The sequence below is a fragment of the Drosophila nasuta genome, chromosome 3 (genome assembly GCF_023558535.2).
Source record: "Drosophila nasuta strain 15112-1781.00 chromosome 3, ASM2355853v1, whole genome shotgun sequence".
Taxonomy (NCBI): domain Eukaryota; kingdom Metazoa; phylum Arthropoda; class Insecta; order Diptera; family Drosophilidae; genus Drosophila; species Drosophila nasuta.
In genome coordinates, this window is record NC_083457.1 from 27721343 (window position 1) to 27843238 (window position 121896).

At 41.9% G+C, this 121896-nt stretch overlaps 11 protein-coding genes across 17 annotated transcripts; 7 read left to right on the forward strand and 4 right to left on the reverse strand.

Moving 5' to 3' along the window:
• Positions 1-34661: 34661 nt before the first annotated feature.
• LOC132790943 (extracellular serine/threonine protein kinase four-jointed) lies at positions 34662-58224 on the reverse strand. 3 transcript variants are annotated; one of them, XM_060799704.1, is made up of 3 exons: positions 57866-58214; positions 39611-39922; positions 34662-39551 (listed from the first exon to the last, which is right to left on the reverse strand). In XM_060799704.1, exon 3 carries the CDS (start codon positions 37339-37341, stop codon positions 35305-35307), a length of 2037 nt encoding a protein of 678 aa, XP_060655687.1. In that variant the 5' UTR covers positions 37342-39551; positions 39611-39922; positions 57866-58214; the 3' UTR covers positions 34662-35304. The 3 variants fall into 3 exon arrangements, 2 of the variants coding, with proteins under 2 accessions (XP_060655687.1, XP_060655686.1); XM_060799703.1 differs by having other exon boundaries at positions 39611-39934; XR_009632840.1 differs by lacking the exons at positions 34662-39551; positions 39611-39922 and adding an exon at positions 46293-46494 and having other exon boundaries at positions 57866-58224.
• A 30256-nt stretch (positions 58225-88480) lies between these two features.
• LOC132792280 (receptor-type guanylate cyclase Gyc76C) lies at positions 88481-93963 on the forward strand. 4 transcript variants are annotated; one of them, XM_060801571.1, is made up of 12 exons: positions 88481-88873; positions 89130-89237; positions 90788-90885; positions 90983-91276; positions 91334-91570; positions 91635-91763; positions 91835-91964; positions 92160-92282; positions 92352-92441; positions 92521-92644; positions 92843-93153; positions 93731-93963. In XM_060801571.1, exons 1-12 carry the CDS (start codon positions 88496-88498, stop codon positions 93884-93886), a joined length of 2178 nt encoding a protein of 725 aa, XP_060657554.1. In that variant the 5' UTR covers positions 88481-88495; the 3' UTR covers positions 93887-93963. The 4 variants fall into 4 exon arrangements, with proteins under 4 accessions (XP_060657554.1, XP_060657551.1, XP_060657552.1 ...); XM_060801568.1 differs by lacking the exons at positions 88481-88873; positions 89130-89237 and adding an exon at positions 90270-90466 and having other exon boundaries at positions 90531-90885; XM_060801569.1 differs by lacking the exons at positions 88481-88873; positions 89130-89237 and adding an exon at positions 90270-90466 and having other exon boundaries at positions 90582-90885.
• A 231-nt stretch (positions 93964-94194) lies between these two features.
• On the forward strand, positions 94195-95339 carry LOC132792282 (chymotrypsin-2-like). The gene is made up of 3 exons (XM_060801572.1): positions 94195-94515; positions 94580-94856; positions 94913-95339. The coding sequence occupies exons 1-3, from the start codon at positions 94244-94246 to the stop codon at positions 95255-95257; spliced, it is 894 nt and encodes a 297-aa protein (XP_060657555.1). The 5' UTR covers positions 94195-94243; the 3' UTR covers positions 95258-95339.
• Positions 95340-95678: 339 nt separating this feature from the next.
• LOC132788449 (mitochondrial intermediate peptidase) lies at positions 95679-98076 on the forward strand. The gene is given in 4 exon segments (XM_060795878.1): positions 95679-95928; positions 95995-96524; positions 96581-97841; positions 97843-98076. Coding segments are annotated over 4 exon segments (2112 nt in total). The 5' UTR covers positions 95679-95781; the 3' UTR covers positions 98017-98076.
• On the reverse strand, positions 98034-98485 carry LOC132788453 (uncharacterized). The gene is made up of 2 exons (XM_060795883.1): positions 98323-98485; positions 98034-98212 (listed from the first exon to the last, which is right to left on the reverse strand). Exons 1-2 carry the CDS (start codon positions 98382-98384, stop codon positions 98116-98118), a joined length of 159 nt encoding a protein of 52 aa, XP_060651866.1. The 5' UTR covers positions 98385-98485; the 3' UTR covers positions 98034-98115.
• A 116-nt stretch (positions 98486-98601) lies between these two features.
• On the forward strand, positions 98602-100213 carry LOC132788452 (glutamate-rich WD repeat-containing protein 1). Its single transcript, XM_060795882.1, has one exon. It carries the CDS (start codon positions 98822-98824, stop codon positions 100211-100213), a length of 1392 nt encoding a protein of 463 aa, XP_060651865.1. The 5' UTR covers positions 98602-98821.
• A 113-nt stretch (positions 100214-100326) lies between these two features.
• LOC132788448 (mismatch repair endonuclease PMS2) lies at positions 100327-108058 on the reverse strand. The gene is made up of 8 exons (XM_060795876.1): positions 107888-108058; positions 107669-107828; positions 107467-107610; positions 106844-107412; positions 106198-106786; positions 105439-106140; positions 105124-105377; positions 100327-100491 (listed from the first exon to the last, which is right to left on the reverse strand). Exons 1-8 carry the CDS (start codon positions 107993-107995, stop codon positions 100342-100344), a joined length of 2676 nt encoding a protein of 891 aa, XP_060651859.1. The 5' UTR covers positions 107996-108058; the 3' UTR covers positions 100327-100341.
• On the forward strand, positions 100620-102768 carry LOC132788450 (solute carrier family 2, facilitated glucose transporter member 1-like). Of its 2 annotated transcripts, XM_060795880.1 has the most exons (6): positions 100630-100675; positions 100736-100849; positions 100910-101668; positions 101730-101942; positions 102005-102107; positions 102508-102768. In XM_060795880.1, the coding sequence occupies exons 1-6, from the start codon at positions 100649-100651 to the stop codon at positions 102765-102767; spliced, it is 1476 nt and encodes a 491-aa protein (XP_060651863.1). In that variant the 5' UTR covers positions 100630-100648; the 3' UTR covers position 102768. The 2 variants fall into 2 exon arrangements, with proteins under 2 accessions (XP_060651862.1, XP_060651863.1); XM_060795879.1 differs by having other exon boundaries at positions 100620-100849.
• On the forward strand, positions 102868-104805 carry LOC132788451 (solute carrier family 2, facilitated glucose transporter member 3-like). The gene is made up of 5 exons (XM_060795881.1): positions 102868-103001; positions 103054-103803; positions 103862-104074; positions 104132-104234; positions 104294-104805. Exons 1-5 carry the CDS (start codon positions 102888-102890, stop codon positions 104545-104547), a joined length of 1434 nt encoding a protein of 477 aa, XP_060651864.1. The 5' UTR covers positions 102868-102887; the 3' UTR covers positions 104548-104805.
• Positions 108059-108318: 260 nt separating the features above from the next.
• On the reverse strand, positions 108319-112661 carry LOC132794330 (DNA replication factor Cdt1). The gene is made up of 3 exons (XM_060804717.1): positions 112133-112661; positions 111244-111884; positions 108319-110101 (listed from the first exon to the last, which is right to left on the reverse strand). Exons 1-3 carry the CDS (start codon positions 112211-112213, stop codon positions 108664-108666), a joined length of 2160 nt encoding a protein of 719 aa, XP_060660700.1. The 5' UTR covers positions 112214-112661; the 3' UTR covers positions 108319-108663.
• Positions 112662-112925: 264 nt separating this feature from the next.
• Positions 112926-120520, forward strand: LOC132794329 (SRSF protein kinase 1). The gene is given in 5 exon segments (XM_060804716.1): positions 112926-113090; positions 113990-114637; positions 116304-117112; positions 117114-117141; positions 117205-120520. Coding segments are annotated over 4 exon segments (2322 nt in total). The 5' UTR covers positions 112926-113090; positions 113990-114105; the 3' UTR covers positions 118158-120520.
• Positions 120521-121896: the final 1376 nt, after the last annotated feature.

Consider the following 121896-nt stretch of genomic DNA (forward strand, 5'->3'; position numbering starts at 1 on the left):
TTTGCAGCAGCCCCGCTCTCTCCTCGATGGAGTGCAGTTAAGTTTTGTCGCTTTGGTTGCCGGCTTAAACAGGTTCCTAAACATCGTCGTATTTGTGTGATATATTTTATTGTCTTTTGATGTGTTTTAAAATCCCACAGCAAGGAATCGATAAAATTTATCGATGCTGTCTGCCCAGTCGCCTAGAGACGACAACGCACAACAGCAAACACCAAATAGCAAACAGCAAACAGCACACAACACACACTCAGTCAGTCACACTGAGAGCGGGGAACAGGTTCTCAATCGAGTCTTGGTCTTCGGTTTTCACTAGAGACTGCAGATAGTCCTCTTTGGACTGGCACTAGCTGGGCATGGCGACAATTTTAAGTGCGAAATTAAAAGTAAAACAAGCGATTAACATAAATTTTAAGCAATGCGCAGTTAATGTTTCGCCTCGCTGGAGTTCTTCTTCTATAATTTGCATGGCGAGAGGATGGCGACAACGGAAATGATATGATTAAGACATTTCTGACTGCATTTTTGTTTTTTTTTCTTTTTCTTTCGTTTTTAACTTTAATGAAAACTAATGCAATTTATTGTTTATTGTTATTTAATAATGTGCGAGCCGTTATCTCAAGCTGGTTCCATTCGCTGACAACACAATCAGACGGCTAAATGAGCTGCCAGTCAACTTTGACTCGATTTCAATTTTGGAGTGTGGTTCTTCTCAACCAAAAGACATCGACGACCACCACCGGAAGCCACCACTGACCCAAATACGCTCTTCTTTCTGCCCAGCGGTGCACACTATGTGGTCCTCTCTGACTGTGGCAGCAAATGCATTATTTATGTAGGATTTGAGCAACTACATGCTGCAAAGACACACAGAGACCTTGTGTGTGTGTGCGAATGCGGCCAAAACTGAAACTGAACTGAACTGAACAATTTGGCATCATGACAAGACCGCACTTGCAACGATGATGCACGCTTGTCAGCCAACTGACAGAGCCCAGTTCCACCAAACAAACGAACTGCGTCTGAGTCTCTGTCTCAGTCTCAGTCTCAGTGAAATGAGAAAGGGCTGAGACAAAGACTGAAGACGGAGACTGAAACTGTGTAGCTTTGCCTGGTTAGCGTTCAACTGGCGCACTGCTTATAGCCTGGTTAGCTGGTTAGCGTTTGCTGCCTTGTTTCTCTGTTTTTCTTCTCCTGCTTGGGCCTGTTTGTTTTAGCGCCTGTTGTGACAGCCGTCTGCCACGTTTTTGGCACTTGAAACGGGGCAACGAGCAAAACACTAACTGCTCTTGCTCTGACTGTTGCTGGGGGGGATTGGACGCCAAACCCAACTCAATTGGCGAGTCCAACAAGTGCCTGAGATAAAGCGAACACTCATTACGCACTGATCATGATCACAAGTTGTCAATAAAAAATAATGCGATTTTGCTAGTTACGCGCAGATAGCACTCTAAATGCTCTAACGGGTTTAGTCAGCTAGCTTATTATTTGATTTTCATAATGTTTACTGTTGAATTTGATTACAATAAATTATTTTAGTTTAAAAGCAAAGCAACCAGCCTAGTAAATTTGTACTGTGTATTGAATTTAATTCCAATATATGCATTAATAATAAATAAATAATAATATTAAAATTCAAAAATTTTAAAATTTATTTATTATCAAATAAAATACAAATTGCTTAAATTAATTTGCGAAATTACTTAAGTTTAATAAAGAGTTTGGTAAAAAAAAGATTGCTCTTTTTAAATAAGGCATTTTCTCTGAAATTCAAATAAATTCCTATTTACATTTACAATGAAAGTGCCATACGAAATTTGATCAGAGCTATCTCAATATTTTGTTTTTAAATTTGAAATACATTTATTTTTAAATGCAATTGAGCTAGCTCAAAATTTTGAGTTCTTTTCAACCCAATTATGAACTTGTCAATAAAAGATTTTATTCAAGCTCAGATAAGATTTTTTTTTAATTTCCTTACATCAAATATGTTTAGATAAAATTCAAATTCCTTCGATTGGTTTAAAAATTACATATTTGAATATGATTCTATAATGTTAATATTGACTATGTTTTCAATTTGTATTTTTTTTCTTTCATTGTCAATCATTTTATATTAACTCAGAATATGACTTAAATGATTTTCTGCGATGGTGTATTTAAATTTGCATTAATAATTGTTTTAAATGTATCATGAAATTGCCTTCAGATGTTTTATGAATGCTATTTCAAAATGTCTAAGTTTAAATTATTATTATATTAACTTGTCAACTAAACTTTTCAGTCATCTAGTTCAGATGATTTTTAAAGAGTATCTATACATGACTGAGATAGCAACTGGCAGCAGTTGTTGTAACAAACTAGTGATGTGTTGCAAGCTCACGCGTCAACAATTGTTGTCGTTGTGGCAAGTTGCAAGTGCAATGCACTGTCAAAGGATGCATCACAACACGGCACAGCACAACTCAAAACACCACACCACAGCATACAATGAGGCCAATGGGGCCAGAAGAACAGTAACAACAGCAGCAGTAGCAATAACTACAAGAGGCACAACAACTGTAACTGTTTGGCTGGCGACAGTTCGATTAGAGAGCGACCAAACTTGGGAATTGCAGCTTCACTTCCTAGTGCCAAGTAGCCAAGTGTGCCTGGGTCTAGGCCAAGTGCGTAGCTGAGGAACAGTAAATGTTGTAGTTAAGGCCCAGTTACGATCAGTGCAATGTTTTTCTGCTGACGATCTCTCAAGCAAGTTTCTCACAGACTTTGGAGAATTGGCCGCCTAATTATGTGCAACGAGAGAGAAAGAGATGCTTTTTAGCTGCCAGCTAAGTTTTGTGGCATGGGTGCGGATGCGGGTGCGGCGGTGGCAGTAAAAAGCAAAGTCAACTTTTGTTGCAATTGAAAACATGAATTCATAATTCTGCTTGCAGCCATTTGTGTGCAATCTCGCTGCAATTTATTGCCGCCTTTATGCTTTGTGTGCAATGCGGCAACGTCTGCGGCTCTTTTTGCTAATGAAGCCATTTGCCACAAAGGCCGCAGGTTCAACGTGATTTGCCTTTGATTAACATTCTGAATTATAAATTGTCTGTCAATCCACAATCCTGGCCACAGTCGTTCTTAGTCCATTTGCCATTGCCATTTGGCAGCAGTCCAAATAGTCAAAACAGCCAAACAGCAACAATTGTATCTTAAGCAATTGGCAATTGTTCACGCCGAGGCGCATATCAGCTAACTGAAATCAGCCAACAGCCCAAAAAAAAGTATCTGTTGTCTCTTTCGCTCGCCTGTTGCTCTGTCTCTGTCTGATGACGCACTGAGCCAAAGTTTTTTCGGCTAGACAATAGCAGACTTTAGACTTTAGACTATAGACGGGGTGCTCTGGGCACACGTTGTAAGTGGGTCGACAATCCGACAGTGAATGTGCGGGAAAGAGAGCAAGGCGAAAAGCAGGACCGAGAGAGAGAGTGAGAGAAAAAGTGCGCCTACTTTTGCATTAGCGATGGGTACGTGACACGACATGAGAAGGGGAATGATCAATAGTGAGGGAAAGTATTGAAAGAAACGATAAGGAAAAGGTTAACCAGAGTAAAGATATACAAAAAGTAAATTAGCTTAGAATATCAAAATATATTATATTACGTGACAGATAGTAAAGGTTAGAGTTCTACAGAGAAAAAGAGAATATTTCAGAATATCCTGGAGAAATCTAGAAACACATTGACAGCTTAAAAGTAAATAATAAACAAGTTTTGTAATAATAAATAAATGTTGTAAGGTTAACAAGTTTAGTACAAAGAGAATGATTACACTTTTTTGGCCCAAACTGTGTGTTCTACAGTAGATTTACATTCAGTGTATTGAAGAAGTTCAGACGTTATCGAGAAGTTGATAACGTTAATGTCAAAGCATGATGAATACAAAATTGCAGGTTTTATTTTCATTGTTACTCCAAAGTTGGTTTTATTTTCAAGCTGAAATAGGCATAATAAAGTAGACTAGTTTAGTTATTATTTTAGAAATTAAATAAAATTATAAGAACTGAAATCTAATGGAACAATAATGCTACGGATAGAGAAATTTATGTTTCCACCTCAATTCATTGAACTCGTGGCTCACGCTCCCATCTCAAGCTCATATCGCTATTCGGTATCTGTATCTGTAGGATTATATAAAACTCGCTGTGTATGATGTATCTTACGGTTGTCTGTTAGCAAAGCTCAGGCATACATTGTTTTGCGTTGTTGCTGTGGCTGCTGCTGCCCACGCAATTGATTTGATTTTTGTGACACAATTGAATTATTTATTGGATTAAAGCCCAAATGGAAATCGAGACACAGGGCAGCAGGCGGAAATGGTTCCACATTTCCATGTAGCTGCAGACAGCTTCAACTTCAGTTTCAGCTTCAGCTCCGGCTTCGCACCGACTTCAGCTTCAACTTCGACTGCGACACTAGCAACGACTACAGTGATGTCTTCTAGGCAAAACAAAGGCCTAAGAATGTTATTCATGGCAGCGGAGACAATGCCCAATGTATGCTACAATCATAAAGGCATATGCATGAAAGTTATGGACATGTGAGCGGACCGTTAAAGCCCTAACGCTCGTCCGGCATGTCAGTTCGTAAGCACTTGGCAATTTGTTAAGATAAGACAGAAAAACTACCAAAAACTGGAAAACCAAAACAGAAATAAATTCAAAGGAAAAACACTGTGCGAAGATGAAGTTAAAATTTGAAATGAAATGGAAAACGAAGGCTATGAATGAACGAACTTTGGATTCAAGTACAAAATTTCTATATGATTGAATATAGTCTGCATTAAGATAAGACAGAATTCTACCTTACAACCTTAAAACAAATTCAAGGAAAAAGGTTTTAAATTAGCCGCGAATAAGACGAAGCTGAAATTTGAAATGAAATGAAAAACAAACGCTAGATCTCGCTGCTGCATGCTTGGACAAATTTTGATTTCAATTGCAAAAATTGCTTTATAAGTGAATGTTGCCAATAAAAAGAAAAAACTACCACAAAACCTTAAGCCAAAATAAAAACAAATTCAAGGGAAAATTTCTGTGCGAAGATGAAGCTAAAATTTGAAACGAAATAGAAAACGAACGCTAGATGTCGCTGCTGTGCCTGTTGCTGCATGATTGGACGAATTTTGATTACAATTGCAAAATTGCTTTATAATTGAATGTTTATTTTGATTTCAACTTGATTTTAATTTACGTTTCACATTTTTTGGGAATTATTTGATTATGGACACTCCCAGTTAGTCTATTGTGAGTGAAGAAACCAAGACAGATTGAGGAAGACAGAGAGAGAAATAGTAGATAGTAAGAGCAAGAGACTGAGGGGTTGGGGGAGGGCTAGCATTGAGGCATGGCAGCTGTCTTTATCACGCCTGCAGATCTTGACTGGAGCCACAATTGATTAAAAATGTAAATTGTTTATTTATTTTAAACGATTTTTTCCACGTTGATTTTCGAGAGAGCGTCGTCGATGTCTCTCTGTCCTATCTGTCCACGATCCGATGTCCAATGGCCGATGTCCGTTGTCCGATTTGGCCATTGTTATGCTAACAGAAATATGAATGACTCTACGAAATGATTGTTTATGACGCCGAGGCACCCTAACAATGTTTCAGACCCGAATGCCATACACATACATCTGTTGTTGTATTGATTGTAGCCTTTCGGTATGGATTAAGTCATAAAAAGGCCATAAAACTTGTCGAAAAATGCGCGCGCACTTGGATCATAGTCATAGCCATATGCTGAATGTTCGAATGTTGAATGCTTTAAGGCAGTGGCTGAGGCAGTAGTAGTAATATCGATATGGACATGGAATATGGGCATTAAAATATGGGCCCGATCTCGCCTGTTTAGCCTCAGCCCCCAAAGTCGGCCCACATAAAAGACATTCTGTTCTTTCTTATTTGTTGGTTTTTTTAGCCCATTAAAAAGCTGCCTCCGTAAATGCCATAAAGTCTCTCATCCAAATCTCACAGTTATGTTACATTTTACGACTCTGCGCAGTTTTGTGGCCAGCACAAGTTTCGATATAAATTTGATTACTTATCTCAGCCAGGTTCGACCTGCTGCTTGTTGCTACTGTTGACAATACAGAGAACATCAGAATGCGATGCTATCTGCCCAATTCATAGCCACGATCATAGCCATGATCACTTTCTTTCCGCAAAGAAAGTTATGATTTTAATTGGAAATAACCCAAGCTCTCGCTTTTCAGCTTTTCAGCTTTGAGTCAAGGGGCAATGAGACTTCAAATCAATTCCAATTTAACGCCTTTCAAGTCATACACAAATATCAAGTACAGATCGTTGGCTGCCACAAGTGCAACATGTGTGTGCCACACACACACACACACACACTTACAAAATAGATCAACACAGGCGACAGGTATTTTTCGGGGCTGGCCAAAACGAGGTGTGTGGCAGTCAATCGCAGTCAAGTGGCAACTGTAATTCAACCGAATTATGATGTGGCAACTTTGATAACATGCCAAACAAAAATCTTAAACCTAATGTAAACAAATGTGATGTGGTGCATTTAATTAAAAAACGATTGTGAGGCAATGAAATGAAGTGAAATTTCAAATTGAATACGTGCCACATGTTGTTGTGGCATATACATAGCTGCCGCGTGCGTCACAAGCGTTTAAACTCGCACAATTTGCAAGCTGATGCGTTGCGACAAATGCATTCGAGCTGGCGATGTGCGATGTGGTTAGCAGCGCTGTGGTTTAAGCTCGGGGCCAACACCTTGACCAGAAGTGCCACCACATGCCGTGCCGCCGCTGGATGGGGGAAAAATGTGGCAAGTCTCTCACTCTCTCTCTCGCTCTGAAGTCTCTCACTGCCTGTCGCTATGTTTGCCAACTAACTCGGCTTTGATATTTTATTTTACTTAATTTTTTTCTTTTTACTGCTGCCGTGCTGCGCACTTCTTGGTATTTTTTGGGTAGTTTGTCCTCTTCATCCTCATCCTCTTTCAATTTTTCGCTTTTTTTTTTGTTTTTGGCGGTGTTTGGTTACAAAGCAGTCATCAAATTTCATTGAGAATGCAGCAAACAGCAAGCAGCAAGCAGCAAAGTTGTCTGCTACTCCTCGGCGCCCTCTCGGCTTTAAGCTAAGGTATAGAAATTAACATTTATATTTAATCGAGAGACGACATCATCAGCATCAGCATCAGCATCAGCATCGACATCAAGTTGATCAACAGCGAGATGGCTTTTCCCTAAAATGCGCATAAATTAATACAGTTTATTTATCGAGCATATTAATGGCCGCAGATTAAGACATCAGAGTTCTCGCATTATTATTTTTGGTTGAAAAACAAATGAAATAAAATGCAGACATGAAATTTTTCCTCTCAAAAAAGCCATCACAACAAATGACTGAATCTCAGAGACGGAGCAACTAAATAAAGAAAACAGAAAAAATAACAAACTGTATACAAAATAAATTCAATCGCATATGAGAGGGGGGAAGAACTCCTGCTGTGAATTTATGCGAAAAGAACCAAACTGAACGCGCTGTCGCCTCCGCAGGGGTTGGGTCAGAAAACTTGAGACTGAGACTGAGACGGTGACTGAGACTGAGACTGAGACTAGCACTGTTCGAGTGTCTGTCTCTGGCTGCTCATATCCATCTACGTCTCCGCTCCGCCTTCGTTGCGTTGGCCAAGTGTCATGTGTCATAATGGCACCACTGCCACCATCACCATCACCGTCACCACCACCACACGATGAGAACAGTTAGGCCACAGCAAGAGGCAACTGTTTGCTGTGGCTTCTCTCTTCAAAATGGTCGCTTGCTTTGCTGGCGCCATTTTGTGGCCACAACAAGTGCCAATTACTTTCTTTGAGCCAACAACAAAACCAAAAAACAACAAAAAATTAAGCAAAATATAAAAAAGGCAAAATTACAGGCGAAGGGGCAACTGCAGCAACAGAGTTAATGATGTTGCCACATGCTTTTCATTGGCGGCCTCAATGATGATGGCCGACTGGCTGCCGTCTGCGGTTCTCGGCGTTCCCATTGCCAATTCCCCTCCTCTTAACCCGTCCCTTGCCGCTTCCTCTGCCCCCCATGCGATCACCTGTTAACCCTCCGCTGTGGCCAGCTACTGCAGAGGCTGTTCCCATAAACGACTTCAATTACATGCGAATGAGTTGAGTGTGAGTGCGACTTCACTCTGCGAGTGTGTGGCGAGTGTATCAGTGTGCGTGTGTGTGTGTGTGTGTGATTATGAGTATCTTGGTCAGCACTGAGGCGGAGCACCAGCAAAATGGCGGCAGCTGCCTTGACCACATCTCTGCGACGTTTTGCCGACGGTAAAACGACATTGTCATTTAGCAAAAGGAAAAGCAAAAATACTGGGGGGGAAAAAAAAAGCAAAAGCTGATGATGAGCTGCAGCTGGGGCAGATGCAACAGTTTGTTGCAGTGGCATCAGTAGCAGCACTTTCTACTTGACTACGCCGCATGACGGATCGGGCTACCAGAAAAGCTGTCTCTCTGTCCGTCTGTCTGTCTGTCGACTAACGAGCGATTCCGATGCGCCGACAATGTCGCTGCTCCTTATCTCTGCCAGGCTGCATTCTCTCTCTCTCTCTCTCTCTCTCTCTCTCTCTCTCTCTCTCTCGCTGCATCTTTCTCCTGGCTGTGCCACGATCGGTGGCCTCGTCCAGCCTACTTTGTGTTTTTCGGTGCTTGGCATTTGCGTTGCTTGCAGCAATTGCCACTGCCCAAGCCTCTGTTCCTGTCTCTCCCGTTGCCTCTCCCTCTGCCTCTGCCCCTCACACCAATACCAATACCAATAGCAATGCGCGGATTGAACGCTGATCGCAATCGCGAATGCTGCCAAAACGCTTCTATGCAAAGTGCCGCGCTTCGATCATGTTGCTGCCGCAACTCCTTCTCCATCTCCATCTCCTTGTTGTTGCTGTTGTTGTCTTCTTGTTCTTGCAGCAGTTTAACAAACTGCGTTGCGTTTCGACAAGACTGCAGAAGAAGAACCTGTTGCCTGCCACTGCCTCTCGGCTGTTGTTGCTGTTGCTCTTGCTGTTGCAAGTTGAGTGAGTTGGCTTGGGTTGGTCCAAGTCCGAAACGCGCTTGGCGCGCCTATCAAGATGACCAAGGGGTGAACAAATTCATTCAGTCATTCATCGAAACAAATTGGTTGACTGATGATGACGATGACGATGACGATGAGAGCGAGACAGGCAGCAGTAACCGGCAACTTGCAACCGGCAACTGGGAACTTGCAACTGCCTCAGCAGCAGCAACATCCGCAGCTTGTCAATCTGGTTGCCACGCCGTGTGCTCCAAGTGCATCATTCAATTTGCTCTTTCCCGGACTTTAAATCCTGCGTGTGGGCAGGCCTATCTCTTTCCCCCCCCCCTCTACACATATGCCCCCGTTCCCCTTTCTTCGTCATGTCTAGTTCCCTCGTCGCAGTGCTCAGTTGCGTGTCAACGTTTACAACAATTTTATTTATTTGTCATTAGCGTTTGAACGCATTTGGAATGCAAATGCAAATGTCTCGCCTGGTCAGTCACACTCCGGTCATCTGATATCGCAGCAAAGTATAACAATTACGGAGCATAAATAAATGTTTAGAAACAGAAACAGAAACCAAAACCAAACCAAACCAAAAGCCTTATGCAGAGAAATCCAGCAATCTACGATTGCCACACACGCGCGCGGCGGCGACATTACAGAGGAAATGAAATCAATTTGTATGCGGACATTTTGGTTAACGCGACAACCGATTCAACGCGACTTGATAGTTACCCTAGAATTATATATAAATTTAAAATTTATTGAAGTTTATAACTAATTTCTTTTAATTTGAGTTTATGATAAATAAACTAAAGAGTATGTTAAATAAAACAAACTTAAATAATTGAAAAATAATAATAGGAACATTTGCATTAGAATATTTGCTTAAATATAATATTATCCACATTTATGTAAAAATGAAAGCTTAACAATTTAAATAATATAAAAATTCCAATGAAAATAAATGCTCAACTATTTAATTTGTATGATTTCTTATTATTTCATATAAAACAAAAGACTTAGGCAACAAACTTGGCACAGTTCTTCAAAGATCAGGCAAAACATTTATTGTTTCAGAAATTCCAATCAAAATAATAGCTCAACTATTTATTTACTTTGTGCATTCTTCTTATTTCATATAAAACGAAAGACTTAGGCAACAGACTTGGTGCAGTTAGCATATGAGTTCATCATATACGTAATATTATTTATAGACTTTATGATTCCTTGATTGCTGCCAAATTTATCCATAACATATTATTGTAGAACATAAAAATAAAATAATATTTTACTTTAAAAATATCAATAAAATCTTATTTACTTTAAGATAATATAAAAATTTAATAAAATAATATTTTCTCTTTTGAAAATTCATTTATTTTGTCTTCGATATCTTAACTTGAATAATGTTTGTTTGATGTTTTTTCTAATTAATTTTGAAGTTGAAGAATACATAAATTATTTTAGTTTCTAAAAATTCTACAATTTAATTTTCAATATCTCAATTTTAATATTATTTTGGGAGATCGAAGATAGATTGAGAGTTAAGCTTTTTCTTTGCACGAGGAAAGCTGCCAATTCGACTGGTGAGAAGATTTAAAATTGAGGATACTTTGTATAGTGTATAGATTAGAGTGTCTATAATTTACAATGTCTCTAAGAGGAAAACTACTAAATACAAAGACAGAGGTGAACTAAATAACTTAACACTTGAAGCTAGTGTTGTGTATTCCCCTTTTTGGACAATGGCATGCGGGGTATATGAAATGTGTATCGCTAGCAGACAGATCGAGGCGGTAAACGAGTTGGCGACGTCGCTGCTGCTGCTGCAGCAGTGGGGGAGTGAGAGGGGGCGACAACGGACCAATTTACGCGCGAAACGCATGCGCGTCCCGTGCGCTCGCAGCGTCAATATCACAGTCTCGACTCAGCTCTTGTCTGGTGGGTGGCAACAAGGCGGCAGGCGTAAAGAGGGGCAGGCTAGGTGGTATCTAGGCAGAGCTAGGTGTGCAGCAGACGCGGTGGGTGTGCGTCGGGCCAGACAGATCAGTTCAGCGGAGTTAAGTTCGAGCTTGAGTTTGAGTTGAGTTCGAGTTCGAGTTCGGTTGTTGCCGTTGAGCACGCCATGCGGCGGGGATCAGCAATCATTTCAGCTGCGGCAATTGTATAAATTTCGCATTTTTATGACTGATAGTGTAAGAAATAGGCGTGGCACATGTGAGATGGCAACTATTTGAGAGCTGCTTAACCTGAGCAGCTTCATGCCGCGCAATTGAATTTGGCCCTGTCAGGCATAAATTGCACAGATAGATGCAGGCATGCAGAGAGTGAAGCAAAATCACAATCGGTATCTGAGTCCACCTCAGTCTGCATTTTTTTTTTCATTTTTTTTTGTGTTTTTTGTGTCTCAGTTGCTGCCTATCACCACGCATTGATCAATTGGGCGTTGCCGGGCGCTGCGACTGAGTAATGGCCAGCGAGCGCCCGCGGACATCATTTCCATAATGTCCTTCAGAGGGCAGCTTCTTGGCTCCGTCGCAAAGTCTCAGGTGCACGCCGCCACAACGCTGAATGAAGTGGTGAACTATGCAGCAACAGCAACAGCGACGTTGCAAGTTCGCTTGTAACCCGATTTGTATCGCATTTTATGCCACAATTTTCGTTTGATATTTATGTCGATAATAAAATTAAGATGATGAGCGAAATTGCACTCAGAGCGGTGCATGAAAGGGGCGGCCTCACTTCCGTAAGGGCAACGCCAAATTGGCCACTTGTGTCCCAGACTTTTGGCCAATCAGACAGAACGCAGCTGTCGATCAGCTCGATCAGAGAGTGAGAGAGAGAGAGAGAGAGAGCAAGAGATCAATCTTCCATCATTTTTGTGTGAAAGCCACTAAAACAAAAAAAAAAAAACGAAGAGAAGCGAAGAAAACAACTCAAGTTGAGCTAACTGTTATCGCAGCCATTTTAGAGATCAACATATGTAAATTGGTCAACAACTCTTAATGGCTTTTATGACAGCATATTGGCGCATTGTTGTGAGCTTTTAGGTCTTGAAACGAGTCTAGAAACAAAGCTTTATCAAAATGTGATCACATGCGACTCTTTTCCTTTTTTTTTTTTTTAGCATTTTTCTCCGTTTTTGTTTCTTTCTGATTTTAATGCGTCTTCTCGTGGCTGTGAATATCAGAGCAGGCAGCGAGCAGCAAGTTGCAGCAACAAGTCTGCTGCACAATCGATTTTGATGTAAGATTAGCAAAACGCTTGCAGCCAAATAAGCAGGCACTGGATGAATATCTATACGGACTAATAACAATAATCAGTCTGCAAGTACACGACGACCATCACTGGGCTGCCTGAGTGAAACTGCTGCTGAGCAAAAATAAGGGGCAAAAAAGTTCTAAATTATAAAAAACGACACATCCGGATAATGGCCGAAGAGAGGAGACGCTGCAACCGAGGGGTGGCCGGGGGGTGGTTGACAGGGCGAAGGCAACTGCAACAGCTGTCAAAGCCAAAGATGAAGATGATGAACAACTGCGACAGGAACACAACAGAGCAGAACTGTGGCGGAGACAGAGACTGAGGGAGTTTACAACATCAAGCGAAGAGAGACTTGCCACAGCGTCGTCGGGTGACTAGTTGAGGCAGCACGCAGCAGAGCAGGCGGCAAGCGGCAAGGCAAGGAATTTAAATCGCCTCGGGTGCAAATTACCACGAAAACAATTTCAGCCTTGCCTTGCATGGGGCCGGCGATGCAAGTGCATTCAAGTACAAAAATGGCAGAGCAGATTGCCAGGATAAAGTATGTTGAAAGCATGCGTCACAAAGGATGAGAGTCGAGAGCGAGAGGATGCCACATACTGATTGCCACTGCTGCTGCTGTTGCTGCTGTTGGTGGCTGTTGCGGCTTCTGTTAGGTTCTTGTCTAGCTACTCAGCAACTTGCCACAGACACATCACACACATCTGTTGTTGCTGTTGTTGCTGCTGCTGTAGTTGTTGTTGTTGCTGTTACCGCACTGTCATTGATGAGGCATAAAATTATGGGAGGCAACATGATGGCGCACATAAAAATGGCCGCACGATGGATTAAAGTTGCTGCTGTTGAGCGTTGGTTGGTTGGCTGGCTGGCTGGCTGCTGCTGCTGCTGTTCTCTTCTAAGTATGGCGGCTGCAAGTGCATCTGCAACTGCAACTGCAGCTGCCACTGCCAGTGCCACGGCAACACTGTGAGCCGCATAATTAAGCCTTGGTCAGCATGTTTTGCATGGCCGCGATTTTGCACACTTGAAACAGCGATTGGCTGCCGTGATTGGTAGCAGCAGCAGCCAGAGCCGCAGCGGCAGCAACTTCCAACTGGCAACTGGCCACTGGCAACCAACTAAGTCTGGCTCATAGATCATTGCACTTGTTGTGCTGCATTCCTGTTGCTGGCAAATTATTTACTTTTTAGTGCTGTGCAAAACGAAAGACTTAGGCAACGAACTTGGCGCAGTTAGCGTCAGAGCGCATCAAATGTCAGGCAATGCATTGTTCAATGAATTTTCGAAAATTTGCTCAACCCGCAGGCCAACAACAGCAACAGGAACAGAAACAGCAACTGAGAACGACAACAACAATTTCGATAACTGTTGCAACACCTTGACACAAGCACGCAACTGCAACAATCAATCCCAATCTCAATTCCCTTTGCGCTGCGCTGTGTGTGGCTCGAGAGCACAATTGGCAGCAAAACGAGAACACAACTTGACAACTTCTTGGCAAGCAAAGTGAGTGAGAATTAGTGAAAATCTCTAGAGATAAATAAGTATTGTAAATCAAGCGTACACACATTCCATACCCTGTAATGTCCTGCTGCAGTTGGCTTTGCCAGTTGAGTGTATTTGGTGTGCGGTGTTTGCCCTTTTTTCAATGCACTTCTTGTTGCAAATTGCTGTCGCATTGCGTGCACATTTTATCCACAGTCCTCTCTCTCTCTCCCTCTGTCGGCTTCGTATCCTGCGGACGTTCATAAACATGACAGTTTGAGCAATTTCCATCAATCACTTTTTTTTGCCTTTTCCTTTATATTTTTGTTGTTGTTGTTGTTGTTGCTTGTTTTTTTGGGGCTGCTTTTTCTTTATTTTTGTGCTGAGATTTCGTGACTTTTCGGGGCACGAAACTGGCATGTGTTTTGTTGTTTGCCGTTTGCCGTTTGATGTGGTTGTGTGACGGTGAGAGTTGGAGTTGAAGCCGGCGCTGCATTCAAAATTTAGTCTCGGAAATTGCAAGTTAAATATTTTAACTTTATTACACAGCCGAAAACAACAAAGCGGTTCCGCATGCTAATGAATGCGCAAATACAACAAAAGTAATTTAAACGATTCTCAAAACGCAATCAAGGCGTAGCCGCAGCTCTCACCTAGAGGCGGCAGAAGGCAGACGGCAGGTTCTGTTCCAATTTTTATACAACTTTGGCACCAATCAATTAGCACCATAAGCAAAAAAGGCTTTGCCGCCTCTAAGAAACACACGCACAGTGCAGTTTAGCTGAAGAGAGCCAGCAAATGAGCGAGAAAGAGAGAAAGAGAGCGAGATCACGTCAAAGTTCGCACCTAAAGATGAGCTGGGAGGCTGCAGGCAGTTGTTGCAACGTTCGTTAGGTTTTCACACGCCGCTGCTAAGTGCAGCGTGTGTGTGTGTGTGTACAACTTTATTTCCGTGGAAAAGCGAACCGAAACATCAAATTGCAATTAGGAGCCCAAAAAATATTACAAGTGGCCGCTAAGCAGATTCAACCAAAACCAAAGCCAAAGCCAAAGTCAAACCTACCAACAACTGAAAGCATCTAGCCTAAAAACTGGTTTCACTGGTTGACTTAAGATTTTGTTTTTTTTGGGCATTCGGTATTCGGTATTGGGCACACTCTGGCTTTGGATTGGCTCCATGTCGGCTTTCGTCTAATCAACTTTGCAATCGATGTTCATAAATTTATTTCATTTGGACACAAATTACAAGAGGCTAGGGTGTTTAACATGGCATTCAACTTGTAAGATCAATTGCCGGACACGAGAGGCGTGAGGCATGCTACCAGTAGTGAACCGAGCCAAAGCGAACCAGCCAGTAAGGTAGCCAAACGAATTTGTTGAATTTTTAATAGGGACCCAAGCAACTGCATTATGTTGTCATAAATAAATACATATAATACCATATGCAAACATATCTATCATTGTGTATCAAAATAGTAGTAAATTTTTATTTTTATATTGCTTTGGGCAACATTTTGCAGATCATGGCCATTTATGCTTTACAAGTAGTCAAATAATGTTTTTACGTTTGTTAACATAACTGAATAACAAACACTGAAAAAAAAAAACATTCTTCATTGTTGTCTGTGCGATTTGATTATAAATATTTCCTAAGTAGAGTCTTCAATATAACATATACGAATAACTGAATGATAATCAATTAATAAAATAGTTATTGTCATAATTTTCGATTAGACAGAAAAAGAAACAATAAAAATAATGATTTTTTTTTTCAATTTTCCTTATAAGATTTGTGGTTTTAGAAGAATGAGATTTATTCCTCTTGTTAATGAGAACTGGGCTTTATATAAAGGTTCTTAAAATCAAGATGTGTTTTCTAACTTTAAGATTTTCATGTTTTTGACGTAGCTCTTAGATAAAAATTCTTCAAAAACGTGATTTTATAACTTTTTTTTTCGTGTATTAAACATATATTTATATAGATGTTCGTTAGAAACGCTGTTGAAAATTGAATGTGGAACTTTTAAGGTTTATTACATTTCACAGAGGGATCGCAATCATGTGTTGAATAATATGTGAGGAAGGCATTCGTCACTTTAACATGACTCATTTAATCTTACGGTTATCAATTAGATGTTGATTTGTTAGATGGCGATTTATCTCCCTGTCAATTGATGGCAGCTATCTTGTTCTCATTTCATTTCCTTCTAGTCTAGTTTTAAATGTTCTCCACTCTCTTTCTTTATTTATTGAATACCTGATTTGGCATCTACAACAGCTTTTGGAATCATTTAAACATTTTATGCTGATAGCCAAAGTGTGTTTCATGTTATTTTAGCAAATTAACAGCGTTCTAATAAATAAAGCTCAGAGCGAACTGATGTCACTGCGCGATATGTTATGATCCATATATCTTCTGGCGAAAGTTTATCGATCTCTGTTTGTGTCTCATTTCGTTCTCTTCAGCTTCCCTTGTTCATAACTTGTTCTCTTTATGACTTGCCATTTGCTAACCACATATAATTACGAGCATAATTGCTTCTTATACTTGACTAGCTTAAGCACGCTTTCCGTTTCTAATTTCGATCCATCATAAGCAGCACAAGCTTTGCGTTCAAACATAGAAACCCGTGTCACTTGCCAACATTTCGTGTTGTTTTCTGAAAAATATTTTCCCAATAAATAATGTGGCGCCTTTTGCGCGTTGCAATATCATGGCATACCAATTTGGGAAATTAGCTAAATCTAACATATGAGATAGCAGCCTGGCGAGTCTATCTATCGTCAGTTGCGCCTACTTGCCACTTGGCCAAGACTCAAAGACTCGAACGTTGCACTTGCTGCAAACTGCAACTGCAACTGGCGGCGGCAGCAAAGTTGTACAATAATTATCAGCGTCTAATTAAATCGTTGCTTTATGCGATATCTTAGCCACTTGTCGTTCGCGTCGCTTGCTCGACTTTGCCGTGTTTATTGTCCGCATTGCCAAGCTTGGTCGAAGTTGACACAGTTTCAGTTCGTTGCTGTTGAATAATAATTTTTATAGTACTACATACTATATAATGTTTTTTTGATTTCGTCGATTTTCACACTTGGCAAATTTGTCGCAGCGGCTTAATTAGATAGATGCAAAGACTTTTGATAAATGGCTAACTTTTGCCTGTGGTTATGAAATGGTTATGAAATGCTCTCGATTTATGACCAGATGAACGGCAACGGCAACGGCGACAGCGACACAGGCCCGTCCCACAAATCAGTGGCTTTCAACGCCACTCGGCCACAAGGATCTTTGGGGCCTGCGTTTAAGCAGCCAGCACATAATTTACGCTTAAGCATGGCTTTTGACCAAAATCAATAAATCCACACGGCATTCGCACAACAAAAGAAAATGTGCTCCATGCTCGGGCTAGTCAAAAGACCTAAAACTCTGGCTGCTACTCGAAAGTCGCCTCAGCCTCAGGCTAGTGATGGCATCGTGTCGTGACACTATCACGTGAAGAGATGAATCTATTTTGCCGCTGTCATCTCTATTTTGAAAGCGATTTACGCACTTGGCTACCAGACGGGGGGCACGGCATGGGAAATGGGGGCACGGTTAGCCAAACTGACATCGACTGTGGCATGGGCAATATCATCAACACCGTTGCTGCCGCTGCTGCTGTTGCAGCTGCTGTCGATGCTGCAGCTAACCTAATATCGTTTGAAATTTATGATTTTGAACTTTTGAAGCCAGGTCTTTTCATAAGTATTTCGTGTTTAAAATATTTGCGCGCCGCTCAAAATTCTTTCGGCTTTTGATGAACTGGTACTGGGCAGCCGCATGTTGCATGCCACAAAGCCGGGTGGGCGTTGCAGCATTTCAAGTTAAGGCTGAACTTGTTGCTGTAGCTGTTGCTGTGGCTGTTGCTATTGCTGTTGCTGTTACTGTAGCCACTTGTGTGTCTAGCAAAATATTGGCTTAACCTAATTTGTGTGTTTGCCAGGCATTGACGTTTTTGTGTTGGCCACTAATCACAAAAGTTGCCTCAGATTTATAGTTAGTAGGAGTCGTCGCACAGTCTCTCACACAGCGTCGCATAAAGTCTTTGCTCCAGCTCCAGAGCAGTGCGTGTGACTGGCAAACCGGATTCTAGCCACAGTCTCAGCTATCGCCAAGAGCTGTGTGCGCTCATCTCAGAATGCCGTCGCTTATCTAATCGTCTGACATTTTAGGTTTAATTTGGCCAGCCGCAGTCGCAGCCACCGCCCCAAGGCAACGGCATGGGCACAATCCACACACACACACACACACACACATAGTCTACACAATCGCACAGGCAACAGACAGCGAGGCAAGTTCCAAGTTGCAAGTTACAACTAAGCATTGCCAACTAAGTCAAGGCCTTTTGGCGATTCCCGCGCGCACACACATGCGTATTCGCAACAGCATTCGCAACAGCATCAGGCTACGCTGGCTTTGCTGTCAGACAGTCAGACAGTTAGGCAGGCTGCTGTCCAAGTGACAGGTTAACCTACTTTCCAAAAAACCGCCTCACGCAAAAATACCCATTAAATTAGTGGCAGTTCGTGGGCATTTTGTGGTCAACTATGCCAAAATATTTCCACACACTCAGCACAAACTCTCTTTTGCTCTTTCTCTCTCTCTCTCTCTCTATCCCACTGGATGTGTCGTGTGTCGGTGTCCACGTCTGTGGCTGTGTGGCAAGTTAAAGTTTTATGTTTTATTTGCAGCTGAAATAAATATACATGACCCACTTGCAGCAGTGTGCATCGGCGGCGAAATTGTCATCGCTTTGGGGTACCCAAAAGCAATCTCAAATCAAAGTGATGAATAGAAAACGATCTTTTAAATAACTCGCAATCGCCAATGTGAAAGTTGACCTAGGCTCAGATCCTAAAATATTTGAACTTGGACTCGCAAAAGCTATCAAATTGATTGAGTGGTTTTGGGTTATAAAGGAAACTCGTAAAAGCAAACAACATTCTTAAACAAAATTCGTGTTTTCTAGTGCATAAAACTAAAGTTTTGCACCATAAAAACATACTGCATATAAGTAAGAGAGCTACAGCCCAGTCTGCTTGACTGTGAGATACCCGGTAACCGTTTTTATGACGTCGAATAAAATTATAGCTTTATCTCTTATAGTCCCTGAGATCTAGTTTTTATACAGATGGACGGACAGACAGACATTGCTATACCTTCTCGGCTGTTGATGCGGATCATAAATATATACATATTATTTATAGGGTTGGAGATACCTCCTTCTGCCTGTTACATACATTTCCTAAGGCACAAAATTAAAATACAATTCAACGCTATGGGTAGCGGTTATAAAAATAATCATTGAAAATTTGTTGGCAACAATAGAATTTAATTTGTAGAGCTTTACATTTTTTATATATTTTGTAGTTAATAATTATGGCTAGTATAATTTGTATAATTTGCAGCCATATTTCCGATATAGATTTGAACTGTAACATTTCAACTATAACACAAACAATTCTCTTTGCTAAATTGTTCACAATTTTATGGTTGTTCGTGTTGCACTTTATAGTTGATTGATTGCCACAATTGCGTTGCAAGTGCCCCCAAAAAAGCGTGAAAATGCAAATGTTTTGACAGCCTTCGATTGCTCTGGTTGTTGTTGTTGTTGTTGTTATTGTTTTTTTTTTATTATTATTTAACGACTTTGGAAATTGGGTTTTCGGATTGGTTTCGTTTTGTGAACAACATTTTTGCATTTTCCTTTTAGCTAAAGTGTTTTTCGTTGTGAGGTGCTTGAATTCATCAAGCGATTATGAGTATTATTAATAATCTCGACTAGTGCTTGGCATATTCAAGTTAATTCCCACAGTGGCAGCAGCAGCCGCTGCGTCATGACATGCCAATTGTGCCTGGGGGCATGCCCCAGCCAGCAAAGCCTCACAACAACGTGAGTTGTAATAATTATGCATGAAGAAATAATTTAAAGAAGCCGCGATGCTTAGATTAAGACAACTCGAGTACTATTACCATTGTTGTAGTGATTGTTGTCGTTGTTGTATTTTATTTATTTTTAATCGTTTTTTATTGGTTGTCGGAAAAATGCATTTAATACGCTGTGGCGGCTACAAATTCGCGAAATGTTTGCTTAAATGCACATAAATCAATGCCATATGTTGTCTTAGCTTTTTCGACTGCAAAAAACTAACTAAAGCCATAAAAAGTCATTGCAGAAACAGAAATGACAACAGCAACAACAACAACAACAATAACAAATGACGAAAAAATAATACAAAAATCAATTACAAAAAATGTTTCAACAGTCGCAATCGCAGTCGCAGAAACAAAATGAAAAGTAAACTAAAAATGTTTATTGCCTTTGCGAAGGAATTTTCAAATCAAATCAAAAATTGAATTCACATTTGATGCCAATACACTTTCATAGTAGGTAATTAAAAATAATGGTTGGAGTTGTAAATTAAATGAATTAGGGGAACGGAAATATAGAAGCAATAAGACTCTAAAAGAATAACTTTTAGTTTGTCATGAATATTGTTTTTTTTAAATAAGTTTCATAAATTAAACACTATTTATTACAGATGTTCACTCTTTTCAAGAGTTATTTTTATTTATATTTTATTTATTTTAAATGTTGTTTTCTTTAATAATTTCATAAATTACAAAAATTCGTTTCATTACAGATTTTCACACTTTTCAAAAGTTACTTTTGAATCATTCATAATTTATTTTCTTGAATTAATTTCTTATACTCCAAACACTATTCATTATTGATTCAGAGTCGCTGGCAACTTAATTTTGTATTGCTTTGTGAGCGTATTACAAATTCGACTATTTGCCATTCAATTTCATTTCTGGTTAGCTTTTTTTTTTGCGGTAACCTGTCAGTATGAGCTGCAGCAGCTATCAAGCAAACAGAGCAATAGTAAAAACAACAAAATGCCGGCGTTTGAAGTAGCAACGGCTTTCATTGTCAATATGATCTGAAGTCAGGCAGCAGGCGGCAAGGCAGGCAAGCAGGCAGCAGGCAGCAGGCAGCAGGCAGGCAGCCATGCAGCAGGCGGTGGCACGCAGTGTGGTCGGCAATGAGCAACAGCTACAAATGTTGTTAACAATTTCATGCTGGCAAGCAGCCAACAGCTACAACAACCACAGCGACAACTGCAACAAACATTGACAGTTGTGCATGAAATAGAAACATTGGCAAAGCTCAAACAAAATGCAGCTGGCGCTGGGCGGCAATTGTTGTTGTTGTGGTTGTTGCTGTTGTTGTCGATGTTGTCATTGTAGTTGTTGTTGTGCTCCACACTGAGGAAATGTACAATTGGCTCAAAAGGCTAGACAGACAAGCGACATACGGACAGGCTGACAAACAGACACAGCAGACAGACAGCTAGACTGACAATACAGATAGCCACAGACCGAGAGAGACAGTTGTCGAGCAGTCCGTCAGTCCGTCAGTCCTTTAGCCATCGATGCAGTCCGAGTCGGGAACGTGTGTCGTGTGCGCCGTGGCTCCAAAATGCATTTGAAAAGAAAAATTGTGAGCCGAACAATAAATTCCTTCTGTGTGGGATTGCGAAATGTTTGAGCTTGATTGAATTATGAAGTGCGTAAGTTTCGCTCGCCCGGATGGAAGGCGCGGGGACTTGCGACTGTCTGTCACAGTGACACACATACACATACATAGACACGCGGCAACAAAGCAAAAGACTTAGGCAACGAACGCGAACGCGACGCATGAGTCACTTTCCATGTCGAGTGCCGCATGCGGTTTTCTTCCATTTTATGTTTTATTTTTATTTTTTCGCAACAAATGCAAATCATGCCGAGCCGTACAAGCATTACGCATTTGTTAACAGCCGCAACAAACATAGACAACAACAACAATAATAGCAACAGCAACAACTGCACAGAGTGACAATCAAAGATTTTGGCTGCCTGTCGCAGCTCATAATTTCAGCTTAAATGCATTAACCGTTAAGCGCGTCTGGAGAGCGAGGCGGGTTATGACATTGTCAATCCTCAGTCCGGGCTACCGTAGATGACGTGCTCAGATTGCAGCTGCATTTGCATATGGCAAACTTCATTCAACCTAGCGCAGACATCTCAATATGCCTTGCAGTGGGAGACTCTTTCATGCTTTCACCGAATGCAGCGCGTGTCAAGTAAGTTACGAGAGAGTTACGAGTTACGAGCAGCCCTCGTAATGCATTTGCAATTTTCTCTTTCAATTTTGCGATTTAGGTTTTTTCGATACAACAAAAAGTTGCAACAACGCCAGCAACAGCAACAGTTCGACAAGCGGCGTCAATTACTGCGCCTGCCACAAATGTCAACTGGCGACTTTTTTCATTTCGGCGCGCTGCCTCACTTACAACTAGATTTCCATTTTCATTTCCATTTCCATTTCCATTACCATTACCCTGGCATAACCTATATCGCAATCTTTGCGTGGGCATCACAACTGCCACAGACAGCAGGAAAATCGCTTTTGTCGATTCCCCCAATCCAAGTTTTGTGTTGCCTCCCGCACGTCAGAGCCTCGATGCATGTGATAAATCAGCGTCAGGGCATTATATTTCATTGCTTAATAAGCCCAGGTCGCTGAAATTGACGCCCGCTCACAGTGCTTTTTTTGGCCATTATTATTTGCCAGCTACCGCATGCCTTTATTTTGTTTTGTTTTTGTTTTTTGCCTTTGCCTGGCCAGCAATAACAACTGCAACAACTTCGACGGCAACTGGATTGTCTGCTCCTAATGCCAAGCGGGTCAACATTATGTTTTATTTTTATCTATTTCATTTGGCTGCAATACAAAAAAAAAATGAAAAAAAAACTAAAACTAAAAAATTCGTGACTATTTCAGAGCCTTTACAGCATTTACAGCAAACGGTTTCTCTTCAATTTTCAACCGTTTTTACGGCTGCTGCAGTAAAGTGATCTTTATGTTTAGGGCAGAGTTCAATGTCGCTGTAAATTAAATAAGCTAACTGCAGTGCTTTGCAGTGTGCTAATTTCATTTAAATTATATTTATTAATTAAACTTTGTGCTGCAAATTGGCTGTGAACAAAATTAATAAACTAACTAAACTTTTCGAAAATGAAGTGCAAATTGAAGCTTAGCAGTTAATGACTCTGCTTATTTAATTAAAAAAGTTCACTGACAATTTACCTAATACATTTTTATACTCGTTACTCATAGGGTAGAAGGGTGTAATAAGAAGGAGGTATCTCTGTATATATATTCTTGATCAGCGTCAACAGCACTCTATGGAACTCTATGGTATATTTTGAATGTGGTATTATACAAAAATACCAAATATACACTATGTTATATTTTAGTATTTTTCGGTAAATGAATTTTGATTATTTTTAATTTATACCGCACTGTTTTATATTTTATATTTAAAGAATAATACCGCCCTGTTTTGCTTTTTATCAAAATGGGTAGCGGGTACTTCGCAGTGGAGCACACTCGACTGTTTCTTTCCTACTTGTTTAGTCCGAATTGAATTGCATTTAAATGGATATTGAAATGAGAACTGAAACACATTTAAATTTTATGTATTTGCGAGACTTTCAAATTCATACCAAACTCTGCTTTGCGATTTGTTTCTTCCATAGATGGTTAAGAGTTTACACAACATAAGAGGTATTGCCGCTTATAGCATAAGCATATATGTTGATCGAATCGCTGCAGATTCCTATAAGCATCGATAACATTTTACACGTTTCAAATGCTAATCGAGTAGCGAACATGTGGCTACTGCGTTTACACGCGTCTAAAAGTTGAAAAAACACTCAACGAAACGGAGTCAAAGTTGGCGTCGAGATTTCGCTGCTGCTGCTGCTGCAGTTAAAGTGAGAGGCGTGGCAGAGGAGTGGGGTGGAGGGGTGAGGACTGGGCGCTGGAGTTCGTGTTGGGGGCATGTTCACGCAAGTGTAAGACAAGTCGACGTGACCATAAGAACCGCCACAAGATCCAAACGCCAGACAAAATTGTTCGTAAAAATTTTGTTGCTTTTTTTTATATATTTTTTGTTGTTGTATTTTTGCGATCAGTGCGCAAATTGTAATCAAACACCAACAACAACAATAACTGAGTGTGTACGAGGAGTAACAACAAGTGCTTTAGCCTTGTGACTGCGCAGCTACTGTTTGACTAGACGACGTTGTCGATGCTGCAATTTGTTGTTGCTGTTACTGTTGCTGCCTGTGTTGTGGCAAGAGGCGTGCGTCGCTGTTAGTCTCACCACGCCCCATGGGCAATAAGTCAGTGTTGTTCTAGCTGTTGTTGTTGTTGTTGTGGCTTTGGCAGTTGTTAGCTAGTTGACCCGCATGTTAATTATAAACACATTAGGCCGCTAAAGGAATTAGAATTAGCTTATCGCATACACACAATACACACACGCTGCTGTCTCCCTTCCCTCCGCTCCCTTTCGAAATGCTAACAAGACAACGAAATAAATATTGTAAATAGAACTGAGAGTGTTATCTATGCAGCTCTGACGCCTTTGCCAGATGAACAACCAACAAAAAACACAAATGAAGCCTGCTGATGCAATTAATCACAGTACCCAAAAAAAAAGCAATACTAAAACCCAAAGCTGATTAGCATAATTTGATGAAGAACAAACTGTCTGTCGGCGTCGATATTTTTTGGGATTCTTTTTTCTTAGAGTTAAAGCTGGTTTTTCGGAAACTAAACGGGTTGACGAAGATTTTTTTTGATTTGGATGCGCAAGATTAGCCACGCGTTGCACTCGCCATCGACGATGTCTGCTCTCCTTTTACAATTCTAATGAACTGCCAGTCAAAGTCAATGCGTCAAGTGGCAAGCAGTAAGAAAGATCGAGTCTGAGCACCAAAATGGGATGAACTGTCGTTAAAAGATTTATTGCAGTCACTGTAAACTGAGATTGGAATACATTTTCTTTATTTTATTTATTTCTTTCCTATTTTTTTTTGAGGGCGCTCTTTGGCCATAAAAAGCAAAATACAAAAACAAAAACCAAAATGCAGCTGTTGTTGCTTTGAACTTTCGACACCTTTTGGCCAGGCGACTGAGAATCACTGAGCAAATGTCTGTCTGCACACCTTTGTGCACTCCATATGTATGTATGTTATATGTGTGTGCGTTGTGTTTAATTGCCCAAGTCTAAGCTAAAGTTAGCAATTTTATGACTTCACATAGCATTTTGGAATGTTCAGACACCCAGATAGTTTTCGGTTTCTATACCCTCTACACATAGGGTAGAAGGGTATTATAACTTCTCCGATTCTATGAAGTATATATATTATTTATCGGCGTCAACAGCCGAGACGTCTGTCCGTATGAACACTTTGATCTCAGAGACTAAAAGAGCTATAATTTTCGGAGGAAATGGGCATTAATTGATTTATCTGACAATTTGGTATATATTGCACGCTATAGTATATTTTGAATGTAGTACTAAATCAATATACCGAATTAATTTGTAGTATTTATGTGGTATATTGGTAGCGGGTATCTCACAGTCGAACACACTCAACTGTAGCTTTCTTACTTCTTGTTCATTTGTCTTAAGCCTCATAAATTGAACTGGCTCGCAGTTTGCGTTGACTTCACTTCACTTCAGTTGAGTTGAGTTGAGTTTGTGCAGTTTTTTGATTTTTATGGCTGAGTGAACTCCATTTTCGATATTATCACCAATTGCGATGGCGTTAGTTTTATCGCGGCATTAATTAAGTAATTAAATGTGGCCTCACCCACCCGCAATTGCAATCGGCCTTTGAGGGAGCTGACGAGATTAGACAACTAATTGGGAATAGAGAAAAGCCAAAAAAAATACAAAAGACTTAAGACACGAACTCGACGTTGGCCCTCCCATTTGGGTAAAGCAACCAACAAAAAAAGATGGCTACCAAAGCCATTAGCAAAAAACCAACAACAAAGCATGAGAAGCCACAAGAGTCGCAGCCGCGGCAACAACAATAACAATAACAATGAAGAGACTCGAGACACGTTTCAGCACGTTTGTCAAATAGACCAATCAGCGTCGCGTAATTTTGGGCTTATTACCATTAAACAAGCCGGAGCACAAAGAGAGCACACAGCTGAGCTTGGCGAACTTGGCAACTTGGCAGCTGGGCAGTAGCGAATAATTTGCTGTTTATTTGTTGGTAATTGGACGCGAGACCAAACGCCTGGCGCCTCTCCCAGGCCTAATGATGGCTCTTAGTGGTCCGAAATTGAGCCACGTTCGCAGCCGCAGCGTCATGAATAACATTTTAATTGAGTTACCAAGTGGGCAGCCAGTGAGCCCAGACAGAGACAGAGACAAAGCGGAGCGTGTCGCAGCGCAGTGTGTGTGTGTGTGTGTGCGAGAGAGAGGCAATGACATGGGCATGGGCAAACATTTGGCTGTAATTTGACAGCTCAGTGATATTAATGCGATTTGACAGCGACAATGACAGTTGTGTGTGCACTCAAATCAAACAAGACAAATAAACAGGCAGAGAAGACGCACAGACTGAGAGACAGACGCATGCTTGATCGAGTCGCGTCGAGTTGGGGACGCTCTGCTCTGCCTTTGTCAGTCATCCATCAAACCGAAACCAACAGCAAAACACCAAAAAAAGAAACAAACCGAAGCCGATGCCGAAGTTGCATTTGTGTTGTTGTTGGTGCTGTTGCTGCTGCAAAAGTTTGATCAACGAGCGCGACACTGGCATAATGAGTGCCCATCGATGTGAATGTGAATGTGGCTGAAGATCGAGCTGCTGCCGCCGCTGCAGTGAGTGTGTGAGTGCGAGTGTATAATTGTCAATGAAACTGGTTTTGGGTAACATCATTCCGTCACTCACGCGCCCAGTCAACTGGCCAAATACGCACACAGGCGACAACCAAGACGACGAACGGCAAACGCTGCAAAGCCGATGCGCTTCAAAGATAATAACCAATATATGCCAAACAGCGGAGAAGCAAGAACAACAACAACAACGACTCCAGCAACGTGAAGAACAACCTGTGTAACGACCACGCCAACACCAAACAGCAAACACCAACAAACAACAGCAATCGGGGAATGTAACAAACGAGTGAAAACTAATGGAAAATAATGGAAAAATATTTACAATAGAGCAGCCTACAGAACAAGAGAGAAAGAGAGTGTGAGTGTGTGAGAAAGAGAGGGCAGAGAAGAAAACCGTAAGCAAGCAGAATGCTCGACCTAAGCCCAGGCGAGAAAATTAAAGAAAAAGAAAAACTTATAAAGATTTGAGTGACAGTAAAATGAAATGACGATTGGCAGGCGGCAAGAGACCAAAACCCGAAACGAAACCCCAGCGAGACTTCCCCCTTCCCCCTTCCCCTTTCCCAATCGACTCAATCGACAATCCAGCGAGTCCCCAAAGATAGCAAACAACAACAGCAACAGCAACAACAACAAACATTAGAAAGCTAATGAAAGTTAACACAATGACAACAGACTAGCCATCAGCACATTGGAGGCGTCTATTCAATAGACTCGCTGCATTCAAAAACACCAGAAATAGATCCACACAGAGATCTGCACATTCCCCACGTCTTCTCTCTGAGTGTCTGAGATCGCTTTGGATGCAGTTGCACTGCGAGCATTAGATCTGGCAGTTGATAATTATAAACATCGTTTGAAGGTTGTTATATTCAACAGTTTCAGACATTTGCATGCAATATTACAGCAACGACGACAACAACAACAACTATTATACAACAACAATACGATTAACAAGTACAACAATTAGAATATATATTGTCTGTGTAACAAATGCAAAGCAACGGCGACAGCAACTGCTGCAACATCGCCCACGCAAAAGCAAGAATGAGAACAAGGTGCTGAATGGGCGCAAGTTGGTATAAGCTGAACTAAGAGATACCCAGTAAAGCATGGAGAGTGAACAAAAGAGGTTGAAGCTGCATAAAATCAGAATAGATCAGATTTAAACAGACAAGACTTGTCACATAGGAGATTTGCTTAAGATTAAGTGAGAGTTAAGACAGCTGGAAGAAAGCAGGAGATGCAGCTACCAGAAATTGTTTACTTTATTTTTTTATTAGCAAAAATAACTCGCTAGCTTCTCACTTCCATCACACACTTCTTTAGCAAAGAGCAAGCTACAGGGTATTATGAGAATGGCGCCAAACGACATTGAACTGAGTTTGGCAGAGTTCGGGGCAGAACGGAGCAGAAAAACGCTCGCTTCGGTACACGTACTTATCTGCATAACTGTGAGAACGCGACTTTAAAGTGTTTTAAATATGTTGTTGAATAACAACCATTAGAAAACGCAAACTTGGCCAACAAAACTGGCGGCTTGCTTGCAATTAAGTGGCATTTGTCGCCCTGGCGCCGCAGCAAATTCTATTTGTGTGTATTAGGTAAAAAAAAATCTATCATAAGCGATCATAAATTTTCATTATGCAGATTATGGGGCACTTGAAGTATTATATTTTTTTTGTGGATTTGTGTATTGTATAATTTTTGCTTGCTTTTGAACTCAGGCATTGAAGGTCAACAGGTTCAGGTTGCGATTGATTGGGGTGCGACCCTCAAAGAGAGCTAATTAAACTGATGTTAATACTGATCCATGATCAGTGATTACAATGGGCAAAGCACTTACATTAAACACCTGCGGGGGGTCTCGCAACTGCCAACGCAAGTTCACTAACATTCGGTTTAATAAACAAGACTCGAACACCAATATGTGAGATTGGAATTGATAGTTATAATTACTTACGCGAGTTGTTCAGAATTGAAAGGAGTTTAGAACACTTTGATCATATTGTATTGAAAGCAAAGTACAATTATAATACGGCAAAAGGCACAGCTTGATTGAGGTATTAACATGACTTGAGTATCTAATAATATGGCCTAAATTGATCTAATCTATTGTCAAACATGATAACTATTTTCAAGTAGTTTTTTCTTTGGGTATACTCTTCGTTTTTAGTGTCTTGTACCACAGTGCACCGTGGGCAGGCTTTTGGCCACGCCTTGGCACAACTAATTCGAGCTCGATTTCGAAGTCAATCTGTTGCCCTTTCTGTTCATTTGATGGCTGCAGCTTTTAATTATTGGAAAATGGGTTCGACAGCCCGCATGAGAGTTGCGAGTTGATTCGGTTGGGTCTCAGGTGTTTGTTATTTTGTTGTTGTTGCTGTTATTTGTTGTTGTTGCTGGCCCTCTTGTTTATATAGACGAAAAGTAACAGAGTGACGGAAACTTGTCTTGAACAAATGTTTGACTTGGTGTGCCAAGGTGTTAAAGCTCGCCTCAGCCAGGTTTTTGGTCTCTCTTCTTAAACAATTTCTATACATCTCATGTGGTTGAGAGAGAGTGCGTATCTCTGTCTTAGCACTCAGACTAGCTAAGCTTGTAGGCTTATAATTTATTATTTGAAACTCTGTCCGCTTGATTTCTATAGAGCTCTGACCGATGCGATGCGATGCATCGCGTCTGCTTTTCAGATTTGGGGCGACTTTGAGGCATGTCTGATTTTTGGTAAGCCGGCAGCTGATTATGTGCCACATTAGTTGATGCAGGGCAACAGTTTCCAGCTGATATTGCGTCTGCCTCTGCGTGTATTTATAATTCAATCATAAGCAATTAACCAGGCAGCTGTTAGGCCAAAGCGAAAAGGCGCCATGGGCAACTCTCAGCTGCACTCGGCAAGGTCAACAAAAGAGTGACTGAGAGAGAGAGAGAGAGAGTGAGTGAGAGTGAGGGTTTTAAGAAACAAAAGACTTAAGCAACAAACATGCATTTCATTAGTTTTGCATAGGGTTTGAAACCCTCACGCAACACAACGCAGCGAGTCTTTTTTCTCGTTTTTCTTCAGCGGGTTTTGACAAATTCGTTTAAAAAATTTCAAAATTGAAAAGATTCATTCATCAGCGGGCGCGCATCATCATCATCAGGCACAGTCAAAGCCACAGAAGGCACAGCAAAAGGCGGTGTTTAATGGATGCCAGCCAGCCAACAAACTCAGCAGTCTGGCAGTCACTTTGTCCGACTGTCTGTCTGTCAGTCAGTCAGCCGAAGAGGCAGACAGTAACAACAGCGCAAGCTCAAAGGTCCATGTGCGATCTGACCCATTGTCGTTATAAATTAGCGCAATCAATCAACTCACTTCACCTGATTCGGCCAAAAAGATTTCAAACAATGTGAATAGACAGCCAGAACAGAACAGGTTCGGCATCAGCAGACGAAGTTTGGCTTAGGCAGCTGAGAGACAGCATTTTGGGATTGAGTATGTGAAGAATATTGTGTATTTTTGGGGGAAAACCCAGAGATAGAGAGAGGGAAAGAGAAAAAAAAGTAAAAATGTAATATGCGTATTTTAATACCATGCTCAGAGTTCAAAACAAAAGTTCTGCACTTCGTCAATGTCAATGTGTCGAGGTCGAGGGACAGATTTGGAATCAGACTCCGAATAAGAATCGGAATCATTGACCAGTTTGTTAAATTAATCAGTAAATCGTTAAATGAATAATTGATACTACTGCCGCTAGCTCTAGCTTTGTGTTAGCAGTTTTCTAAGAGGAGGTTCTATGAAATTTCGCTTGTGTTTCAGTTCCCAGCATGCTTATCATATTTTTTTTTTTTTTTTGGGCTACGGCTAGTTTGTGGCCCAAGTCTTCTATGGTTGTTGCTGTTATTTCATCTGATTTTCTGTATCTTTTGGCGTATCAACATTTTATCTCTTTCTTCTTTTCCGAGCATATGTTAACAAGAGGCCCAGTGCCCTGTCTCATCGTCGTCGTCGTCGTCGTTGTTGTCGTTGTCAAGTTGCGGCCTCCCGAGAAAAGGCAGTTAAGCATCTCTCTGGCTGTCTGGAAGAGATTTTTCAGGTGTAAAAAGAAAGAAGGTTTTTCATAAATTCAAATCCAAATGCCGATCGTAAATTTCTTTTTGAGCCTTCTGCGCTGCTGCCCTTCTACGTAATTTTGTTAGCGCCCAAAGGGACGAGCACTTAAAAAAACTGAAAAGAAAAATAGAAATACGAGTAGAAGAAAATCAATGGAGCAGCGAAGAGGGCAGGGAGAAGAAATGCTAAGAAATAGGTGTGTATAATATAAGTTTTTGTATGTGTTATGGTTATGGTTTTTCGTTTTTTTTTTTTTGTCGAAGTCGAAGTCGAAGTTTGTTGCTTGTTTGGTCGCACTTACCCTTTCTATTGTAAATATTAGTTGAGCATTGTTGTTGGCCAATGCCTCGAAAGGGGGCCATTGTCAGGATTATGATATGATATGATATGCTGACCTATTCTCTCGCGCCTATTCAACCACTTTCTTTGGCCTGGGAAACGTTTTATTTTGATGGGTTTGTGTTGGGATTGAAGTGCAGTCCGTGCAGCAGCCAGCAGCTCTGTAAGGAGGCAGCAGGGCCTCGATGCTCTTTCCCCATGTGGCACAAAGCATTTTATTATGCCCATACAAAGAGATCAACTATATTTTTCTGTACTTCTGAGTTCAACTTGGAGTCGAAGTTGGAGTTGGAGTTGGAGATGGAGTTGGAGTCGGAACCGGAGTCTGGAGACTTGCCTTGTGGATTTTTGTATTCTGCATTGATTTTCTTAGCTGCAGGTGCGGAAGCAATTTGTTTAGAATTTTGCTGTAAACGCAACAAGAAAAAGCTGCCACACCAACAGCCCCAGCAACAACAACAACAACAACGACAACAGTAACAACATCAAGTGCTACAAGAGCATCGGCCAGGCAACATGGACATTAAATAAAAGCGAAAAGAGTAAACACACAACACGAGAAAATATTGCATGCGCAGCTCGCCAAAAGGCAAATGTCGGCAGTGTGTGTGTGTGTGTGTGTTCGAGAGTGTGTATGCAAATTATTATGCTCACAGAGACGACGCCACAACAACAAACAGGAACAACAGCAACAACAAGAATAACGTACTATCCAAACACTTGAAGCCGCGTTGTCAGCTAAAGAAATCGTTTCAACTGCTTTGCAACTTCATTGGCCCGACTAAAAGGCTTGCCAAATCAACGTTAACTAACCGAAAATAACTCATGGTGCTCTTTATACGAGGGCAGTTCCGTTGTAGTTCGATAGTCATGGGAAAATAAATATCTCTTTTGTAACTTGCAACACATCTGAAATTATCTTTTTGAGCAGTGAAAGCTGCAAATGAATGAGAAATGAAAAAACGATTAAAGCTTCTTATTATACGATAATACATGGTTGCAGTATAGGAAATACATACAAGATTAATATGCTCTACTATTGAAGATTACAAGTAGCTTAACAAGATTCCAGCAAATGTCAGTTTAGCCTTAATGAAAATATCAGTGAATTCAAAATTTTGATTTTCACTTTAATTTTTCTCTGAAATTCGATTTCAGCTTTTACACCTGATATATGATGGTGCATTTTGAATGTAATACTTTATCGATACGCCAAATATAGCATTCACTATATTTCGGTATTTTTTCGGTATAATAGATATTCTTTAAATTTATACCACACTGATTAATGTATGGAATATTAAGATTGTATATTTTAGAATAATACTGCATTTTGCTTTTATTAAAAATTACATCTTTCTTATTTGTTTTTAACCTAAGCAGAAACTTCCAACATAAATTATGAATTTTTATTATTAGATTTTCGCATAATAATACCTTTAATTTCAGTATTATTGCCATATTTCTTTTATGTCTACTTTATGTGATGGTTTAAGTATTGTTTTCATTGATTCCAACTATAACTATTTTTATGACTTTATTCTAGTTTCAAATTTGAATTTAGATTTGATATTTCTCAAGAGATATTAACTTTGTATTATCTAGCAGCAATAAATACTTCATGGCATCTAAAACCAATTTGTTTTACGTCATTTGATAACTCATTTTGCTGAGCTTATTCGTGAAGCTGCTCTCGTGTGTATCATCGAAGAATCATTATGTTTTATTGTTGGTTGAACCTTATGGCACATGACCATAAACTTTTATTAATAACCCCATAAAAAATGCTCATAAAAAGTGTACTCATCTTGTTCACCATGTTGTGCTTGTGTGTTACGGTAATTTTGACCATACTCATGTGTGTGTCTGGAGTGTTTTGCAATTTGTCGATGTCGATGTGTGTGTCAAAACAATGGCACAGTTGGTGGGGTCAAACTTCCTCCCCGTTGCCCCGAATTATTTTCTGTGTGTTTTGATGTCTGATTTCTCTACGAATAAGAACTCTATTATACTATGTTATACAGTTATAAGGTTTCTCGCTGAGAGAGAGAGAACTACTATCATTAAGTTGAGAGTACAAATTCTGTTGCCCAAATGTAAAATGATATGTGTGAATGCTTAAAGAGTTAAAGAGTTTGTAGCAAGTTCTGAACGTGTTAAAGTCACAAGTTCCCTAACACGTCTTTAGGTTATTTGATATATTTATTAAACTAGCATAACGATTTTTATTAAGCTCACGCAGACAGAGAGTGAAAGAGAGATAGTGAGAGAGCGGGAGACTCAAACGGGTTATCTAAACATTGTGTGTGCTCTTCATTTTGGTAAAGTCTTTTGAATTTCTGATGCGATTCGCTCGAACTGAGGAGACTCTGATGATAGAGCAACACTCAACTTTGTTGCACATACGATCAAACACACTCACACTCACACACACACACACACACACTAGCACATATTTCAGTCTCGTTGCAGTTGCAGTCGCAGACGCCGTCTCCTGCCTTATTTCATTTCATTTTATTTACGTGAACTACTCTGGTGTCCAATAAAATATACGCAACGAAATCAGATGCAAAACTTCCAACCAACTCTTCCTGCAAGAGGGACAGAGAGAGAGAGTGAGCGAAACAGAGTGAGAGAGGGCGAAAGATTCTCATTCTCAGCATCTCTTGTCGTTGAGACACGCGGACGCACTTAATGAGCAGCGATCTTAAATCTTAAAGCAGACGCACAGACAGCCGACCGAAGATGGGTTCGGACCTGGCTCTGACTACAGCAGCGATATCTTGGCAGAGCCAGAGCATGTGTGTGTGTGAATGTGTGTGTGAGTGCGAGTGTGTGTGTGTGTGCGACGAAAGTATCTTGAACTGCGCTTTGCTTCATTCCGGCTCAGCTTCATCTTACTTCTTCTTCGTTGTTGTCGTCGTCGTCGTCGCTGCACTTGAATTTCAAACTCACACAGAGACAGAAACAGTGAAAGAGATGGAGAGAGTGAAAGAAAGACAGACAGACAGAGAGAGAGACAGAGACAGAGAAGGGGGAACACTTCAAATGCTTATGAAGATATTATGAAAAGCAAGCCGAGACGAAGACTAAGGCTGAAGCCGAGGCCGAGACTGAGGCCGAGACTGAGGCTGAGGCTGAGACTGCGGCCTGCGTGACAACAGTGCCACTCGAGAGGCAGAGACCGGGTTGTGGCAAGTTACTTCGCTGCTGGCAAGTTGACAAATGCAGCGCAGCGCAGACAGACAGCCATGGGAGTAGTTATCGAAGGAGGCACCCAGTATCCGACTATCCGAGTACTTGCCACAGCTCACAGCTGCTGAGGCACAGTTGTTGCTCATCTCTCACTCTCTCTCTTTCTCTCTCTCTATCTCTTTCGCTTGGCTCTTGGGCTTCACCTGCAAAAAAGATCAATGACAATTTATTGTCATGACTATGTAAGTTCTCACTGGGCGCAGGCGTGCTCATCTCCAACTCGAACTCCAACTTCAGTGCCATCTGCATCTGTATCTGTATCTGTATCTGTATCTGTATCTGTATCTGTATCTGCATCAGCATCTACAATTGTATCTGTGTGTGTAAACAACTTGCGAGACGCTTTTCGATTTTGCTTGTGTGTGTTTTATTTGTTTCACTTAAGGAAAATGGCCCATAAATTATACAAAAAATGATATCTACTTAATGATTTAAATTAGTTTCCACTAATGCTTAAACAAAATATCACAAAAGTATCTCAAACTACAAGCTAATACATAATAATAATAATAATATAAAGATGTGAACAATTTCTATGGCTAGACTTAAGCTTAAGCTAGACTTTGCTTAATACTCGCTTTAGATAATGATCCGATGTCGATATTGACCTGCTAATACTCGTACTTGGCCCGATTCTTGTTGCTTGACTGTGGAGCTGGTTTTCTTTTTCTTTTTCTCTTTCTTTTTTTAGCTTTTGGGCCAGTTGTGAACATTTGGCATTTGATTAAGTTTAATCCCTATGCTTAGATTAGATTAACCAAGTAACTAATATGATGTTTAACAAAAGCGAACATTTTAAATTATGTCTTTAGGTTGATTGATATTCCATCCTCAGTTTCTACTTTAACGATATTTACAGCTTATCAGTCAATGTCTGTGGCGACAATTCCCTAAACCGATTTCGATTCCGATTGAGATTGTGATTGAGATTCCGATCTCGCGATCTCGAGTCGTTGTCGTTGTCGATCGTTGGTATCGTTTCATTAGCTGCTCTTGTTGCTGTCGCTGCACTTTTGGACCTGGGCCAGCACGCGATCGATGCGTTCCGCCAGAATCTTGATTGATTTATCCGGCAGCGAGGGCAGCACATCACGCACATTCGGGCTGGTTGTGCGCTCAAAGAGTTCGCGCAGCTTTGTCCCCGCTCCTCCATCTGCACCTCCGGCTCCTCCTGCACGCAATCGCTGCAGCGCCTCGATGGTGGGACGACGAAAGATGCACAGATTGTCGAGCAGGAGACTGTGATAGGCCTCATACTTCTTGAGCAGCCGATAGCCATGCAGCAGGCCCGATTCGTTGTCAAGGAACACGAGCAGCTGCGTATCCCTCTGGCGGGCAAGATTGTGAGCTGGCGCAGCCATAATGTCGGCATTCCATTGAAAGTTGTACAAGTTATTAACGACACGATCGAGGTTCGCGATCAGGTAATCGAAGACGATTAAATCGGACCATTGTGCCAATTCAATTAGTCGCTGCAGCAGAGCCGTCGTTGACGAGGTCGTCGTTGCTGTTGCTGTTGCCGTTGCAGTTGCAGTTGCAGTCGAGGACAACAACTCCTTAGCTGACTCCTCAAGCATGCGTGATTGATGATCGACCGTTTGGCTGCTGGCAGCGGCAGCCTCCAGTCGCTTGAGTAATCCCCGCGACATGCTCCCGCTCTCGCTCTCGCCCTCGCTCTCACTGCTCTCCCGCTTCAGCTGCTGATGCTGCAACTGCTGCGTTAGGTTCCAGACATCGTGCTTGTTGAGATGTCGCTCCAGTGGCTGAAACGGTTGCGGTATGCCCGCTGGCTCCAAATCGGCCAGCCAACGCGTTAGCACCACCGGCCGACGTTCCTTCCACTGCGCCTGCGTGATGTCGCCCAATGCACTCGACCAGCTTGGCGTCGTTGTGTCAATGACTGTCGCTGCACTGGGCGCCAGATTGCTAATGTTGAGCAGCTGACCGAGGTAATAGCTGAATATCTCGCCCTGTATCTGATCCGTGTTCTGGCGATAGCGTGCACAGGCACGCGTTCCATCAGCGAACACAACCAAACGATTCTGCATGCGTCCACAGCCCTGCTCCAGCCGCGTGACCTGACCCTGACCTGCCACATAGCGCTCCCAGCTGTGCTGATCCTCGGCCGCAAAGCCCTTGGGCAGTGCCTGCTCCACCAGTTCGCCCCAATAGATGTTCGACTCGATGATGCCTGCCTGCTGCAGTTGCTGATCGCGAGCCGCTGTCGTCGACGTTGCCTGGTGTTGCAGCTGCAGCTGTGGCTTGGCCAGCGATTTGCTTGCGGTGGCTGTGGCGGCTGAACTCGACGACTTGGACAAGCGACGTTCGGGTCCCTTGCGATAGCGACCGTTGCTAATGCGCTGCACATGGAATTCCTTGATGCTGCCATCGTTAGTGTCCAGCTTCTTAACGATCATGGAGTCGGGCGCATTCTTGTCCTGCTCCAAGTGGAATGCATTGCGAAATACCTGCTCGGCACTCAGCTCTAGATTCGCTGACAGCTCTGACTCAACAGCTTCGTCGCGTATGAAGGCAACGCTGTAGGGCAATGGAGGTGGATCGTCGCTTAGATTCAGGGATCGAACAATTGGCTCATCACTTAGACTGCTGCCGCTGCTGCTCGTGTTGGCAAAGTAGTCGGGCAGGCCGAGCATGGGTACGATGACGCCCAGCGCCATGCCAAAGACAAAGGCGGCCAGTATGCTGAGCAGGCAAGCGCGACGCTGGAACGCCCGGCGACGACGCAGCGTCAACAGTGTCATGTGTGTGGCTTCAATGGGATTGCTGTTGATGCTGCTGCAGTTGCTGCTGCTGCTGCTACTAAGGTTGCTGTTGCTGATGTTGCTGCAGTGCGTGTTGCTGTTACGCGGCGTGGGCGTTATAACGCTGCAGGTGAGCTGTAGCTGTTGCAACGCCGTTGTGCCGCACAGACGATCGCTTAAAATTTTCTCAATTGGTTGCTGTTGGGGTTGTTGCTGCTGCTGCTGTTGTCCGGCTTCCAGGCGCTTGATGTCGTACATTTTGCTGCTGCAGTCACCGAACTTTATGCTGCCTCTCTCTCTCTGACTCGCTCTCGCTCTCTCCTCAGTCTCAATCGTTCTTCGTTGCTTGCTGTCACGCTCTCAATCCGAGTGCAAGTTCAAGCTGCGCATGAAGACGCCGGCCGGGGTGGGGCAATCGAAGCGGGGGTTAGCCAGATGAAACTCAGATGCAGCTCGTCGTCGTTGTCGACGAAAGTCGTGAAATTAATTTCTGGCTTTGTTTAATAAATATTGCGCCTGATCCAAGGCTATTTGATCAGTGTAGTTGCGGGTTCTCCTCGCTTTTTGCCGGGTTCCTTCGCTAGTTCTATCACCAACTAGCTCGCTTTCTTTCTCGCTCACACTCCCCCTATCTGTCTCGCTTTGACCGGTTCGTTTATTACGTTTACGTCGAAGCTTTGCGTTTGGGTTTGGGCGATTTTTCTTCGATTTCCACAATTGAAATTGAAACAGCGCAACAACAGAAAAACAGACAGACACACAAAAGGAAAAAAACGTGCCCAACGCCGCTTTATTTATTTTTTTTCGCTCGTTCTGTTCGTATTTGTTGTAGTTGTTTTTTGTGTTTTTACTTTATTTTTTATTTGGTCGTTTTATCGATCTATTTTCTGCACGATCACTTGTTGTAATTTTTTATTATACATTTTGCTCAGCCGTCGCTTTAGCTATTGTTGTTGTCGTACTCGCTGTTGCTGCTGCTGCTGTTGTTGTTGTTGCTGTTGTCGTACTTGATGTTGTTGTTGTTATTGTCTGTATCTGTGGCCGTTGCACACGTATGTACATAGCGAATATGCCTTTCGGGTAATATTTTAGCAATTTCCTCCTTCCCAGTGTTTTGCCGCAGTTTTTGGACTTTTGCAGTTTATCGCGACCTCCACGCGATGCGCCGTCGCTGCTGCTGCTGCTTCTTCTTCTGCTGGCTGCTACTGTTGTTGTTGTTCTTATAGTTTTTTTACTTGTTCTTTTCTATAGATATTTTTTGTTTTTGGCTGTGGCTTAGTCCCTTCTTGGCTGGCTTAACAGCTTCGCTGTTTTGTTTGCAATTTTTGCAATTGGTGATTTTGGCGCACCGATAAAACCAATTTCGTGGCTTTGAGCTATTTACCACACACACACACACACACACGCGCGCGCACACACATTGATATACCTAAACACACACACATACACGCAGAGACTTGTCTACAACAGTCGTTTGGCATTCCCTGGCTGATGCATTGCGCTTGATAATTGCCACAGCAGCGCGACAAGTCCAATTCCAAGTCCTGCCCAGAGACTCAAGACTCAAGCTAGGCACGGTCAAGGGTTTCGATGTTGCTGTGTTTGCTGTGGTTGCTGTGTTTGCTTTTGCTTTTAGGTTTATCAATTTAATTTCTTGTCTCGCACCTTTGCTTGATTTTATTTTTATTTTATTTTTAGGGCTTTTTGTCCGGCTTTTGACCGTCCAACACACACAACATTCACGTTGTTCGCTCGCTCACTCGCCGAACACACCGAACACAACGATCTGAGGAATTTTTATGCTTTTTTATTTTGTTTTTCTTTTGATTCTCCTTTTTTATAATTTTTGCCGTTCGATGTCTGCGCGATGTTGTTGCCTCGTTCTTGTCTTTCACATATGTATATAGTTATAGTCACATAGATTGCGTATTCAATTGGTATTCAACTTAAAAATCAATTCACATTCATTCACTTTGATGGTATTTTTTTGTTAGTTGTGACAGCAGTCTATTAGCTTCATGTATCTTGTATCTGACGAATTGCACAACGTGCGCGCAGGCGTACCGCTTCGTTCGAGTTTGGATGGCAGACTGTCGGCTGGAGAGTCGTCGCCAGGCTTAGTTAAAGACCGGACCAGCCACTCAGACCCGGCTCAGCTCTCGCTCTCGCTCTCTCACTGCTCTCTCATCTTTTCATTATCTCACTCTCTGTAATAAATGCTGCTTTTTGAGTGAGACTCAACTGTGAAGCACTCGATGCTCTCTTTAATAATATATTTGTTGAACCTTAAGCTTACTTCCTTCAACATTTAAATATGAAATTTAATTAAATACGCCCCAACACCAAACCTCAAAGCTGTGCACATTGTTTGCCATAAAAATGCCCGAATATGTGAAATTATAGTCAGGTGTAAATCTAGGCAAGACGCTCGCATCGAAGCTCATGTTGTGCACTCTATAGGTGGTGTCCTGCAAATTAAGACTCACATTAAGACTATTTTTTTTTTTGTACTAAACTTTTAACTCACCGCTTTCAAAGGACATTTTTTGGGAAATTCAACGAGTGATTCTCGCAATCCTTTGCTTATAAACGAAAGCAGTGAAGGTCGAGAAGCTCCAGCTAGTATCTGGCATATATCCAGCCTCATTCCATTGAGCGCTAGAGCATTTTTGCTACCTATGGTATTTAGCGTAATACGTGAAACGCCCACCAAATTGACGAGGACATTCTTGTTGGTTTTAAAATCGAAGTATAACGATTTTCGGTCCTTCACACCACATGTGATATTCGCAATTTTATTGCCAGTCACAAAGCAACGAGCATCCGAAAAGTGAATTGCCTACAAAAATAACTGTTGAATATTCAATTAAAATAACATTTTATATAAAATACACACCTTATGAGTCTGGCTTAGCAATAAAAAGCTGCTAAGTAGCAGCCAAAAAAGCAAGATTCTATCCTTTCGTTCATTTTTAAACATTTTATGGAGCAAACAAAATAAGCGACTTTTAACGACAATTTTCAAAATTGGAGTGAATGTTAGTGAAAATGTATATAGTATTAGATAAACTTCATACAAGAGGAAGCTTATTTGTTTAATTATCCATGCATAAATAATTGTGCTTAAACGGTAGAACTCAAATTCTGTGAATGACTTCATATATAGATGAAAGATAAGTTTTTGTCAAATTATTGTGCAACTTTAATTATCAATTTGACAATATGGAATTTTATCACGGATTGTAATAATAATTCAATATGTTATGCTTCGCAATTTTAATTTACATAAAAATCGTTTAACGTAGAGAAGCATAAAAAGCATTTATGAATGAATTGGCCGACGGCAAAACGTCACATATAACATATTTAATTAAATTGCGTAATACTCAAAATTGAGTTTAATAAAATGATGCACATATTTTTGACATTGCTTAATAAAATGAATTACCCCTTTTTAGTATATTAGATTTTGAAAATAAACTTTAATATATCAGTTGATAAATATAATTTCTTAGTTGAATACTGTCAATCTGTTGATATAAAGAGCAGCTCTTAAGAGCAAACACAAGACTTCACTCAAAGAATATTTCACTCAATAAATCACACAAGAGAAGGTGAGAGAGATATATAGCGAGAGAGAAGCAAGGAGAGAATTCTCTCCCAATTGAGCCGCACACAGACCGTGGACATTTTAATGCCCATTTGAAGCTCTTGAAGCGTTCGTGTTGTTGATTTTTATGCTCAGCGCGGCACATTTGCTGCGCCACATTAAGAAACTAGTATCTGGTGGTGCTCAGAGCGGGAGCGAGCTGTGAGCTGCGAGTTGCGATGGCGATGGCGATGGCAGGCAGCAAAGGAAAACGAGAAGAAAACAAAAAGTTGGAAAAAATTTGATCAAGGAATGTAGACATAACTTGACAGCATGTTTAGAGAATTTTTACTCGAGGACAGAGCGCGAATGTGCGTTGGAAACGGAATGAGTCGAGCTCGAGTAGAGTTCTGCTCACATCCAGACCAGGCACTACCGCCAGACCAGAGACCCAAAGGCAGAGGCAGAGCAGGCAGCGAAGGCAATGACGACAACGATAACAACAAGAACAACAACAACAACGAAGTCGAAGCTGGCGCATTCTTTTGGCCGGGCTACTGCTGAGTGTGTTTCTGTCTGCATTCGTGCGTTTGAGTCTCTGAGTATGTCTGTTTGTGTGTGTGTGTGTGTGTGAGAGAGCCACAGCTTTGTGGGGAGACTCTCGAAGTTGAGAAGTTGCGAGTTCCGAGTTGCGACTCACGATTTGCCTAATTGAATTTGCACTAACAATTAAAAGTTGCTCAGCATCGAATGACAGGCATAAACATAATTTACGACCAACTCTTTTTACAGTTATCGCGTCTACTTAACACAATTCTTAATCACAATCTCCCCTTCCCCCCCTGCTTCACTCCCGCATTAAAATGCAAATATCGGTTAATAAAATAGCCAAGTGAATGCACATTAAATATCAAATTAAATCGAATCGAATGGCCATGCATAGATAACGACTCAAAGATCAAACAGAGAAAATAGTAAAGAGACAGAAAAAAAACGAAAACATTTGCAATAAATAAACATAAAATTCAATAAAATAAAGTTAAAAGTGTCAGCTGTCTGATTGGGCACTTTAGCTGCTCTTCATTATCAATCGATCTGAATCTGACTTTTGTCTCCATATCCGAATCTCAATCGAGCGACATCAAATCAGCTAAACACAAAAATTCATTTCATTTCAAATTGCTGACCACACACACAAAAAAAAAACCTGAGCACTGATTGTTCGCTCTGTGTTTGTAGCTTTTGATTTGATTTTGTTTAACTTTTTCGGTTTTTGATATTTATATCTATCTGTTTCAGTTTTTTCTTCTTCTATTTCTGTAGCGTAGCTTTTTTTCTGCCTGTGATTTGCCATGTGCCCCGCAGCAATGTGGCTGTTGAAATCGTCAGTTTAAGTCAAATTAATTAACATTAATTTTTGTAGCTCGTTGCGAGGCATAAAATCAGCCGGGTGGCATTTTTCTTCAGCCCCGTGTAAATGTGAATGATAAATTGTAACCTGGACTGGTTACGTTTGCGACTTTGGAATTAGACTGAAAACTGAGAGTTGGCACTGAGTCTTCATAGTCATCTTATCTCGCTCGTTGGCCACCTTTTATAGGCCGTTCTTGTTGTTGTTGTTGTTGGCTGTCCACATTGCCAATATGGTGGGAAAGAAACCTGGTGGTGGTGGTCGCCGCAGTAAACTTGTTATATTTAAGCCAATAACAACAGCAACAACAACAACAACAACAACAACAGCAGCGGTCAAACTGCTGCCATCAGCCAGCAGCGAGGTCCATGTCCCGGCCCAAAGTTAATCGAATTAAACAAATATACGAAGATGAGGAGAAGTTAACAGTTGCCCAGTGTTTGACAAATGATGTTTGGGGTCTTTTCCATGCCATACTTATAACGATATAGATAGATTGTATAACTGTGATGGCAAGTTCATTGCCTAAGTCTTTTGTTTTGTGGGAACACTTTTTCGTTGCTTTGCCGTTGCCGTCGCCGTCGCGTTTTAATTATTGCCAAAGTCTTTCGGCCAGCGTATAACTTTCAGTGCAGCCAACAAAGAAAGAAATAAAAACTTGACACACACACGCACACACACACACACTCGAAAAAAGCATTTTTTCGAAGTTTGTTAAGCGCAAATTCTTGAAATGTTTGCAGTGCGCAACAATTTGGAACATTTTGTTGAACACAAGAGAAGCAAACACAAATGAAAAAAACCAGCAACAACAACAACAGTAAAGTGAAAGAAAAGAGAAAAAAAATACAAGAAAATGTATCGGCGGACGCGTCGCCGCGTGGTCAACGAAAGTGAACGGCGAAGGACACACAAAGTGACGCAAAGGCAAAGGCAACGATGATGTGCGAGTGGTCAACATCAAGCGAAACTGGAACTGGAACTGGAGCTAGAGCAAGAGATGGTGGACATGGCACATATGCGATGAGAAGTGAAGCTGCCATTGTTTGCATTGCTAGATTCCAGACCACTCATGCTAGACGCTAGCTGGCTGGATGGCTGGCTGGCGTCGCTGATGATGACGACGACGACGACGACTTGGACGAAACTGCCACAAGCAGGCTGAAGAGGCAGGAACTCACTCCTTGCATACAGTGTTCTTCGATGTCGACGTCGACGATCGTCACGGGCCGTCAGCGCTTGCATCCACAAATCCACACAAGTCCACAAAATGTCTACAGACATATACTCATAACACATCCTAGCCAGCCTGTGGTGCACTTCAACAAGGGCAGCACGGGTATGGGGCACTTGCTGCTGCCGCTGCCGCTGCTGTAGCTGTAACTGTGGCTCTTGCTGCTGCTTCTGCTTGCCTCTTTACTGTTGGCTCTTCAACGACTCCAAACTCCAGACTTTGGCTGTCTCTTTTGGCTGCCATGGCCTGACCTGAGTTAAACAAATTCATTAAAAACTCGTCACTTTGCGCGCATCACGCTGACTTGGCATAACTGCTGCCGTCCTCCTTCGGTTTTGCTGGCGTCGTCGAGCATTGCCACTTGCCACAATACTACACATCGTAGTCGCATTCGCATTCGGATTCGCATTCGCATTCATACTTATGCTCTTATACTTATACTTATATGCATACTCCTTTGCCCTGCGGCCAATGAAGTGCCTGGGTCCATAGTCTTAAGCCGTTGGCAGGATACAATTTTTGTGTGGCAAGCAGAGGCAGAGGCAAAGGCAAAGCCAAATGGCGAAGGCAACCTCTGCATTATAACAATATTTTTGTTGCATGTCCCTTCACATTGTTTGCACTGCGCTGCAGTTTACTTCCTACAATGCTAAGGCAAACAGTGCAAAGAGTTCGAGCCTCGAGTCGCGAGAGCTCGAGTTTGCAATCTTTGGGCTGAGCCTTGAATTCTGTATTTGTATTCTATTTTGAAAGGCCCTTCAATCAACTTGATCTTGGCAGCTGCCTGGGATTCAGTCTGCCAGCCAGCCACCATCATCGCCATCGCCATCGCCATTGCCTTCACCATCGCCATTGCCATTGCCAGCAGCATCACCAACGCCGCCAGTTTCATTGCTGGCATTTCTCCTGAGAAAGCTCCACAGCTCCGATAAGCAGCCCGCTCTCTCGCTCGCTCGCTGCCTGCCATTTCCAATGATGCCACATTGATGCAGCAGTTACCTTCTAACGGCTGGGCGTACATCTCTGTGTATGTATGTGTGTGTGTGTGTGTGCGATAAATTTCCAGGAAACAAGCGTTGCGTTTGCCGTCGGGTCTCTAGCCAAAAACTGATGCCGCCAGTTGATGTCGCTGGCGACGCATTGCTACTGCCAAGCCCCAGCAGCTGCCGCCGCCTGTAATATGCGCTAACTAACACGCATATCCAACAAGTATTTTATGTCCAATTATTCTTGACTCTCAACAACTAAAAAAAACAACAGCAATATTCAGTAAACTTTGCACTTTGCACAAAACACCCAATATGTCTTATTGCTTCTCAATATAAATTTTCCTAATGAAGCTTACAGAATTATAGTGAATTTTTAAGTTAAGTATTCACTTAATAAATGATGCCATTTTGTGAATAGAAAAATTTATATATTTGAAAAAAAAATTCAGAAAAATTAAATTTAAATAAATAGAGAAATGTTACTAATTACATTTGTATTGCTATAACAAAAGAAAACTTAACTTAATTTGCCAAATATGCTGTTATATGTTGGTAAAGTTATTACTATTATTTAATTCTTGTTGCAATGAGATGAAACAGAGCGACTAAGACTTTCAGACTTTAAATATAATATTTAAATTTTAAATTCGCTCTTATTTAAAATAATATCCAATAATAATTTCTAATTTAATAATAGGTAGCCAGTATATAAATATCAATCATTGTTATTAGAATAATTCAAAATTCAAATTAAATATCAAATATAATAAATATGATCTTAACATAATGAATTTATAGAATTCTTAGAAATTTATTTAAAACTTTTTCCATTTCAGCCAAGTCGAGAAAAATCCTACAACTTTTTCTTTAAGTTTTTTTAGCGTTTGAACTCTCGCTTTCGTTATGTTATGAATATGCTTTTGTCGCAACTGTGTGTGAAGGAATATGGACTCCTTTGATATGTATGTCATACAGGTATAATATTCTGCAGAGACTTATAAAAGAGATCGATGCGTTTGCTTGCACACCTTTTATGGGCGATGAACGATGAAGAGACAGACTGCCTGCATATGATGCGTTAAAAACTTTGGAAACAGCGCTGACAAAAGGCCACTAGCAACAGCTGAACAGCAACAACAACAACAACAAATCGAAGAGGGGGGACAGGAGGAGAAGATGAAGAAGTCAGATCGCTGCCGCCATACAAACGCGCCTGTAATTTTAAGACGCAGCCCCAAGTATGACGATGATGACAAACAAGGATACCAAACTCAGAATACCACTGAATTCTTTTGGATAATTAAAAGCACTTAAGTCGGAATTTTTTGGAGCGCGTTTTCTGTTTTTGTTTTTTTGTTTTTGCTTTTCTGTTATTTGTGTTTCTGTTCAACTCTTGTTATATCATATGATTGTTGTTATTGGGGAGGGGGAGGGAGATTTAAGTCAGAGTCTGAGTCTGAGTGTTGCCTTGAAGTTGACTAATTAGCGAATAGCAAAGAAAACATTGTAAGTGCACTCTCGTATGAATGGGAATGGATGTCTGAAATCGAGAAGTCTGAACATCAACATCAAAAACAACTGGGATTGGATCATCATATCATGCATATGTATCACCTGCTGTTGCTGCTGCTCTGGCATCTCAATGTGAATGTCACTTGCAGACATCTTTTACAATGAAAATGCATTATGAAGTCAGCAGAAAGCCGCCTAATAGTGTTAATAGCGACGACATAAAAAGGTTATTAAATTTATAGCTATTTTCTCACAGCGGCATCAAAGAGGGAAGTGAGATCGAATATACATTTAATTAATAGAAGTTTGTTTAATAGCTGATCTTTACACCGAAAGAAAAAAGTTCTAAAATCAAAGTGCGTTAAAAACAAAATAATCTTAATGTTAGCAAGCGAATATTGATTTCAAGAACATTCGATATAAGAACCAAGTTCTTATTAAAAAGAAGAAAAAATCGTTTAGTTTTAAGCCCAAATATTGTTTATAATTTATTGTTTTTTTTTTTTTTTGATACTATTTATTTTTTTATTACTATTTATTGAATTTATTACTATTTTTTTATTTAATTAGCGCATTCAGTTCTATATATTTGTTATTGACGTACGAATTTCTTAACACCGATTCGCGCAACATTTGAATCCAGGACCTCCTCCTTACATTGAAATAGAGAAATGAGCTATTAACGAAAACAAAGCTAGATAAAATCTTTATAGAAATTTCGATAGTTTACAGATTTTAGTAACCTATGATAAATCTAGTATATTTAGTCTTATTTTGAAAATTTTGCATTTCTTGTCTTAGTTTTAAGAATTGTTTCTTAAAGTGGTTTTATTTTAAGAACATAAGAACCTTTGTTTTAAAAATTATCAACCATATCAGAAATTTGTTTTTTTTTTTCAGTCTATAACTGATAAAACAACAAAGAAATGTGTTTGTTTAATTTTTATTATTAATATTATTAAAATGATATTAAGATGTTTTGCATGTTAACACACATTTATAGTCAAAAGTGTATCATATTTAAAATTAAAGTGAACAGAATTCTGAGAAGTGAGATGTGTACTCGTCGTAGAGCATGAAGTTGATTCGCTCTCGATATGATTCATATATAAAATGCGATGTTTTCACCATTTTAGCACTCAGAATGCATGTTTTCTCGCTTATTGTGAAATGCTTTTAGCTGATATTCAATATTTCGCAGGCGAGGCGATGCGATGCGAACTTGAACTTCACAGCGACTACGACAACAGCGACATTATGTTACCTGGTCCTGGCCTACCTTTGATTTGTGGCTATTTCGCGCGGAGACACTTCATTTATCACATTCATTCGGCGTCGGCGTCGTCGTCGCCGTCGCACTGACCTTGAAAACGTTTTAGCCGAACCCAAAACCCAGTCACACATTCACACTCAAACACTCGCACAATTCGCTGCCCCTTTCACAGCTCCAACCTCGTGTCTCGTGTCGTCCGCATCGAAGCTGTGCCTGTGCATATAGTATAAACATTTTGTAAAAGGAGCCATACATATTTTTGTCGGTTTCATTTTAACATTGCGTTTTCTTGGCCCGTTTTGTGTGTGTGTGTGTTTTTTTTTATTATTTTTATTTTTATTTGTATGGCTTTATTAATGATGCGATACGAGATAATGACGCATGCATACCAGATACGCGACGCCGCCACCGCCACCGCCAACGATCCCGAAATGAACCCAAAACAGAATCGAATCGAAAGAAGAAGCTAAGTGCTTCCGCTCTAAATTCTAAATTCGCATACGAAACCAAATTGCGAGTCTATTGCAGCCATTGCCAGAATATGCCAAGAATGGTGTTAAGCACGATTAATTCATGCCCATCCGCAGCTGCAGCACCTAAACCACCTCCTCTCCCCTCAGTCACCCTCAACCCTCCATACCCCCCTGCTCTTAGTGCAGAGTTGATGTCGTTGGTAGCGCAGCGCTAAATAAATAAATGAATTAATGGCCAGTGCGAGTGCGGTGCAAAAAAATCAATTAAATAAAATGCGAAACGTAAAACATGCATAAAAAGCAAAGAGGTGTGAGGGCATGACTGCCAGATACCCTATAAGGAAGTTGAATTAAAATATAAGAAACACTTTTATTTAGACAATCATTTTATTGGTAGAAATATTTGAATGAAACTTCGACAGTTGATGACAGCTCGTGCTTAGATGCAGTCACAAGCTTTGCTTTCATTTGAAGTATTTTCAACAAAATTTCATATTTTGATTAACCCGTTATACTCCTTGCAGTTTTGTGGCTACAGGGTATACGAAAAACGGCAAGCGCAGAGGCTCTGCCACAGTCGTTGTTGCAGTTGCAGGCGCAGGCACATGTTGCCACCGTTGGCAGACGAAGCAGCCGCAGCTATGCAGATGCTGCCTTGGCTGGCTGGTTGACTGGATGCTTTGGCTTGGTCTCGACGATGGCTGTCTGAGTGTCTGCTGTGGCTGTTTGTGGCTGCCAGTCGCATCGATATTAAATTGTTACGCTTTGGACAATTTGAACACGCGCAGGCGCAAAAACAAGACTTGAAACAGGGAAAGCCAAACGCAATCGCAGATCGTTTGCTCGATCAATGCAGCAGATTGGGCCAACTTGCACAAATACACACACATACCCAGAGAGTCCAACTGCCAGACGACAGCGGACAGACTGTGGCAGCAACTTGTGGCAGAGAGTCAGTTGCAGTTGCAGTTGCAAGTGGCTCTATAAGGTCGAGGCATGTGTTGAGCCGCCGTCGTGGTAATTAACTCGTTTGCTATTGTAAATGCCTCATTGCAACACTTTTGATGCCGATTTCTGCTGCTGTTGCACTCGATGTTGCTGCTACTACTTCAGATGCCCCTGATCTGGCCAGTGGGTGGTCCGATAGCTGGCGGTCTGTTTGATGCCCATTGCTGTCATTGCAGCCATAAATGTGATCCGTTGCCAGCTTTGGCAATTATGAATGGAGATGCGCGCCAAACTGGTTTCTTTATTATTCCAGGAATCAGCATCACCCACACACACACATTTTAACACACACTCACACACAGAGAGTCAGACTTGTACCCAACCCATTGGGGATTGTGGGTGCCAAAACATGAGCCTTGCGCCGATCTGATGGCCGCTTCGTTTGAATAACCGCTGAGCTCGCGCTCGCGCTCGCTCTCGCGCAGCATTCGAGAAATTAAGAACCCGTCTAACAATGACAAATCTTCTCGCCAAACCAAAACCAAAACCAAAACGAGCCACAACAGATTCCCAGACCATGATGGGGCTGTAGCCAGGCAGACAGCCAGCTCTCACGACATCGCAGTTGTCGCTGTCGCAGCCGTTCTCGTTGTCGTTGTCGTTGTCTCCGCTCCTTACTCCGCTCTACCTCTCTCTCTCTCTATCTCAGTTGCTGTCGCGTTTTTTTCGTATGAGGTACCTACACCTAATGGATTTTATTTGTGCTGTGTTTTGCTGATTTAATTTCGTTATTTGGTTCTTTTATTTTCGTTTCATTTCGTTTTGTTGTTTTTGTTTTCGGTTTGGCATTTCATTTCGTTGCGCCCGAAATCAGCGGCGCATCTGTGACCGGCTAAGGCTCAAGGCTAGAACTCCACCGCTTCACCTTGCACCACCGTCGAGCTAATGCCAATGCGAATGCGATACACAATTTTATTGTGCTTAATTCGTGTTTGTCGTTCCCGCTGACTCCAGACGACTCTGACTCTGACTCCGACTCTGGCTATGACTCAATTAGGCGCTGACCCAGCAGGCAGCAACCCATTCGATTGCCGTGAGGAGGAAAGACGCAAGTGCAAGGGCGTGGCATTGGATTATGTGACTAAGCAGACACGTTTTGACTTGCAAGCTTCAACATCGATTGATTCCATTCGTATTCTGCATGTTGTGAGAATCGAATTAACAATGCTCGTAAATACGAATTCATAAGAAACTACTTAAAGCCAAATTAATAAAGCGTCTGATTTGAGTATTGATTTATCTAATTGTGTATTTTATTAACTCGATTCAATTTCAAAATCAAATCAATTTGAAAGCGAATTCATAAAAAACATAAAAGCTTGAAACCATGAATTTTTAAAATAAAAAAACTTAATTTAAAAACCAAATGAATTTAAATGCGAAGTATTAAAAAATACATAAATGCTTTATAAAATGAATATTGAAGTATTTATTTAAAATTTTAAAACTTTCTGTTAAATATAAAAATTAATTTAAAATGCCAAACCTATTTAAATGCGAAGTCATAAAAAAATCTATATTATTTAATATTGAAATAATTATGCATAATTTGCCTTCTCTCAACCTAATAAGCAAAATTTCAATTGTAATTTCCAACTCTCAGCCTAATAAGCAAAATTTCAATTAATGAAAATTTCTCTATTATTATTTCGCCTCCTCATAAATCGAGTGTCTTCAGGCGAAGAGCAAGTAACATGAATGTAATGAGTTGTTAAGCGAGTGTCATAAGTGATTTCACTTTCGTTTTGTTTGGTGCTGTGTGCAGGCGTTTCCTTTGGTCGAAAAGCCGGCGCAAACACATGGCATAAGGTAAAGCAAACAAAACGAAAGACTTAAGCAACGAACTTTGTCGCAGCCAAACGACGCAAAAAACAAACTTATGCAAATAAGTTCGTTGTTGTTGTTGCTGTTATGATTGTTGTTGTTGTTGTTGTGGTTATAGTTGTTGTTGCTGTCGCGTTTGGAGTGTTGGAGGCGCTTCCCTTTTGCCGCGCTGCCAGGATAAACAAAGACCTTAAGCAGACAGCAGGATGTGTCAGACATAATTTTCATAATTTTACGCCACAAATCTGCAAGATTTCTGGGCATTACTTACGCCAGCCCGCACCAGCCGTCCATCCCAAGTCCCCCCTCCCTCTCTTCTTTTCACCCCCTTTTCAGCAGGCTGTGCGGTTTGAAATTTAATACCGCAACAGCAGCAGCGGCAGCAACAACAACAACAACAACAACAGCAACAGCAACAACAACAACAACGTCAATGGCAATGGAAGCGGCAAATGCAATTTAGCAAAACTCGTCGGTTGGTTTTGGACTTGAGCTGTGGCGTCGTTTGTACTTGGGGCACGGCTGAGGTGTGAATATTTAACCGGATATGAGTGAAACGCATCTCTCAGGCGCGAAAGGACGACGCCTTCGCCTTCAGTTTGCCTGCTTGCGCTGCGACACAATTCAAGCTAAACACACCGATGAACGACGATGCTGAAGACGATTCTGAGACGATGGCGATGACGAAGACGAAGATCAAGACGAAGACTGAGAACCAACAATGAGACCGCGTTCACAACTCAGAGAGACTGACAAACGAGTAAAGTATGAGTATGTGAGTTCGAGTATGAGTGTGGAACGTCAGGCGGGTACGCATTTAATAAAATGATAGACTGACAGTGCGGGAGACAGCTCGGCGCTGGCAAGCAGCGACACCCCCAATACACACACACATACACAGAAGTGAGATCCATCCCAGAGTGAACCCAATAAATTGCGCCTCCTGCTGCGCCACAGTGTCCAGTGAGAAGGGACTTCAAGGCGTAACCTGCGCTCCAATGAGCTCCATCGTGATCTGAGAGATGCCAGTTTGGTTTCGTTTTGATATATTTAATTCGCTTGCCAGCAAAAAAGAGCAGAAACCAAAGCAGCAGCACTTCGATTTCATTTCTTTCAGCTCCGTTTTGCTGTCATTTTGCTAAAGAATTTTGCTTCAGAATCCATTCGCATGTAAACAATCGAATTACACATGCTCCTTTGGACTTAACACCAAACAGATTAGATGAACATCCACATCACACAGCATCCACAGCAGTGGCTGCGACGATTCAGCGATTGCTTCAGCAGCAGCAGCAACCACTCTGATATGCAACGCTCTGCGCACTCTGGGAATGCAGCAAAGTGCTCTCAGATCTCAAATTTTGGTTTTAAGTTTTCAAATTTTGAAATATTCAAGTCTTTTTTTTTCCTACTTCTTGTGCTTGTGTTTGATTCGTGCGATGGCTGCTTGGTTGCTTGGTTGCTTGGCACGACGACCTTTTCACACCTTCCTCTTATTATTTGGCCATAACAAAAGGCGCTCGTATCAATTTCACTTGCATCCGCTTTTGACAAATTCCCCTGAAATCTACGTTTGACAAATTTCGACTCTGGGAAACTGAAACCGAACTCGTGCAGTCGTGCACACAGACGGCACTTGGGAAAGCCAAAAATAAAAAACTTAAAGAAACTGCCAGCAGGAGGAACGCAAACAAACAAAACAAAAACACACACACAAAAGCTACAATAAATGGCGCCACATTTCTCAATGCTATTTATAACTTTATCCATTTCTAAATCCAATTTCAATGATACGTTTTCTATATACGATCGACTATTTCAATTGCTAATGAAAGCGAAATGTCGCCATTGAACGCCTACGAGCGTCTGCTTGAGAAATGGCCAAGGTAAATGGTAAAGCCACGATTCGATATCTTGTCATAACTTTCAGTCGATGTCCGTTGAGTGCATGTAAATTTGCAACCGCATTTACCACATTTGCAGTTGCAGTTGTACTAATCGTCGACGTTGCTGTTGTTGTCATCATTTTTATGGCAAACGCCTGTCAAATGCAATTGAATGAATGCGGTCTGCCAACAACGACTCGATCGCAACCATACACGGCACAACAGCAACAACAGCAACAGCATCGAGAGCCCCAACAGATACTCAAGCATTTAGTTGAACAAGTAAATTTACAAGCGAAATCGATGCCAACTTGGCGCAATACGTCACAAGCTCAATAACTGACCAACTACAAGTTTAGCAAGCTATTAAATATCAGCTGAAAATCCACTTAATATTTCTTAAATAATATTTTTTATTTGAATACTTTATTCTACTTTTAACTACATTATCTATTTATGTATACATAATAATAATAATATAATTACAATATAATTTTATAATTTATATTTCGTTCAGAACTGATAAATGAAAATATTCATAAGTTATTTAGCAAAGTATATAAAATTTAAATTCATCATTTCATACTAATATATATATATATACTTAATATTATATATAATTTTTAGATTTTTCTTCTTTATATATTTATTTATACATATGTATATAAACATAATTTGAACTAATCCTTACTTCAGAACTAATATATGAAAATATTCATTAATTATTTAGCAAAGTATACAAAATTTAAAATCATCTTTACCTACTAACAGATATTTATATTAGATGAAAATATTTTATTATATTATTTATCAAAGTCACCTCCTAATTAATATCCAATTTCAAATCGTCTTTACTTATTAAATAATAGATATATTATTCGATTTTATTACTTATCAACGTCACTTCCTCGTGTTCAATGCAATTAGTAATCAATTTGCAAGTGTAAATAGTCAAGAATAGTTAAAGCAGCTCATAAAATCGATTAGCTCAACTATGACTTTCTTAATTGAGCTTCCTGTGCAATAAAGTCGTCAATAACTGCGACGTTTAATTTCTAAAACACTTAATGTCGCAATTTGAAAAAGAAATTGTCGAATTCTAGAGCAATATTGTCGACTTTCTTGATTGAGCTCGACGGTTAATAGAGTATCTAAGTCTCGCCTCCTTTTCTGATTGTTCTTAGCTTTATTGTTGGCTGTTTCGAGTTGGTCGATGTTCGATTCTTGCGATTCAGGTGCTCGTAAATTCAATTGGGTGCTTTAAGCATTGAAGTGATTTACGCCAAATGTTTAAGAGCAAATGCTGATCGGTTGTGTGTAGTAGCTGCTGTGGGCTTATTTGTCTTTGTGGAATGCAGAGCTAATCAGTGCATAATTAATATTAATTTATATGTAAGCTAAGTGCACTTATCTGTGGCTCAAGTGGCTTTTATATCAAATTTGCATGGCCAATGCTTTGCTTTAATTTATGGGGCAATTGTCGCAAAGGCGCCTATTGACACAATCCAACACACATTCTCGACTCATTAATTTGTATCCAAATGAAAGCAAAGGCAGCAGCAACAGCAACAACAACAGCAGCGAGAACAACAACGATGCAAACGAGGCGTAGAAAGCGGGAATAGATGGAAATTGTAACAAGTTCAGGCCAAGTCAACAAGCACTTGGCACATTTTGTGGCCATTTCACAGAAGTTGGGCACAGCCTCAAAACCTCTGCCCCTCTGTCCCTGTCCCTGTCCCCTTCAAAAGAGTTCTGTTCAGACGTAAACACACACACGCACACACACAACGAAGTGAAAGACACAAACTGGCCACAAAGACAACTGAGAAATGTATTCGTTTCGTTTCGTTTGGTTTCGTTTAGTTTGGCTGCCCATTCTTGAGTTTGTTTCGAGTTTATTTTGTTTTTTTCTTAACGAGGCGCTGCCAAGTCACTGTCAAAATATTGAAATAAAGGAATTTTCAATTTTAATTTCTTTAGCGCGCATCGCTGCTCGAAAAAAAGGGGTTCAGCGACACCAAGCCAAGTTGCATAGGCCAACAACAACACGCAAAGAGAGTGAGAGGGGCGGGGTCATCACCATGGACCAGCGGCAGGGGAGAGGCAGCCAAAACGTTACGTTAACGTTCCGAGGAAGTGACTCTGTTCTTATGTTAATGATTGTTGTTCTAAGCGTTAAATGAGCGTGGGTAAATAGAAGCCTAAGAAAAATGTTGAAACTAACATTTACTGAACTCAAATTGACACATGCAACGAATGCCACACAAATTATAAATGCAGCTTTTCCTCTTATTTTTCCATTTTCCAAAAATGAGTTAAGACTTCTAGCGAAAGGAGACTCTGCAAACGAAGGGGCAAAGGATTTTTAAGGAATTTATAGTTTTGTTAGTAAAGAATTTGGAATGTTTTTTTTTTTGAATTTCCAAATAACTTCACAAATGCATCTGCAAATCTTTTCTCATTTCGTTAGCACACGTAAATCTTGTCCCTTTATTTGTAATTTATGCATCTGAGATACTTCTTTTTAAATATTTCTATTTATCTATAATTTACTGAATGATTTTTATTTCATTTATCGAATTTGGAATGTTTTATTCAAGTTTCCAAATAACTTTATAACTGTAGCTGCAAATCTCTTTTCTTCAGCGTATATCTCAACTATTTATCTATAATTTACTGAATGATTTTTATTTAATTTCCGCACTTTTTCGCCATTCTATTCTATGCGCTTAGAGGCTTCGTTTATTCACTTTCCTCGGCTATAGAGTTCTGTTAAGTTAAGACCTTGGCAATATTATTCAATCTGAGCTGAGTCTTCCGAACCGGATCCGCCCACTTTAATGGGCAATCGTTGCCGCCACCGCCACCGCCACCGTCACCGCCACCGCATCTTGGGCCCATAATTTGTGCAGTTAACTCAATCAAATATTATGATAATGTGCTTCTTTTCGACTTTTTGATATGGAAAATGTTTTTGTTATACTTTAAATCCGTGGCGAGTGTTGTTGTTTTCTTAGGCTTAGCCCAGGCATCAGCAGATTTTGCAGCTTTCTCATTTATGCAAATTTCACTCAATATGCAAAACATAATCATTTTGTTATAAGAACCACAAGAAGGAGAACGCACATTGTTGCGCCAACTTGCAGTTGGAGTTGAAGTCGAAGTCGAAGTCGAAGTCAAAGAAGTCGAAGAAGTTGGAGTTGCGAGTTGCGAGTCTCAGACACGCCCAGGACTGCAGTTTGCCTGGGCAATAAAGCAGCCAACTAAATAACTCAAACTATCACGAGAGCAGCGATGGATGAGGTAGAAGTACTATAGAAGAAGTAGCGGCTGTTGCTGGACTGAAAGGGAAGGACGAAGACGGAGACGGAGATGGAGACAAAGACGGAGACGGAGAAGAAAGAGCTATACAGAAAGCAGCAAGCAGAAAGGTGGAGCCACAGGAGGCAGGAAGCATGTACAGGGCGGAGGACGATCAATCGTTTAAAAATTTAAATAATATATATGTTTGCCAGTCGGCGGGCAACGCGAAAACTGTAACAGCCGATGTCGGAGTTGAAGTAGGTGGAGCAGCCACAGCAGCAACCACATCTCTTCTGCTGAGGGAGTCAGGAGCAAGCGAGCAAGCGAGCGAGAGTCGTGGCAAGTTCAGTGAGTTGAACGCATATCGGCGCATGCCCAGCGGCGATTTATGCTTAAAACGGTGTAGATTTTTATGCTGTTGCCGCGGTGCCAAGTCAAAGGAGCTGCCACAGACGCACACACACACACACACACACAGAGATACAGATGGAGCAGACATGGACACAAACAGAGCGAAGGAGCTAAACAGCAGAAGAAACCTGTGCTGAGCAGACAGCTAGGCTGCTTATTAAGCGATCTAGTGATTTTAGAGCTTGCGCCGATCCGTGCACGGGTTAAGGAACTTTTTTGGAACGTGTCGCCATGTGGCAGCCTTGACAGCAGCCACAACAACAAAACGAAACGAAACGAAACGAGTTTTTCAACAGCAATCGACTTGGCTAGCCTTCTTCCCAACAAAAAAACAAATTAACAGGCAACGCAATACAAAAGTCGCGCTCATCTGACACTTGGAATGGAGCATGAAGCAATGGGGGCGTTTAATTGATTCAAATCGAATTCATTGGAACTTTTCGTCGCGTTAATCCCTTTCAAAAAAAAAAAACGGAGATCTCCCGGTGGCCCTGCCCCTCTAAGTCCGAGCTAATGCAGAATCATTGAGGCAAATTAATGAAGCTGCTGCCGGCAAACTCGAAAATTGAAATCGAGGCACAATCAGTCATAAGTCCCACAGGAATTGACACAGCTGAAACCGAAAACCAAGAAAAAACGCAATGAATCAGCCGGAAAGCGCGCTTCACCATGATTATTTCAATTCTGATTTCGATATTGTCGCAGCTAAGCCACACTTCTTTCTGCTTCTGCTCCTACTCCTCCTCCTCCTCATCTATCTGACGAAGGTGTGACAGCTTCAACGTAGGCTTGGTCTCTTGCCCCCCTCCGCCCAAACGCATAGCTTAGCTTCGCTGGTAATGTAGCTCAATTAATTGTAGCGTAATTTCCAGTAGCCGGATTATGTCTTAGCTTTGACTTGGCCTGCACTTAGATTCAACTGTCAGCAAGCTGTCAAAGCTGCAACTGTAACAGCATTCAACAGCTTTAACAGTACGACTTGCAGATGCTCTACGAATTCAATTTCCTGCATTTATTTGTATTCGTTTATTTTCACTGCATAAACGGAAGTTTCAGTCGTAGTTGCAACCACAAGAACCGCAAAAAACCGATCGCCGTTTTGCTGTCACCATTCTCGCAATTTTCTTAATGAAATTCAAAATTGTGCCATTCATTTTGATTGCGTTTTGTGCGCCACAAGCCAAAGCAGGAAATCACAATAGCACTCGGGTTGTAAGGTTCAAAAGGTGTGCCCCAGTTGTGCATTGTGCCACCGCGTGTTGCGGTTGCCTCCGCTGCGGATCCCTTGTTTTATCGGTTCAATCTTCAAAATGAGAGGCGACGTTGCCATCGCCACCGACGCCTCTGCCTGTCATTTTAGTGAGGATCACTCGAGACCCAGGGTCTCGCCCTGAGGTCTGAGACTCGGAAAGTTGAGATCAACCCGCAAGCACAATTGCTTGGCGGAGTGTAAACATTGCCATAAAAAAACTAAAAACCAACTTTAAATGAAAATTACACAAAAAAAAAAAAAATTACAACAATATTCAAATTAGGCATTCATGAGTGTGAATGTGTGTGTTTGCAAAGCGATAAGCAGCAAATGTCAGCGCTTAACTTGGGAATCTGGCAGAGGCAAACGGCTTTATTAGGCCCACAGAAGTATTCACGTAGGAATATCGCGCCTATTCATCATACTCATAGCTGCTGCAACGAGGGTGTTACCTCAAGGTCTGGCAAACATTTGCAAATGTCATAATTGCATACATTTTGATTATGGTTAGAAAAAAAAGTGAATGTCATTTACGAATCAAATGCTGACAATCTTATTTTTTTTTGCATTTTTTTTTGGCGACAAATAACAGATACACTCGTATACTCACTCACATTTACATTCACATTCACATTGGTGTTTATCTGCAACCTGCTGACGAAATCGACACAAATGACTTGTTGGTTGCATAGCTGGCTGCCACCTGTTGCCGTGATTATGTCGAGACTCTAACTCTAGTATCCATTTTCCAGCAACCAACAACGTGTACACATGTTAAAATTTGCACCACGCTGCGTATGATTAATGTGGCAGTTGCAATTTTCAATCCCTTCCTTCTCCCCACACCTCTCCACTTGTACATTTCGTGTCAATCAATGCTCACTGAAATTGAAATCTGTGCCAAATTCGGAATTGTTTAATATATTTGAGTTTTCATTATACCAAATATGTCAAAACAAACAAATTTTTCAACAAATTGATTGATTAATCGAGTGAACTCTCAGAACTTTGACGACCAGATGAACACAAGGGATAAAGAACTGAATATTCATGTCAAGAATGAATGGCAAGATAATGAGTAATGAATAAGCTCACAGCTACTATTATAAAAGAAAGTATTAATGCTTACAAATATATCAAGTTGCATAATAATTATTAAAAAAGAAACTTATATTAATTTCAAATTGAATTCTAACCAGTAAGAAAGTTACGATTAAGTGTGATTGACCATAAGATACCTGCTAATAAGCAAAACAGTGCGGTATAAATTTTAAAATATACCAAACATTTATTAAATAGTATGCTAAAAAGCAGTTTACATAAAAATTAGATTGTAACTAGCACTAAGATCAAATAAAGCATTAAACAAAATTAACTATTACTTTCATTTTCCCTGCAGACTCTCGATTATATTTCAATCGATTTTTAATCAATTTTTCATTCACTTTTTACAAAGCTGCTTTCGTAAGCTGCTTAACTAAATTATAGAGTCAAAGCAGAGCATTATCTAAATTACTAATTTCTAAATCGGCAGTTTAAGCATTGCAAAGAGATTATGGACTGATCCCAGACTCTATCCGGTAATGCGGATGCACCAGGAGTGTAGAGGGTGGAGGAGGGTGGAGAGAGGTGGTGGCCGGGTGGCCACTTCTGGCCTTACATTGGTTTTGTCAGCTATTTAACATGGTTGGAACATGGCGAAGCAAGCGTTGCTCTAATCAGCGGATGCCAAAGTAGCCGCCGTCTACAGCAACTACAACTATGACGATGACGATGACTACTGCCCGGCAACGGCTGAGTTTCCGGGAAGAAATATGTACTCTTATTGGCTGGCATGCAAAACAAGCAAACTGACAGACAGCCAGAGACAGAGTCGGAGTCAGAGTCAGACTCGGGCTTAGAGGGTTCAGAGGAAGGAGCAGGAAAATGCAGGCAAGCAGCAGTCAGGCAGTCAGCGACATGCAAAGTCGACAACAAGAACAAATTGCTGCCGCTCTGCAAAGACAACAACGACAGCAGCAACGACAACGACAACAACAGCAACAACAGCAACAACAGCAACAACAGCAACAACAGCAACAACAACTGCAATAGCAAGCAGCAGCAGCAACAACAACGACAGCGACAACAAACTTGGCCATGGCCAAGACGGCAGCTCAGTCATAACTCAGCCTATTGGCTTGTTAAGCGATTTTCCAATATCGCTGAGCTCTCTCTCTTTCTCAGCTTCAGCTTGAGTTTAGTCTCGAGTCTAGTACTTTTTGTAATTACGTGTAGTATGTAGAGTTCTCTGTCTAGGGCGCGTGCGTGCCCAGCCATATGGATATTTATTTTTGCGTACGAGTTTTTCGGCCTTTGGCGCTTTTAACTATAAATATATCTACACAGTACAACACTCTAACCGCACAGCAGACTCAGATGCCAGATGCTGGCTGGCTAATGCTGTGGCATGGTTATCTCCAACCACAGCAACAGCAGCAGCAGCAGCAGCTGTTGGCGCATATTAAGCTATTTTCCTTGCCATTGGCCATTTGGCCATGGCCAATGCTTATCAAACGCATGCAAAACGCACACGTGTATGAGTGCATTCATGAGTGTATTCACATGCACCATACATGCACACATGCATATCCATGTCCTGCCAGTGGCAGCTCGCAAAATGATTTATAGAAAGCTCTCATTATTTATAGTTGCCTCAGCTCAGCGCTGTCAAATAAGTTGAGGCAATTAATTAAGCGCCTGCAACATCAGCCTCAATTCAAGTGCCGAAAGCAAATATTGATGTGCTTGATCAGCGCCTGCCGCCGAGCCTAAGATACTTACTAGTATGTAGTATCGTTGTAGTAGTTATGAGTGGGGGAGATAGATGGAGACTGGAATTGTTAACTGAATTGGCCAATCGATTAAGCAGCAGCTGCAGTTTCGACAAGGGCCGTGAGTACACGTAGCAAGCTATAGAAAATAGTTTAATTCAGTGCTTGATATTTCAAAATGTTCTTACTTAATTTAATTGGTTAAGACTTAGATTAAAAATTACTACGCTGACATTAATATGAAATTGAAATTCCTCATCTAACAAAACTGAGAAATAATTTTACTTTTTTACTTTTATTTAATTCGATTAGCATTTTCAGCATTTCAATAAATTACTTTATTTTATACATTTTTACTAGAAAATATGCCCAGCGACAATTTAATAGACATTTATCTAATATTAATATTAAATTTGATAAATAATTTTAGTTTTTATTATCATTATTGAATATTTATAAGAATTTTAATATACTTCGATTAGTATATTTGAGATATATTTAGTTACAGGCGTCCTGAGACTTTAGGTTCAAGTATGAACTATTTTGCTTGGGATTTTGCTTTTCTTACTATTGAGGATAAGATAGGAATGCTTTTTTATAACTTGTAATTTCTTCCTCACATTTCTTACTCTCAGAGACTCAATGATGCTTAAAGAATAAAATCACAATGTGAAGCTAGGCAAAATTCAATATGTCTCAGCGCCTACCGGAAGTATAGCCAAAAATGTTTTCAATTTTCGGTCCTTTACAGTAGCCAAGAATTTCTAGGTGAGTCAATGCAAGACCCACAGGAGGTCATCAACGGAGCAAGCAGTTTATTGGAGTAACTGTGGCAACATATTTATGGCCAGCACATGCCAATTGAATGACTTAAAGTCTCCGACTGTGACAGAGACAGAGACAGACACTACTAAGGCGGTGGGAACTACCTTGAGATCATATGGCTGGCGTGCAGCTAATTGGAGTTGTATGTTGTGTTGGGTTGTGTGTATGGCTTTTAAATGCCCAGTCATTAGTGTTAAACAAGCAATTCATTTTGGCCCAAAACAGGCAGCAGCAGCTCATTTGAAACGCCTCATTTAAGTGAAATGGAAATGCCAATTTTCGACTCACGGCTCAACAATAAAGCAAAACAGCAAAAAAACACGTGCCCCAAACAATCGGCAGCTCAAATCACAACAACAACAGGAGAAACAATAACAAGACGAATCCAAATTCAGGCAATTCACAAATAATCGCAAAGCAGATGCAGAAACAGAAACCTTTTCTTATGTGTGTCATTAACTGAGGCGCGTGTTTGGCTGTTTTTCAGTTTTTGCTGCTGCCTCCTCCCAAGTGGAAGTTGGATTCGCAGTTGGACTTGGACTTGGCAATAAAAATGCGGTGCCGACAAATTAGAGGTTCGGCATTGGCAAACAAAAGTTGGGGGCGTGTTGGCGAGGCACTTGCGAAGAATTGGCCAAGTTTAAAGCACTTCCCTAAGTAATGCGGAGGCGGGTGTTAATGATAGAGAACTTGGTCAGTGATATTGAGTACAGGAAATCATAAAGCTAGGAATTTACAAATACAAGAAAAGCTGCAAGAGCTGGCTCAAAAATGCTTAACAATACAATGCTAATTGACAGACAATTAGAAGTCAAGTTTGGAGCCACTCTAATTGAAATAAATCAGTTTCGTGCCTCAATGGGCTAGTCTCATTTGGGCGTCTCTCTAATGATGGCAAAATACTCGAAAGAAGAACAAACGAGGCATAGCCCATTCATTAATTAAATTAATCGTGTCGAAACGATTTGATGATTTCACGACATTACCCAACAAAACGTTGATTGGGCCACAATAATAATAATTGCTGAAATGTGCCTCGAATTTCAGTTATAATTGAGTTCTCGATCATAATCATAATCGGAAGTGGAACACAGCCAAAGACGCTGACTGACGAGGCAAGAACGATCGATCGCACGACTTCTATTATATAATTGAGAAAAGAAGCAAGTGAATTAAATGGGGAGCATGTTTTACCTCTTCTCTTTCACGATATTGTTGTTGTTATTGTTGTTGTGATTTGTGGCACGTACTTTGGCCAGCTGGCACCTGCTTTCAACTGGCGTGGCCCGCTAACAAATTAATAAATGATTATTATATTACGCAGCCAGTTAAGTAATGCGATTATGACATAACGAGCACACAAACATTATTGTTAGTCTCTCTCTGTCTCTCTGAGAACAGAAACGAAGCCTGACTCGAAGTCGAAGTTGAAGTTGAAGTCAAAGTCTCAGTTTGAGTCAGAGACTAAGACTGAGACTGAGTCTCTTTCTGTGGCTGGGATACGGATGCCAGGCTGGTTTTGCCTCAATAATTTATCCATTAAGATTGCACGCGCCTGATTGTGTGCTACGTGGCCCGTTTTGGGCTTTAGACGGTAGCCTAGCCACATTTAATAAGGGGCGGCTGAAGGCGTATGGAGAAGAAGAAGAGGAAGGAGAAGGAGGGGGCTAACTACTATGGATATATGGCTATAGGGGGGCATGGCTTTGGGCGCTGCCCACAGTTGATTTAATGCGCCAAATTATAAAATTGTTGTTGATTTAATTTTATGAGTGTAAAACGGGCCCAACTCTCATTCAACTTCAAAACAACTGTCGGCCGATCACTCAGAACGCAGCTACTCGTCTTTGCTTCTTGCTCTTAATGTGGTTGTTGTTGCTTCTGTTGTTGTTGTTGCTGTTGCTGCTGTTGCTGTTGCTGTGGTGTCATGGTGTCTGTGGCTCTTCTCCAGCTTGTAACCATGTTTCGCAGTTTATCGCAATCTCAGCCGCAACCGAAAACCGCAGCCAAGCCACAACCGAACGTGACATGTGAATTAGGCAGGCAAAGACATGGACCTGGTGGACCTCGTGGACCTCGTTGGACCTGGAACAACAGAGACAGAGAGCACGACGGAGCAGGTGGAGCAGACCCTCGACTTGGTCCCGATGCTGCTTTTTATCGTGTTTTATTAATAAATTAATTGACGCAAATGTGGTGCTGGCATTAGACATGATCGTGTTTGAGTCTCTAAACTGACTCTCAACTATCGCCATTCAATGTAGCTTCGATCTATTTATTTTTTCGTTTTTCGGTCTTTTTCTTTTTGCTGGCTTAAACATGTGTTTAGCCAATTCTTTGATTAATGTATTTGTGGCTTTAAGCACAAATTCGTCGAATTATGGCGAATAGATAGAACATCTTGTGTTAAGCTGTTTACCAGTTATTTATCTCTCAATTGGCCAGCGTTTAAGTTTGAAGTTAAAGTTTCCACAGAATCAACATTCATTCATTGATTGTTATTTATAATCGTAATAGCATTATCTAAGATTCTATAATATGCCAACATTTATTATGTGTGTTCCTCCATTCAGTTTCCGCTTAAATAAGTGCCGAAATATTGGGTCAGCATCTCTTGTGAACAACACTGAACTGAAAAACTGTCCGTGTTTATGGCAACCACTTAGCCTATGGCCATAAAAGATCACTGAGAATTTAAATGTAATTTTATGCATTTATTTTTATTTTCATTTTTATAACGAAGATTGTACGCGTAGTAGTAAGTAGAGAGAGATGCATTAACGCTTTCCAATCCAAGCGTCTTTAGTCTTTTGTACTTGGGGCGCAATTAAGGCAAGAGGTTTTTCCATTGAGGCAACTGCTGCTGCCGCGTGGAACCAGCAGAAATATTGAACAATGCCACACCACCCGCTGCTGCATGTTGCATGAAAGGATGGAAGTCAATAATCGAAATACTAAACCCGTCTTAATGCGTCGGGGCAACCCGCAGGCCGCAACGTGCACAATTTGGCGCCCTACTTCAGCGCTGCTCCTACGCAGCTCCCAAGCTGCAGGCGATGGTGAAGACGAGGGCGAAGATGAAGTTGAAGTCTTTGCTGGTAGTTGGGTACCATGTTAAGTGTTAATAAATCGCTGCAGCCCAATGAAGATCACGGGAATTTGTTTCAAACTGTTTTTATATTATTTTTACAACTTCGTTTTGGACAACCCTTTTTGCCTTTTATTACTTAACAAATTAGCCCAAATTAATCAGAAACGAAAGTAACGCCACATGCAGCACTTAGGGCTCCAAGATAAATGCGTCTCTCGCTGCTCAGTGTGAGGGCTTCTCTCCGCAACGCACACAGAAAAGAACTATCGGATTCTATAAACTGAATGCACAGCAATGACAAACAAACAATCCAAACAACACACACGCATTTACGACGCAGGCGACATTAAGCAGACGGGATCTCTTCTTCTCATGATCAGCATGACACATGGCCATCAAGCAGCATTGACAATGCGTAAGTGCAGCATTTTCTCAAACAATTTGCAAGCTTTCAATCAAGTAAGCCTGTGAGACTGAGACTGAGACCGGGATCGGGATTGCCGCTAAGACTGAGAAGCTGATGCAGATGCTAAGACTAAGACTGAGACTGAAGCTTCAGCTGAAGCTGAGGCAGCGAGAAGACTGGGCTCTAATCGATCAAAACCCGTATGGCAGGCGCATGTTGTGGCAGCCGCGTTCGATTCCATCATTCATGCGATCAACATTATCTGCCGTCAGGCATCAGAGCCGATGCTTAAGGAGTCAAACTTACCAACAATGTGGATCCCTGCTCAGTCTCTCCCCCCTTTGTCCCCCCGTCTTTCTGTTTGTCTGTTTGTCCGTCTTTCTTTCTGTCTGTCTGTCTGTCTGTTGGTAAAACGTTCTCAAAAGCGTAATTAACGTTCGCATATTTTGCTGTCGGATTATCGCCCGTACCGCGTTCATCAGCGACAAAAGCTTCCTGTGTAAATTGAACGAATAATTGCGCGACTAACTGTAAAAACACGCTGCAAAGAGAATTTCACTTTGACTTCAACTCCGAGTCGATCTCGAACTTGGACTTGCAAGCTATAGTCGGACGCATTTAATGCCTGTGAACCTGCAACCAATTAACTAATAATAAATGCCCAGCAATTAATAATCACTTGACAATCACTTCTTTACGAGGGTGGTCCCAGGGAAATGCTGCCTTCGCTTTTCCCATTCCCAATCCCGATTCCCATTGCTAGCCCTCGTTTGCTCGCAGCAGGGTCATAAAAACTGAGACTCTGTCCAGTCAGTGTCAATTCTCGAGTGGCCTGACTTGTGTTTGTAAAATGATATGAGCACTTTTCTTTTACAATCTCAATCTCTCACTCACTCTCTCCCTCTTTCTCTCTCTCTCTATCTTTCGCTGTCTCTTTCATTCATTGATGGCACTTGGTAATTTCTCAAACGCTAATCCTTCGGGTCGCTGCTTATCGCCCGCGCCCCAGAGACGCTAATTTGATGAGTCATCTGTGCCGACTTTTGTCGTCGTCCAGTTGCGATAGTCATCTGCGTATCGTTGAAGGGCTATAAGTGAACCCCGACCCCGTCCACACACACTCTCTATCTCTCTCTGGTTCTTTTATTTTTTACCTGTTCAGCTATTGTCGTAAATTTAAGGCTTGTCATTGAATGGGAGTGCTGGGCATCATCTAGGGACAACTGCGATATGTTTGTATTGAGTTTTCGTAGAAAATGTCACAAAAAAAAGGAATGTCAACACATACACACACAAATAGAGTAAAGTAGAAGAAGAAGAATACGACGAAGAAGTGGATGAAGAAAACTATGTACACAGTTAGATGATAATCGGATCGCTGCCCAGGGCATATAACCATTGGGTATCTCATTTCTAAATAAAAGGCCGCAAATGAAAATGGTAACAATAGAAAATGTCTAACGTTGTTGTTATTGTCTCCGCTATTATTGTTGTTGTTCTTCTTCTTATTGTTGTTGTCGCCGGCTGTTCAATAATAACGTTGATATGCGAGAACCATTGGCATTTAAAAACTTATCGACTCTATAACAGAACCGTGCCGCATTTATGCGCTTCATTAACTTCCTTTCTCCGCTTCAAGGATCTACGAAATTCGCATCGAACAAATTCCTCAAGTTACCTCAGTTTTCACGGAGCGGCAGCTGTGACAGAGAGAGTTTCAAAGATCTAGCCGGATTACTACTTCCTCCATTAGATTGATAGACATTCCATACTTTTAATTAAATTCACAAATGTTCTAAATAAACTACAAGCCTCATGATATTGAAATATGTATTCAAGAGTATGCACTAAGTTGAAGAGTACTATAATGTAAAACAGTAAAATGAAAAAAATTGAGGTGCCCCTTACCAGTACTCAATAGAAACAAAATAGTGTAACATAAACAGTTAAATTTACCAAACTTATACTCTGAAAAAATATTTAAAAATACCGAAATGAATGTTTGTTATATTGTTATAACAAGTATTGTCAAAAATACATTAAAGCTCTATATTTTTTAGTCTTTAAGATCTATGTATTGATACGGACTGATAGACGTCTTTATCGACTGGGCTGATGATCAAAAATAAAGCTTTAATACCATTTAACATTTCTCGGTCGATAGCGGGTATATAAATTATAGTTTTATATTGAATCTTCTACAAATTTCATCAAAAATAATAACCCTAATTCATCTCTTTAAATATATTAAAGATTGCAAAAATTGTAATCTTTGCAAAAAGTCTAAAATATACGAATACCTAACTTCATAATAAAGGAAGCGCCAGTGTTCCTAATTTGGCAATAATCATATTTATTGGTAGTGTTATTGGTTTTTTTAATTTTTGGCAAAAGTATTAAAACTTTATTGATATTTTTGATTGCCGCATATAAAAATTGAACATATTTGGGGTAATTTTCTGCGAAATGTAAAAGATAACCTACACAAATGCCTAATCCTTCCTCTCAGAAAGATTAAGCCAGATGTTGAATGACGTTAAATCTCGGATTTTATTATAAATTTGTATAAATTTAAAAACTATAAACACTTCGACAGCATTGAGAAGAACTCATGAATGGAATTCAAATGTCGGCTTTTAATCTTTGATTTCGAAATATTAAATGGGAATAAAAAGAGATTTAATTACGTTTGGCGATTGGTCTGTGCTCTAATGCACAGACCGAGATCTTTTTTTTTCGGGGCGCACCCTAACGGCAAGTGGCTGACTGACTGACTGGCTGCCTGGCTGAGTCATAGGCAAATCCCTGACCATGAGCGAGACTTGGAGTTGGACTCGGAGTTGGACTCAGGGACTGAGAGGGACCCCCCGTTGCTATCATAAAAAACAAACACAACGACGGCGGCGCAGGTTTTGCCAAAGGAAGTGGACCCCGAGATTCGGTCGCCTACTCCGGAGCTGTCAGCTTATCATTTCGCTTTTAGCGCAACCTCTCACAAAGTGTGTCCTCTTGTAGTGTGTGTTTGTGTGTGTGTGTGAGTGTTGCTCATTATCTGAGCGAGCTCAATGGAATGCAATGGTACTCGCAACATCTTCTGAGCCCATTACACATCATTCTGGGTCTCTCACTCTCTGGAGTGTTGCGTGTTGCAACTCAAAGCGGCATACACACACAGGTTCTCGTTCACGTCTTCAACTGCGACTGGGACTGCGACTTTGGCTCAGCCATTGGCATTGGCATTTCATGTTATCCTTGTGCTCTTGTGCTCAATTTCGGCTACTTTTGGGGGCAACAACGACCTTATAGCTGCGTGTGTATGCGTGTTTGAGTGTGAGTGTGTGTGAGTGTGTGTCGTGTGTTCGTGTCGCATGTCGCCCGGGATTCTCGCTGTGTCGCCTGCGTCCGTCTGCCGGCGCATGGGCGATAAGGTTTTAAGTTATGACCTTTTAAAATGTCCAAATGCAACGATAACGCGTGATTACTACAAATGTATTCGAGAGTGCAGCGACCAAGCCAACCCAGAGCGAGGACGCTCTCTCATGCTGCCACAGTTGATCTCTGGGTGACAGGGCAGAGGCAGAGACGTAGACAGCGGCAGGAACAAGCAAAGCAACATGTACATGTATGTGCAACTCGTATAGATGCCTTGTCGTGCAACAGTAACAAATTGTTTTGGCCCCCAACTAACAAATGAAATCTTAAATCACAGTTCCGCCCCTTTTGCGTTTTGGGCCAAGCTTCTGTCTAAGATCATCATCGATTGTAGCCAGGCAACCAGCATCAGCATCAGCACCAACACTGCAGGACATTCGCGAGCAACAAAAGTGACCAAGTGGCCAGTTAACAGTCGCCAGTTGCCAGTTGCAATGTTGCATCGCCATCGCCATCCCGATAATCATCATCATCATCATAGCTATACCATGTGAACCAACAATAAATATCGATCAAAACGTCAATTTTTATCTATTCCACAAATCGATGGCACAGTGTGACCAGCTCATAAAACGACAAGCTTAATGGCAGATAAGATTGTTAAGCACAAGAATATTTTTTAATTATATACAACTTTGAGAAGAGCAGCGTATATCAAACCAGATTTTCTACAGACTATTTGAAGCTCTTAACTGGTTATAAAATGTGCAAGTTTTCATCTAATTCAATAAAAATAATGTTAGCTCTGCTTTACAGAATGTAGTTAATCAGTGGAGAACAAGCTGTAAACTTGATTGTAGCTTAATTGAAAAAGTTCTTCATTTGAATTACTTAAGATTTAAATTTTAAGCCAAATTAAATAACATTATAATATATCATTTTCACAACATTTCTTTTATTAAATCACGACTTTTAGATTGCATGATTGGTGTTCTATCTTTCGTCTTTCGTACCACTGTGCAACTGATCGGGCACTTTGTAAATTGTTGCGCCTTGCATAATTTTTGCATAATTCTTGTTTTATTCAGCTCGCCTTGCTGCTGCTTCAGGAATTTTCCTTTTTCTTTTCCTTTATTTTTTTAAAGTTTTTTAGTATTTTGTTGCTGCTGCTGTTGTTGTTTTTCTCCTTTTGCATATGTCGATTGTTGCCTGATATCCGTGGCGGACGTCGATGCAACGAAATGCTCGAAGGGATTCTGCGCTCTTTGCTGCTTATTATAAGTGCTCCTGCTTGCTTCTCTTGCGTCCCTTTTTCTGAAGAGCTGCAGCAGCTGAAGGTTCGAAACTGAAGCCAGCATGCGAGTGAGTATATTGCTAATAATAACAATAATAATATGCGTTCGCTTATCAAAATTGACGTCAGATCTTATTGATATGCATCTGGAAGCGCAGTTTATTTTTTTTTTCTTTCTTTTTGTTCCCATCTTCCCATTTCAGTCTTATTTTGTATACTATATATTTTGGTTGGACAAAAGAAAATCGTGTCAAAGGACTGAGAAGCGAACCCGAACCCGAAGTCAAGTTGAGTGGAGCTTAATTGAAGCGTTATTATGCGAGTGTCACATATGCAAAGTATTTTTAAAATATTTGAACACCACAATTCGCTCTTCGGTGGGTCTGCCACGAATGCAACAGCCAAGCTCGCAGAGAGCAACACACACACAGGACTTGGGCAACTTGGGCTGGCACCAAGCTGTGCATACAAAACGTGCACCTTCGCTCAGTTTGACAGATGCCTCAGAATTTAAGCACCGCAGGCCATCGAGCGCTGCTGCCACGGCAGCCGCAGCCCGTCTTTTATTAATCAGCAGCCGCAGCAGCAGCAGCAGCAGCAGTTGAGATCGGGCGGGAGAAGGCGGGGCAAAAGGGGGCAAGCTTGAAAATATTATTTATATCGAATTTAATAATAATTCTTGAGCCTTCTGCGCGCTGCTGCGTAGGCTGTTGGCCAGTTTTGATCGGCGCAAAAATTTGCATTGATCGACGTTGAAGATATGGTGGCAGGCAAACTGCCAAATGCCTCATGCCTCATGCTGCATGCCTCTTACCTGCTGCTGCCTGAATGTGCCTGTCTTGATGCGGCTGCCGATCGGTTACCGCGTTTATGATGAATGATTGCGGGCGTCGGCCAGGATGGGGGGCCATTCAACTTTGACTACTTTCGCCTGGGTGAAAAGTTGCCGCCACCGTCACCCTTATTAGCATGCCAGCAACGTTCCGCAGCAATCCTCCAGCCAAGGATGCGACTCCCAAAAAAAAAAATTGGGTTATCCCCTCACTCGTGCAGTGCTTCCTCCACTTCCTCTTTTCAGTGCCGCCGCTGCCGCCTCTGCCACATTGTCTTCTTCTTATTCTTAATGTGCCGTTTTGTTAAATTGCAGCGTTAAGAATTGCGCACATAAAGCATTTTGTTGTCAAACTGATTTTTGATCATACATAATTTTTATCTTGATCCAAATAAGGCTTACCAGCTCCCCAACTCCATCTCCAGCTTCAGCTCCAACTACAACAGCCTCGGCCTAGGGCCAAAGAAACCAGCTTGCATTGAGGATCGTTAAAATATTTATGCATGCGTGGTCAGCTGAGATATTTGACTGAACTCCAAGCGTGAGTATTCATAAATGTATTTTCTTGCTTGCATTTTGTTTTATGGCAAATATGTTGAGCAACAAATGAGTTTCCGCCATATTTACCAGCGTATCGAAATATTTGGAAATCGATTTCATTTGGGCGTTTCAAATCTTACGCCTTATTTGTCGCCCCAAATCCGAGACTAATAATTTGCGACCCCAAAAATGGCTAAGTGGCCAGCTCTTAAGTGCACCATAAAAACATGTCGAGCGCATAAATCTCTCAAAATCACATAAATGTATATTCCGTGTATGTGTGTGTACATATGATATAGCTATGAGCCACGATAATGTGAGCATGATATAGCTTGTATTATGGCATTTGAAATAGCCTCCGAGTTCGTTGCGAGCTTTATGGGTCGGGTTATAATAATAAAAGTATGCACAGTTAAGGTGTATATTTATAGCGAATGTGTCAAGTTGTAAAATCTTAATGTAAACTTGGCTCCATACAAACTAACTATGTTTATAAGTCTAACCATATGCAACAAACAAAAGACTTAGAAATGTGGTTGGAAATGAGAAATAACCATATTGAACACACACACACTCTGAAACTGGGGAATGTTATGCATGAAATTCGATATAAACAATTATTGTTTATTAGGTAAATTTCCAGATTGAAAATTGAGTGAATAGAATTCGATACGGATGTTAAAATTGCCATGAAAAAACTACATGGCTTAATGTGATGTTCAATTTATATAAATTTATGAATGAAGTTGAAATTTTTCAATCAAATATTTTATGTATACTTTACAATTTACAACATATCTGTGTAGATTTATTTTGTCTTCACTGCTGTATATATATTTATACATTTTTAAATATTAATTTTTAATTATTTTATAACATGTTCTAACTATTGCGATAGAATAAAACTTTTAGGCATCTACTTCTTTTGAAAGAAATATAGATAAAGATTAAGATAGTATACATTTATTCCAAGTTGATTCTTTAATTTACTTTTCACACTGTAAAAGTCTGATACAATTGAGAAGAATTAAATATTTAGTTGCAATCTTCAAATTTGAATCTCATTCATATAAGTTGTAACAGTTGGGTTAGAATATATTTTAATAGACTAGGCATTAACATTAAATTTTAGCATAATTGAATTTTAATTTTTTAATTTTTGAACATTTTAATATAAATGACATTAACTAGAATAAAGTTTAATCCTCAGTTAAATTTCATGATGAAGGCTTTTTATATTGTGATTCCTCAGAATGAAAGTTCATATAAATTGTTTCTAAATTTCCATTATAATCTGTCACTCACATCGTGTAAGTTTCATAGACTTGTGTAGAGCTAAATATTTTCTCGACTGCAGTTTGAAAACTTTCCCATGAAAGTTTTAATAAAAACACAGTAATTTACTCCAAGTTTGTCGTATAACCATTTGAATATACTCTTGATGGTAAGCTCATGACTCCAGCAGAAAGAACATTTTTATTAATTTATTTTCATTTTTATTTTGTACGTACATTCCCTTGACCCAGTTAAAGCCAAGTTAAGTCGCAACGGTAACATGGCCAACTCCCTCGCTCTCGCTCCTTGCGATGCCCCAAAACGTGGCTCCGTTGCTCGCTATGGTCGCATTGCTTGGTATGCACATACGAGTACACATAAATTGGGCCTCAATATCCACAAAACGACAGTAAACGGTCATTTTTATCGAAATAATTGCTTTTTTCGTTTGGCAGCGAAAGTTTTGATTGCGTTTCGCATGGCGTTAGCACACACACACAAATACCAAGTTGGTATGTAAAAGGCGACACACACAAGTTCCATAATCCAGAGAGCGAGCGAGAGAGAGAGAGAGAAAGACACAGATACAGATGCAGGATTTCATTACGCGAATGCCTGAGGCCGTCAGCCAATCGTTGGCCCAAACGAGCATTCTGACAATTGTAAGCACGTTGCAACGTCCGCTGTTGATGCCACTGACCGTGGAATCGGATGCACCACCGCTGCACCGCTGCATCACTGCATCACTGCAACTGCAGTCGGTCTGTGCCGTGTGCTGATTGTGCATACGCACGAAATCAATAAATAAAAGCAACAAGAAATTGACCAGGCAGCGCAGCAATGGTAGCCCACGCCGCCCTCCTCCTCCTCTACCGACCCCCTCTGCCCATCCCTGTCCCAGTTGCCACAGACTGACTCGACTGGCTGCCGCTGCCGCTGCTGCCTCAACTGCCTCGACTGCCGTCGCTGCTGATGCGCGCTCATAATTCATTTCATTATTGTTTTGACATTTTATTTATTGAATGCGAACAGGCGTGCGTTGTCGATGCGTCCGCCCCCTCCCTCCGATCTGCCTCCCTCCTACTCCACCTTCACCTCCAGCTTGTGTGGGACTCCCAAGAACCTGGACCTTGGCTTTGTTTATTTCTTCACTGCGTATTTTTTTTTCGCTTTTTGGGGCTGGGCAAATGTTTTGCGCAAATTGTTAACGGGCTTGTTTCGTTTTGCTCAAATAAGTGAAATCAATGCTCCCCTTCAACCGCCTACCTCTTACTCCGCCTCAATCGCTGCTCACGTGGAGCAGCGTTGCGCGTCTGTGTGTGGTCTGCAAACAAAAGACTTAGGCAACGAACTCGCGTGAAAAGCAGATGAACAAAAGCCAGATTCGAAATTTTTGTGACTATTGTTAGAGGAGTATTGGCCAAAAGCAAACAAATGAAATACTTATGATAATGTACTTGCCACCTAATTTACATAAAATACAACAACATATACAATAAGTCTAATAAAACTTGTAAGTGTTTTCAAATGTTTCAACCTTGTGAATCAGGTTTAAACTGGGTCGAAGCCATATAACACTGTGTTTTTTTTTTTATTGGTGAAACTCCTTTCAAGTTGTCTATGTTCCTTGCCAAAAGGTTACAGCTTTTAACGAAAATAATTTTAAAGCTTTTTATTTGAAAAAGATTAACAAGCTACTTTAGTGTTAAAGCGGAACAAAAGAATATAAAACAAATTTATTTGATGGTTGCTTTGAGCTTAAGAGGTGAATTGTTATTAAATGGAAATATGAATTTAACTTCATGTGATTTTCAATTTTATTAGCTTTTTAACTCTTTTTTAGTATATGGAAATACTTTGAATTTATCTACCGTTGAATTGTTTGTTATCTACACTATAGCATGCGGAACTTCCTTCAACTTCAACTTCATTAGCTCGGCTTTGCTTTCAGGCGTCATTCAGTTAGGTTTCAACTGCCATTGAGCTGTGAGAATGCATTAAATGCATTCCAATTGGCATTATTAATGCAGGCAATGCTCCTTGAAGTGCTTATGGCAGATGCAGCCACAGAGATGAAGCAAAGCTGGAGCAGCGGAGCTGGAGCTGAGGCTGGAGTGCAGTGCACACGCCCACGTATACGCCCACGCCCAGTGTGAGATGCAATGGATGCGATTGCCAAATGCCAAATGGTTAACAATTAATACACACCTCAGACGGCAGAACGTGCCACATGATAAATGCGTTCGCGCTGCGGCAGCAGCAAACGGCAACTGCTTCGACATCGGCAATGGCAAATAATTTGGAGCAAAAGTTATGGAAATTACTCGCTGGTAAGCTGCAAGAACTGATATCCTGCTCTTGCTTGCTTAAGTTGCATGCATGCGTCTACGTCTGTTGCAGCTGTGTGAGTTAATGGAATCAAAACGCTTATAAGAATGGTACTTGCAACGGCAACGGCAACGACAACGACAACAACAGCCACAACAACAACAACGGCAACTAAAGTGACGCATGCGACAGCAAAATATGACAATATGGTTGAAAATTAATCTTGCATAGTCAAGCGGGAGGAAGACGGCGCAAGATCGAGTCCGAGACTGCGAGACTTGAGTCTAGGCAGGATGCGAATGCCATTGTCGCCAGGCGACTGGTGAATGTGAACTTGATTATGTTTTATGAGATGTGCCGCATGCAACGCGGTTGCGGCTGCGTTGGCTGCCAGCCACAAATCCGCCAACACTGTTGCAGCCGCATCTCTCTGGCCGCATCGGTTGTTGTGGATATGAAGTGAACGCCATTAGATGTCGTCCATAAATTGTGGTATCATTTTTTATATGCACTTATGTTGCATGTGGCAACTGGCAACTGGCAACCCTCGTGGCGACTTAACCTAGCAAATGACCCAAGAAAGGGCCAAGCCAATGCATCTGCCTAGATGCTCCCTATGATGATGCAGATGATGATGATGGTGGGCGCTAATCTGTCTGCCCATTTCCGACGCTGATTATCTGCATATGTGTGTGTGTGTCTGTGTGTATGTCTGTGTGGGGCATTTAAAGCATTGTTGTGCTCATTACGGACAGCCAATCGGATGATATATGGATAATGCTCGGACCTTAATTGAAAACCCATTTTGAGCGCAAACATCGTGCAATTGAACCACTGTGCCGCCACCATCACCGCCACCGTCACCGCCATCACCACCGCCGACGCCTACGCACTCTGTGCCGCAGTGTCCGTATCATTGTTGACGACATTTATGTCTTAATATTTTTGCCAGCCTCGCGATGCAAATGCAGTGGCACTCAAATGGTACCGTTACCGGGGCCACAGCCATTAGCCTGTCCAGGCTCCAACTGCGCCTACGTCTCCCCCTTCCCCTACCCCTCGCTCTGCCAGCTGCCGCTGAGGAGGTAACACATGGCCGCCAAATACATTCGTATTTAAACCATTAATTTCCATTTATGGATTAAGCATGTGAGAGACGTACACAGAGTGAGAGAAGCCGGAGCTGCACTTGGAGCCAAGCTCAGAGTCTGAGACTTAGTCGCAGCCTCAGCCTCAGTCTCAGTCTGAGCCTGGCCCGCACGCACAAAAGCCTTTAATAAATGCAACACCATTACGTGCAGCACATGCTTAGAGGAAGAGCAGCAGCAGCAGCAGCAGCCGCCACAGCAACAGCAGGAAAGGAGCAACCAGTTGGCCAGGGGAACAACTCAATTGCCTGGCTTACCTGCTTACTGCCAACTGGCAACTGGCAACTGCCTCTGCAGTAAGTTTTTCCGAGCTGCTTATCGACGCTCTGTCGTTTCGCGCTGTTGCTTTTCCCGCTCGCGCCCCAAATCTTTAAATGCTGCGCATGTGATTTTTCTTTTGGCTTTCGGCTTTGGCTCTTCAGCTTCAGCTCTCCAGCTGGCAAATGGAGTCGCTGGGATTAGCGCGCGTGAGTAATGATTGCAATGGCTGCGATGCGACGCGCTGCAAGTTGCAGCTTGCAGCTTGCAACCGCTGACTACTCAGGAAGCTTGGCCAAATGGAGCTGTTGTGTCATGCAACCAAACTACAAAATTAGTACATACTCTATAGATATAGATATAGATATAGATATAGATATAGATATAGATATAGATATAGATATAGATATAGATATAGATATAGATATAGATATAGATATAGATATAGATATAGATATAGATATAGATATAGATATAGATATAGATATAGATATAGATATAGATATAGATATAGATATAGATATAGATATAGATATAGATATAGATATAGATATAGATATAGATATAGATATAGATATAGATATAGATATAGATATAGATATATAGATATAGATATAGATATAGATATAGATATAGATATAGATATAGATATAGATATAGATATAGATATAGATATAGATATAGATATAGATATAGATATAGATATAGATATAGATATAGATATAGATATAGATATAGATATAGATATAGATATAGATATAGATATAGATATAGATATAGATATAGATATAGATATAGATATAGATATAGATATAGATATAGATATAGATATAGATATAGATATAGATATAGATATAGATATAGATATAGATATAGATATAGATATAGATATAGATATAGATATAGATATAGATATAGATATAGATATAGATATAGATATAGATATAGATATAGATATAGATATAGATATAGATATAGATATAGATATAGATATAGATATAGATATAGATATAGATATAGATATAGATATAGATATAGATATAGATATAGATATAGATATAGATATAGATATAGATATAGATATAGATATAGATATAGATATAGATATAGATATAGATATAGATATAGATATAGATATAGATATAGATATAGATATAGATATAGATATAGATATAGATATAGATATAGATATAGATATAGATATAGATATAGATATAGATATAGATATAGATATAGATATAGATATAGATATAGATATAGATATAGATATAGATATAGATATAGATATAGATATAGATATAGATATAGATATAGATATAGATATAGATATAGATATAGATATAGATATAGATATAGATATAGATATAGATATAGATATAGATATAGATATAGATATAGATATAGATATAGATATAGATATAGATATAGATATAGATATAGATATAGATATAGATATAGATATAGATATAGATATAGATATAGATATAGATATAGATATAGATATAGATATATATATATATATATATATATATATATATAATCGATTCCTTTATTTTCAACTGTGACAAACTGCTCGTCTTAGCTGAGATACTCTACTTTAAGTGGGCACAAACAAACAGTGACTACAACTAAATAGGAGTACTCATAAATTTAACACGGCCCAGAACGATTATGCTCGCATGTGTACCTAATGGAAAGTGGATTTGTGGATCTGTGGATTGCTGTGGATTGTGGATGGTTGGGCAAACACTCGGCAATGCAATAGTCAAACATTGGCCATAAAATGCCACGAATTCCTGGGTGTTCTACAAGCAATTGTGACGCCCCGAAAGCGAGAGGACGCCGCCGCCGCCGCCGTTGATGATGATGCTCGAGGTTCGGGAGAGCGAACACTGATGAGCAGCGGCTCCGTTTCTGTTTCTGTTTCTGTCTCTGTCTCGGTGTCTCTGGCTGTAGCTGTGGCTGGAGGGGCTCACTAGGCTCACAGGCTGAGCTGAGTTAGCTGGAGGACGCTGTTGTTGATATTAATGTAGCGCTGTCCGAATGGCAAATGAAAGTCATCAATCAGCGGGGCCGCAGAGCGCGAGCAGAGCCATCATCTCAGTTCGAGGGTCTGCCAAGTACATAGCAGCAACAGAGGAGGGGAGAGACAAATACACACACAGAAATATTACATATGCAATGCAGAGTGCGCATGCGCGGAACGTTATGGCTTATGATGATGATGGGACAGAGACTAGGCACAAACACTGTCAAGCCGGGGCGGATCAAGGGCGCGCCTTTTGTGTCCACTTGCGTGAAAAATGTGAGAGTGCGAAAAGCGCCAACTAAAGCGCCATTTATTGTGGACACACACTGCTGTCCAGCTGTCCAACGAGAGTGTTGATCTTAACTGCAAGCCACCATTTTGTCAAGCAAGGTCTCCCTCTCTCTCTTTCACTATCTTTCGTACTCTCTCTTTCCCTTTCTCACTCTCACTTGCACTGCGGATGATGTCTTAATTGTTATGCTAAGAGGGAAGCTAGACTCTGTCGTTCTGGGGCGTTAAAAATTAAATTTATGTTTCTATGCAATTTATTATATCAAAATTGTGAGCCACAGCCAATGCCCAGGCAATGCACACAAAAAGGGGGCCTGGCCGTGCTGATAGTCGCGTCACGCCCCATTTGTCGGCTTTTTGATGATGCCCAAGCAGCCAGCCAGCCAACCAGACAGACATCCAGCCAGGCTGCCATCGAAGCCAGCCAGCGAGTCGACTAACCAACCAGTTGATTTTGCTTTTATTAAGTTTATTTTATGAACTAGCAATAGGCTTCCCTCCTACCACACGTGCATATATGTCTATCTCTATATACTGGAGGCTGATGGAAGAAAAGGGAAGAGGGGGAGGCGGACTGCTACCCACCCAAGTTCGATGGGGGCAAGCGATAAGCAACTGGCAAGCTTCCTGCTCAGCTGCTGAGCGAACTTATTAAGTCCAATGCGCAGCTGAGATTTATTTCAGCCGTGGCCAAACAAAAAATGAAAAAAAAAACAAAAAGGTCATCCAAAGGTCAGCTCAACAAATGTCCCAAATTTGTACAGTTTTTTGCTGTTGTTCGTTAACTGATTTGCCTTTGTCAATTTATTATTGCCAGCGATTTGCCGATCAAAAACATGACGTGGGTTGCTCTAACAGTTTGTTTCAACCATAAAGAGTGTTCTGACTATTTATTAGTTTTTGAAAGAAATTCCATCATGTTTGCTTAGTCCGAAATCTATTTTCATTAAGGAAATAGAGTTGTCAATGAACATAAAGTTTGCAAAAATCAATTATTCTTTGCTTAAAACTTGATTAAACAAAAAAGGAGCAACAATCAAATGCAATTAAGTCACAACAAACTAAAGAGCATTCAAGTGTCTGCAGTGCAACAGAGATTTATTTAGAGGTCTTTTTTGTTGTGCTATTTTTTAATCTTATTTTGTGCATCTTATTACTCTCATTTTTCGTGCCGAACATGACAAATAAATAATAAAAACACAGCTAGTCGAACAATGAAAACAACAACAAGCTTGAGTTTTCTTACATTGTTGCAAGTCAGCAGGAGATCTTTCACTTTTAACCTTTCGACAAACAAAAGCAAAACACAACGCGAAGAAAAAGCGAACGAATTGCGATTTCGTATAGTATATTATTTTATTGACAATTAAAAAGATCGACTAGGCAATTGAAGACTCAGATGAGATTGCTGGTATCCCGTGGGCAGTTCTCAGTTGCAAGTTTTTAGTCTCGGGCAGTTGCAAGAATATTGTTTTGTATGTGTGACTGTGGTTGATTTATAGATGCAACGCGTGGTTGTAGCATGTGAAAAATGAATGCGAGATTTATAACATCAGCCTAATTGAATGTTTGATCCTGTGCATAAATAACCAAATTAATGAAAATGATTTTTAATAAATTTCTCAATTGCATGTTTAACTTGAACGCACACTGCGCACCAGAGCACACAGACTGGACACAGAGGAGCTTGGCGAATCCCGGCTAGACACGCGGCCATAACGATGTCCTGCTGAGCATGAGTAATGCTTCTCTATTAGGCGCTGCATCACTCCTGCTAATGGAGTCGAGTCACAGAGAGAGACAGAGAGAGCGAGAGCGAAGTGGCTGCAGCTGAAACTGGGAGCAATTGCAGCCTCTGGTTGGCAGCTGCAGTCGAGTCGGAAGCGATGTTGTCATTACGATGGCCACCTTTTTGCATGGATTCGATGCGATGGCATTGGCAACGAGTGAACGCATGTCATTCAACCGCTTTTAATTATGAAGAAATGTATCCGTTTTTGTGATAATTAATGGCGCCATTGCATCCACTTTCACAGGCATCTCCCCGTCTGCGCTTAGTTCAATTCACAGATAATTGGTCACAATCACATTGCCCATGATCGGAGGGAGCAACAACAACCAGCAACAACACGACTCTTTGATTTACTCCGTATACGAAAATCCGACAAAACATCGCATATTTCGACATGCCCGTTGACAACTTCAATTAACCAGTGCGCTCTGTGCTGTGTGCTGTGCTGTGCGTGTAATTAGCGCATTTTTCTCATATGCCCTTACCGAAAATGAAACAAAATACACGATCTCCGCAATTTTGGCATACCCCAAAATGTGTATACTCCATCGAGACTCAGTCTCTTGTTCTCTCTTGGTTTTTGTAGTCTTTTTGGTAAGCGCAAAATATCAACCGATATCGGCATCGATCAACCGAAAGGAAATGAAAGCCATTTGTCATATATAACAACGTCAACTGCGACAGCTACAGCAACAGCAAACAGCAATAACAATCAGCTTGTATTTGTATGTGGCACTTCCTCTCGCCCCGTGTGGCAGGGGCAACTTGTCAATAAGCACATCAATGGTTCAATGAGTAGGCAATGGCAGGCAGATTCTATGCCTGGAATTTCTAATAATAACGAAGCGTGCTTCGGCTGTGAACGCTTGGAATTTGTAAATGTCTACCCTAGTTTTTTGTTGAAGAAGAAAAGGTATTTTACTAGATGAAAAATATTCAAAATTTTACTTTGGCTCTTTTCTTAATAAGATATTTTACAAATGTACCTATAAAAATATTCAGTGCTTAACTAAGTATTTAGTTCAGACTAATTTTCCATTTAATCTTTTAATTTTTGTGAAGAAGATAACCCTCAGAGCTTTAACTTAAGAATACTGAATCAGAAAAATAAATATATTCTTCTTATACACAGAATAAAATAATTCAATGCTTATTTAACATCTACGCACAATCTGATTTTTCCATGTTATCTTTGTCTTTTTTATGAAGTAGCTATTTAGGTTCTCACTCAGAAACAGTAAAAAATAAAAAAAAAATAATTTAATTAGACATTGTAATTTGTTTACTTTAAACTTAGCAATTTATCAAAGAGACCATTAAGGTGCTATTTATTAAAGTACCATTTATTTTTCGATTGTACAAACAAAGATCTTTATCTTGTACAATCTGATCACAAAATGTTAAATTGTAAGACACACCTGTTAATCAGAGATCTGAGATATTCTCTGCATTGTAGACCTCCTCACTTTATTTCTTTGGAAATGTACTACAAGCTATTAAAAATGGTTATAAAGACTCTTTGCTAACAACTTTAAATACTATTTTAAGAACTGTCTTCTCTTAAAGCTATAAAGATATAATCGAAGACAGCTAATTGCAGGATAACTATAAAGTCTATCACTCTGCAGTGCAGTCACAACTTACATATTTGTCATTTGTTTAGGTTTCTGACAAGTATTGAAGTGTTGAATTTTGACTTTTTGAACAGTCGCATAAATCAGAGACAACAGGTAGGAAAAAGTGAGAAAAAAGAAAAAGTCTAGCGAGCCGCAGCGGCACCTGCCAGAGTTTTTTTTAATATTATTTGCTTTTTTTGGGTTGGTTTTATGTCTTCGTTTGGGTCAATTGAAATGCAGGAGACAGCGCACAGACATGACGACAATTTGTCTACGATTAATCTCTGCTCGCAGACAGTAATGATACGGCAAGTGGATTTATAGTTCCGGGTTGGACCCCAAAGGGAATGGAATGAATGGAATGGAGTGGAGTGGCTGTTGGCTGAGGAGAGGCTTTGAGGCAATTGGAGAACAATGCACAACAGATCTTGAAAGTAAAAGTGTGCAAAAAAGTTGTTAGCTGCGCTTTGGTTGGTTGTCTTAACCGCTGTTGCCCCGCCTCTGCACCGTGCAACATGCAACCAGAACAGAAACAGACACAACAAAACATTGTAGGGAGAGGCAGCCACTGCAAAGCTGGTGGAGCGGGGGGAAAGTTAAGGGCGAAGAGAGGAATTGGCTGGCGGCAATCAAAATCACGTCACGATTGCAATGTGGCTGAAATTGAAGCTGCAACCGAAGCGAGATTCAGACTCAGACTCAGACTGAGACAGTGAGTCAAATTGAGGCAGAGGCGTCTCGCAGTTTGTTGCGCATTTTCACACCAATAAACTGTTCATAACGAAAGCAGCAGCAACAATTTACCACACTATGTTGCAAGCATTACGACACTACGGCAAGTTAATTGAATAAAGTTTTGTAAACTTTTGTAATTGTTCGATTTTGCTGATTTACAAAACGAACGCATTTATACTCGCCAAGAGATACGCCAGATAAAATCCGCAGATTTGTTTTGGCTTTAGCTTTGGCTTCAGCTTCGAAGTTGGCTTTGGATTTGGGTTTCATGTCTGCCAGGAGCCATAATTGAGATGCCTTTGAAGCGATAATAAATTATGAAGCCAAAAAATGAAATGAACGAAAACGAAACGCGCACAAAACTCAAGAAAGTAAAATACCAGAGAAACGTGCCGTTCGCGAAGGTGACTGACTTCTCTCTCCCTCCATCTCTTCCACTCACTCTCTCTCTCTCTGTCTTTCTCACTTTCAAACGCTCTCTTTGGATTCGCTATCGAGGTGCTTTGTGGCATGCAGCACAGACGATTAGGCCAGGGATTAGGCAAACTTTACCAGCCATAAATTATAAGTTTTTGGGCAAAAGTTAACGGGAATGCACAGCAACAACAAGGAAAAAACGGTTAGACAAACGTCTAAAATATATAAAAAGGGAAACTGCAAATGGGTGCAGTGAACTCATCCGAAAGGATCTCAACACAATCTTTGAACAGGTTGCTCATAAAATGCAAAGAGCACTCTTGTAATTAGTCTCTTGGCCAATTCGAAGCATGTCGAATCGACAGTTCTATATGTTAATTAACCCCAAAACAGACCCTAATGCCTTGAGGGTCTCCCCTTTTATATTTTGCGCAATATTATCGCCATTTGTTTGGCGAAACTTGCGTCACTCGTTGCGCCGTCAAACGATTCGTGAAAATGTCAAAATTTTTCCCTGATATTTCGTTCAATTTCTGGGAATGGGAATGGGAAGTGGACAAAGTTTTGTAAATGCCGAAAGAGCTTAAGTAATTGAGAACTGTCATGCAATCAGATATGATGCGAATGTCTTTTCCCTCCTGTTATTGTTGTTGTTGTTGTTTTTGTGGCAGTTGCATTTCAGTTGGGCATTTAATGTTGTTGTAGTTGTTGCCCCAAACAATTAGCAGCGCCATTGCGTGTCCACAAATCGAATGCTTCGAGTTTCCATTTGCACAAATAACAAACTACAAAACTGCAAACAGAGGGAGACATCTCTTTCTCTCCGTCTCCTCAGTGACTGACTTGGGCGACTCGTGTGATCTGCCCTTATGGCTTGGCTTATGGCATTCCAAATGCAACGCAACGTTGCAGGTCAGTGTCAGTGTCAGTGTCAGAGAGTCAGGCGTTTCGTCTTTAGTTTTGTGTATGCGAATTGTTGTACATATGTTTTTTAGTGTTATGAGCTCTTACAATTTCCTGGTTCGTCTCGAGCACCGTCAAAAACGTATTTGCCACTATCGATTTGAGCCAGCGGCGTTGCACGTCCCCGCGTGCAACATAAAAACTAGTTAAAGAAAACAAAAATGAAATAAAAAACAACAACAGACAACCCAAAAAGCAGGCAGTGGAGGAGCACAACAACAACAACAATAACAACGACAACAACAGAAAAAAGAGAACATCGATTTGTAGCAGCGCCTGCGCAAAGCGTGAAATTTATGCGACCCACACGCAGCGCCACTCACACGACCACGACCCAAGCTCAAGCTTAAAACTCAAGCTCTATACTCCATACTCGATACTCAAACTCCATCTCCAACTCCAACTTCATCTCCAACTCGCAACTGCAACTCAAGCAGGGTGAGCAGAAGAAGATGCTTCAACTCGTGTAGTTGCAGATGGGAAGTTGCAAGTTGAAGACGCAGCCGGCAAATTTCATTTCTCGCAATAAATCCATGACTGATTTATGTACTGCACAATCGTTACAAATCACAAACGTTTACTGAATGAGCGTCCCTCCGTCCAGCCGACGGACTGACTAACTGACTGACTTTTTCTCTGTCTGTCTCTCTGTCTGTCCTGTAGCATCAGCAGCAGCAGCTGGAGAAGATGTTGAAAAAAGTGACAGTGGCTGCTGTCTGGCAGTTTTAGTGTCGTCTGACTCTCTGCCACTCACGTGCTGCCTTTCAGCTTCAATCAGCGCGTCTTCACTCGCTCGCCTCAACAACAACAACAGCAACAAGAGCAGCAGCAGCAGGAGGAGCAATCGAAGCTGCAGCTGAATTGCATTTGAATTAATTAAAATGGCTGCAGTTACTCATAGTGTGTGACTACAAAACTGATCCCAACTCACGACAAAATTTGTCAAATAAATGCGAACAACAATCGAGTAGCAATGTCTCCATTATGTCCACACACACACACATACAGATACGCTGGGAGATGGAAATCTTTGTGGCCCCAAACATATGTACACATATGTATCCTTTTGTCCAGGCCAAACAATTGGCCATGAGTCTGCTGACAAAAGCAAACAGTCAACTGACGTGGACAAAATCGATCAAGCGCGCGACAACTGCAGCAATTTCAACAACAACAACAGCAACAGGCAAAAGGCATAAGAATAAGCATAAGAATGGCTATAAGAATGGCATTGCCAATGGACATGGCAATGGCAGCCAAGCAAAAGATTTACATACTCTCGACACTTTGAGAGGACGCGTTGTGTCCACGGCCACGGCCACAGCCATAGCCACAGTCACAGCAGCGGCCACTTAAGTTGATGTCGACGTCGTCGTCGTCGTCGTCGTCGTCGTCGTCGTCGTCAGCGATGCCTTCAGGCGCATGCCTGCAACAACGACAGCAACAAAACAAGTAAAAGCAGCGACAACTGCGACAGCGACAGCGACTGCGTTCGAGTGTTGCCAAGTTGGGACAAAAAGGATGACTAAATGCATGCAAGTTATTTAAATGAGACATTTTAAGAGTCAGTCCATGGCGAGGCAACAGAATGTGGACAGCTCTTGGTTCCGGCTCTTGCGCAGCCTGTCCAAGGGTAAATACATGGCAGGGTATATGCACTTCTCATTTCACTTTGATGCAACTAAGATATTAAATTTCATATTAATAATATATTTATATTAAAAATCAACTACAATGCTGCCATAGTTTTATATAAATAAACATACATAAATACAAATTTCGTGGCGTTAATTAGTGAAATCACTATAGCTTTGTTCAGCATATTTTGATAATATCAATGCATGAAATCATTTCACACAATTTGTATTGTTTTGCGATTACTTAATGCGCTTATCAATAGTTCATAATCTGAGCTAAATTGATTTGAATCATTAATAACAGATTAGCTTATTAAATCAGTTGATAATCGGTTGATTGCAAATGTGCCTTATAGATTTATAGTATTATAAAAATGAAATTAATTATAATACATTTTTGAGACTTCAAAGTTTTCAAAGTTTTTTCATGTACTTCTAATGAGTATTTGTTAAACAGTAATATATATTTTCAGAATTGAGTTTTTCCTAATATACTGTTGTGAAAGTTTAAATAAGCGCTTTCTAATGTTTTTAAGCATAACACATATTTATTAAACTCTTGTTGTTTCGTTTCTTTTTAAAGTATATCATAATTTGAATGTTTTGCCATTAGTTTAGTGTATTGCCGCTTCGGTTTGCCTTAGATAATCCTGCGCACTTACTCGCACGCTCGTGTTTGTCTTTCAGCTGTTGGCCAGCAGAGAGTAATGCCGACTATTTATGTACAGACACACATACACACACAGTAACATTGGAGTACTCGTATTGTTGCAAAGCTGCTGACCAAAAGACGCACTGGCTCACTGGCCTACCGCCTGACTGCTGTCAATTTTGGGTGGCAGCTTTGGTCAGAGTTGGCGGGCTCTGCTAATTGTGTCGCAGCTGCCAGATTTATGTGGCCCGATCAATTCGTTAATGTATGCAGATGCGTTTGGGCAACGGGCATCGCGGGTATTGGGCATCAAATTATAATTCAATTTTCGAATAGAAACGATCGACCACCGGCGCAGATTGTCTACAAATCTATTTGTGTGTGTTGTGTGTTGTTGTATTGTTGTGTGAAAAGCCCAGGCAGCAGCATTCCAACTATGTATTGCCAGTTGGCAGTCGTTGTTGGGCAGTTGTCAGCCGCGAGATTGGCTCATAAATTGTCCAAATTAATTCATTGTGGCACCAATGGCGACACCTACTCGTTGTCGATGTCGTTGCCGCGTTAAGTATGTATGATGGAGCGGGAGCGGGAGGGGCGCGAGAAGTGTCTTGGGCGTCCACTTGATGCGTTAGTCATAAATTTATAGTCTTTATTGAAACATCAATTTGGACACCACAGCATAGTATAGCATAGCAGGCATTGGCAAGCGACACCTAGCCAACCGAGTTCAAAGTTACCCGATCCCAATTCAACTATGTGGCTAGGGGAAGGGAAGACAAAGTGAGCAGCAGCGGGAGCGTCAAGGTGGTCCCAAAGATGGTACTGCCAACGTCCAATCGTCCAATCATCCCCGACCAAGACCAACAGCAGCGTTTGTTTGGCTGGTGCGCGCTGTTTTAGCGCTTTTGCGCTCTTTCTACTGTTTAGAACTGGTTTCTTGTTACCACTTCGTAGACGTTCCTCTCTATGCATCTATCTTTGTATATAATTTTGTTGTTTTGTTTTTTCGTGGTTTCGAATAACATTACGCTTTGCGGATTCGAATTCAGCCAATCGCCAGCGATTGTTGTTGTTAATGTTTTAAACACTTTTACAGCTAGTTATGCAAATGGCCGATTTGGAAAGTCTTAGTTGCTTGGGGCGCTCTTTAAAGGCGACAATGGAGTGTATCTATCGCCCGATGATCTCATGCAAGCCACACACACAAAAAAAAAGGCGTGACAATGACTGTCGATTTGAATTACATAGACCAGGTCGTACGTTTTCTATAATAACTCAATTTAATGGCCCGATATTAATCATACGACGCGTTGATCAAGTTAACCATTGGAATTTGCATTGTTCGCGAGCAGCAACAACAACCACAGCACTCTGTGTCCTCATCATAGCAAGCAGCTTTCTATGAGATGAAACTGTAACAGCCAGCTTTGCCTCTCTAAACAGCAGTGCACCAAGCAGTTGAGAAGCAGTCCAGCAAGCAGTACATACTGTTAACTGAGCGCGCTTACACGAGACTTTTGAAATTATGACAATTTATGGAAAATAAGGACATGGGAATACAATTTGGTTACAAAATATGAACCCTAAATATAGTGTTTGTTGACTGTCACTTAAATTTGCAATAATATTATTGTTTTTCAACAAATAAGTCATATGAAGCACCTGCATCACTTAACAGTCGGTTAACATATGTGGGTGTCCTGTGGGCGGCATTTGACCCAGAGACCTCCCCAAAGGATGTGTGTGGAAACGACTATAAACATACGAAACTCAACAGGTTTAAGTTCAGTTGCTATTGTGAGCTCCTCGCGGGAATTTGGTCTGCATTCCTCACTGAGGCACGCGACATACGACACGGTATTAACGGTATTTAAGTGCTTGCTCCCCGAAATAGATAATTGAATTTGTGCGTTGCGCGAACATTTAATGTGGTAATAAAAAATAATAATATTTATTGTTTATTGGTTATGTGTGCGCTTTTGACGCGTAAATAATACAATGATTTTTATGCTGCATTCGGTGTGTTAATTCATAGAAAATATGGTATCATTTATGGCACATTCATGTTAAATGCATTTAAGTTTATACTTGCGGTTAGGGATTGTGTTGTTGTGATGATTCCTGACATTAATGTGATTATTTACACCCCCTCAATGACAATTTGTCAACGCAATTAAAAGTTTAATCAATAAATGCGCCTGATGAGTGTGTGAAAAGTAAACAAGAAGAGCAGCAAGCCAGCTAAAAGGATATGTGTGTGTGCTAAAGACCATTGCGGAAATTGTTTGCCCAACGCCACGCTACACTGCACAAAACAGTTGAGATACTTGTATTTAGCAGCAATAATCCTTTATTTACTCGGCATTGTTTCCCATCGAGCGAGCGTTCGTCAACGCAACCATCACAATGTGCTTTCAATTACAAATCCTTGGACAGTGCAATAATACTCGCTTCCCTATTCCTTCCCTCCCTCCCTTTCTTCTTCCCCACAAAGCGCGTCGACTGCTCATCCATCAAATTTGTGGTGCTGACATGACGCGCTGACTGACGAAGAGAGAGAGAGGAGAAGGGGACAGTAAGCATTCCGTTTTGCGCTTTTGCGCGATGTCTCTGTCCCCATATGTGTTTATTTATCCGTTTTTGCAATTATTTTACGCGCCTTTCTCATTACGATAGAGACCGGGAAACTCCACAAGTGTCACAATCGAATTGAATCGTATCGAGTCGAGGAGCCACCCAAACCACCCAAACCACCCAGAAGCAGACCCAGCCAGACTATCCGAACCATTCGAACCACACAATTATGTATCTCACTCGCTTCATGCAGCCATAAACGTTTGGGTTTATGAAGCGTTCCCAATGTGCTCAATATGCTAAATGGTCGAGCAGCTCGCCAATTGAATTCGCACAGACCATTGGGACAACACACGATGCAGCGGAGCAGCAAGGAGACGGCGACGGTAACGGCAATGGATGCAACCACGTTGGCGTCAGCATCGGCCACCGCATCGGCATCAGCCACGGCATCGGCATCGGCAACTGCAGCCACATCCACATGCATTAAGATCAACATTAGCAACTGCAAATCGAATCATCCTGCTGTGCGCAGCAGCGGTGGCAACGGCAGCGGCGGCTCCAGCGGATTGCTGCTGGTGCCCACACACACCCATCATAATCTGCAGCTCGATAAAATTTCTGTGCGCTCGATTAGTTCCGAGGATATCTCGAATGGCGGCAGCGGCAGATGCTGCAGTGCCGCAGCACGCAATCCGGCTATAAAAACAGGACGACGATTGCAGCTGATGCAGGTGAGTGGCAAGTGGGGAGGGAGGAGAGGGAAAGAGAGAAGGGGGAATACACAACATAAATTAGCAGAGAGTATGCATCTTAATTAACACGCGCCCAGTTGGTCACGTGCGTCTCTCTAATGAAGTGTCGCGATTAGCGCAGACCACGATAAAGACTAATCACATAGACAGACCCACAGTAACATCCTTACACGCAGACACAGACACAGAAATGAGAATAGAGTGCGAGAGTTGAAAGTGCGTATACATTTTGCAGATGATAATTCTACCATTTATACCAATATTGGCATTGATTGTGCAAACATCGCTAACCCTGCAGGAGATACTGGAGTACAGGGCCGATGTCGCCGACATCGAGACGCAGGTAAGTCTCCAAAGCAGAGCAAACAACAAGGTGGCAGGGAGTGAGAGGAAGAATGTGTGTGTGTGTGTGCTTTGAAGCGTAATTAAAATATATTGCTGAAATTCAATCATACGCCAAGTACGCGACAAGCCTCCACATTGAATGCTCACTTGACCAGCAAATATATGTAGCCATGGGAATGTTTGAGCTCAGGACACTCGGCTGAATTGAGGACATATCGCAATTGACAATATTTTGTTTGTTTGCACAGGTAAGTGGCGAACGAACAGAGCGAACAGAGCCTCTAGCACGACAAAGCACTCAGGAAATTCTGAAGCTCCCAGCCAAGGGAGAGAACGTGGGGAACTGTTCCCTTCACTGCGGTTCCCATCTCTTCACTACCCCTCTCAAGGCCACGCCTGTCCACGCTTAATGCAAATAAGACGCACACAAAATATGAAAGTGAAATGAATAAAATGAAAATATTGCTTGATGCTAAAGTGAATTTGAATTGATAAGCAAAATATGCATTGGCACAGTTACACTTACCGCTGTAAGCAGCGTGCGCTAAGGGAGGCGGTGTGTACTTGGGGGAGGGCAAGAGAGTTGTGGCAAACAGGAAATACCGACTTAAGAGCGGCCCTTTAACTAGGTCACGTACTTGGCAATGCAAAACATTGCAAAATGTCGAGTGAACTACTCGAAAACTGCATACTGTAGCTGGAAGAAAGTTGTTGAAAAGAATATTAAAATGAGAAGTGATTTATAGAGAAACGTTCTTTTCTTCGCCGCAAGTTCAAGGATAAACATTTCGTGTGGTTGCAAATAAAATCCAGATTCAATTAATAACTCTAATAACTATTCTTTTTATTTAAATCTTTGCTAATTAATGTGCATATTATGAACTTCATATGAAATGCAACAAAACTTTGTTTTCAGTGGTAAATTTTAACTCATTTTTAATTACTAAATATTCATTATTGATTTTCAAATAAAAACAAACTAAAATATGTCAAGTTTTATATTATTTTAACGTAAGGTGACAGTTAAAGTAGTGACAGTTTCCTATTAAAATAAAATTATTTTTGCTTTTACTGTAATCCATTGATAATAATCGGGACATATTATCATAAAATGAATTCAATGCAACTAATAACAAAATAAATTATAAATACATGACTGATTCTTCCTTGTTTCTAATACAAACAAATAGCGGACTTTAATTTTCTAAATTGCTGAATTATATTTTGGTGAATATAAAAATATTACATTATTAAGCCACAAGTTTGAAAGCCACCTAGGAAAACAAAAAAGTCACAGGGTATATGATATTTATTACATAATAAACAATGGGTTCGTTTCCAGCGGTATTTACCAAGTTTATGAAAAAAGTTTTGATGAATTATTCAATGCGTTGCCAAAGCGAACGACTAACTAATCAAGACCACTCCTAACTGGGGAAGAATACCTTCTAGGAGAAAACTGCGCAAATGGACACACGCTCACACACACACACAGACACATATAGTGTGTAGATACTGTGATAATCTCTTTCATTACACCCACGCCAGGTGACGATTGCAACAGACTTGGGTAAAGTTGTCACACGACTGCAACTCGAACGCTCCGAGGTGGCCTTCTACATCTTCACCAATGGCAGCAAGCAGCGGTGAGTTGAACTGAGTTGACTTGTCATCGTGTCCTTTTATGGCAGTCAATGACAATGAATAACACAATGGGTGCAAAATGCATTATGTCTTCCTCAGTGCCAATCTGACACAACGCTTTGCCAACACGGATCATGCATTGAACAACATGACCACTTGGAGCGAGATTAGTGTACCAACCGCCAGCGAGGATGAGGATGAGGATGACAAGGAGGTCATGATGAATCGTGTCGAGTTTCAGAATCGCCTCAATGAATTTAGAGAACGTGTGCGCACCGAACCTGAGGATAGTTCCATTACCGAAGTAATGAACTGGTATACATCCATTAATCGTGGACTGCTGCATCATCTGAATGAACAAATCAAGGAAACGGATAACAGCGGTGTCTGGCGGTTGGTTTTGTGCTCTTCTATGTTCGATTATATTTTCTGTTACTATTTCATTTGCAGCTATCTAGTTGGCTTCAAGAATCTGCTGAAGAGCATCGAGTGCCAGAACATTGCCACCTCCTTTGGCATACGCTACTATGGACGCGGCTCCCTGACAGCTGAAAACTTCGTTTCCTATGTCCGCTATGAGTTCATGGCTCGGGAAATGATCAACTCGACACTGAATTATGCGCCCATGCTAAAGCCCATGTACATGAACATTACAAACACCAAGAAGTTTCATCGCGTCAAGAACATGTAAGGAATAGTTCAGAATTAGATTAAAGTGGCATTTCTAACTGACAATTATCTTTATTTGTAGGAACAACATAGTACTAAAGAACAATCCCAAATTATTGGATGAGCGCAGTGCCATTGAATACAATGAATTCATGCACAATTATACGGATGATTTGAGAATTTTGCAGAAAGCATTGCGGGGTCTAATCAAGTGAGTACAATTAGCGCTTTAACAGTTATCAGTTAAATTATAACATAATATAAAATTAACTATAATTGCAGGGAGTATGTGGATAAAACACTTGTGGAGGCCGATCGCAAGGAGGCAATTGGCATAGCCATACTTGTTGTTGTGCTCCTAGTCTCTCCGATCATAATTATCCTAGTCAAAAATGCGGCTGCAACGATACAGGTAAGCAGTCAACCTCTCCATTTCATCGGGGAAGTTAAATTTTGAAATATATCCACTATTTTGTATCATTTATTCAACTTTAAATATATCTCATATATATAATTGGCCGTAATAGAAATTTCTTTCTTGTCCCTTTCTTCGACATTTTTGGGCTTGTATCCCATAATTCATATTAACTTCCCCTGCTTATCGCAGTTATATGCATTGAATCTGTCGCTGAAGGCTAAAGAGTTGAAGCGTGAGAAGCGCAAAAGTGATTCGCTGCTCTTCCAGATGCTGCCACCCAGCGTGGCAATGCAATTGAAGCAGACGCAACAGGTGAGTGAGGTGCATGTTTAGTTGTATTTAATTCGAAATCTCTTCTTTTTTTGCGTTGAATGCGAACAGGTGCCCGCCGAGCTATACGAAGCTGTGACCATTTACTTTAGCGACATTGTTGGCTTCACTGAAATCGCCGCTGAATGCACGCCTCTGGAGGTAAGAGGGAGAAAGGGAGGCAGGGAACGTCTGCTATTAAAGCCTATTACAATGAACTTGGTGAATTTGTATTTGGCAGGTGGTGACCTTTCTCAATTCAATCTATCGCGTGTTTGACGAACGCATCGAATGCTATGATGTGTACAAAGTGGAAACCATTGGCGACTCTTACATGGTTGCCTCGGGCCTGCCAGTGAAAAACGGTAATTTATGCAAATTTCGCTGTCACCCAAAAAACACATTGAGCATTGACCCTCCTCATCCTCAACGACGCCGCAGCCTAATTTGAGTTTGTTGGTGGTTGTGACTCTTTAATTTATACTGTAGAATATTTAAACATATGTTTTGTTTGTACTCCTCCAACCCTCTACCTTCATCCTATCCACCACGTACCCCGCTAGGCAACAAGCACATCAGCGAGATTGCAACAATGGCACTTGATTTGTTGGACGCCTCCTCCGTATTCCGAATCCCTCGCGCTGGCGATGAGTTCGTTCAAATACGCTGCGGTGTCCACACCGGACCCGTTGTCGCTGGCATTGTGGGCACCAAGATGCCGCGTTATTGTCTCTTTGGCGACACTGTGAACACCGCATCGCGCATGGAAAGCACCGGCGAGGCTCAAAAGATACATATCACCGAGGAGATGCACGAGGCACTGCAGCAAGTGGGTGGCTTTAAGACCGAGCATCGCGGCCTCATCGATGTTAAGGTGAATACTTAAATAATACCAAGTTTTTTTTTCAAAATTTGCGGATTTTTTTTTAATCTTAACGATTTATTTTGGTAATTTAAGAGAGCCTATAAATTTGTATTACAGCAAAAAAACAGTCGCAAGTAAAAATTAAAGCGTAGGAGTAATTGGGGATCTATAGAAGTTTATTTGTATGTATTATTTTTAGTTTAACTAAAGAATGGAACATGACATGAACGTAAAGTTTAACCCAGACATCATTATTTAATTTAAACATTTCAGTTTTTTAGGGATATAATTAATACATAAGTAATCAGTATTTTGAGTTTCTTTATCCATATTCGAAAATAATTATTATGATACAAATCTATTAAAATACCTAAAAATAAGCATTATACGTGAGGTAATAATTCAAAATCAAAACGTAATAATTTAAATATTATGTACAATAATTTATTAATCAAAAAGTCTATTGTTTTCAAAGGAAATATTTAAATAATTTGCTAATTTCATAAAATTCATGTATTACTTTAGATTATAATGATTGCCATAACCATAACCTCAACTCTAAATCGACTTTCTTTAACATCTACAGGGCAAAGGACTCATGAGCACCTATTGGCTAACCTGTAAGGATGGACCGGTGCGAGTGCGTGAGGAGATCTCGTGGTGTGCCGACATGCAGCCGGTATTCCTTGATCATCTAAAGCTGCATCCGCCCACCAACTACAAGTTGCCTAAACGAAAATGAGATGATGATGAGACACAAATCGAAAGAAAACGCGACAAGCAACAATATCCAAATGAGCAAATTACTACTTGTTAGTTATTCTCTCATACTCCTTTACTAGATGTATCTGAATTTGTATCTCTTTGTGCCAGTCATATATATTTGTTTGCCACGCCCAGGGGGCGTAATTAGCCCAGCTATGTAATTTGTGTGTATGTGTGTGCGACTTCCAAAAAAATCTCTAAGTGTGCAACTTTAAAGTAGAAATAAATATATGCTCTCTGTTTATCTGTAGTTTGAGCGAGTTGCTCTAATAAATGTTATACTATTCGTATTTGTTTTGTTTGTCGAAACTCAATCCCAGCAAGCTCTGCCCTCATGTCTGACTGCCAGTTAATCTTTTGTGTGCTTCTCTGCATCCAATTCGGAGCTGTTGTGGACGGTGCTCGTGGCACCTTTAGTCAGTCCGATGATGACAAGTTCCAGATGCTAATTGCCGGGGGCATTGTGCCGGAGCATGGCGTCTTTGTCAGAAATTTGGTATCCATACGCACGCTGAACTACATTAGCTTCCATGGTGACAATCATTTCTGCACTGGCGTCATAACGAGCAGTCGAACGATTCTGACCGCCGCCCATTGTGTCACAGAGTAAGTGAAGCATCCATAAGGCAACAATTGCTACGAAATTTATGGAATTCGTTTCTGCTCGCAGTAACCACAAATCCATTATGCATCCGCGTGGATTGATGGTCATCTTTGGGGCACTCAAGCGTCTGGAAAGATATAACGAAGATGAGAGTCGGCGTGTCCATAAGATCGTTGTGCATCCACACTATCGTCGCTATGAAATCAACGATGTAGCCATACTGCAACTGACGACTGTTATTCCCGCTAATCTGCGGCATGTGAAACCAGTCATTAAACGCAAACGATTGGCAGTGACGGAAGGCATGAAATGTGTCACCATGGGCTGGGGTCAAGTGTATCCGGTACTTTTATTGAAGTTGTAGTTCATCTTTTTAGTTTAATAATGCTGATCCTACAGCACGGTCCGTATGCCGATGAAGTCATGTTTCTGGATGTGATTATTCGTCCACCGCAACACTGTAAGAAACAAAAGTATTTCAAAAAGGACGGCAACATTTGTACGGAGCCCATTAACGAGGGACAAGTGTGTCCAGGCGATTTGGGTGGGCCATTGATATGCCAAAGCTATATGGCGGGGATTATTGGGGCCTCGATGGGATGTCAAGGCATTAACTCGATTAAATTTATTAATTTCTCCTATGTGGAGGATTGGGTGGAGGAAACGGTGCTGGCTCTTTCCGCCAATCGCTGTAAAATCTCTCTGCTCTTTTACTTTCCATTTGTTACGCATATAATTTTTTAAAATCAACCGCTAGTGTTGGAAATCACTTGTGTCAAATGCTCATGACAGTACTAATTCAATAAAGAATTTAAGTTGCAATTTACTGATTTACCAGATTTTATTTATATGACAAGCAGCAGTATAGGTAATTTATAATGAGATATTCAAAATGTATATATTCTGTTAAATTAAATAGAAAACCATTTGCAGTGTAAGATTCATATGAATTCATATTCACATTACCTCTAATTGTAAATTTAATATTTTAAATTCATCAAATAATATAATTAAGTTTAGTATTTTATTATACATAAATTATAATAAGATAAATACATATCCTGTGCAAAACAAATAACCTGCATTGTTTCATCAAGTTGGCAGCACTGTTTAATCATATGTATTTTGACAACACTGCAGCTTGCAGCTGTTCAACACCAACACCAACAGAGAGCGGTATTTACATTCTATCTTGCTCTCCCGTGAAACAGCTGATTGGATTGCGCTCTGTGAATATGTAATATTCGGCTAAGCAACTAATTTAAATTATGAAAATGCTGCAATTAAGTCGAACTACAACAAAAACGCTGCTGCAACGCTGCCGCACACAGAGACTGCTCACCACATGGTCTCCGTTAGCCACAGCATTCAATGCACCACCGGCTAAGCGAATCAACTTTGCGCGCAACGATGTGGTTAGTAAATTGTATAAACTATTGAGAATTAGTGAGTTATCATATATGGTCTATATTGATTGACAGGGTCTGTTCCGCATGCAAGAGCTGCGCTCATCCGATGGTTTCTATCTGCTGCGCGAGAATGTGGAGAACTCGACACAGGAGCTGATTGCAGAAGCTACCTCCAGCAAAAGACAGCGCAAGATGGTGGACATCTTTGATGAGCTCTCCGACTCGCTGTGCAAGGTAGCCGATCTCGCGGAATTTGTGCGCATCGCGCATCCCAAGAACAAATACATGCAGGCCGCCGAGGAGGCGTGCATCAGCATCTGTGGCGTTGTGGAGAGCTTAAACACGCATAAACCACTTTATCAGGCACTCAGCAAAGTGGTCCATGAAGGTGACTCGATGCACACCAGCGAGGTGGATCGTCATGTGGCCAAGTTGTTCCTATTTGACTTCGAACAGTGCGGCATTCATCTGCCGGAGCAGGAACGTCTGCGAGTTGTGCGTCTCAATGATTACATACTGCAGCTGGGCCAGAAATTTATGAATGGCGCTGCGCAACCCACAGTGTTGCCCCGTCGCGCCGTTCCAGAGCAGATACGCCACTAGTGAGCAGACTAATCCAATAATTAATAGCTTTGTTAACGCCTTGAATCCTATTCAGCTTTCCCACTTCTGGCGACAACATCATTATCACTGGTCTCAGCACGAATTCCGCCAACGTGCAAATGCGCGAGGCTGCCTACCGATTGTACCTGCAGCCTTCGGACAGCCAGGAAGAGCTGCTCAAGGATTTGCTCATCTGTCGCAACGAACTTGCACGCAGCTGTGGGTTTGAGACCTATGCGCATCGTGCCCTTAATGGCAGCACTATGGAGAGTCCTGAACTCGTGCGCCAGTTCATCGACGAGCTGACGGAGCAACTGCGTCCTCGTGCCGACGCTGACTTTGCTCAGATGACTCGCATGAAACGTAAGGAAAGCGGACAGCCGAATGCGTTGGTTGAGATCTGGGATACGCCGTACTTTACCACACAGCTGAAGCGTCAATCGCTCGAGGAGCAAGCTAACGAGTTCCTGCCCTACTTCTCGCTGGGAGGCTGCATGGAAGGATTGGACAATCTGCTGCATTCGCTGTACGGTGTGCGACTACAGACCGCTGAAATGGAGCCGGGCGAGAGCTGGCACAGCGACATCCACAAGCTGGCCGTGGTGCATGACGAGGAAGGACTCCTCGGCTACATCTACTGCGACTTCTTCGAGCGCAGCGGCAAACCCAATCAGGATTGCCACTTCACTATTCAAGGCGGAAAGCGTTTGGCCGATGGTAGCTATCAGCTGCCCATTGTGGTCGTCATGCTGGGTCTGGCACAGCCACGCTGGACAGGACCCACGCTGTTATCGCCAGCGCGGCTTGACAACCTGTTCCATGAGATGGGCCATGCGATGCACTCGATGCTGGCGCGGACAGAGCATCAACACGTGACAGGCACACGTTGTGCCACAGACTTTGCCGAGGTGCCTAGTGTTCTCATGGAGTACTTTGCCAGTGATCCGCGTGTGCTGCGCACCTTTGCCCGCCACTACCAGACCCACAAGCCCATCCCGGAGGATATGCTGCAACGACTGTGTGCCTCGAAGCATCTGTTTGCCGCCAGCGAGACCCAGCTCCAAGTCTTCTACTCTGCTCTTGATCAGACGTATCACGGTGACATGGCGGTGCGGGGAGCAAATACAACGGAGACGTTGCGTGCGGTGCAACAACGATATTATGGATTGCCCTATGTGGATGAGACGGCTTGGCAGTTGCGCTTCTCGCACCTGGTGGGCTACGGAGCCAAGTACTATGCGTATCTAGTATCTAAAACGATTGCATCTTGGATCTGGCAGACATACTTTGAGGCGAATCCCTTTAATCGCCAGTCGGGGGGAGAAATATCGTGCCGAGATCTTGGCCCATGGAGGCGCTGTGCCGAGCAGGAAACTTGTGGCCAATTTCCTGCAGCGAGAGATGACGCCACGCGTGTTAGCGGACAGTTTGATACATGAGATTGACACGGATGAGTCGAAGATTAAGGAGCTAATCATTAGTAGAAACTAGAAATGCTGTGTAAACAATTCGTTTGTTGTGGTTTTTTTTAATTATAATTAGTTAACTGCCCTATTTTTTTGTACATGGCGAATTTGGTTAATTATTTCACTAGGCTGGCATCACACTCGGCATCAGCTCCACACCCACAAACTCCTTGGCAATGCGAACTCCAAGAAAGAACATGCCGAAACTCTTCACCAACATCCTACAAAGAAATGGGCAAAAAGTTTGGTTATGTAAACAGAACAAGAAGGAAAACACAAATGCGGCATTCGAATTGTTTTGAATGGGAATTATATTGTCTTTTGCACTCACCACTGAAATTCATTGTGGTAGATATTTCGCAGAATATTGAATGGATTTCCAGCTTTCGCCATTTTTGGATAAACAAAATTTATACTTATTCAACGTTTGAGAATTCAAGCTAGCTTTTTATCTGTTTTTGCTTGCAGTGTGGCAAGAGTTAACAAATGCTACAAATACGCAAACGCACACTAAGATTGTGAAATTCGGCTTAGTACTTTTCTTATAAGCATTTCATGACAGGGATTACTGTAGCACTATTCGCTGTTGTAAATATACTTTTATTTATGTAAATTTTAAACATTAAGAGTTTTTCGTATATGTGCATTAATATTTTTAAATGTTTAATTTAAAAAACAAATTCATAAACTTAACGAAGAACAGCTGATTGCAGGCCATTCATTCGACTTTCAATGCTGGTCACACTATTCGGCAATCCAATTGCACGTGCAGCGCCAAAACAACACATTTTTTGTGGGGAAGTACGATTGCAAATTGTTTTGAATTGTCTATGCAACCGCCCAAGGATGAAGTCGATATGGAGGTGGTAGAGCCCGAGGATGCCGAAAGTGACATGGAGCCCGTTAGCGACAGCGACGACGATGCCGACGGCACCACAAAGCAACCCAAACAAGTCTATCTGCCAGGCAAAACGCTGGCCGAAGACGAAGAGTTGGTGTGTGATGAGAGCGCCTACGTGATGCTTCATCAAGCCTCTACGGGCGCACCCTGCCTCAGCTTCGATGTCATTCCCGACGAATTGGGCACAGGACGCGAAGCATTCCCCCTGACCGCTTACATTGTGGCTGGAACTCAAGCAGCTCGTGCACATGTCAACAATCTGATTGTGATGAAGATGGGCAATCTGCACAAGACGCAGGATGACGACGAAGCTGACGAAGAGGACTATGAGGAGCTGGACGACGATCAGGACGATGTAGCCGACAAAAGTGAGCTGAAAAAACCACAAATGAGCTGCGCCCTCATCAAGCATCAGGGCTGCGTGAATCGTGTGCGTGCTCGTCGCCTTGGCAATAATGTGTTTGCCGCATCGTGGAGCGAACTGGGACGTGTAAACATCTGGAATCTATCGCAGCAGCTGCAGGCCGTCGAGGATGCTGAGCTGCTGAAGCAATACGAGCAGCAGCAGAGCGCCAACTCTGATTCCCGTCCAGCTTTCACATTTAGCGGTCATCAGCAGGAGGGATTTGCCATCGACTGGAGCCCCAGCGCGGAGGGAGTGCTGGCAACTGGCGACTGTCGTCGTGATATACACATCTGGAGTCCGTTGGAGGATGGCAGCTGGAAGGTGGATCAGCGTCCGTTGCTAGGTCACACGGCATCCGTCGAGGATTTGCAGTGGAGTCCCAATGAGCGCAGCGTGCTGGCATCCTGCTCGGTGGACAAATCCATACGCATTTGGGATTGCCGTGCGGCGCCACAGAAAGCGTGCATGCTCAGTTGTGAGAATGCGCACAGCAGCGACATCAATGTGATCTCGTGGAACCACACGGAACCCTTCATTGCCAGCGGCGGCGACGATGGTTTCCTGCACATCTGGGATTTGCGTCAGTTCAAGACACAGAAACCAATTGCGACGTTTAAGCATCATACGGATCACATAACCACCGTGGAGTGGAATCCCAATGAGGCCACAGTGCTCGCTTCGGGCGGCGATGATGATCAGATTGCCATCTGGGATTTGGCTGTGGAGAAGGATGCGGATCAAGCTCCGGCGCCAGCACAGAACGAAGATGAGCTGAGCAAGCTGCCACCGCAACTGCTGTTCATCCATCAAGGACAAAAGGAGATCAAGGAGCTGCACTGGCATCCACAGCTGCCGGGCGTTATGCTATCGACGGCGCACAGCGGCTTCAACATCTTCCGCACGATCAGCGTCTGAGATGCGTCGCGTGTTGTCAATAGATAACCAGATAAACACATAATCACGACAACTACGACAATTTGATAATTCATTAGACCACAACGAGAGAGTATAATAAACCTTAATCCTTTATCAAATGTCTTTTATTATGACTTCTGTTTGACTGTGGACTCCACAGCTGCCGGGGTTTCACATTCGTTGACATTCCCATCATTATCGTTGTCGTCCGCCTCCGCATCCAGCAGCATCGTGATATTGATTAGATGACGCATGGTAGGGCGTCCATGCGGGCAATTCTGCAATGGGGGGAAAGAAATGTTGCTTAATCTTCAGTTAGCTCGGTATCTCTGGCAAGTTGAAAGGTGCTAATCTCTATGAAATATGACCTAGTGCAGCCAAAAACCCAGCGATGCGCGGGTCAACGAATCATTTGTACTAAGGAAGGCAAAGCAAATGGCAGCTGAGAACGCAAAACGATTGGTAAGCGAAGGACATGCTAGGAGCGAAGCCATGGAGACAAGCACAACTCTGCCTTTGCAGGAACGCGAGCAGCCCAAGTGGACGTGGAGCCTCAATCTGGCTGGCTTTGGTGCCACCATCGGAGCAGCTGTGCCCATTGGCTACTGCACTGGGGTCGTCAACAGTCCAGCCGTGGTAAGTGAACTTCGAAGAGAGAAGACGCTGCCAAGTCTCTAACTCAATCTTCCTCCCTAGCACATGAGAGCTTGGTGTCAGCAGACGTTGAAAGCGCGCTACGATTGGGAGTTGACTGACGGTGCCCTGGAGCTACTTTGGTCTGCTGTGGTGTCCATTTTTCTAGTGGGCGGCGCTGTGGGTTCGGTGACGGGCGCCGCCATTGCCAACAAATTTGGACGTCGCGGCAGCTTCTACATTTGTGGCGTGCTCCTCTTGCTTGGCTCCATCTTCTTCTACATCTGTCGACCGTTGAACTCTGTGGAATTGTTGCTTTTGGGTCGTCTGCTTGTGGGTCTTGCCGGAGGCTTGATTACCGCCTGCATGCCGATGTATCACAGCGAACTGGCCGCCTTGTCGCAGCGCAGCAAATTGGCGCCTCTCTGCCCCATGGGTCTCACAGTTGGCGTTGTTATATCGCAGATCTGCAGTTTGCAATCCGTGCTGGGTACCGCACAGCATTGGCATGTGGCATTGGCCATCTGTGGCATCTTTGTGGTCGTTTGCTATGCTCCCTTCAAGTGGTATCCCGAAAGTCCGAAGTGGCTCTACATTGTCAAGGGACGCAAGCAGCAAGCGGCTCAGCAGCTCCAGCTCCTGCGTGGTTATGCGGCAGACAGCGAAGCGCTGCAAGAGGAACTCAACGAGATGGAGCAGGAGGCCAAGGTGGAGAGCGAGCCGGCCACATTCCTCCAGGTGCTGCGTAATCCCCAGCTGCGTCTGCCTCTGATCATTGTGTGCGCCTATCTGGGTGGCCAGCAGTTGTCCGGCATCAATGCGGTGCGTTGTCCACAATCGAGTCATAGTCTAGATCGATTTAATTGTAATTCCTTCTTCGCAGATCTTCTACTATTCGGTGTCCATCTTCCGCAAGGCGGGCTTAAGCGCTCAGGCAGCAGAGTGGGCTAATCTGGGTGCCGGATGCCTTAACTTGGCCACCTCGTTGCTGGGCCCCATGCTTATGGAGCGCGTCAATCGCCGTCCACTGATGTCCTTCTCCACGTTCTTCTGTGCGGTCTTTTTGTTCCTTTTTGCCATGCTGCTGGAGTTTATAGTAAGTATGAGCAGAGTTTATGGCTTATACAGTGCTTAACCCAAGTTTAATCCTGTTCTTAGGACGCTTTCAGCTGGTTTGCCATAGGCTGTGTTGCCTGCATCTTTCTATACATCTTTGTCTTCCAGTTTGGTCTAGGTCCCTTGCCCTTCTTCATAGGAGCAGGTGAGTTTGAAAGTTTAGTGTCAAAGGAATAACGTCTAGTAGTTAGCTTCGACTTCGTCTTTTTATTTGCACTTTTTACATAAGTCGCAAAATTATAGTTTATTTGTTTTCACACCTTTAACTTAAATGCATTGTAAATACGTTCTCATTTCCGATTATTGCATCATTTTGAAGGCCTCAGTTTATTTGTTTCGTGCGATAAATGTTCATTTTGACGCACAACCGTTTTAAGATTAGTAAGAATAGTATAATATGCTGTAATATTATACTATACAATTTTTAAATAAGTTAAATGTGCTCCAATTTTACAATTTTCCATCCTGAAAACAAAACAAAAATCTGTAGCTTTCCTGATTGTTTAACCAAAACCTCCATTGCAATTTCACATATTGTTTTTCAGAGCTCTTCGAGGTGGCGCCTCGTTCTGCAGCCATGTCCCTGGGCAGTGTTGTCTACTGGATGTGCAATCTGTTCATCGGCATGGCCTTTCCCACGCTCCAGAATGCCTGGGGTGCTCTCGTCTTTCTGCCGTTCTCCATCAACTGCCTGTTGCTGTTTCTGCTTACGCGACGCTACTTGCCGGAGACGCGTGGTCGCGATCCCAGCGAAGTGGCTCCGCTCGTTGCCGACGGCTTTAAATCAAAGCGCAGTCGGCAGTGATTATGATACTCTAGCATTAGATTTTACCTCCTAAACTGTAGACTAGCAATAAATTCTTGAGAGATTAGCAGCCAGCTGATTAAAAGACTTGCCGTCGACACTTCAACGACACAGTTTAGCATGGAACCCAAGCCCAAGTGGACGCGTCTGCTCATCTGGAGTACCTTGGGAAGCACCATTGGTGCCGGTGTGCCTTGCGGATATTGCATGGGTGTCATCAACAGTCCCGCTGCGGTAAGCCTTGTCTTCTGTGTGTCCAGCTGCCGCCTCATCTCCAGCATTGCAGCACATGCGTGCCTGGTGCGAGGCCACGCTGCTTCGGAACTATGGACTACGACTCACACCCGCTACGCTGGACACGCTCTGGGCTTTAATAGTGGCCATCTTCCTCATAGGCGGCGTCTTGGGCTCCGCTTGCGCTGGCTGGGCAGCGAATCGCTTCGGACGACGCGGGTGCATTCTCTTGAGCGGTTCGCTGCTTGGCCTGGCGGGTATTGGATTCCTTAGCTGTCGCCTGTTACACTCGGTGGAGCTGCTGCTGCTTAGTCGCCTTGTGGTGGGCTTTGGCGCCGGACTTGTGAGCACCACCCTGCCCATGTATCACAGCGAGATTGCCGCCATTCCACAGCGCGGCACTTTGGGAGTTTGCTGCTCCGTGGGCTTCTCCATAGGCATGGTGGTGGCGCAATTGTTTACGCTGCAAGCGCTCTTTGGCAGCGAACAGCATTGGCACATTGCGCTGGGTTTCTACTTGGTCTTTATGGCCATTTGCTTTGCGCCCTTTCGCTACTATGCTGAGAGTCCCAAGTGGTTGTTCATAGTGCGGAAACGTCGCGAGGAGGCGCTTCAAGTGCTCGTCTGCTTGCGCGGCACTGATGTAGGACTTCAGCAGGAGATACTAGCCATGGAACAGGAGGCGGATAGCAAGAGTAGCAGTCGCAGTCTGATCGAGGTGTTGCGCGATCCCAAAATGATGCTGCCACTGCTCTTGCTCTGCGCCTATCAAGGCGGTCAACAGCTCACAGGCTGCTCTTCGGTCAGTGGAAGAAGTACTTTCCCTTTTTTGTTGCTGCTCTAACTTGTTTATCTGACAGATCTTCTACTATTCCGTGTCCATCTTCCAAAGCAGCGGCCTATCGCCGCGCACCGCCGAGTTGTTAAATCTTGCTGCTGGCAATGTGAATCTGTTGACCTCGCTGATGGGTCCGCTGTTGATGGCCAAGTTCAATCGACGCACTCTGATGCTACTCTCCAGCTCCTTCTGTGGCCTGCTCATGTTTGCCTTTGGCTGGCTCACAGAATATAGCGTAAGCTACAAACAGATCTTCATCTTGAATTGTTTATCTAGTTAAATTCCTTTGAAGGTTCTGATACCCTGGTTATCCTTCGGCACCATTGCCAGCGTCTTTCTCTATCTGTTTTTCTTCCAATTGGCACTAGGGCCCATGCCATCCTTCATTGGCGCAGGTATCTCTACATACTATATTATATTATTTATTCATCCATATATCTTATATTCATTGCAGAGCTCTTTGAAGTCCCCTCGCGCTCCGTGGCCCTCTCCTTGGGCAATCAGGTGGGCTGGAGCTGCAACTTTCTGGTTGGCTTTCTCTTTCCCACGATGCATTCGCTACTTGGCTTCTGGATCTTCATTGTGTTCTCCATGTTCAGCTGCCTGCTTTATTTGCTCACCAAGTTTTATCTGCCCGAGACGCGCGGTCGTGAGGTTTCCCATGTTGCCCAGCTCGTTTCACGTGGCTTCCACAGCAAAGTGCTTTAAGTTTGTTTGCCTCTTAATCTTTAGTCTACATTTTAAACTATGCTAAGCACGTTATAGTCGTATATTAAGTGCAAGTTGAGTACGCCTTAGCTCCTATTTCATTATTTTATGAAAATGTCTGCCGCACGTTTTGCAATGACGTCTCTATACAATGTAATCTATGAACTTCTGGCAAACTCTGAGATTAGCATGAATTAGAGATGAAATCCTAATGCAGTAATATAATGATACCCATAAATCTTCAGAATAAACAACTTTAGCTACTTTGTTATTACTTTCAAGTCTGATATTGCTGTCGATCTCTGAGATTAGGAGTAACCAGAAGAGTGACCTTAAACATCCTGATTATGAATTATTAGGTGAAGATTTCGTTTTGATGGCAATTGACAATACTGATATCTCTGTTATTATAAAATTTTTGAAACTCATAAAGATTGTGTCTGAAAATTATGATGCATTCTTAAACTAGTTCATCTGCTAATCTCAACCAAAGCATACAAAATAATACTGTACAATGATTAGCTGGCCAAGTCCCTTTACTTAGTTCTATACAGAGTCGAAGGTTTCTCTACTCACCCAAGGCTGCTCGATTTCGCCCATTTGGGTGATGAGGCGTCTCATTGTGGTGCCTCTATTCAATGCCTTGCCAATCATGACGGACTTGCGACAAGCGCGTGAAGCGAACATGGCGCGTATGCGTGATGGACGACAGATGGTGCCCTCGGGTGCATCCTGCAGCATAAAGATCAGCTCATCGATGTCCTCTTTGCCAAACTCCCAGTTCTTGCTGAAGGGTTTGCCCAACAAACGCACCTTCTTCGTGGCAGGAGCTGCAATAAAATTTCAATAGAAAATTAAATTGGATCTCAAGGAGAAACTAAACCAGCTGACCTTCACTGTTGATTTCGAATCGGAAACCATTCTTTTCGAAGGCCGGCAGGTGATCCAGCAACACCATCTCATTGACTGCCGTTAGCTCAAGTGTTTGCGGCACTGTGAGACGTTGATGCTCAAGCTGCGTGCTGCGTTGCAACGTCTCGAAATTATACTTTTCATCTGCTGCATGTTGATCTACAATAAACAGATCATCCTCCAGCTTCACAATGATGAAACCCAGATTAAATTGTCCTATGATTTGCATGCGTGCAAAGTCCGCTTTTGTTATTTCCTTCTGCAGTTCCGCTTCAGCGTTCTGATTCTGGCTGGGATTGATTTGACTTTTGAAGCGTAATCGCTGCAGCTTGGCGCGACGTTTGCGCTCGGTCTGCTGTAGCTCCTGTGCCTGCAAGCTGGCTTCTATTTGCTCCAAGGAAGTGCGTATTTCGCCGCTGGCTACGTTGGAGGGAGCATCCATTTCTGCATCGTTATCATCGCCATCGTATTCAATGCGTGTTGGCATTTCAATGTGATCATCATCATTTTCTTCGGTTGGTTCAGTTTCTTCCTCAGTTTCCTCCTCTGCTTCCTTTGCTGGTTTGCTCTCCACGTGAATAATCCTTGGCTTTAGCTGTGGCATAATCTGGCGCGGTTTAAGAGGCGTCAATGGTCTGCAATCAATGCGGGGCACTTTTGCTCCAATCATTCCATCATAAGCTAAAGAGCACAGGTGATTAGCAATGCAGAATAAAGCCTGGCACCTCATAGACTTACCTTTTGACTCCTCTTCGAGCTGCTTTAAATTGACCAAGCTGCTGTCGGGGCTGCTCTCGCTTTTCTCTTGTTTCGTAGTTTCCTCTTCATCTATTTCCGCTTCTTTTGGCGACTCTTCTTGAGTAAGGAAATCTTGAATCTTTTGCATTTTCATGGCGCGTGTTTTGATCTCCTCAGTTTCTTCGCAGCGTCGCTTAGCTGGCGCCGTTGGAGCATTTCCTCTGGTGTCACCTGTGCGTCGCCATTGCGTCAACACGTCCATGAAACGCTGCGAGGAGCTGACAGGCACATCATCCTCATCCAAATCTGCAGCCGTCGCTTTTGCCTCCTCCACTTTAACTTTTGGCTCCAACATGCTGACTATGGACACGTTTTGCATTTGGAATGTGGAGGGTAAGTTGCCAAAGGTGTCGAGCAGCGACTTCTTTAGCGCCAGCAGCAGAATCTTCTCATTGTTGAGCAGCAATTGGCGCTTGTCGGGCGTGAGATTGACGTCCACATCCGCACGAGATGTCACTATATTGAGGTAGATGAAAGGCTGTTGCTGTCCATTGTAGCGATGGTACACATCGTTCATTACTTTGGCAATCTGAAGCGGAATAAATCGGTGACTAAATGAGATAGTTCTAAGCTATTTTTAACTTACATTTTTTGGATCACAGGGTCGACTATTCACATAGAAGAACTGCCGATCTCGGGTGGATCTACCAGCGCCATGGCGACAGCTGGAAATGTAGCCTTCCAGTTTAAAGTCTGCTTGATTCAAACGCTCCACATCCTCGGCACTAAACTGTGTGCAAGTTGTGTCAGCTGCTTCGCTCGCCGATTGTAGCTCAGCACGCAATCCCTCCTCACTCAGTTGACCCGCTTCGAAGGGGGATTTAAGCGGCACCAAATCCGCCACTTGCTTGGCACCAAACACCGCTGAAATGTTGGCCAGCTCATCTTGTGCACCGTGGGTTTGCAGGACAATGGACTTGGCACCTTTGGGCGTCTGATTGCTGCAGATGAGCCGCACACCTTTGGTGACCAGGCAATAGGCTTGCAGTATGTGGCACATCTTGGTGAACTCCTTTTTGATGTTGCGCGAAAAGTCGCGACGCCGCACGGGCAGCGTCGCAAAGAGATTACCCAAACAAACCGTTGTGCCGACCCCGCGAGCGCAAGGCGAACGCTTCTTGATCTTGCCCTCGTGATCAAGTTCGATTTTGAGAGCTTTAACACAAGTAACTTTAGCATTATTACGGCTTTAATGAAGCAGTAACTTACCCACATCCGTGGATTTGTGACGCGTCACAATTGTCATGTCAGAGAGGGCACAAAGCGAGCTCAAAGCTTCGCCACGAAAGCCAAACGTCTCCACGCCCAGCAGATCCACAAACTCTCGAATCTTCGAGGTATGATACTTGGCAGCTGTCATAGGAAAGCACGAATCAAGACAAGCAACGGGGTAAACTTTTTTACTACTTACTCATGCCCTCCAAATTGGACTCCTCGACTCCGCAGCCATTGTCGGAGACTTCTACACCTTGCAGTCCTTGGTCCTTGAGCTTAATCTCGACCAGTGTGGCACCTGCATCAATTGAATTCTCAACCAGCTCCTTTACAGCCACCGCCAAGCTAAGCACCACCTAAGTAATCAGAGATTGCTTTGGTCGATTGAGTTACTCCATTTTAGTGAGCTGTTTACCTGTCCCGAGCAGATCTTGTGTACTGTATCCTTGGCTATAGCCTGTATTTGACCCGAAGCTGCACTTGTAGGCGCAGGAATTTTCGTTTCCGGCTCATTTTCATTCATCTTTTGCACAGCAAATAATCATAACTAACATCAAAGCCCGCGCAGCTGAACCGGCAGTGTTACCACATTTACAAGAAATGACATAAATACTGAACAGTGCTACCACATTCACACGAAGCGTACTAGAAAACAATGTTGGCCTATTATAGTAAAATATCAACGGTTTTTTAGTTCACAAAGACATTTTAAGTAAATGGCCTTAGAATTTGGCAGAGATGCAAAATATCTATTGAATAACATTTTTCTTCAATATCTGAATACATACACATATGTAAAAGAATAATATATTCGTTGGCTCTCCCCTTTAAAAATAATCAATTGACTTTCCAGAAAAACATTTATTTATTCAACGTATTACAACATGAAAAAATTATCTTAATATAAATATAAATGTCTGCTCTATATAATTAATAAAGTATGCAAAAGTTAAGGTCTACTACAATAATAATTCAGTGATTTAATTTAGTATAATGAAACTGTGATGAATGATTGCTGTGTGTGATTGTCAAATGATTAATAATGATGTCAGATGGATTGAATAACAATATAATTTCCTAGTACAATTGAGTCTAGGTAAGCGTTTTACTTAAGAAATACATATAGCTGGATGTAGCCACAGGGTCTAAGGAATTGCAAAGATTTGCGTGATCTCAATCTCCAGTTATTTGTTATTTGCTTTTCTGATTCGCGACCTCCTCCAGTTTCTCAATGATCTTATTCATGTCCTGGTCCTTGGCGATCTTAATGTACATGGTTTTCCGTACTTCATGGAATGATACCCATGCGGGCAGCTCCTTGGCCAGCAGCTTCAGATGCGTCTCAATGTCCTGCGGCGTTAGATTCGCGCGAAAACTGTTTTGTATCTTCTTGATGATTATCTCGAGGGTTAGCACGCTCTTACGCTCCGTTACGAAGACGTTGCGCAGATGTCGCGCCAATTCCGGCAGGCGCGAATACTTGGTCACCTCCTGATCCTGTGAAGGTCGACGCGTCATCGCATCCAGTGCTTTGGCCGCCTGCTTTGCCCGAATTTTCTCTATCAAGGACTTTGGCAGTCCTTTGAGTAGATTCGATGTGGGATCCGAGCTGGTTGCCGTGCACTCCTTCACCGTAGGCGTGGCTGTTGTAGTTTCTGTTACTAATTTGGTGTCTTTTATTGCAGTTGCCGTTGTGGTCGCCGTTGCAGAGGTCCCCGGAATCTCCTTTTGCTGCGTGGCACCTTCAGCGTTATTTGCTTGATTTCTGTCCGCCTCCAATTTGGCCTCATAGCGATCCATTGCACGTTCCATGGGCGTGGCGCAGTTGAACAAATTACGCGCCGTCGAGAGAATATCCTTGGCGGAGGAATATTTCTCCACGTTGGGCGGTTGTGGGAGCTGTCCCAACTCGACCTCGGCACAGCTTTCCAGATCGAATTCTGGATGCCAACGCGTTAACATCTTGTTGATGATGATCGGTGGATCCAAGGAGCGCAAGAAGCTGTCATGCTCCTGCATGACGCGTTGCAATAAAAGACTCTGGAACTTTTGCATGCGTGCTGTCATCACGTGTGGATTCATGGACGTCGACTGGGCCGACGCGAGCACATCGTTCTCATCGATCTTATTGAGGCGCTGCTGTTCCGGCACCTGCTCCACATTGGGACTAATGACCAACTGGAAATAGTCGGCCTTTGACACGGAACCAAAGTTGCGCATCTTCATCTGACTGAAGAGGAATGCATCGGGATAAACGTGCTTAATCTGAGCCAGATGCGTTTCAGTAAAATTCTTACGCAACATGCGTTGCACGGCGGGCTTCAGCTTCTTGAATGTAATGCACTCCTTCCGATTGTGGAACATGGCCACCACCGAATCGAGACCCTTGAATATCTCCAACAGGTGACGATACTTGTACGGCAAAGGCAGTTGACCCGCCTTGCTCGTCTCAATAAGGCTGGCATAGCGTTTGTATGCTGGTGGCTCCACCAGCTTAACTGGTGAACCATTCTTGGCCGGACTGAAAAGCAGACGCTTCGAGACGTCTGTGTGACGTGGCGACATCAACTCATGCTTGTCCGGTGTGGGAGGCGGCAGCTTTGTTGGTGTTTTGAATGTCTTCAAGGGGCTGCAAAAAATAAGAGTGAAAAGTGATGCATTTATTAGACTGAATCGGGAATTGTTAGAGGGTGCCTAAAGTTAACTTAACTTTTATATTTAATTCTCTTCAGTTGTACATTAAAATAGTACTTTACCTAAGATCATTTTTAAATAAATACTCCTGTCTAATTCTTCTAATGAATTAAGGTGTAGCTATTAAGTCACATAGATCATTGTATGAATTGTATTATTGGTTTTTCTCATAATCAACCTGCGAGCCCAAAAGATTTCTCTTTCATTTTCTAATGATTATGAAACGATTGTAGTTTCTTTGAAGGGGAGAAAATTATATAGAATATGTATGGAAAGTATTTTGCCTTAAGAGTTTTTTGTAAACATTAACATTTTTGCTAAGAATCAGAAACTCGTCTAGACAACCCCTAACCCCTATAAGGAAGTCCGATCAGAAAATTCTACATTACTCTACTATTAAAACAACATTGCATTTAATAGTCATTGCAAGGATCTAACAACCCTCAACAAAGAAAAAGCCGTTACAAACGAAACCCAGCGCTACCTGAGTCCCTAAAGACACACATTCCCATGCAGGCAAATGCAGATAAAGATAGAGATCGGGATAGAAATCAACCCCCGAAGAGCAAGAAGCAAGCGGAAGGTCAGGCAAGAGTTTGTAACGTTCGTCGAGCGATGCGATGCGAAGCGAAGGGTAAACATTGCGATACACATGCACAGACACACACATAACTACACACACAGTTGACATGTGTGTGCAGCAACTGCAGCATAAATTCAAGTACATACAAATACACAGACTGACCCAGCACGAGTTTTACGTTTCATAGATCACACAACGAAAATGCAATTTCAGCAATTGGTCGCTTGAATAATAATAATAAACGACCAGACAAGCGAGAGAGATATAGAGTGAGGCAGTGGGAGAGGGAAAGAGAGAGAGCACGCCCAGCCCCACAGCGACCTCGATAGCATTAAAAAAGAATAAAAACCGTTGGTTTGGTGTTAATGATGTTACCCGGTTTTTTGCTGCTGCTAGTTTTGTTTACAATTGCATTTCTAGGCCAATATTATTGTGGCAGGCTCTTAATTAACTATCTATATACATATATGGAAACTATAGTCTTAAGATCTTACCTAGTCAGCACCTCCAGCTCGATGGTATCGAACTCCTTGAGTTGCACTGTTTTTGCCTTGGCTGGCGATGGACCCGCTTCACGCAAACGACGATTGCGCTCCTCCTGCGCCTTGCGTTCCTGTTCAAGCTTGGCCTTGCGCGCCAAAACCGCCTTCAACTCTTGCATCTTGGCGCTGCGGGTAATCTTGGTCTTGACCTCATCGAAGCTGAGGCCGCGCTTGGCCAGTTCTGTGTGCTTGATGGGCGAAGCATCCTGAATGATCTGTTTGGTGGGCGTGCGCATTCCACGTTGCACATTATCGGCATTCTGCTTTGAGGCAAATGCAATGTTCACCTTGGGCGTCTGCTCGTTGAGCAACTGTGTACCATCTTGAGAGCTTGGTGGTTGCTTGCGGGGCGACAGCGTTCCCTTGCGTATGAACTGTACGAGCTTGGGCTGCTTGATGTTTGCTTCGACTTTGGCAGGCTTCTTTTTGATATTATCCTGAGACGCTGGCGTTGGCTGTACGCCAATAAGTTTGACTGTGCGGCCGGATCGTGTACGCACGCCAGCCTTGAGTGTGTCAATGTCCACATTGTCATCCTGGATTGGAGGCGCCAATTGCTGTGGGGCAGCAACCTCGCTTGGTTCTGCTAGACGCTGCAAACACACAATGTGGAAAGGGAATTTTGTAAGAAAATCTCCTTGTAACAATAGAAAATGGCCGCAGGACGCTTGCCCACACGCAAATACACACGCACACAGATAGCAGTGAAAGATACAAATGTATCTTTGTTTGAATTGCGACAATTATGTTTTGTATCTTTTGCACTTGGGCCACGTTTTGACCACTTCTTATTAATTATATGACACCCACATGGTCAAGCATATATGGATTATGCACTTACCCTGGTCTTAATTGTGGTGGCATCATCCACAGCGGCGCGTTTACGATTGCTAAAAAATGCAGCTACCGATGGCTGGGCCATGATTGCAATTTGAATTTAATGGTTTATCAGTTTGCTTGTATGCTAAATAATTTCACTCTGGGCACGTCTGGTTTAATGGCTCAATCTCACACTTTTCTCTTATTATTTTTCCATAAATACGTCTTGCCACTACCACTGCTCAAATTACGACTGGGCCACGACGTTGCAGTTTCCCTCCAAATGTTCATCGACGCGCCAAATTACTTTCGCGCCATTTCTACGTCTCGTGTGTGTTGACAAACGATGTTGCTGTCAGCTGTTCAACATCTTTGGATCTTTACCAACACCATTACGCTGATTGACATTATACGTAGTACATTTTTTTTTAGGTCAGTTCGCTACTCAAAACAACAACACATCATCTATTGTAATCTTCCAATAAAATAATATTTCTTTCCATATTTTTATAAACATAGAACTAAATTTATGTAAGCGTTAACACGAAAACAGCTGTTTTAGCACGACAATCAACAACTGGGCTATTCGGCGATATCTCGATAATATATATCACACAAGGTAGGGATTGTACAATATCGATAACTGCGCGATTTTCGAAATATCGATATTTTATATTTTATTGTCTGCTGCGAATTTTTAAATAAATAATTAATTTAATTAGTTCCAGCGCTTTATTTTGTTGTAAAATTTTGTAATTCAAAGATTTTTATTTTGGTCATCCAGTACATGGAATGTTGTGCGGATCAGCTGTTTAAGGACCTTTAAGAACGATTATCAACTCTGGCTGTCAGTGTTGCAATTTGGGTAGTAGATTTTTCCACTCGCGGATTTTAAGGTGCGCAGCAACGTTTTGGCTCTAAGTCCATACGTTTCGCGACAAAATGTGTTTGGATTAGCATGCTGAGTCGTTTCAAGCCATGTAAGTTGACTTCATAAATGAAATTAGCCAATTTGGTAAACAAAAAGGGCACGCTAAATGTGCGAAAATTAATGAGGGCTACGATTACTTCTGTGCAAGCGAGCAAGCAATAGAATTGCATGTGCTTATGTGTAAATGTGCGTGTCCATGTGTGTGCGAGTGAGTGAGCACACGCAAAGAATAAACTTGGCGACAATTGCTGCCAACTTAGCTTTTGTCAGTTGTTGTACTTCAGTTAGTATATTCGCACACACATTTTTCACAAATTGTTGTAATCTTATTAGACATTGTTTGCAACTGTAATGTGCTATTACCCAATCATTAAAATGGCAAAGTTTAAACAAGTTCAATGCTAAATGGTGTGCATAGTGGTTGCTGTCAGTAAAATAAAGAAAAAAAAAGTTCAAGTTGGCAGGGCCATTTGGCATATTTTTGCTCGCCCCAGCATTTGTTTGAGGATTTTCTGCGAACCAAAAAAAAAAGCAGTGTATTCTCTGTGATTAATCAACGAACGAGTGACGTTCTGTTAAATGTTTTAAGTTAATATTCGCTTCGAACTCGTATGTGCACAGAAAACTAAATAAAGTGACAGCAGCAGCTGCAGTAGTGGCAATTGGAACAAGTGGGAGCCCGAGGCAAATCGTCGAGAAGAGAAGAGTGGTTGAGGTTTGTTTCACGAAGCCCCAGCATAGACAAGGCGTGCGCATACTAACAACAACAACAAGAGCAGCAGCAACAACGATAAAGCAGAATAACAGCAATAGCAATATAATAACAACAAAAACAACACGCATACGTTTAATACGAGCGTAAACGTTTTTGGTTTTTTTTTTTCGCTCTTTTTTGTATTGCCTTATTGAGATTTGAGCACATTTTTGTGTTGTTGTTTCTTCCAACAGCTGTTACACTCGGTGAAAATTAGCGGAGGCGAAAGCGAGGCAAGCGAGCAACAAACTAAGCTATATAAAACAACAACATCAGCTAATAGAAAAAAGCGAAAAACAAAAAGCGAAACATGAATTCAAAAGCTGACGTCAACCGCCGTGTTCTAGCTATTCAAGCAAAGAAGAAGCGTCATAAGAACAACAAGAAACGCGGCAAGCAAAATGGAGCTGCTGCTCCCGTTGCCGACAACCAGCAACAACAACAACAGCAGCAGCAGCCACAACAACAACAACACAGGAGTGGTGACAATTGTACGGCGGCAGCACCAGAAAATGCTAATAATAGCCATATAGAGGGCATTACCAGCAAGCTTCAGTTGCATGCCAACATCGCTGGTGGCGTTGGCGAAGCAGGCAACTCGAAGGCAGCCGGATCCTTGAGTAATGCAACTGCATCGACATCAAGCGGCGGCTCCGACAACACATCAGATGCCCAATCGCAATCAAAGATGAAAAACAACATCTACAATCAGCAGCCGCCACGCAGTTCGTCCAACGAATCGGATGAGTCGGAAATGAACAGCGAGAATGAGGAGCAGGAACTGAAGGAGGATTATTGCAAGGGTGGCTATCATCCGGTCAATATTGGTGACTTGTTTCAGGGTAAGTATCACGATGATGACAAATTGTAACCTGTTTGCACCTCAACCTCCCAGCAGCAATTTGCTGCACGCCATTTTATTCGCATACAGTGAAACTTTCCTTAGTGGATACCTGTATTAAGCGGACACCCCTTCGGGCTGATACTTTTACTTTAGGACACAAGCTCAATAATCTATTTAGCGGACGCTATTTGGCATAAATCTGCCAGAGAGCAATTTTTTAAGAATAGCTATAGAATTTCAAAGAATTACAGTATTTAAAAAACCAAAAACAACACCAATTAACTATCAATAATTTCATTTTGTTTTGAATTTCATAAATATGTCATTTTAGTCATTCCGTACATAATAATGTTTGTCCTGAACTATTAACGTATGTATAGCAAAAACGGTAAGGCAAAGGCAACATTGAATTATATTTTTATTTTAAAGTTTTTAAATAATATTCTTATCAAAATGCAACGCGGTCGAAGTTGCGAGTCAAGCTGACTAATTTTCAGATTTGTTTTCTATATATACCGCTTAGAAAACGGATCAACAAAGCTAATCAGATTACCTTTCTATATATTTTATACATTTTTATCAGATTCAATATTGCGTCATGTCGTAAATACATTTAGTTGAGATTAAAATACTTGCTTGTGCTCTCGCATATAAATCCTTTATCCTTTGATCTCCTGTATTGATTATTGGACTCACAGTTTCAATTTCGTTAGAGAAATTCAAGTTCGTTCTAGTAGAGAAGGAGTGATAGAGAGAGATAAAGAGGGAGAGAGCTGTGTGTTGTTTGTTCATCTGGCATTGTGTAATTGCTTTTGGGGGCACAAACAAGACCCATTTCGTGTTGCAGGCAACGCATTCCCTTCCCCCCTTCTCCCCTGGTGTACTGCTGCACCACATGGATTTTGGTTGAGTTGTTGGCTTTGTGGGCCAAACAACAACAGGTTGTCAATGTGGAACGCCTCCTCCTCCACTTTGTCACATGCATAGATACACAATTATGTGTCCGTGTTGAATTTTCCTGTTTTTCCTGCGCGCAAGGGTTGTTTATACGGGAATAAGGAGAGGGAGGAGGAGAAGGGAGGCAGTATCGAATTTGGCTGCCTTTTGTGGTTGCTGGTGGCGACATGACGACCTCCCGACTTCACTTCCGGCTCTCTGCTGTTCCACCTGTCGTGTCTATTGGATGGGGGGACCGATTCACCTGCTTTGATATACCAAATCATTTTGGCTTTTTATTAATCAAAGAAAATGCCGCTCTAACCTTTCTCTGGCGATAAGAAAGTGCTCGCGTTCATGATAACATCAGCAGACATTGCAAATATGTATATTCTCTATTTGTTTATTAACTAAACTCACCCATACAATATACATATTATATTTATTTCTATACAATGGGAGAATAGCCAGCTGACACTTTACTCAATGTTGCGACTGCATTGCAATTAATTGAATATTTTTGCAAAGAGAAGCTCTCATCATCGTGGTGTCAGTTACTTGCCAAGAGTCCAAGCAGTGACAACAGTTTCAGACCAAAAACGAATTAAATGGATTTATTGCCATCAAAGTCAAACATTTGTGATTTCATTTTTCTGGCTGATGGTGCACTTTTTGACCTTTAACTCTATCAAAATAAATGACGTTTTTTGTTCGTTTCTTTTGGACAGGTCGTTATCATGTAATCCGCAAACTTGGCTGGGGACACTTTTCGACTGTGTGGCTTTGCTGGGATCTGCTGGAGAAGAGATATGTGGCCATTAAGATTGTGAAATCTGCGCAGCACTTTGCAGAAACCGCAAAGGATGAGATCAAGATACTGCGAACGGTGCGCGAAACGGATCCATGGAATCCACGTCGCCAGAAGACCGTGCAAATGTATGATGACTTCAAAATCACTGGCGTCAATGGCATACACATTTGCATGGTCTTCGAGGTGCTGGGCGATAATCTATTGAAGCTCATCCGCAAGTCCAATTATCGTGGCATTCCCCTGGAGAATGTCAAGAGCATTACACGCCAGATCCTTGAGGGTCTCGATTATCTCCATAGCTGCTGTAAAATCATCCACACCGACATCAAGCCAGAGAATGTGCTGCTCTGTGTCGATGAGCCGCATGTGCGCTCCTTGGCTGTTGAGGCCACCCAATTGTACTGCATGAACTCCAAGATGTATCCGTCGTTGGTCAGTCGTGCGCCCAAAAAGTATCGCGAACCGATCATCACTGGCAAGATGAGTCGGAACAAGAAGAAGAAGTTGAAGCGAAAGGCCAAGAAACGCATGGAACTGTTTAAGAAGCAGCACGATTACTTGGAGCAGACTGGCGGAGAGGAACAGCCACAAGAGGAGGCCAACGAGGAGCAGGCCGAGGAGATGCCGCAACAGCCAAAAGAGGAGTCCCAAGAAGTTGTGAACGAGGCGAATGATGCTGAGCCACCTCAGGCAACTCCAACTGTTGTGGAGGGCACTGAGAAGGCCAAAAAAGAAGAAGAAAAAGAAGAACAAGAGTAAGTGAATGATAATAGGTAATCCTCTAAAAACTATCTAAACAAATCTCTATTCCCAAACAGACAAGTCCAATCAGCAGCAATCTCAGTCTCAGCAAGAAGATCAGCAGCCAACGCAGCAGGAGAATTCAAGTAGCGGCGATAGTAGCAGCGCAGCATTAAAGAGTAGCTCCAACACGAACACAAACACAAGCACCAACGGCACGAGCAACTCGACGAGCACGATCAAGGGACAATCAAATGGTTCTGCCGGCGGCAAGAAGCCACCACGACCCAAGCAGCAGCAGGATAAACAACAGCAGCAGCAACAGGATAAGCAGCAACTGAACAATAACAACTCCAATTCGAAACAAAACTCGAATAGCAAATCGAAAATCTCAAGCATCTCCGCGGAACGTTCGTCGTCGGGCAATTCAACCAACGGCGGTCCGTATTCGGAGCCGATACTGCCGCCTCCACCACCGCCGCCAGTGGCCAAGCATCGACCCAACAAGCGTGACCCTGCGTTGGAGGAATGCAATGTACAAGTGAAGATTGCCGATCTTGGCAACGCCTGTTGGGTGGATCGTCACTTCACCGAGGACATTCAAACGCGTCAATATCGCTCACTCGAGGTGATACTTGGTGCCGGCTACGACACGTCGGCGGACATCTGGAGCACTGCTTGCATGGTCTTCGAGCTGGCCACTGGCGACTATCTATTCGAGCCACATTCGGGCGATACGTATACGCGAGATGAGGATCATATAGCTCATATTATCGAGCTGCTGGGTCCGATACCACGACAGATTGTGTTCCGTGGGCCGTGGGCCCAGCGAACGTTCTATGTGAATGGAGAGCTGCGCAACATTACCGGTCTGAAGCCTTGGGGCTTGATGGATGTGCTGATCGAGAAGTACGAATGGTCGAAACGCGATGCGGAAGCGTTTGCGGCATTCTTGAAGCCAATGCTGGAGTTTGATCCGGCCAAGCGAGCCACCGCTGCGGAATGTCTGCAGCATCCGTGGCTTAGATAAGATACGATGCAACCTGGTTGTAGGCTGCGAGGCAGCCAGCCAGCAGGAGCAGCAGCAGTTGCAGTAGGAGTAGGATTAGCAGAACATGAACTAACAGGAGCAGGAACTGGAGCATTCGAAACAGGAGCAGCATCATCAGATTACATACAGTCAACGGCATCTGTGGCCACATTGGCCTCCATCTCATCCATTGCCTCAACATCGGCATCAGCAATGGCAGCGCTGCGCGCACGTCCCCATCCCCATGGCCATTTGTTGGCACCACACGTGGCCACTGCCTCTGCACCGCCCACGCCACAGTCCCATGCTGTGGCCCACACCATGTCCATGTCTAGTGCACAGACAGCACCCGCAACGCCAACGCGACGCCAAGACGACGATCAAAATGAACCGCTGCACGCTGAGGGGAAATTCTATGATGACACACAGGAATTTGGACTTGCAGTTGCACTCGATGAGCCGCAGTACTGCAAGCCCAAATCGCAACGATTCTATTGGCGCAAGGCGTTGCGTCGCGTCTTCCAGCGTCGGAAGTGACGTCAACTACGCCGTCGACGGCAAGATTTGCCCCGTTGGCGTCCTCGTCGCTGCCGGCGTCGCACACTCGCTGAACGTTTGCGTCGCATCTGCGCCTGCTGTGCCTACGGCCAAGTGCTGTGGCGTACGGCACGCGTTGCGCTGCTCAGCTGCATCCGTTGGCGTACACGTGGCAACATACGCAACAACAATTTTCACTTTAGCAATCATTGAGCTATAGCCAAACCAGCAATCACACAATAAATACTGCAAATTGCTCTGCTCTGCCTAGGAACACACACACACACACATACACAATACACCCCATTACACATGCATCTGAAATGTTAATCTGAGAATGTTTTTTTTTATTGGCTAAATCTGATTTAGTTGTTAAATTCGAGTTAATTTATTTCCTGTGTTTTACACCGATTAGACAATTCTCTTAAATACAATTTTGGAATTATAAGCATAAACCTGTCATAACTAACTTATGCTCTACACCTACACCTACATTATGATTATTATTATTATATTACTATTACTATTGTATTTCATTTTGGTTGCTGTCTCCCAAAAAAAAAAACAACAAACACCTTCACACAATCCCCAGTTTTGACTCTGTAAATAGGGCAAAAGTATTGCACGCGCAAGCTACATAAATTAGATTTGTTTAAACGATCTCCAAGCACACAGATACACATGCGTTCAAGCAAAAATTATGTTTATGTTAACAGCCGGTCAATCAATCAGATTATCAATCAATAATTATAAAGTGAAAATCATTAATCGAACAGCCGCCTGTTCATAAAACAATTTGTTATTGTACATTTGTTGCCCAGAGCATTGAAGAGAGAGAGAGAGATCAACATACAGAATGCATAAACATGATGAACATAAACATTACTTAGCATCTTAGCGTATATAGTTAAAAAATATCGTATGATATACAAATGAAAACATATATATATATATATATAATGTATACGTACGTACATATGTTATATATGTATATGGTACTGTGGCTGAGACTGCATGTGACCCAAATGGTTTTTAAGCATACGAACATAGTATATGAATACAACAATATTTGTGTAATTTGTATTCTTGAGCTGAACATAACAATAATGAGAGTAGTTAAAATTAGTTTATTCCCTTCGGTTTAACAGCAATGAAACAAATATCTTTGGAGCAAATGAAAACAGCTAAATGAAAATGAACTAAAACTAAAATCAAGAAAACATCTATGAAATATTGTCACTTATAAACTATATTGAAAACAAAAACAAAAGAAAACAATGCAGTGAAAGCAAACGATAAATGCTATACATAAAAATAACAATTGTGGTAGAAATATTTGTATTTAATTAGTAGCAAAAGCAAAACAAACACCAAGAAACCCAAGACACACCATACACACACACACCCACACACACACACACACACACACACACACACACCGTACACAGAACACAATCTAATCCGTTAAATGGCACCCAATCCAGATGAAAAAGGCCACTTTAGTTAAGGCTAAGTTAAGCGGCAAGTTAACAGTTATTGTGGATGGCATTCTGAACAATGCAGAAACAAAAGAAGAATATAAAAGATAAACATATTATAATACATATACTATACGCTATGCTATGCTATGCTTACATGCGTCGTTGTTGTATGTGTTGTATGTGTGCATTATTGAACATTTACTATGATAAGTGGCCTTATTAATACGATTCTCTGCACCTTCCACACACTCCACACACACACACACACACACACACACACACACACACACACACACACACACACACACACACACACACACACACACACACACACACACACACACACACACACACACACACACACACACTCTTACACATACCAAATACAATGGCAATTTAAAGTTTAAATCACACAAAAAACACACCCACACACGCATATATAAGAGATAATAATATACTTAATGGCAAATGCATTGTATGTGTCCAGCATTAGCTAAAGGATAAAAAACGATATCAAGCATAGACATTTACGATTAATACTTACACTAGAACAAAACAAAGTTGATTGATAATATCCTCACACACACACTCCCACACTAACACACATCCACACACACTTAGAAACCCCTATGGAACTATGACGTCACTTGTGGACAAAGTTAAATTCTTACCTTAAACTGTAACGAGCACACAAGTTCTCCACTTCTTCGTCTTCGGCTGGCCGAAGTTAACCACAACAACAACATTAAGAACAACAACAACAACAACTTCAATCCAACATAATGAATACTCTTTGAAACAAACTAATTATCAAATGGATTACGTAGATATCAGAGAATGGGGCTATTATATTATATGATGATGATCACGATGAGAAGATGATGTTCAGCAACTTTATAGCTTTACAAATGAACCCTAGAAAAGTTGACTTGTGCTTAGAGCGTTCAAGTGTTCCATGTGTTCCCCGCGTAATAATTCCAAAAAAACAAAACAAAACAAAACATAAGCAACAACCATGCAGCAAGCTAAGATGAAGTGAAATGAATATGAGAGAAAACTTAAAAATTGATAAAGCTATCAGAGAACCGCAATTCCAATAATATCCAATTTCCTTTCAAAGAGTATATGAAGTATGAATTATACGATACATAATTTATTGATGTAGTTATAAACAAATAAACAAACAAGCAAAACAAAAAGCAAAAATAAACAACAACAAAAAAATTACACAAATTGGAAAAACGACAAATGTATCTTTTATTGCTTTCAATGTGGTGGTGGTCGCTCGTACAATGAGTCGTATACGTAATGCATGTGCATGGGTGCGTAAGTATTGTGTGTACGTCTTGCTCAACGTTCAGCAAATAAATTTGCCATTTCTTTGCCTCCATGTGTTGCATTTCCAACACAGCGAATGGAGTCCAGCGGGGGGAGGGGGAGGATAAGGAGAGACGTCGAGACACATTGGCATTCATTTATAACCCATTCTCGTTGCGAATTGTATGCAATTACATATTGCCCTCGTCGGACGGCTGACGAAGGAGATGCGATGAGATGCTCGTGCCGAGAATTTATGGCCACATAAAAATCACAAAAGCAGCGAGCAAAAGCAAGGCGAGACGTAGCCCAGCTCAAAATTGAAAATGGGCTCAGGACATTTGCTCTACGCTGGACCTTGGCCACGATATGCTGCACTTCAATGGGTGGGACTGGCTAAGGGC

Coding starts and splice junctions, on each gene's coding strand:
- LOC132790943 (XM_060799704.1), bottom strand. CDS start 37,341: ATGTACGACATCAAGCGCCTGGAAGCCGGACAACAGCAGCAGCAGCAA.
- LOC132792280 (XM_060801571.1), top strand. CDS start 88,496: ATGCAGCGGAGCAGCAAGGAGACGGCGACGGTAACGGCAATGGATGCA. Junction 89,238..90,787: donor TCGCCGACATCGAGACGCAG/GTAAGTCTCCAA, acceptor CACCCACGCCAG/GTGACGATTGCAACAGACTT. Junction 93,154..93,730: donor GCGGCCTCATCGATGTTAAG/GTGAATACTTAA, acceptor TAACATCTACAG/GGCAAAGGACTCATGAGCAC.
- LOC132792282 (XM_060801572.1), top strand. CDS start 94,244: ATGTCTGACTGCCAGTTAATCTTTTGTGTGCTTCTCTGCATCCAATTC. Junction 94,516..94,579: donor GCCGCCCATTGTGTCACAGA/GTAAGTGAAGCA, acceptor TTCTGCTCGCAG/TAACCACAAATCCATTATGC. Junction 94,857..94,912: donor GCTGGGGTCAAGTGTATCCG/GTACTTTTATTG, acceptor CTGATCCTACAG/CACGGTCCGTATGCCGATGA.
- LOC132788453 (XM_060795883.1), bottom strand. CDS start 98,384: ATGGCGAAAGCTGGAAATCCATTCAATATTCTGCGAAATATCTACCAC. Junction 98,213..98,322: donor TACCACAATGAATTTCAGTG/GTGAGTGCAAAA, acceptor ATTTCTTTGTAG/GATGTTGGTGAAGAGTTTCG.
- LOC132788452 (XM_060795882.1), top strand. CDS start 98,822: ATGCAACCGCCCAAGGATGAAGTCGATATGGAGGTGGTAGAGCCCGAG.
- LOC132788450 (XM_060795879.1), top strand. CDS start 100,649: ATGGCAGCTGAGAACGCAAAACGATTGGTAAGCGAAGGACATGCTAGG. Junction 100,850..100,909: donor TCGTCAACAGTCCAGCCGTG/GTAAGTGAACTT, acceptor CTTCCTCCCTAG/CACATGAGAGCTTGGTGTCA. Junction 102,108..102,507: donor GCCCTTCTTCATAGGAGCAG/GTGAGTTTGAAA, acceptor ATTGTTTTTCAG/AGCTCTTCGAGGTGGCGCCT.
- LOC132788451 (XM_060795881.1), top strand. CDS start 102,888: ATGGAACCCAAGCCCAAGTGGACGCGTCTGCTCATCTGGAGTACCTTG. Junction 103,804..103,861: donor AGCTCACAGGCTGCTCTTCG/GTCAGTGGAAGA, acceptor TTTATCTGACAG/ATCTTCTACTATTCCGTGTC. Junction 104,235..104,293: donor GCCATCCTTCATTGGCGCAG/GTATCTCTACAT, acceptor TATTCATTGCAG/AGCTCTTTGAAGTCCCCTCG.
- LOC132788448 (XM_060795876.1), bottom strand. CDS start 107,995: ATGAATGAAAATGAGCCGGAAACGAAAATTCCTGCGCCTACAAGTGCA. Junction 107,611..107,668: donor GTCCAATTTGGAGGGCATGA/GTAAGTAGTAAA, acceptor TTCCTATGACAG/CTGCCAAGTATCATACCTCG. Junction 106,787..106,843: donor GACCCTGTGATCCAAAAAAT/GTAAGTTAAAAA, acceptor ATTCCGCTTCAG/ATTGCCAAAGTAATGAACGA.
- LOC132794330 (XM_060804717.1), bottom strand. CDS start 112,213: ATGGCCCAGCCATCGGTAGCTGCATTTTTTAGCAATCGTAAACGCGCC. Junction 111,885..112,132: donor CCACCACAATTAAGACCAGG/GTAAGTGCATAA, acceptor GTGTGTTTGCAG/CGTCTAGCAGAACCAAGCGA. Junction 110,102..111,243: donor GAGCTGGAGGTGCTGACTAG/GTAAGATCTTAA, acceptor TATTTTTTGCAG/CCCCTTGAAGACATTCAAAA.